The following is a 105,440-nucleotide window of genomic DNA, read 5'->3' on the forward strand; positions in this document are numbered from 1 at the left end:
CAGTAGCAGCAAGGGACAGTGACCTAGAAACCCAACACCATGAGAAAAATCATTAGGCTGGGCTCAGTCACTCCTCCTTCCAAGCCCAACCCAGCATCATTCAAATAGAGGTGCAGGTCTCAAGTACAAGCGCAGAAGGTAGCGCCATATAGAATCTGCAATTGGAATCTCATCCCTACCATCATGTAATTTGTGTAATGTAGAAGTTAAAAGCGTCATACTAAGATCTGGGAGTCCAAGGTATGACTCCCTACTCTGCCATGGAACACATGAAGCTGCCTCATACTGAATCAGACCCTGGGTCCATCGAAGTCAGCACTGTCTACTCAGACTGGCAGCGGCTTTCCAGGGTCTCAGGCAGGGGTCTTTCGTATCATCTACTTGCCTAGTCCCTTTAACTGGAGATGCTGGGGATTGAACCTGGGACTTGCTGCATGCCGAGCAGATGCTCCACCACTGAGTCACAGCCCCTCCCCAAGCTTGCTGGGTGACCTTGGACCAGTCACGCTCTCTCAGCCTAACCTACCTCACAAGGTTGTTGCAAGGATGAAATGGAGGACAGTATATTGTTGTCAGCTGCTTTGGGTACCCATTGGAGAAAAAGGCAGCGTCTAAATGAAAGTAATTAAATAAAATAAAATGAGCATTGCTGAATATATTCATAATTTCAGTCTACAACTGTGGAATATTGGTACAGAATTCAGACTCTTAGAAGCTTCAACTGCTGTTTAAAAATAGCAAGCTATTGACTTCATATCTTTGCTTGGGCAATGCCTACTGAAATAACCGGAATGTGAAAACAAATTCAAGAGGTCAGGAGATGGGGCGTCACTGCTCTTAGCTCTGCGCTACCACTTGACTAGCAAAAAAAGGCATAATGAATAGGCAAACAACCATTTTAATTGCATTATTTTATTGGTCACAAAATTAAGCTGCAGACGTATGCACATTTATCTGTGAAGATAAGCCTATTGAATACAGCAGAACTTATTTCTGAGCACATTACAGAGGACCCATATGCACAGTTTTTTCTAATACACAGTTTTCATGATTTTAGGGCAAAGGAAGCATAAAAGGAACTGAATTTGGGGTCACAGGTCCGTTTTTCATACTACCGTTAGCAAAAACCTCACAGATTCTCTGTGCTCTTTTGGTTTCCTGTAGCCAAAGCACAGTGGGAGAGACAAGAAACCTGAAAGAGAGGCTGAGGTCCAAGCAAGGCCATTCCTGGAGGCCTTTTACGGCTTTCCATCTTGTGAAGGCAGCAGGTTTTCTATGCTTCTGGCTATGACAGCTTTATCATACAACTGGGAGCATGGAGAGTATTCCTGGGGAAGGCAGACATCCTTTCCACTGAAACAACCCTGTGCTTACTATGGAAGGTCAGCCAGGAGGATTGCAGAGTCCGCACTAGGAGGCTGGACATGCAAAACCAGCAGGAACCAGCATGGGCTGAAGCACTCTGTGGTTCTGAACTGTAGGGATGAGAATTATTAGAACAGCTTCCCCAGTCCCAACCATTACAGCTACCTGCAAGTGCCCACAGACAACCAAGATTCAGGACACAGACATCTTTTTCTTGTAAAAGCATCACCTGGGTAAAGATAAAGAAGCTGGAGGGGAGGACAGAGAACTCTGCACTTTAAAGTAAGGCACAAGCGTCTCTCAATCCTACGTTACAAGGGTGCCACCTGCTGGGCCTGAACAGATTCTGTTTGTTAAATCTATGCAGTCAGGTCTACACCACAGTGTTGCTAACTGTGGAGGAAACTCAACCCAATTCTGCCTCTTTTCCAAACTGCAGTCACCCCCATTTGCACTTATTATTCATGAGTACATATAAAAGTGGAACCTTATAAGCCTCACAACTACTTAAAGATCTTTAGGCGAATCAGTGGGTTTTGTCCTACCTGCTCAAATACTCCACATTGAGAAGCAGGCTTATAAACATTTTTATGGGCATCTTTCTGCAAATTTAAGTCAGGAAGACGTAGCTTACATCCCTACTGGGAGAGACTAAAGGTATTTGTGCCACTGTGACTAAGATATTCAGAAACGCTCATGCAGGTGATCCCACATGACTGGTGACTTTATGGGTTGCTCAGACGGCAATCAGTGAGTGCAGAACCCAGATGGATTGTATAATTTTAAGAAAAGAGGACTGGTTTCTGGGTGATGGGATGGGACTGAACAGGGAGCACTAAACAAAAGCATTGACATTAGATAGTAAAAAGTGTGAGAACTAGAACTTCACTGTATGAACTCAGTCTTCTCCTTTCCTGTGGCCTGGGTGTGCCACAAAATGGGGGCCCTGCATTCCTATCAAGTTACTCTTGGTTGCTACCACCTCCGTAACAGGTCCCTAACCTGAACTGGCCTACATCCTGTCAGCATTCCCTCCCGGGAACTTTTCTGAAGGGGGTACACCATTGCAATGAAGATTCTTCTCTCCTGCCTGCCAAAAAGGATCACTGCAATCTCCAAAAAGAGCCCACATTTCCAAACTAGGCCACTGTTAATCTAAACTTCAGCTTCATTTGACTGCCAGCCTCTTCCTATTTGCCTGGCACCATCATGTACGAGAAATCATGCAAGTGCAATGCTGAGGGCTTTATGTCCATGAACTAACATAAAGTGAAACCAATAATCCATTTTGCAAAAAGTACAGTACACAACAGCACTTAAACTCTCTTCGCAGGACTCAATGTTGTGGCCTGACTTCAATTTAAGAAAGGAAAAGCATTTAAATCAGTGGGAAAAAATACAGAAGTACTTCAAAAAAAGAACCCAAGACCCCTTTTGCTTACTACCACCCTTAACTTTCTGGCCTATTCACTAAGAAAAAACAAACATAAGAAAATGTTCTCCTTCGTGACAAGCGCCTTGCTTGCCCAGCACAAAATATATATATACCCGATTCTCTCTCTGCCAACATCTCCAAGACCTGCAGAGTTGGTTCTGAAGTCTGGAAACAGGGGGGAAGGGAATCAACACAAATACAGCTTGTAGAAGAGATTACTCTGGCAGGAGATGGATCCTGGGTTGGCTTCAGGCATCCACCAGGGTGAGCCCATCATGCAAGGCACGTTTCCACATGTAATAAGTGGAGCGTGCTGTTAAGGGGAAGCGGGCTCGGAACTCTTTGTATGTCGGGAAGGTCTTTGATTCAAAGCGCTGCTGAAGGAACAGCTTGGCCTGGGCTTTGAACTGAGCCGTGGCGATCACATCCATCACAAACATGCGGCTGTTGACACTTTCTGGCACTGGATAGCCCGGGATCCTGGTGTTGTTGGGTTTAGGCACTGGCTGGCCCAGATGCACTGGAGCTGTCTCCCTTTGCTGCAGTGGAGAAAATCCAAGCTCGCTCTTCTTCCTAGACTCTGAGATAGCATTTTGCGAGTGTTTAAAAACCCTGTTTGAGGAAAGTCGGTGCTTTTTCTTCTGGATGCTTTTCCTCTTCCAGAACCAATAGGCTGTGGAAGAGACACCTGGGTAGCGCAGGCGGAACTTACAGAAGGGCATGCGCCATTGGCGGACCCGTTTCTTGGCCAAGTCACGAAGCTGCTTCTGCCAGTTGTGCAGAGAGGGCTTGATGCGCAAGAGAATCTGTGGTCCTGGCCGGTGCCCATTCAGCACCTTCCTGTTAGGCAAGTTTTCTGGCTTGAGGAGCAGGTATGGGTTGCTGTTCACTAGGGGCTTCTGGTTGACAGGAAGAGGCTGGGGAAGTTTGAAGTTTGGGTTCCCCTTGATGGCCTTTCTCCTCCAGTTGTAGTAAGTGGACCTGGAGATGCCGGGAAAGGTGCGCTTGAAGTTCCTGTAAGGCACGAGAGTGTTCATGGAAATGCATTTCTCCAAGTAAGACTTGGCTCCTTGCATAGAGATCCCATTCTGGCCGGGATTCAGGAGAGAGCTTTTGGAATCTAGGCTTCCCTGCAATGGAGCTGCCCCGGATACCCCCGTCTGAGGCTTCACGGTTTTGGACGCATGAGGTTCATTTGAGGACACGACTTCACCAGGGGAAGAGGCCTCGCCGTTGGTCACGCTTTGCAGCTCGTGCTTCCAGGCATAGTAAGTGGAGCGAGATATTTCTGGGAACATTTGTCGGAAGTGCTGGAGAGGGACAATGTTCCCCTCTTGGAAGCAGGACTGCAGGAAGTGTTTGGCTGCAAACCGAGTCGCCGCTTTCTGCCTGTGCTCTCGGGACTGACGCTTCCAGCGATAGAAGGTGCTTTTGGTAATGCTGTATCTCTCACGTAGGTTAGAGTAAGTCACCTGGGGATCATTGTTCAGCAGCTCCAGGGTCTTCACCGGCTGTGCCTGAGGCTCTGGCTGAGGGCTTGTTGGTTCCAGCTCTTCCAGGCCTACAACAGCCACAAAGTATTGCGCTTTGAAAACCTGGGAGGAGACCTTCTGCCCCGACCACATGATATGGAGCATGGAGACCTGTGAGCCACATTTCCTGGGTCGAATCAATCGGTTGAAGTATGGCCGGATCTTCAGGTTGCTCATTGGGTAGATGGAATAGATATTGCACTGCAGCACTGACGCCAGGGCATACACATGCCACATGTTGGCATAGGTGCCAGGGAAGCAGGTGGCTTTGACATCAGCGTCGAAAATGGCCTCTAGGATAGCCAGAGGTAAACTTGTCATCTCGGGGGACTCTTCCGTGCAGAGCGAGTAGCGGGCAGCCTGCAGCATTACCTTGGAGTCAATCATGCCGTTCAGGTAGTATTGCTTGTGAAGCAGCATCTCCACCGCTGTGCGCACCTGCAGCTCCAGGCTGAGGCTGGTGTTCCCCCACAGCAGAACACTGGCAGCCTCAAACAAGTGATTCCCCTCCCCTTTGCAAACCAAAGGCAGCATGTTGCTGGGCGCATCTTCCGGATAGAGGCTTCTGGCTACCTGATCAACTTCCAGCTCTTCCTGGAACTGCCTCCCGCGGTAGCTCGGCAAGGAGAAAGAGGACAATGTCCTCTCGGCCTCCAGGGCGGCGCTGGTGAGCCCCTCTAGACCAAAGCATTCTGTAGCCTCCTGTAGTTCCTGGAGCACAGACTGCACCAGCTGGTGGCGCGGGATCATCCTGGAACAGAGAAGAGTTCAGATCGTGAGATTTCACACATCCAGCACAGGCAATGCCAACACAGCCTAGCCCACTCCTGGAGCAGCACAGTCAGGCTGTTCTCTTTTGGCGTCACGAAACAGTATATATCCCACAGGCCGCTCAGTGGGCAGAGGCTTCTCGTGACACCTGGCTGAGGAATTAATTCATAAAAACAGAAGTTTAGATTGCATCTTCGACAGCCCAACCTTATGCATGTATGTATCCTGAATTCAGCTGGACTTACTCTCAAGTAAGTACTTTAGTTTGATTAAACCCTAGTATGTCTTAACTGGGCACAGGATTGTAGCCTTAGACTGTATCACAAGAGATACAAAAAGCTTAATTTATGTATTTCAGTGGGCACATCATCTGCCATCTTGTTACACACAGTAGTTCGCACCTAATACTCAACCATAATATCCAGCTGTATCCATTCGATAAAAACAGACTATTAAATCATTTTGCTATGACAGCCTGAGTTCTGAAATTGACAGTTTTCGTATTTGGGAACTAGATTTGTGAGGCATGCTGAAATATGTAAAGCAGCATTGGAGCGAAATGCAGATGGGTGAATGGGGAAATACGCACTCTAAAGTTAGTTTCCTTTATTTTTCTGAGTCGGCTCTAGATTTATAGAGTTTGTCCCAGGTGGCCCCAATGCAAACCTAGAAAATATACTGAGCTCAGGCCGCCCTCAACCAGACTATCACCTTGACATAAGTAACTAAAATCTGAAACCTTTCCGTAAATGTTCACAATACAAATTTGGGAAGAATGGAAGGGGGAGCAGTGAATCCCATAATTATAATACAGTAGAATGACTGTAAATATAATACATTTATTTGCAGTGTGCAACAGGTAGTCGCTTCTTTACAAGCCTGCCTTGACTACCAGGGTCACAGTACACCTGGAGCAATAGCATCATCTTGGCTGTTCTTTGTAATTAGTGAATCAAAGGATCGGATCAGACTCTTAAGAGACCTCTTCTGGTTGAATGGTCAAATTGCATTTTTGGCATCTAGAAATAATTTTAACAGGAGATCCTAATGTTAAAAAAGGAAAGACAAAGATAGTGTAAGTTCGGAGCGCTGAGGACACTACAAGACAGACAGTGATATACCAGCAAAATCCAAGCAAGAACTGCAGGGGCTTATCTTTCCAGGTGAAGGGGGTGTTTTGCTAATAAGATGCTTAGTATTGTTCACAATGTCAAAGTAATGGTAACTGCTCTCACCCTGCTTCTTTAAAGTTAATCCAACTGAGAATTTCCTAGATGGGCCTTGCTTCATTCTAACAATATTCTGCAGTAACTCTCATGGAAGGCCTGAACAGCCTTGCCGCAGTATTCCCTCAAGACTGTCATATTCCTTACTATCAGTAAGTTGCCAGGTCAGGAATATAAGACTGAACCTCTCTGTTTTAAAAAAAAATCCAGTAAAGGCTACAAGGAGAAAAGTACCACCACAGTTCTGTGTTGTTATAGTAGTAGCACCCTACCACAGAGATTTGGAAAATTACTAGAGCATCACTGTGATGCCATGAGATTGCTTCAGGGTACATAACTGGAAGTGATGTTGAGTGTTGTGATTTCACCATGCCCCGCTCCCAAAAGCCCCCAGGGACTACTAGCAGACAACGGCCAACGCTAGCTGCAGTTCTAGCTGTGGTGGAATTTCATGGTTGCGTGAGACATTTTCATAGACGACCTTTTAAAACCCATCCCTCTAGGCCATATCCAGATTCCCCTGGCATCCATGGGATCTAGCCTTTAATTTCTAGCCTTCATAGCCTTATTGCCCGTGCCACCTTATTCAAAATGTCTTCTTTCCTGCCCTGCTACTCATTTTCCTTTAAACTGATAATCTGCCAATCCATATTCTCTCGAAATGCTGCTACAGGCCATATTCTATGCTACCAATCCATATTCTCTCAAAATTCTTCTACATGCTATTCCCTACTTATCAAATATGTTCTGATTTTATTTGTATGCGATGCACTATTTCATAGAATCATAGAGTTGGAAGGGACCACCAGGGTCATCTAATCCAACCCCCTGCACAATGCAGGAAATTCACAACTATCTCCCCCACACACACACTCCCAGTGACCCTTGCTCCATGCCTAGAGGATGGACAAAAAACCTCCAGGATCCCTGGCCAATCTGGCCTGGAAGAAAATTGCTTCCTGACCCCAAAGTGGCGATTGGCATTATCCTGGGCTGGCAAGAAAGGGCCACAAGTGCCAAGCACTGATGCAACCCTTCCTGCCCTCCCTCTCATGATCTGCCTAAGTTCACAGAATCAACATTAATGTCAGATGGCCATCTAGTTTCTGCTTAAAAACCTCCAAAGAAGGACAGCCCACCACTTCCCGAGGAAACCGGTTCCACTGAGGAACTGCTCGGAAGTTCTTCCTAATGTTTCGCTGAAAATTTCTTTTTACTTAATTTCACCCCTTTGGTTCTGGTCCAACCTTCTGGTGCAACAGAAAACAACTCTGCACCATCCTCTATATGACAGTCCTTCAAGTACCTGAAGATGGTTATCATATCACCTCTTAGGCCTTTCATGCAGCAGTTACTAAACTTAAGCCTCAATTCTTAATCCCCAAATTTCTAAAAAAAAACTGCTGATTAATTTAGAAAAGTAAAACTTACCCCTTTGCAAAGACAACTCCAGTATAAACCAATAAATCTTTTCCCTCAAAGATGGACTATGTACAGTCTGTCAAAGTTCCCCCCATATACTGCTATATTTCACCCTCTACTTCCAGCTGCCTCTAACAGGGTACCCTTAAGGCTGAACAAGAAAGAAAATCCAGATGAACAAGAAGTTTGCTATTTTCTTCTGCTGAAAATAATGGAAACAGAAGGCATAAAAACTGTCCTTGTTTACATTTACCAGGAGCAGAGCTTGGAGAGGATTATGGTCCATATTCAGACAGAAGCAGCAGCAGAAGTTCTCAAATGTCCTCTAGATGGTAAGTATTATAATAATCCTTTGGCAGAGGTTATTTCCCAAGGGAAAAAGATCTTGTCGTGCGGAGATAAACCCTTAGATTTAGGCCAAAACACAGGGAAGCCTAGAACCTATTCATAATTCAGGCCATAGTTCTGAATACCATGTTATTTTGTGAATAACATCAATTCAAAAATCATAGCTTCCCTAACATTAGGTAACAGTAAGACCATCAATTCCTGTATTCAATCTTTGATATCTGTTAGTATCTACTAGACATTTCTTTCCAGCTGGAATTGAAATTATATTTGTTTCTCTGCAGGCACACTTGTAGGCAGGTTACAGCTTTTTAAAAGAACGGTTTACTCTTGACTATATCTAAAACAGACATTTGCTATGAATCTTGGTTCAGCTGCCAATCAGTATCTCTGCGGCATTCCCCTCCTCTACTGAAACATAACCCTACAGCCAGGCTAGCCAATACAAGAAATTGGACTATGCTGCCTCCCATTTTTATTCTGTTATAGTTCAAGGTCCCAACAGCTGAGGTGCTTGTTGATCAGAGTTGGCAAAGAAACAAAAGCTGTCTACCATGTTGAAGACTGATTTATTCATCAGATGCATGAAAAAGACCAAGAACATTAATAAAGCAGCTTGGTTTGATGCCTATGGTAGCTCCACTCATCCACAGAGATACAAACCAGTACTTTCTCAGTTCATATATCTGATGAAGGAGGCTGGTGTTTGTGGTAGAATATCACAGTAAGCCAGAAGGGTAGCCATATTAATCTGGGGTATCAACATTAAACAGGAGTCCAGGAGCACCTTACAGTCTAACACAATTTATGCCAGCAACAGATTTTGAGAGCTTACTTCCTGAAAAGACTCTCAAAAATTTATGCAGGAATACATTTTGCTAGTAGTTAAGGTGCTACTAGACTGCAGTTTAATTTTGCAACAGGCCAGTTATTTTTAGTGGACTCTTTATTTTCTAAAGAATACCTGGACACCTTTTCACATTACACCCTTTCTTTGGGTTTATTTTGAATACCACTTAGTTCAATTGGGCGTAGTAGCAAGTGTGCATAAGACTGCAACCAATTAACCGGACACAAACGTTCCTGCCATAAGGTACCGTAAGGGTTCTTTCCGTGTTAGCATTACTTTTGAAATTTGAGAGTGGGCCAACTCATTACTTTCCCAGTCATTTAAACACCAGCACTAGAAACGTTGTCATTTTGGAGAAGAGGGCATTCAAATTAATTGCACAAAGCAAATATTAAAGTGGAACTGAAACCCTGGGTTACAAAGATTTCCTTGTCTCTCCCTGAAACCACAGGGTTTTTTTCCGCCGTCAAATCACAGCGGTCTTATGGAGACCCCGTAGGGTTTTCAAGGCAAGAGACGTTCAGAGGTAGATGCTGGGATCCAAAATGAAACCCACAAGGAGAACAAACGAAAACTGGGCTCTGGGTCCCCCCGGGTCATCGCCAGCATCAAAACAGCCACACTACAGCCAACCTCCTGCCCGCGGTCTTGAACGACAGCTGCGTTTACAGGTATGGAGTTGTGCTCCCTCTAGCGGCAACTCCAACTCTAGCAGCAACGAGGACGACTCGAAACAATCCCAAAACGATGGCCTGGGAGCAACCCAAGTAAACTTGGGAATGAGCTTGAGGAAAGTTCGTACCCTGTGAACTTTACATTAACGCAGGACTGGCCGATAGTTTCGGTAGAGGACGCGAGTAGGTGGAAAGGTCCCCAGGCTGCTCAAGGTTTTTAAGAAGAGGAGCGTCTTCGAGGTGGAAACCTGGCCCGGTCAACACTGATCAGGGGAAGCCCATACCCCAAGGCTCCCTCGCTCCACTCCAGAGGGGCTGCGGGAGGCTCCATCCTCTCGGAGAACCACCAGAAACCGCATGAGATTTAGGGGGGGGGGGACTCTTGAAACAAAGACTTCCAAGGAGGTAGGACTTCAAATGGAGACTTTGCCCAGAGCACCAAAAGAAAAGGCGAATTTCAGGGGGGGGGGGGGGATCTTGAGTAACGACTACACGTCTTTGCCTCCCTGTAGCCGCTGCCCACGCAGCAGCAACTTCTAGTGCAATCCTATGCAGACTTACTCCAACCTACGCCCATTGAGTTTATACTGGGGTCACTGCACTGGGGCTGTAAATTGCTCCGCCTGGCTCCAGCGTTGCATGGGTTGGCGTTTGCACTGGCCTGCATGTGGGCTCTTTCTTAGTCAAGCTCAGCTTCTGGAGCCCTACGCCTTGATCCCCTCCAGAAACCGACCGGGCGAGCCAGGAGGCTGCCTCAAACTCACCTGATTCGTTGGGCAAAGCGCTGGGGCTCACCCCAGCCAGGCCTGAGGCTCTCTGCGAGGGAGGCTGCTGGACATTTAAAGCCTTGAGGCAGGAAGCGCAGGCGAGCGCCCTTTCCCAGCTGTGTCCCACATTGAGACTGGGACCGGTTTCAGATCTGGAGTGAACCAATTGGAGCAACTTGACTTGTGTGTGTGTGTGGAAGGGTCTAGGCTCCTCCCACCCACCAGGAAATAGTCCATCCCCAAGTGAGCCTGTAGTCAGGATGAAAGAAGTGCAGATGCAGGAGTCACTTCCAAAGCTAAAGTGGCTGTGGCTATTGTCCCAGGGCAGGACTTCTTAAAGGGACAAGCACCTTCACAACTATCACACTTTCCAGAGCCTGAACAGGAAATACACACACACACACATGCAGTTCGATAAGGAGGGAGTTGGGGGCGAAAGCCAAGGCACAAGGGCAGAAAAAGCCTTTGCTAGAAAAGAAATGGTGCCAGTAGGTGAAAACCGGGAAGGGGGAGATTAATTTGAACACACTATTGTGTCCTTCATCTGCTCCTGTCGTTTCTGCAGTTACCTAGAAAGGGGAAGCGAAAGACTGGAATCTCCTTATGTACTTAAGCCAACACATGGACACATCCAGGCATATGTTTATTTTCCTTTGCTCTCCATGTTGCTGCTTGAGCTGGTGATAACAAACTGGTTTGTATGGTGGAAGGTAGAATATTAGAACTTTCTGATTGGGACAGAAAATAACCTGAGTTTTGTGTTGAGCGTGAAGTGTAAGCAAAGATTCCACCAAAGTTGTCTTTGTCTGTGATACACCAGTTTCCTTTCTAAAATGCAAAGCAAATAGACCTATTTTGCTCTACTTTCAGTTAAAATGTAAGCACAACAATTTGCCTATTGAAAATGTTTCTAGACCCTCTCAACCGAAGTCGATACTAGAAGTACAAAAATCCAGTACACTTCCATAAGAAACCGACAGCAATAAACAACAATAAATGTTAAAATACTAAAAAAAATTAAAAGTAGCAATCATAATGGGATTTGAAAGCCAGCAAAAAATACCAGCAATCAAACATAAAGCATAATCTGTACATACTGATTATCACCAAAAAATGGGAGAAAAAGAATGTCCACTCTGCCATAGACCTTTGGGCCACCCTCTCACTCATTTACCTCTCTCTCAGCCTAGACTACCTCGCAGGGCTGTTGTTGTTACAAGGATAAAATGGGGGAGGGGAGAGCAGTGTTGTAAGCCACTAGGGTTCTCCTTTGGGGAACAAAGCACATATAAATATCTAACTAAATAAATGACACTTAAAATTCAAGAGAATAAGTGCTAGAGAAATTGCTGCAGGAAGATAATTCCATCAGCAAAGAGTGATGAAATATTAGCTTTTCATTTTTTGTCTTCCTTTTGTTGGACCTTTGTTCAAAAGGTGTGGGCAAAAGGGAGGCTTCACTGAGCAATCTTACCAAACAGCTTATAGACACAAGCCATAGGAGTGCACAATGTCTACATGATGAATTATAGTGTGGTACAATGCATAAAAGACTGGACTTGGATCTGGGTTCAAAACTTTACTCAGCCATGGTCTCTAACCTTGATCAAGTCTGCTTAAATTCTGGATAGGTAAACCATTGATGACCAACTTTACTGTAAGTGTGGAACTCTAAAATGACTTAAACTGAATTGAACCCCTTTAAAATCAAAAGCATAGTGTTTTAAAATCCATTAAAACAGAGCATTCTAAATAAAGACCCAAAGGATTTGGAGGGCCAGATCGATCAAGGCTGCTAAGAAAGCATATCTGTGTGTAAATATTATTTATAATAGAAATATTCCTAGGCCAGAGGGTTTCAAAGTAGGACCCCAGAGTGCTAGGCAGTTCCTAACTGAGACTACAAGCAAAAATGCTGGTGAGTCAACAATGCTAGTAATTAACATAGATTTTAGATGTTATGGTTTATGGTTTTAATTGTAGAGTATATTATGTATTTTAATGGATTATTGTGAATGTTCTTGTATTTTAATGGACTAAACTGTAATGCTGTTGATGTTCGGCCTTGGTTGGGATAGAGTGAGGTATAAATCAAATAAATAAATAAAACAGGCATTACAAACGAGACAAAAGAAAAATGCTGAGCCATCCTGGCTGCAATCCAATGCATGCTCTCTGGAGAGTAAACCTCACTGAGCGCAGACAAACTTTCTTCTGAGTAGGTGTACGTAGGACTGCACGGTCTGTTATTCAAACAATGAGGTAGGTAAAGATCTCAATTAATAAACACATATTTACCATTTGTTTATTACTGGTGCTGATCATTCTGTCATGGGGTTTAATGTGAAGTATATGTGTTCTTTCACTAGAGTTTGCTTTTTTTTGCATGTTTTGTTTGTACTTGTGGCATTCTTCAAGCAAATCTCAATGCACCATCCTCCACCTGGGCTTGATTTCCTGTTCTATTTTCGTATGGGGCACTGTGACTTACAGAGACCCAACTACTCGGATTAGAATAAAATATAGGGACTACATTTCCCTGTGTTTATTTGGCCTAAGCCTAGCTTCTTATGTTTGTGGCAGTTTAGGCACCTTAACAAGACACTGAAGTTAGCTTTTTGACCACAAGAAATTTTACTAAGAGCAGTTCTGTTTCAAACAAATCTGTAGAATCATAAAGATGAGACACTTCCTTTAAAGCTCAGATTTTCCTTAATGCCATGCTTTGACATCAGATTCTCTGTTTTTTTTTCTGCACATGTTCAGAACTGATTTGTTCAAATTCTGATGCACTGGCAGGTTTTAATACCCCTTTGTAAACTGGAAATTATAGGAATTTACCTCATAAGGGAAAAAATCTGTGCCATTTTGAAAGTACAAACAAACCAAATTATTGTGGCACAAGCCTTCATCAGACATCTGAGGTAAAGCCTGAGATAATATCAATTAATCAATTAGAAATTCTAGTTAAATAATTTTATACACACATTTAAAGATGCTGACCCAAGAGTACAACTGTAAGAAGATAAATTGAGAAGTGGTTGGCCTGGCAAATATTGGATACAATCCTAGACAGAGATACATTCTTAAAACCACTGAAATCAATAGGCATAGAAGGGTGTCATTCTGTTTAGGATTGCACGGAGGCACATAGAAATAGGTAAGGGATTTCTTCCTTTTATCTGGAAGGGCGTGGTAAAGGTTTTTTGTCTGGAGACCTGAACATTCCATTACAAAACATTTCGAGATTGTAAGCAAAGATAGACCATTTGTGGTTGTACATCTGTGGAATGTGATATCTGACAAAGGGAGAGGTGAGGACTCATAAATTAGCATTTTGGCTTCGTTCCATTGCATCCCACCAAGTTCATATCAGAGCTTTAAGACTCATGTACAAGAAGGTTTCAAAACAACATTGATCGTGTCTGTGTTATGTGGAAGGCTTGTTTTTACATGAATACAATTTGTAGAACTTCTGAAGTTCAGATAAGGATTAGACACAGGTAGTTCCAATAGTAGTGAGAACCAGCATGGTGTATTGGTTAAGAGTGACAGACTCTAATCTGGAGAACAGGGTTCAGTTCCCCACTCCTCCACATGAAGCACGCTGGGTGACCTTGGACAAGTCACAGTTCCCTCAGAACTTTCTCAACTCCCCCCCCCCCCAGGGTTGCTAACCTCCAGGTAGTGTCTGGAGATCTCCCACTATTACAACTGATCTCCAGGCGACAGAGATCAGTTCCCCTGGAGAAAACAGCTACTTTGGAAGGTGCACCTATCCCTATGGCATTGTACCCTGCTGAGGTCCCTCCCCTCCCGAAACCCCACCCTCCACAGGCTCCACCTCCAAAATCTCCAGGTGTTTCCTAACCTAGAGCTGGCAAACATAGCCCATGCGGAGGCAGGCAAAGGCAAACCACCTCTGAATGTCTCCTGCCTTGAAAACCCTACGGAGTCGCCATGAGTCAGCTGTGACTTGACAGCACACAGACACACACACAGTTCCAGTAGTAATTTGCTCATTTCAGATTAGTATGCTGAAAAAAAGCTACTAATGTCATTAATATGACATTAAGAAAACTACACCCCTATGCACAGTTACATGTGAGTAAGGCCCACTGAACAGCATAGGACTTACTACTAAGTAAATATGCACAGGCTCAAACTGTAAGTTGAATTAATGCTTTCACCTTAAATAGCATACCTTTGCACTGACTGGGTAATTAAATCAGAGTCATTGATTTACTTTAGTGTGATTGTTCAGTGCAGCACAGAGGTCAAAAGCTTGTTTGGAGACTAGTAGATTACATGCTGGGAAATGGCCCAGTAAAAGAGAAGTTTGCACCTAGATAAGCTGTAGACAGCCAACGTCTGTTCTCAGCAGCACATCACTAGTAGGCTAGCTGCTGAGGGCTGCTTTATATTTTTAGACCTCCAGACCTGATATTTAGCCTTAATAAGGCAGCTGCAGGGGTGGGGGGACTATGCATCAGTGCCATAGTAATGGAGAAGGGGGGCCTTGATTCTTGCCTCTATGCCATTTTCATTACCAAAAATGCCCCCCCCCCCAGCCTGTTTAGGAAGAAGAAACAACAGGTCCCTGTGCCTGATTCCCCCTCCCTCCATTGGGGCTAAAAGAAGCTGGGGGGAAGAGAGGCATTTTTGATTAGGAAAATGGAAACGCTAACCTCCCTTCCCCACTGCCACAGTTCCCCCTCTCCATATTCAGGTGGCACTACAGCTGCTAAGGCCAAATAACACATCTGGAATACAGTCATAGAATTTCAACGTAACATCAACTTTGCCCTTAAATATCCCTCAGTCTAATACTAAAGCCAGAGTGAAGTAATGGTCAGCATGTTGGACTAGGATCTGAGACCCAAGTTCATTCCCCCCAGTCTGTCATGGATGCTTGTTGGGTCACTTTGGGACGGTCACACCCTCTCAGCCTAACCTACCTCGTAGGGTTGTTGTGGGGATAAAATGGAGAAGAGAATGTTGTAAGCTGCTTTGGGTTCCCATTGGGGAGAAAAGTGGGGTATAAATAAATACATGAATAAAACAAACAAATTATACAAAATGTAGAGAGGGTCCTTCAGAATGCTCAGCACACTGCAGAACTTAATGTGCAATGGGGGACTAAAAAGGAAAGGGTGGTTTTTCCCCTTTTCAGTTTCTTCTCTCCTGTTTTTAATGTATATGGAAAAAGATACGGGGTGGGGGGCGTGGGAGGGGGGACTAACTGAATAGTTAGTTTGTGCAGCACATTCATTTTTGGAATATCATGACAATGAATGACAATGTGTCAATCGAGTGTCATAATGACACAGGATTCAAGAAAGGAAAATAAGCTTCTTTTGAAGAGATGAGAAATTGTGTAAGGTTCTAGCACATTTGTTACCTAAGGAGATAACTGACAAATCAGGGGGCTCACAGTCTTGGATGAAACTGCTCAAAAGCTGAAATGAGTGATTTATGATGAAAGATAAAATGAGTATATTCTGCCTATTTGTGCTTAAAGCAAGAGAAGGCAGATTTTTGGGCCGTTCATATCCTTAAAAAAGAGAAGCTGTCTGTATTAGGTGCCAACCAAGAATGGCTTATGGAGTGTAGCAGGAAAAAAGAAAAACAGTGACTGCATTTCAGAAAACCTTTCCTGACAATAAAGACAGCTTGAGTTGAGGAATCAATTATCCCTAGGGAAATGGAGAAGGAAGAACTCAACTGCATTTAAAACTAGGTTGTACCAAGCACTAAAAAAAAGTGGTGGTTTTGCAACTTCTAAAATATCTTTGTGTGTCCATGGGCTAATATTTAGACCTGAGAATTCCATCCTTTCTTTTACAGTAAACATGTAGCCTACATATTGCAGAGAATTGTTTGAAAATGGGATGATAAACATTGTTAATTATAATGTTAATTGTTTTCCGCAAATACTCATTTTATAAACCCATCTATCAAAATTTTCCTAAAGCCATCTCCATAATGGTTGGGAAATATAGTTTATGAATTATAAATCAATACAACTGTATGAAAAGTTATGCATAAAAGTACCGCTGATAAATAATGCAGTCCTCGACAGAGTTATAGTCTTCTAAATCCACTGATTTTAACTGATTTAAATGGGTGCAAGTCTGCACTGTCTCACAGTCAATTACAATGTTACCTAAGCAGTTAATTAACTTGAGTGGACATAGAAGGGTGTGGTTCTACTTAGGACTGCACTGTTAAGTCCAGTTGTTCTTTGGTTAAATCCAATTGTTCTTTGGTGTTTTGTCATACAAATAAATTTATTTAGATTGAATTCAGTGGGACTTCTTTCCAAGTAAATATTTATTTATTTATTTTATTTACTTTAATTTGTAGAGCACAAAATGGACCCGTTCTCCTTTCCTCCATTTTATCCTCAGAACAACTACCTGTGAAGTAGGTTAGGCTGAGAGTGTGTGACTGGACCAAAGTCACACAGCAAGCTTCCATGGCAAGGCGGGGGTTTAAGCCAGAGTCTCCCAGTTCCTCGTCTAACACACTAACCACTGCACCACACTGACATGGGACCGTGTTATTAGGCATTGTCATTTGTGACTTGGCAACTTTCAGACTGAACTGCTATAATGGGCTCTGTGTGGGAGCCAGCGTGGTGGTGTGGTTAAGAGCGGTGGTTTGGGGCTGTGGGCTCTAATCTGGAGAACCAAGTTTGATTTTCTGCTCCTCCACATGAACGGCGGACACTAACCTGGTGAACCAAGTTGCTTTCCCGACTCCTCCACACAAAGCCAACTGGGTGACCTTGGGCTAGTTACAGCTCTCTCAGTAGGGTTGCCAGATCCCTCCTCGCCATCAGTGGGAGGTTTTTGAGATGGAGCCTGAGGAGGGTGGGGTTTGGGGAGGGGAGGGACTTCAATGCCATAGAGTTCAATTGCCAAAGCGGCCATTTTCCCCAGGTGAACTGATCTCTATAGGCTGGAGATCAATGGTAATAGCAGAACATCTCCTGCTACTGCCTGGAGGTTGGCAACCCTATCTCTCAGCCCCACCTACCTCACAAGGTGTCTGTCGTGAGGAGGGGAAGGGAAGGTGATTGTAAGCCGGTTTGATTCTTCCTTAAGTGGTAGAGAAAGTCGGCATATAAAAACCAACTCTTCTTCCAAAAAAAACAAAAAAACAAAGGCACCTTCTAGGAAGGATGTTGTTTCTCTGGTGACCAATTTGAGGAGGCTGGTAGGGAACTGAAGAGTCTGGGGCAGCACCATTTCCCACAAGCAGGCAGCTAGAATGGTTCACTGGCCACAGGTTCTGGCCTCAACCAACTATGGCATCTGATACTTTTGAGTGGAAAGGTTCCCTTTGATTGCTGCTTTTAAATCTGCTGTTTGTTGTATCCTGTTTTATTAATTTTTGCATTTAAATTTGTTTTATTGATTTTAAATTTAATTTCAAATTATTAACATTTGTATTTTTTAAGCTGTAAAGGAGCTCCGTGGCGCAGAGTGGTAAGCTGCAGTACTGCAGTCAAAAGCTCTGCTCACGACCTGAGTTCTATCCCGATGGAAGTCGGTTCCAGGTAGCCGGCTCAAGGTTGACTCAGCCTTCCATCCTTCCGAGGTCGGTGAAATGAGTACCCAGCTTGCTGGGGGTAAAGGGAAGAGGACTGGGGAAGGCAATGGCAAACCACCCCGTAAACAAAGTCTGCCTAGTAAACGTCGGGATGTGACGTCACCCCATGGGTCAGGAATGACCCTGTGCCTGCACAGGGGACCTTTACCTTTACAGAACTTTGAAAATTCATATTGAAGAACAACACACAAAGTTAGTAGACAATTAAAGAAATTGAAATGCAACCAACATATGTGAATCATCATCTTCGGGCTTTCCAGTCTGTTTCCAGAAGGCACATTAATAATGTCATGGCCTGAAGCAGGGGTAGCCAATCCGCAACCCATATGCTGAACAAGCAGCATGCTAGATCATTTGGCTTGGTGTGCAAGCCAGGTTCTCTGCCCAAGGGACTGGGGTGAAATACAGAGGTGATGGAAGCACCTCTGTAGCTTCTTTTGTTTCCAGTGTGTCTGGCCAATTACAACTCTCATTCCTCCCCCCATCCCCCACATTTGTTTGCCAGCAAATCAGAATGTTCACAGGTAGATGGAAGGGGGTTGGCACTTGAGCTAAAAAAAGGGGTGTGCCTACCCCTGGAGTGCATGATTCTATACATTGCAGGGAGAGGATGGAGAATATTTTAGTGTTGTGGTTTCTATTCATCCTGAACCAACTGCACATTTATTTTATTCTAAAATCCTATTTCCACTCGTTCTGCACTTCCTTGTAGATTTCTGTCCCAAGGGCTTGCTCTAATGTAAACTACTGGCATCTTTACATTTGTACCCAGTAATGTCATTATTTGTATTTTTTAATTAAAAATAAATAAATAAAATAATTACCTGACTAAACTTACTATAATGATGGGAGCCACTCTAAGCAAGTCTACTTGGAAGTAAGTCCCAATCTATTCAAGGAAGCTTTGAACCAGGTAAGTGTTCTTAGGTTTTGCAGCCTATCTCTAGTAATGGTTTTGGGACAAACATTTCACAAGCATTTCCTGGCCTTTGTCCTGCATTTTCAACCAGTAGCAGTGGTTCTTTTTAAAAATCTGATAGTTACACATGTCAACATATTCAACAATCTTACTGAAGCCTAAGGCAGCTTTTAAAAATGTTTGGCCTGTTTGATGATATCATAGGGACAGCTTTTCAACATATCCCCTCCCCTTTTTCAGATTTTATGTACATCTATGAATTTAGCAGTATATTATAAAGACCCACCTCTGCCATGCACAGATTTGTCAGGATGAACAAAAACACTAAGCTGTTCCCACAAGGCAAAAAAACATTCAGTTATTAATAGGAGGAAGCACATCATTTGTATGTGTTTGTTTGTTTTGTTTTAAGTTGAACATGCGCAGGCAAAAGAAAGAATTCAGCCTGATGCCTCACCCTATGTACATTTACCTGGGAGAAATCTCTAATGAACGCAGCAGGAGTTACTGCTGAGTAAACATGCACAGGATCACAAGTCATGAAACAAAGCCTGAAGAAAGGTAATAGAGGTATGCCTGTGCAGACATTCCAATGGTCCCTACTGACGGCAGATCAGTGCTGTTGTCTGATACTGGTCCTTTGCAAATTACCTTTGCCTACTTTGATCCTACATTGCCTTTTTGAGAAATTCAGCAATGCCTTTTCAAAAATCATTATGATTCCTAGCCACCTCTCCAGGTAGCATATGTCGCAGAGTTGTTTTAAGTTTAATCTATTCTATAATAAGTACAACCAAATCCATTATTTAAATTAAATATTCTTAATTTTTTTAAAAAAAGGGAAACTATAACAGTTTGTTTACCAGTGTAGTCCTGTGATTAGCATGTTGGACTAGGATCTGAAAGACTCACATTTGAATCCTCATCTGCCATGGAAGCTTGCTGGGTGACTTTGGCCAAGCCAGTCACACACTCTCCCTTTAACCTACCTCACAGGGTTGTTGTGAGAATAAAACACAGGATGTAAGCCACTTTGGATCCCCCTTAGGGAGAAAGGCAGAGCAAAAATGAAATACAGGTTGAGAATCCCTTATCTGGACATCCGATAGCCAGACGGATCTGAAAACCAGACATTTTGAGCCAGCATGCATGCACAACTCACAGGCCCTCAGCAGTGCCATTAATGGTTCAATGTACACAACATTATTAAAAATATTGTTTAAAATTATATTTAGGCTATGTGTATAAAGTATATATAAAAACATTAATAAATTTTGTGTTTAGACGGGTCCCATCCACAAAATATCTCATTATGTATATGCAAAAAAATTGCAAAATACAGAAAGATCCAAAATACGAACCATTTCTGATCCCAAGCAGTCCGGATAAGGGATACTCAACCTGTAAAGAAATACTAACCCCCTACTCAGAAGCCAGTGCAAGACAAGCTAGTGCAGATGAAATAAACACAGTGTAGGCATAAGAGCCTTCAGCAAAAAGTAACAATAGGGGAGGAGTGCGTGGGAAGACTACAGCAACAGGTCTTGGTGGGACAATAAGACAAATTGTCACGACAGGCAACTGAGGTAGACGCTAATCCAAACAAGGTTCATTTACAAACCTTGTACAATGATCACAACACAATTACAGTGAACTGTTGGAGAGTACGCCAAGCGGAGCTTGCTTTCAGCCCCGTTTTGGAAGCAAAGCGGAATATGAATTAAATCAATGAACTAAAGCCAAAGGGCCTAGGAAAGCAGAAAGATCAGCGCCTTGCCAGAGTGGAATTCTGCCCTGGCCGTTTTTGTTTTATGCTTGGATGTTAGGTGGAATCCTTGGGATATGTGGGAGGCAACGGCGATTGCTGGGAATTGTCAGAGGTTCAAAGTCAAGATCAAAGTGCTTCCTTTCTGAATTCCTCATGTTGTTTTGCCCTCCCACTTGCCCATAAAAGCTGACATCCCTCAGCAGGCTTCCAGTGCTCCTTCCCGCCTTTTGCCTTTCCTGTGTTATCAGCAACTCTGTCCTGAGATGCAACAGAAACCTGGGAACACTCTTCTAACACATCTCCCGCCGCCAAAAGTGGTGGCCACAAATGCCTCAGAGAGGGTCCAAAAGCAATCAGATAATTTATTTTAGTGAACCAAAGTATTTGTTTTTAAATACCTGGTCCTAGTAGACTGCTTATTTGTTTACTTAATTTATGCCCTGGCTTTCTCCCCAACATTGTTCTCCTCTTCTCCATTTTATCCTCACGACAACCCTGTGAAGTAGGTTAGGCTGAAAGTGTGTGACTGACCCACAGTTAGAGTGGGATTCAGACCCGGACGTCCCAGATCCTAATCTAACACTGTTACCGCTATACCACATTTGCTCCTTTGTAAGATGTGTGCCATAATAAAGTAGTTACATAAAGGTACCCTAGACAGGCTATTGCGTTTACTGTGAAGATGACATAGCACTCTTGAGAAAGAGGGCCAAGAAGCTGTAAATCAGGGCCAATCCACATTACAAAGTCCTTGTGCCTGCCATGTGATTGCCACAAGGAGTTTCAATAAGACATGCCCTGGAGGTTCCCTGCTGGGAATTTAACTCCCAGGCACACTGTACACACAGGCCTAATTTTGGATCAAAACTGTGGTATATGATGAGAAGAAGCATAAGCCTTTCCTTCAGCAACAGTTTCTCAATCAGAAAAAGTGTCTCAGGAAACCTATCTGACTCATTTGGGAAATTTACGTGTAGCCATCAGTACATGTAAGTAACAGACTACTAGAGGTTTCCTGGGACCATTTCAGGCAGGGCAAATGGTTTGGGATACAAAACTTCCGTCCTTTCTCCCTTCATTCTCAATCTGAATAAGGACCACTGTAAAAAGTCCACGCGGAAAACATGAACTTTGTAATGTGTGAATTGGCAGTAAAACCTGCATGTTTCAAAGGCAAAGGAACCAGAGCACAATTTCCCTCACCACCCCGTACCCTCTATAAACACTCCTGAAATTCAGAACTATTGGGAGGATAAACTAGATAGCTCTTACGTACACCACCCAAATCTTCTTGAAGGAAAGGCAAGATACAAATGCAATAAATCCAGACAGGAACAGTGATCCTTTGATTAGGAACAAGTAACAGTACAATCCTATGGAGTTACTAAAGTATAAATCCATTTGATTTCTGCAGAGTATTTCACAATAAAAAATCACAATGCAATCAACTAAGTTTTAAGTTTCAAAGAACTCTTTGTGCAACCTGAAGCTAAAAGGGAAAAGGAGAAAAATATGTTGGTGCAAGGCGTGGTAGAAGTCCTGTCTGCAATATATTAGAGCTTTGAGGCACTGATTAAGGAACTCTTTCAGACTAATTAGGATGGTTTGTACTCAGCGAAAAAGATGTGAGATTGCACCAAAATATACTAATACACAAGCAGCAATGCAATAAAACAGGAGTCCAGTGGGATCTTAAAAATTAACCATGTTTTTTCCAGCATAAGTTTTGTCAGTCAGAACTCACTTCTTCAAATGTGTAAGATTGGGCATAATGGATATATACTCCAAAAAACATCTAATCAAGGGAGCTCTGAATCACAAAAGCTTTCACTGGAATGCATTTAGATTCTAAGACTCATGTTTTACTTTGCTGCTACTGACTAACGTGACTACCCATCTGGAATTCTCATAAAAGAAGCAATAGCCATTCTCCCTTTGAAAACATATGTATTTATTTACTTACTTCATTTATGATCTGCCTTTCTCATTGAAACTAAAGGTGGATTAGAGACTTATAAAAACAATGCAACATAGACCTGTACAATAAATACAATGAATAATGCAGGGGGGGGGGGAACCCTGGATCACACAATTAAAGCCAGGAATCATTTAATGCTAATCTCTTAGCACTAATCGGAACATATGGCTCCCTTGGGAGGCATGTATTATTACTGAACAATAATAATTAGTATGATTTGTAAGGCTTTACACATATTTGCAAAGCGATTCATAAATACAAATACAAATGCCTCTCTAGTCTGGCCTGTAGCCAAAAAAGTTCCCTAGGATGTAAACCGAACTGTACACTACAAAGATTTAATTCTTCAGCCTTGGCTCTGTGACGGACAGTCCTGACACGGACAGTCCCTTTGCTGATACAGAAGTGTGAGAAGAGGAGGGAGTTTGGTGTGTTGTAAAATATGTAAATGTTTCAGTACTGTGCTTGGCTCCAGAGGTCTAGGACACCGGCTCTTGGGGGAGGGGTGACAGCTGATAGAGAGGCCCAGAAAACGCCCTTCCCCTTTGTTCTTGGATTTGGTTGTGTCAGGAGGGGCCATGGAAATTTTTGGAACTTAGACACTAAATGAAGCTCACAGCAGGTGTTGTATCTGGCCTGGAGAGGACAAAAGGGCCGGTGGGGAAGTGTTTGGAATGGACAATTGCATCTCAGCATGTCCTGAGTGTGTCAAATCCCTCAGCTTCCAAGGAGCTGATGCTTCACCCAAAGTGAAGTCCAGTTTTTTCACAACCATGTTGTGAATATCAAAGGGGCCTGATCTCCTAAAGGGATGGGGAATTCAAAAGAAATCGGGGCAGGCCTGGAAGCACAAATGGGACGCTGTACAATTGCAGAAGTTAATGACTAAGCAGGGGGCTCAGATGCTCCCACAACCTTCAAAGGGTGCTTTCAAAGGGCCAAAACCGTCACCAGAGTCCGATGCATAGGAGTGTTCTAGAACCATTAGTGTACAAAGTGCATTTGTTAACACACCGTAGATATGTAAATACATATCTATAAGCCAGCAAGATTGTATGCAACAGTGAAAAGTCTCCCTAGGTTTTTGCATACAAATCAACCCCACCTGCCAATGTTCATCTTCACCCATGTTTAGTGGGTGGGTTGTTGAATACAAACGGTATGCAACTGATCCAAAAGTGGATTTCGATTGGGCCTGCAGCTGGAGATCTATTTGATCCTTATTTAGCTACCCAAATTTGCATGTTTCATAGAAGAAGAAACTATTCTGGCTGTTTAATCAGATTTGATTCCCTGTTCCTCCACATGAGCAGCAGACTCTAATCTGGAGAACCAGATTAGATTCCCCACTAGGGTTGCCAACCTCCAGGTGGTGGCTGGAGACCTTCCACTATTAACTGATCTCCAGGTGATAGAGATCAGAGCTAATGGGCGCTTTGGCAATAGGACTCTATGGCATTGAAGTCCCATCCCTCTCCAAACCCCACCCTCCTCAGGCTCCACCCCAAAAATCTCCAATTATTTCCCAACCCAGAACTGGCAATCCTATTCCCCACTCCTCTATATGCAGCCTGCTGTGTGTCCTTGGGCTAGTCACAGTTCTCTCAGAACTCTTTCAGCCTCACCTACCTCATGAGGTGACTGGTAGGGGGGGAAGCGATTGTAAGCCACTTTCAGACTACTTTCGGCAGAGAAAAGCGAGGTATAAAAATCAACTTCATAATACTTTGCATTTCTCCAGCTCTTTAGAATGTTGAAAGGGCAGCTTCATTACAACAAACCTGTTACATAGGTTAGAATTATCTCCATATTGTGGATGGCTGAATGAGGCTGAGAGACTGAGTGGGTTGTAACAAATATCAGATCTGAACCAGTGACTTCTCTGGCTCAAACTTCTTGTGCGCCATGTTATACCCATTGCTTCTATTTATGTATATGCAATTGTTTACATAGCAGTTCCTTATGGCTTAACCTCTGAAAGTGTGAATGATAATTGCAACAAAAAGTATCAGAGAGATATGCTGGAGCAGAGACATCTGAGACCACGGTCATGTACACATGGGTTGTTTGCCTTGGATTGGAGACTACTGGAAAGCAGCCCCCCCCCCCCCCCAGCTACCTCACAGCACTGTGGTACTTCCATACACTTCCAAGATTTCCCTGTCTTTCCTGTAACTTTTCCCAAATTGGCTTTGCTTTGCCATTTTGGAAAAGTGGTCAGCAAAGCCAGAGTGCATGGCCTGCCAACTGCACTTTGGGAAATTCCTGGAAGTTTGGGGGTGTAGCCTGGGGAGGGACCTCAGCAGGTTATAATGTCATAGACTCCACCCTCCAAAGCAGCCATTTTCTCCAGGGGAACTGATCCATGTAGTCTGGAGATCGGTTGCAATTCTGGGGGATCTCTAGGCCCCAGCTGGAGGCTGGCAAAGCTGCTAGGGTGGCACCCATGTGGATCGGAAAATCCAGACCTTCTCGCTCCTGCCAACATCAGCACCATTTTCCCTGCCCCAGTCCCTCACATTCAATTCCAACCACTGGAGGATATTTTTTAACCAGCAATTGGCATATCGATATAGCACTGGTACTCACTCCATGGCTCCTGGAGAGCTGCATTTGCAATTATCTTCAACCAAAACATTTACTTCCATCCCTGGCATGAGGCCTTAACCTCAGAGAGGTCTGCAACTTACATATTTCTGTGTAATATGTACAAATATGTACATATTTCTGTATATATTTCATACTTACAACTTACATACAACTTAAATATTACATATTTCTCCCAAGCCATAGAGTAGGTATCACTGCATGATAGCATTATAACAGTATCAAATTCTCTGAATTGTCAGCTTTGGTGTTGTTGTTTTTTAAGTAAGTCTCTAGCCTAGCCCTGGTTCATTGTAGAGATATGCTTTCCCTTTATATTCCACAGCAAAAATGGCCGAAGACTTACTTTAAAAAAGAAGAAGAAAGCTGGGGATTCAGAAAACCTGACAGATTGGTTGTTATAATATTATACTCGACCACTGTAATAGTAGGTCACTTGATGATTAAAATAAAAACTGGGGGAAAAAAACCTCTGGTAGTATGTGTGTGTGGGGGGGAGGATTGACCACCTCAGGTGACTGGAGCAGGAAAAGATGCCTTGGGGAAGCCCCCAGTACCACTGTACTGTATTGGCTGGCAGCTGCAGCAGTGTGAAAACACATAAGCCTGTCATGTGGTGTTAGGGTTGCCAACCTCCAGGCACTGGCTGGAGATCTTCTGCTATTACAACTGATCTCCAGCCGATAGAGATCAGTTCCCCTGGAGAAAATGGCCACTTTGGCAATTGGACACTATGGCATTCAAGTCCCTCCTCTCCCCAAACCCCGCCCTCTTCAGGCTCCACCCCCCAAACCTCCCACTGATGGCAAAGAATAACCTGGCAACCCTATGTGGTGTGGAAACACCCAAATGCAAGCCAACAGGGAGAATTTTATTAGCAAGATACAAAGTATATTTATGAAAGAGGCCTATAAATGCTAACACACTCCCAGATTTGCATCACATACACAAATAGAAATCTTTTACGTTTTATAATTCAGACCCAGAGAAGCAATATTTACTGTAGCACTTCATCATAACATGGAGAATAGCCCGAAGTCACAGGGGGCATTCAGATTACTTGGTTTTAAAATGATGAGATACAGAGAAGCAATATACAAGGGCCATACAAAAATCTAGAGAAGCAAGTTCAGGAGAGTAGTTTGATGAAACTGCTTTGTATGTGAGAAAATAACTTTCGCTCCAGGCACAAGTTTTGATTGGGGTGTGGGGGGCGGGAACGGCACAAAGCAAGGGAAGTGCTAGACAGCCAAGACAAGATGGGAAAAAAAGAAAGTCAGGGCCTGATGTTCAATGTCCATTGATCTTCCTGGTTACTGCCGTGGGCCTCTTGCCCACTGTTTTGTGATCCAGAAATGAGCGGTGATTATAAAAGCAATGATAAGACTTGATAGAATGTTTTATTATCATGGATGTTTCTCTAGAGACTCCCGAATCAACTCTGTTGCAAATTGTTTGGCAATCAAATGAATCATCATGCTAAGTTTGCTGTGTAGCAGAGACTCCTGTTGCTAGTTGCCGGAGAGTTTCAGCGCTAATAGTGTGCAAAGTCTTGCTTCCTACATAGGCCGCCTTTAAATTTCCCCATTGTTTAAACAAATAAAATGCTGTTCCCTGCCCCACAAGGCACAACAAGGGAGCTATTATTGAGCATGTTCCTAAATTTAAGATATTGAACCTTCTGTAATGGGATCTTGCTCTGTGGGGATGTTGCTCATGCTGTTTCCTTGCTATCCTCTTACGATAAACTACTTTCCCACTTAACAGAAAACAAGCATGCAATTTTTCATCTGCCAAATGTTGATGAGTACAAGATTGGACTTGGATTCTGGGAAAACTAGAATTGAGCCTCTCACAGGTAGTATTGTGTTCTCTGAAATGTTGCAGTTGCTCTTGAAGAAGTTTCACAGGGCAGTTAGGTCAATAGATAGAGTTGCCAACCTCCAGGTACTGAAAAGGGAAGAAACCTATGCTGAACTTAGTGGCAACTATATGTAAAGGCAGCACTTGGCTCAAAAAATAAATAAATAAGAACTCCAAATAGGATGTTACAGTAACAATATATTGGTTGCGAAAATCCAAACCAAACAACATGAATGAAAATAAAAATGTGTTACATCACACTGTAGCCTCACAGGGCTTAAGGCAACGCCTATGATGGCAGAGAAATCAGTGTGGCCAAACGGCTCAAACGATTACAAGTCTCTCAGGTAAGAGCTAATGTGAACGATAATATACAAATTGCAACAAAGCCAATGGCTAAATGATTATGATTGCACAATTACAATAATCACGAAAAAGTAGTGACTACTAAAACTGATCTCCAGACGATAGAGCTCAGTTCACCTGGAGAAATTGGCAGCTTTGGCAATTGGACTCTATGGCATTGAAGTCCCTCCACTCCCCAAACCCCACCCTCCTCAGGCTCCATCCCAAAAATCTCCCGCCGGTGGCAAAAAGAGACCTGGCAACCCTATCAATAGACAGTCTAGATGTTAAAGCAGAGGTTGGCCACTGGCCAAATCCAGCCTCTTAGGGAAACAGTCCACCCCCCACCGGCCACTGCCAATTTAAAGGTAAAAGGCAGCTATAGAGAGTGTAGTTAGACTATGGTGGAAATTGCTGTTTTTGCCCACCACAACCCAGCAGGCTTGCACTATTTTTCAGTGACCAAGAGCCAAAACTTCCTGCTGACCAGTATGATAAAAGAACAAACATTTATAGGTGTTTGTTGGATTCTGTTTGATTAAAACACCTCCAGCACATGGTTCCACATTCTAAATGGTATCTTTTAAGAGTCAATGACTGAATTTTTAGGATAATGGGTTTTGCACAAGAATTGTAACTGATCTACAATTTTTGATCTACAATTCCTGATCTACAATTTTTTGCATCCCAACCTATATAATCAGAATAAGTTTAATTTTCAAGGGCAACAGGAAGATGTTCCTTGCTCAATAGTACAACAGCAAAATCTGTAATTTCTAAGGTTTATCTCCCCTTTAATTCCCTAGTTACAATGGGTTGACAAATGAGAGTAATTTAAATGAGAAAAACTGAAAGGTTCCCTGTGTTTCAGAGTACACAGGAAAATTTATTTCCAGTCCCAAACAAAAGAAAGGGGCAACGCAGATTAAATGCAATTATCTTTTTTTAAAATGGAAACAGAAATGTTTATGATGTTACCAGGTGTTTTGTAGCCTTTAAGGAGCCCCTGTAATTGTACAGTTTAAAAATATTATTGGACCCGTTCTTTTTAATCTAGTATTAATTGCCACATGAAGAAGTGGCCAAGTCTGTGCTGAGCTCCGTAATCTGTGATCTGCTCCACTTCTGGATTTATTTCTGTGTCTGTGAAAGGCATTTATGTAATTAAAGTGATAGAAATCTCCAGGCAGTCTCACACCTTTCTTCTTTTTGGCTCCATTGTCCCAGTTTTTTATGCTCAATTTATACCAAATTTACAGTATTGTACTTGTCCATTTTTACTCATTTTTTTCTTTAAGCAGAAGCTAAATCATATCATCTCAAGTCCCTATTTTTAAAAGCACACTACATGAAGGTTCCAGTCCAGAAAAATGTCAATCCTGTTTAATCTAAATGAGATTTAGGCATGACTTTCTGCAGACTATTGGGGGAAAAATATTCTGAGAGATGTGCAAGTTCCTAAAACTTCATTCTTTTAGAAGATTCCTTCCCCCTCCCCTCCATCTTGCACTTCCAGGAGGAAAAAAGTTCTCATGTACAGAAAGCATATAAAGATTTATGTACAATCAAATGCAACAAGACTGCTGATATGTGACTTTATCATGTTGACATACCTGTGTAAAAAAGAAGCTGAGGGTTTGAACTATGTAATTGCTGCAGTGAGTCAGCTGTAAAAAATGCAAGTAACGACAAAGGTTGCTGCCAGTTGCTGATTGTTGTGAGGACTTTATTATCCAATGAGCACCTTCACTGGGTGCCTGTCACCACACAAGGAACGCGGGAGTGTAAAGCTTAATGGAAACACAGAGAATGAGACCAAAGAAGTTGCTACTCAGGGTCTCCACATACATGATTAAATCTGACAAAATTATAACACTGTTCAGTGGGAATCTGGTTTAGCTTGTATTTCTAGCAGTTAGGGCTTTTGAAAAAAACAAGACAGTGAAATTCAAAGTACTCAGAATGTTATAAGTAGTGACTTCCTGTGTGATGTCCTCCCTCTGGAGTATACCTTAAGCTACAGACAGAGTAAAGAGCGAATAATAAATATTTTATTCAAAGGCAATATTTCGCTCCTGTGAAATATATCTTATCTAATGGGTTTCTGGGTATGGTACCTGAAGGTGTGTTATCAAGCACAAATTGTGGATTCTCTTTAGAAGTGATAAGAAAGAAAATCTTCTACATGCAGCCTTGAAAACTGACACCTGGATTTTGATTTCACAGTAAGGAGTGTACTGGTTTAAAGATACCTCTTAAAAGTTTTCAAACACATAGAAGTACTGGTTTTTAAACTTTAAGATGGTACCCAAAGAAATGCCTTCTGCACTTGAAAACCTTTAAGATCTCTGAGTTTTATTAAATTGGCTTTATGGCTTAATTTGGGCCTAGACTTCCGAAGGCTTGACCTCAGAACCTGTTCTGAATGCAAGTGCTTAGTTTGTGAATATGTGAGGTAATAACAGAAAGTATCTCTATTAATTTGTAAAGTGCTTTACCCTCATCATATATCTGGAATTAGTTTTTCTGAGCTCTTCTTGATTGCTGTAGCTCTTTCTGACCCCTGGAGGGATCCGTTCCAGGGTCACAGGGCCCTCTTGGTGGAGCAAACACAGCTCTGCTGAGGGGATGGGGCAATTTCATTCCATTGTCCCTCCTCAGTCCAGCCTACTGACACTCAAGGCTGTTCCTCTGCATACATTGTGCAACCCCATGAATATTCTTTTCAGCGGTCAGAAAGAGTTACAACAGTACAAATGTGGAAAAGCTTCGTATGCCGTCCACATATGGATGGTAGGATACTGCCCATCGGGTTGAACTGTAACCTGATATGATTCATGAGCCTCAAAATGGCTGGTTCCATTTTCCAGAATGCATTAAGTAAGACTACATATATGTGTTGTTGGTCCCCCAGCTGCTGTGCAGATCTCAGCTCAGGTCTCTCCCCGCTCTGCTAAAGGAGTGCCTACCATTCTAACCCTCAGCTCCTGCCGAGTCATCACCATCAGGCAGATAAGTCAAGTGCAAAACAACAGGCTCCATGACATAGCCAGGAAATGTTGTACTAACAAGGAAGCATTCCCTTCACAAAGGTGTAGTGGTTAAAGAGTTGGATTAGGATTTGGGAAACCCAGGTTTGACGCCCTACTCTGCCATGGAAGCTTGCTGGCTGACCTTGGGCCAGTTACACACTCTTAGCCTAAATTAACTCACAGGGTTGTTGTGAGGATAAAATGGAGGAGAGAATGATTTAAGATGCTTTGGGTCTCCATTGGGGAGAAAGGCGGAATATAAATAAAGCAATAACATTCTCATGAGCATATAGGCCTTTTAAAAAGGGGTCTATATGCTCATAAAAAAGGAAAGAATTCCAGTCAGAGTCAAAAGGACTCAGTCCAAAGGCAGATATTAGACAAGATATAGACGTGCACACATAAGGTTCGGGAACAGCTGCACCTGTTAGATTTCCACGCTGCTGTTTAAAGGTGCCTGGGCCCTGCCAGTTTGTTTTCAGAGGTGGGTTTTCAAAATACTTAACAAAATTCAACAGGTGAATTTTCTAATCACTGCCTCCACACCTGCTGAATTTCTGCCTGCCAATACCAAACAACTTATCCTTGGCTAGCTTCTCTACTTTTGTGTGCATGTGATTATTTCAAAGCAATAATGGGGATCTTTTAAGGTTGCTTATTTTATTTTAAATATTTACATTCAGTCATGGGCCCTTGGGAGGATCCTATGAACTAAAATAGGGAATTGCCAACTTTGGGTTGGTAAATTCCTGGAGATTTGGAGGTACAGCCTGGGGAGAGAAAGTCTGGGGAGAAACATCAGCAGAGTATAATGCTACAGAGTTCATCCTCCAATGCAGCCATTTTCTCCAGGGGAACTAATCTCTGTAGTTTGGACAATCAGTTGTTATTCTGAGATCACTCCAGGCCCCAACTGGAGAGTGGTGATGCTATGAAATATAGAACGACATCAAATCAACTGAAATTCGGGACGTACTAAAACAAAGGACAGCAATTGCCCATAGGGAATGCATGATTGCCCATAGGAAATACATGATTGCCAATAGAGACTCAGGCTAAACGCCAATACACAATAAGGGAATACACGCTTGCCAACTGAGAATAAGGCAAACCACGCTTGCCCACTGACAATAAGGGAGGCCACGCTATGCCCACAAAGAAACAGGGAAACTATGTTGCCAATAGAGTATCCAAAAAAATTGCACCACGATTGCCTATAGGGAATGCATGATTGCCCATAGAGAAAGCATGATTGCCAATAGAGGCTCAGGCTAAATACCCTTGCTAATATACAATAAGGGAATACACGCTTGCCAACTGAGAATAAGGCAAACCACGCTTGCCCATTGACAATAAGGGAGGCCATGCTTGCCCATAGACAGACAGGGAAACTATGCTTGCAAGAGAGAATCCATAAATGAAGAACAATGATTGCCCATAGGGAAAGCATGATTGCCCATAGAGAAAGCATGATTGCCAATAGAGACTCAGGCTAAACACCCTTGCCAATACACAATAAGGGAATACACTCTTGCCAGCTGAGAATAAGGCAAACCACACTTTTCCACTGACAATAAGGGAGGCCACGCTTGCCCATAGACAAACAGGGAAGCTACGCTTGCCAAGAGAGAATCCGAAAACTAAGCACAACAATTGCCCATAGGGAATGCATGATTGCCCATAGAGAAAGCATGATTGCCAATAGAGACTCAGGCAAAACACCCTTGGGAACCCATGCTTGCCAACTGAGAATAAGGCAAACCATGCTTGCCCACTGACAATAAGGGAGGCCATGCTAGCCCACAAAGAAATAGGGAAACTATGTTGCCAATAGAGAATCCAAAAACTAAGCAAAACGATTGCCCATAGGGAATGCATGATTGCCAATAGAGACTCAGGCAAAACACCCTTGCCAATACACAGTAAGGGAATACACGCTTGCCAACTGAGAATAAGGCAAACCATGCTTGCCCACTGACAATAAGGGAGGCCACGCTTGCCCATAGAGAAACAGGGAAACTACGCTTGCTAAGAGAGAATTCGAAAAATAATGGCAGGCGTGTGTTCCCAAGGGTGTTTTGCCTGAGTCTCTACTGGCAATCATGCTTTCTCTATGGGCAATCATGCATTCCCTATGGGCAATCGTTGTGCTTAGTTTTCGGATTTTCTCTTGGCAAGCATAGTTTCCCTGTTTGTCTATGGGCAAGCGCGGCCTCCCTTATTGTCAGTGGGCAAGCATGGTTTGCCTTATTCTCAATTGGCAAGCATGTGTTCCCTCATTTTGCATTGGCAAGGGTGTTGTGCCCAAGTCTCTATGGCAATCATGCTTTCTCTATAGACAATCATGCATTCCCTATGGGAAATCGTTGTGCTATCTTTTTGGATACTCTATTGGCAACATAGTTTCCCTGTTTCTTTGTGGGCATAGCGTGGCCTCCCTTATTGTCAGTGGGCAAGCGTGGTTTGCCTTATTCTCAGTTGGCATGCGTGTATTCCCTTACTGTGTATTAGCAAGGGGGTTTAGCCTGAGTCTCTATTGGCAATCATGCTTTCTCTATGGGCAATCATGCATTCCCTATGGGCAATCGTTGTGTTTAGTTTTCGGATTCGCTCTTGGCAAGCGTAGTTTCCCTGTTTGTCTATGGGGAAGCGTGGTCTCCCTTATTGTTAGTGGGCAAGCATGGTTTGCCTTATTCTCAGTTGGCAAGCATGGGTTCCCTTATTGTGTATTAGCAAGGGTGTTTAGCCTGAGTCTCTATTGGCAATCATGCATTCCCCATGGGCAATCGTTGTGCTTAGTTTTTGGATTCTTTCTTGGGTCTCTATTGGCAATCATGCTTTCTCTATGGGCAATCATGCATTCCCTATGGGCAATCACTGGCCTTAGTTTTTGAGATTCTTTATTAGCAAGTGTAGTTTCCCTGTTTCTCTATGGGCAATTATGCATTCCCTACGGGCAATCGTTGTGCTTAGTTTTCAGATTCACTCTTGGCAAACGTAGTTTCCCTGTTTGTCTATGGGCAAGCGTGGCCTCCCTTATTGTCAGTGGGCAAGCATGGCTTGCCTTATTCTCAGTTGGCAAGCGTGGGCTCCCTCATTTTTCATTGGCAAGGGCTTTTTGCCTGAGTCTCTATTGGCAATCATGCTTTCTCTATGGGCAATCATGCTTTCCCTATGGGCAATCGTTGTCCTTCGTTTATGGATTCTCTCTTGGCAAGCATAGTTTCCCCGTTTCCTTGTGGGCAAGCGTGGCCTCCCTTATTCTCAGTTGGCAATCGTGTATTCCCTTATTGTGTATTGGCAAGGTGTTTAGCCTGAGTTTCTATGGGCAATCATGCATTGTCTATTGGCAATCATGCATTCCCTATGGGCAATCGTTGTCCTTTGTTTTAGTACATCCCCTGAAATTGTAGTCCCCATTAAGGAGCAGGGACTCTTTATTTATTAAAATATTTATATCCAACCTTTTCTTGTGGTTCAAGGCAGTTTACAAATGATGATTAAAGACATTCCGATTTAAAGTCAACAAAAAGCCACTTAACCCCCCCCCTAGAAGTAACCACGCGACAGGTTTTCTCATAGAGATGGGGTAGAGGAGAGCCTTCAATTTGCAATATCTGGGGTCGAGGAGAGCCCTCAGTTTGCATGATCTGAGCAAGGCTGTCAAAGATAGGACATTTTGGAGGACTTTCATTCATAGGGTCGCCATGAGTCGGAAGCGACTTGACGGCACTTAACACACGCACCGAGGAGAAAACCAGGATTTTCACTGTATGTTCATCTTCCACTAAGGAAGCATGCAGCTCATCCCTTATCTCAAACCAGGCTCTCCCTTCTGTTCCTCCGAGCAGCCTCAGCCACACGCTTCCAACTCTATGCTCCCACCGGTGACCGCTCTGTCTCCGTAGTGTAGAAGACTCTATGGTCTCTGCCCGGACTTCCCACGCGCCTTATGCATAATCAAAAAGGTTAATGAATATGTATTAACTGGGTGTGGGCGGGGCCAGAGCCGGCCGCGGGTGGTCTCCAAGCCTGTCTTGGCCTGGCTCGGCTTCGGCGCGCGGGGCTTCGGCGACTTCCTGCATGGCTCCCGGGACGGCCGGGCTGGGCAGTGCCCGGTGAGTCGAATTGGGGGGGGGGGGGGTGAGCGGCTCTGGTGGGAGGGGAGGAAGGAGTAGTTGGAGCCCGTGAGGTTGCTGGGCGGAGGGAAGGGTTTTGAATGGAGGTATAAGAAACTGGGAGGCAGAGGGGCGCGCGGGGGAGAAAGTTCCGCAGGGTCGTCGCTCCTTTTGCACTCTTGTAACGAAGAAGAGTTTTACACCCGCTTTATTGGAAGTGTTTACAGATCCTATAATATGAAGTGGTGTGGTGTGTCATCTAAGATTTTGTATTTTATTGTATTAGCTGCTTAGGAAGGATGCGATACAAGTCCTAAAATAAATGAGTTGTGATTTGTGAGGCCCCTGGTTCTCACCGCTGCTGCAAACGGCCTAGATAGCACTGGACAAGCAACTCTCTCTCTCTCTGCCTCTTGTTCCCTGTCCTGCTTTCAATATGGAGATGATAATAATCAGCTACATGACAAGGCTGTTGTAATGGTATCTGAAGAAGTGAGCTGTGGCTCACGAAAGCTCGTACCCTACCAGAAAATATTTTTGAGAGTCTTTAAGGTGGTAATGGATATGGAGTGCTTGCCGTCAAATCTCAACTGATTTATGGCGACCCCGTTTTTTGAAGGCAGCATGTATTTGTTTATTTATTTATTAAAACCTTTATATTCCACCAGGGTAAATTTGATTTAAATCACTGGTCAGTAAGACTTGATTTAAATCATGGTTTTCTACATAAAGACTCATTCTTGATGGTATAACCTTAATATTTACAACCAGATGAAGGTTTTATTTTTAGAATATTAACTTTTCAGATTAGTTTTACAGTTATATCAAAAGAAATTACTGATTTGGTCATACTATTAGAAATACATAGATAGTTCACCTATCTATCTCTGCTTTCATTCGGGCTACCAGGCCTTGCACTTCTTTGTTGCAGTGTTTGCATTTTGCATGCATGCCTTCCTTATGCATAGGCAGAGGAACTTAATTAAAATATTCCCAAACTGGGTCTCTTTTATGCCCTGCTGCCATTATAGATTTTCTCTTCCAGAGAGAATAATATGATAAACCTCAGGCTATACACCCAAAGATACCAAGACTTGTGGAATATTCTGCTTGAAAGATTTCACTTTCATTTTAATGCTTGCCCCTCCCTCCTCACACTTAGCTCCTTGTGCAGATCTATTCAACTCCAAACAATCTTCTCTTCATTGAACTTCTTGAAACTTAATACTTAAGAGGTAAGGGGTTGATTCTATGTACATAGATTTGCAAAGGAACAATGGGATTAAGGTATTTCAATTCTGTATGTTTATTTTATAACTTTTGCTGTGAAGAAGAGACGTGTTATCTCTGCAGACACAAATTCAAAGTTTTGAGAACTGCAAAACCAAGCATCTTCTAAATAGAAAAAATGCCCAAAATAATCTTACAGAAACCATCAAATACAGCAGTCTGTTCACACAGTGGTCAACCAGGTGCCTCTAGGAAGCCCATAAACAAGACTACTGCAGCAGCATTATCCTGCTTGTCCCACGACACCTAATATAATAGGCATGCTCCTCTGATACTGGAGAGAAGAGAATGGATTAATGGAATTCATTTCCCAAAAAAATTAAACATTGCATGAATATACAGTCTCATGCTACATAATTAAAAACAAATCCTTTTTTCATTATTAATAACCTTTGGACTGTAATGTATCTTAAATAGAAAATGATTTAAACTATCTTTAGATAGATTTTCCCTCAAAAAGCATTTTATTTTAAAAAATCCAATTTAAATTTTACAATAAAAAAATTAAAAATCATTGATTTTATCCACCCTGTATCCCACCTGTCCTTATGGTTCAAGGCGGCTTATCTGGACAACTTAGCCTGGCTATTTTAGGAATTTTAGCACAAGCATTTGCTTGCACTGCAGTGGCTAAATGTCTGGGATAATAATTGTTCAATGCTGTGGGACAGGAGTTCCACTTTTCCATATGCCCTGACATGCTCACTTGATTCAGACAACTGCTTGGGAGCTTACTGTATGGCTTCCATTAACCCCATGGAAAGGCAGGGAATATAGCTCAGTTTCATGATTAAACTCATTGTTAGCACCCTTCTGTTTCTCCATTGAAAGCTACAGATGACTTCCTTCCCACATGGTGAGCTATGAAGCAGTTCTGGCCAGTGTGGGTAGCCGTGTTAGTCTGTTTGCAGTAGTCAAAAAGGGCAAGAGTCCAGTAGCACCTTAAAGACTAACAAAAATATTTTCTCGTAGGGTATGAGCTTTCGTGTTAGTCTTTAAGGTGCTACTAGACTCTTGCCCTTTTTGACTACTGGCCAGTGTGGTTAGCAGATAGTCCATTGGATTTGAGTCCTGGATTCAAATCCCTGTTCACCAATCTTCTGCATTGTAGGGTGGGGTATAAACTTGGTTGTGAAAATGGTTACTGCTTATCTGAATCTCTTCTGACTCCTTCTATGGAACCATATACTAAGCCTTGCTCCTCTTTCTCCTTTATTGTAACACTTAAGTATATATCTTGTTGGAACCATCGCAGATCTTCACGATCTCATTAGGCAACCATTGATGTTTATACTAACATTGCTTAGACAGTATCTCAATAGTGATCTTTTGTATATTACTAAATGGAGTCTTTGTTCCCATAACTGTTCTAAGGTGACTAATGCAGAGCTTCATTTATACTGTAGTCCTAAACAGATTTACAGCTTTCTAGAAGAGGAGTTAGTTTTTATATCCTGCTATTCTACCGTTTTAAGGGGTCTTAAAGCAGCTTATAATTGGCTTCCTTTCCCCTCCCCACAAGATACCTTGTGAGGTAGGTGGGGCTGAGAGGGTTCTGAGAGAACTGTGACTGGCCCAAGGTCACCCAGCAGGATTCATGTGGAGGAGTGGGGAAACAAACACAGTTCACCAGGTTAGAGTCCGCCACTCTATGCCACACTGGCTCTAAACGCATTAACTTCAATGAATTTAGGAGGGTGTAACTGCTTAGTGTTGCATTGTTAGTTTCATTTTTAGGGCAGTAGAGAGCAGGCAGGGTAGCTGGGTAATTGGGTAAATCTGGCCATTTTCTGTGGCACTGATGCTTGCTTGCTAACTTTATAACCCTGCTTTTCTTGTGCTCTTTCAGGCCCCAGCTGGACAAGCAGTTCCTCCGGCGCTTTCTAAAGATCCAAGCAATTTTATTTCCTAGATTCTCTTCCCAGAATGTGCTGATGTTCCTGACCTTGCTCATAGTTGCCCTCTTGGGTAAGTGAATGTTATTGAGCCTTTCCCTTGGCCCATATTCCATGATCCGGCACTTTTTAATAGTGGCAAACCCTTACAACTGGCTTTATTTCTTTCCCTCCCCCCAGAGCAGCTGGTCATTTACCAGGTGGGTGTGATCCCCAGCCAGTATTATGGAGTTCTGGGGAGCAAAGACCTTTCTGGGTTCCAGAACGTGACTGCTGTTGCTCTGATTCTCATTGTGTTGAACTCAGTGGTAAGATACATTTCTTTTCTTACATCAGGATGGGCAACTTTTGGGTTGGGAAGCAGGCAAGACAACTCTTGCCCAAACTTAGTTTCTGCAGAGACAACAGCATCCTTGTTCTCCCATATACTTTCAGAGAGAAATACATGCACATACAGAGAAGTACCCGTTCTCTTTCACACCAGAGTTTTCACACCTCTCCATCACTGCCACCTTGGATGGAATGTAAACCAGGGTATCTTCAAGATGATAGATGCCACTAGAAAATGAATTGGAGAGAGACTTTCCCCCTTGCCTCTCTCAAGTGCCGGATGATAAAAACAATAAGGAAATGCAAGGGCTGGCACTATTGGGAGTCTCCTTTAGCTCACTGAGCCTGAGATCAGCCCACCTTCTGAGAGATGTACCCTTTGAGAATTTTGAAGGCAGAGAAAGCTGGCGGGATGCACAGGGAAAGAGGAGCTGGTAGCTACTGTTCTCTGTCTGTCTCCTCTTGAACTGATGAAAAAATGAAACTGTCTTATACTGAATCAGTCTATTGGTCTATCAGAGTCAGCACTGTTAACTGTGCCGGGCAGCGGCTCTCTAGGGTCTCAGGTCGAGGTCTTTTACTTCTACTACCTGTTAACTGGAGATGATGAGGACTGAACCCGGGACCTTCTGCATGCAAAGCAGATGCTCTACCACTGAGCTATGGGCCTTATCTTGCCTCTTGGTATCATTTTGTCCCCCATCCTAAATCCTTGGAAAGTTGCTCCCATAAATAATTACTTGCAGTACACAATCTCAGATCATTGTAAAATACAAATGGGTAATCACTCCTTCCACCCGTGTCCCTTTGCCTCTAATGACTGCAAAACGGGCAGCTATCTCTGAAGTGAAATGTTGGGGGAAACCAGAATATCAACTTCAGTTTCTGGCTAATGGCATGTCTTTTGAGGTATTCTGATTGAGTTGGTTAGAGCTGGTGTTTGGCTATGTGAATTCTCTCAGGAGAATGAATAGTATGTGTACTTTGTTCCCCTGTAGTCAGCTTGTACTAATGATGCTTTTAGCTGTCCAGCTGCAAGGGGACATTTGTGCAGGGTGGGAGGTTTCCCCCCTTCCACACACAGCAGCATATAGGTTTACACTATACTTCTACCAGGGAGTCAGATCAGTAGTCTGAGTGAAATCACACTAAGATGTTCAGGGGAAAGCAAACTGCATCTTGTACTTCAGTGCACGCTGGTGTGGTATGGCACTTGTTTTACACTTGGCAAAAAAAAAATGTTCACTGCCACGATGTAAAGTGATTGGGCAAATATTCCTTGTGACATGCTCACTCCTGGGGATCCTAGGGAGGCCTTAGCGTGGCATAGTGGTTAAGAGTGGCGGACTCTAATCTGGAGAACCTGGTTTGATTCCCCACTCCTCCACATGAAGCCTGCTGGGTGACCCTGGGCTAGTCACAGTTCTCTCAGAAGTCTCTCAGCCCCACCTGCCTCACAAGGTGTCTGTTGTGGGGAGGAGAAAGGAAGGTGTTTGTAAGCCGTTTTGAGACTTAAAGGTAGAGAAAAGTGGGGTCTAAAAACCAACTCTTCTTCTATATGTGGTTAGTTGATGGCAGAATCAGCAGTGTCTGGTTCTCCTGCTAGATAATTCTATAACCATACATTCATATTATTACCTGCCCTACTTTTGCATATCACTTCACTTTGTCTTCCTTCCCAGCTGAAGAGCTTTGACCAGTTCATCTGCAACTTGATGTATGTGAGCTGGAGAAAGGTGCTCACTGAATATCTCCATGGCTACTACTTTCAGGGTCAGGTGTATTACACATTGAACATGCTGCATGAGGACATTGATAACCCGTAGGTGGTTGGCTGACTTCTCAGCTATTCGTGGTGCTTTCTAGTGCATACCCTAAAAAGGACAGTGACTTGTGCTTGGATCCAACAGTGTTTCTGCAAGTGGAAGGATTTCTGCTTGTGGAGCTAAACTTTCTTGCTTCTCACTGCTGCCCAACTTCCCCCTTCTCACTGCTGCCCAAAATGCCCCCTCCCCCCTTAAATGCTCCTCCTGGGGATCTTAGGGACACATTTTGTGGAATTTGTGCTGTAGCCAGAGCAGTGGAAGTAAGAAAGTTGAGCTCTGTAGGCACAGATCTTTCCATCCATGGAACTCCTCTGTTGGATCCATACCTTTGTATGACAGGTGGTTCTGCACTCTTTCTATAGGGATAAATGTCCATGAGCTCTTGTATTGAGTCACAGGGAGGTAACTTGGTAGAATTTTTATCACACTGCACTCTGTGGTCAAAGCACGGTGATCTAAAACTAAAATGTAAAATGCAAGGAAGCTCCTTAAGAAAATATTAATCTATATTTGAAAATATGTGAAAAGTGAGCTAGTGAAAAGATGCCAAAGTTGCTACAAGAACTTAAACACCTGTATGGTTTTGGCAATTGCTTTAGAAGGCAGTTCCTGTTTATTTTTTGAACAGTTGTGTTCACATTGAGATCGGACATTTCCAAGCAAATACTGACTTGCAGTAAGAGTTTGGTCAGGGTATGTGGGACTGGGCTTTTTCTTCTGCCGCCCTTGTACGTGTTCCTTGTTTTAAGCATTTGTGTTTGTGTTAAAAACACACTGAGCATTTCTATAGCCACACAGAGATCACAGGGACTGTTAGAAGGGTAATTTTGGATTGTGCTGCTAATGTGCTCACATCTCCAGGAAATGTTAGACTAGGTTTGTTTGATTCCCTTTTGCTTTCTGTTTTGGGGCATAGTAAAGGCAAAGCAAGGGAGAGCACTGAAACTGGAAGGCAGGTTGGGTGCAGGGTTAGCTAGATGTCTGTCTGGGTTTCTTTCTTTTCTTTTGTGGGGGGTGGGGTCTGGGTACTTGATCCTCTTCTGTTGAGGACAGTTCCTTGTTTTCCCAGCAATGCGACTTGAGTTTTGAAAACACAGCTTTGTGTAGCAAACTGCCACTACCTGAGAATTAGCATAACTGAAATGCTGGCTAAATCAGTTTGAATTCAGCACTGATTGGTCAATAAACAGATAACAAAAGAATGCTTAGAGAGAGCAGTGGAAGGGGGTGCTCTAAAGAGACTGGGATTCAGAAGTCCCTTCCTGCTTCATCTGCCCTTTTGCTAGTTCTTATCAGGACTGGTCCCCCCCCCCCCCATGGATTCAGCAGTGCCCAGTACAGAATCATTTCCATTAGATCTAAGATGAATCTTGATGGGAAGGTCTCTTGTTTCCTATTGTCTTGTCTCGCAGTCAGCCCCTGGGTAGAACAGCGTCTGTTTCTTTTTAAAACCTCATCTGTACAGTATTGAGAACGGCTCACAGTTGCCTCTAGGAGGGTGGGTGGAAAATGGTGCCACTCAGTAGTGCTTTTACACAGCCATAAAACCACAGAATCTCTTGTGAATCAACTACAAACTAACTTGAGTTCAGCTTTGCAGTCGTTGCAGTGTGTACAATTTTAAGTTTTTCTCTTTCTTGAGCAGAGACCAGAGAATCAGTCAGGATGTGGAGAGGTTCTGCAAACAGCTGAGCTCCATGGCCAGTAAGGTGATTGTTGCCCCCTTCACTCTTGCGTACTACACCTATCAGTGCTTTCGCAGGTAAGGGTTTCTGAATTATAGGGCTCTTTCATACAACCTGCCAGGGATACCGTTGAGCAGCAGGAAGGTGTCTGAACAGCAGGTCATGGCCTGATTACTAAGCATGGCATTCCTATGCCTTGGATGATGCATTGATTATTAATGGGTATATATGAGATTCCAGTGAGTGGCTTGGCCCTTCCTGCTTTTCAGGAGGCCTAGCTGCTTTGTGACTGCAGGGAGACTTGTGCAAAAAGAAGAGACAGGGAGAGGCTAGCAATCTCCATATCATCTTGCTTTAGCTTTTGTCAAGATCACTCCCATTTTGGGCTGAGGATTCTCCGGCTCTTCCGGGGCCTCTAGCCTACTCACAGCTGCACGAAGACAAAGCTCTGGATGTTTAGCCTTTTGGATAGCCCAGGCTAGCTTGATTGCGTCAGTTCTCAGAAGCTAGGCAGGTCCGACCCTGGCAAGTATTTGGGTGGGAGACCTCCAAGGAATACCAGGGTTGTACACAGAGGCAGTCAATGTCAAACCACCTCTGAATGCCTCTTGCTTTGAAAACCCCACGGGGTTGCCATAAGTCAGATGTTACTTGATGCAAAAAAAACAAAAACAAAAACCTAAATTGGGGGGATATTTATATTTTATCAACTTGGGAGGGCCAGTGAGAGTGCTTAACTCCAGAGGTGCTGCATCTGCAAGGTATTTCAACTCTAGCCCCTTTTAGCATTGAACTGCCCAGTGCCAGCCCAAACAAGGTGGCCTGTGCTGCTTCTGAAGGATGCTCAGAAGCAGGCTTGGGAAAGACCCTAGGGAAAGAGATCCCCAAAACTAAGGAGCAGCTCCCATGCTGAGAAGCAAACCTTTATTTGATACAAACAATTGCTAAATATGCTACATAATTGTAGCAAAGCTATCGATACCTTACTAATGTTGTAGTAAATAGAAGAAGGTGCCATTGGGTCACAACCAATTCGTGGTGACCCCTTCCACAGGGCATTCCAGGAACGAGATGAACAGAGCTGGTTTGCCATTGCCTGCCTCCACATACCAATCGCAGTCTTCCTTGGTGGTTTCTTACTGACCATGACCAACCCTACTTATCTCCCGCACCCGACAAGCTCAAGCCAAACTTGGCTAACGGGACTGCTAAATACAAGAACTGGCTCCTCAGAGCACTGCATAGATGAACTTCTAACAGATGGTTACATGGTCTTCCATTGGTACTTTTTACTAACCTCTCCCCGATTTTCCCTTTTAGCACTGGCTGGTTGGGTCCTGTCAGTATCTTTGGTTATTTCATCATTGGGACAATCGTCAACAAGATCCTAATGAGTCCTATTGTTTCAACACTGGTTCAGCAGGAGAAGTTGGAAGGCAATTTCAGGTAATTCAGCAGATTTATAATTTGGAAATAAGTAAAATAATGGGATGGACCCAACCCTTTCTTGTACACTTGGTATCCCAACTTTGCTTTATGCTGAAAGACCTCTTGAAATAGACCAGCTTTGGAATACCTGTGGAAGACCCAGATCCAAGCAGAGTGTACCTGGCTATTTATTTTTATACCACTTTTCTTTCATCATGGTGCTCAAGGCAACATATCTGGGGTTCCCAGAACGTCTCTCATCTAGCCAGTGCTCAGATCCAGACCTGCATAACTTCAGCTTCATCATGTAGAGGAGGGTGCCGAGTTGTTTTTTGTTGCCCCAGAAGGTCGGACCAGAACCATTGGGTTGAAATTAAATCAAAAGAGTTTCCATCTAGACATTAGGAAGAATTTTCGAATAGTTAGAACGGTTCCTCAGTGGAACAGGCTTCCTTGGGAGGTGGTGAGTGCTCCTTCCCTGGCGGTTTTTAAGAGGAGGTTAGATGGCCATCTGTCAGCAATGCTGATTCTGTGACCTTTGGCAGATAATGAGAGGGAAGGCATCTTGGCCATCTTCTGGCCACTAGGGATGTTTGCGGGGGGCAGGGGGGAAGAGAGGTAGTTGTGAATTTCCTGCATTGTGCAGGGGGTTGGACTAGATGACCCTGGTGGTCCCTTCCAACTCTATGATTCTATGTGTGTTCTGACCATACCCTGGGGCTGAAATCTTCTGACTTCTGATGCTATGATTTTGTTCTGTATTTCTACCTGTTTTTGTTTTCCAGCCTAGAGACCCTATGGCAAAAGTAGGAATGGGTTTGCAGAGGTGCAGATCATCTGCCCAAAAATGGTCCCCAAAGATGTTAACTTTTTTTGGTCTTTAACAGGTTTAAGCATATGCAGCTGAGAGTGAATGCTGAATCTGCAGCTTTCTATCGGTAAGAAGTGTGCTCCACTTTCTATTCTTCCTTCTTGCGAAAACTTTAACTACTGAAAGCAAAGGGAGGAAAGAAATATGTTGGTGGGGTGCCTATTTCTTTTGTGTTCTCCTCTCTTCCCTTTCCCGGCCCTTCTGCCAAGTAGTTTGTCTTTCTTTCGATCTCTTGTTGCTCTTCCCTAGGTTTCCTGCTATCTCCTCTATACCAATCCAAATACGAGTTTTGTACTGAGTGGTGATATTTTCTTAAAGGTGCCTCCAAGAGAGCTTTGCATGGCATCTTCCATGGCACCCTTTATGATCTTGGTAAACAATCTAGAAGTACTGGCACCAAAGATAATTAAAGGGGTTTCGGTTGCCCCAAGTCCCACTTTGCTGTCCTAGTTGAGAAAACACAGGCATCATTTTTGCTGTGCTGCTTTCTTACCACATCAGGTCACCAGTATCACCAGGCGTCTTGCTAGAACCAAACTTTGTTTTGATAGCCTTACTTTAGGGATATCCTGAAGCAAAGAAAGGAATTATGGTATTTTGTTGCAACAGAGAGTATGGTCTATTCTATAGTAGAGTATGGTCTGAATTGCTCAGTATGACCCATTTTTCTGTTTAGTGAGTAGGCTTTAATACCTCTCACGGTATGAAAGTACTTCAGAGGTCAGAGCCCTGCTCATCATCTCTCCTTCCTTTCGTGCCCTGCCTGGGCCAGCTTTGAGTGGGAAACAGTCCTGGCAGTTGAGCTGGACTTCAGAGGTGCAGTACAGTGTGAAATAGAGAAGTCATTCAGAGCAGCCATGGCTCAGTGGTAGAGCATCTGCTTTGTCTACAGAAGGCCCTAGGTTCAATCCCCAGAATCTCCAATTAAAAAAAAACAGGTAAGGGGGGGGGGATGTGCCTGAGACCCTGGAGTGCAGCTGCCAGTCTGAGTAGATGATGCGTACCCTGATGGACCAATGGCCTGACTCAGTGTAAGGCAGTTCATGTGTGTGGTTATCTCTGTTCATCCAGAAAAAGGCAGCCTTAGTTCTGGCTCCCTGTTGCCTTCCCAACAGAATTCCAGCTTTATGTGATGACGTACAGAGCACTCATTGGCTTGCCTTGATCCAGCCTAATCGAAGATCACCTCTTAGCTTATGAGCTAGATTCAAGTCTGGTAGCACTTTAGAGACCTATGAGATTTTTGGGGTATAAGCTTTCAAGAGTCAAAGCTCGCTTCATCAGACAAAGGGAGTTTTGACTCTCGAATGTTTATACCCTGAAAATTTTGTTGGTCTCTAAGGTGCTACTGGACTCAGATCTAGTTCTTCTATGGCAGACTCTTTATGTTGCAGTAGATGGAGAGTCCTCTTGACACTAAGTCATACAACAGACGCATGCACACAGAATTCTGCTCCATGGCTGTTCAGTAATATTAGAACTCCCCCCCCACAAGGGGAGGGGCTGTGGCTCAGTGGTAGAGCATCTGCTTGGCATGCAAAAGGTCCCAGGTTCAATCCCCGGCATCTCCAGTTAAAGGGTCTAGGCAAGTAGGTGATGTGAAAGACCTCTGCCTGAGACCCTGGAGAGCCGCTGCCAGTCTGAGTAGACAATATTGACTTTGATGGACCAAGGGTCTGGTTCAGTATAAGGCAGCTTCATGAGTTGTTCATGTGACTAGTCAAAGCTTGAACCCTCTTCATTCCTCTTAAACTCAATTCTCCAGGAAAAAACTGAATTATCATTCATGCCCTTTATCCTTTTGCCATAGTCGCATACACACAGGTTTTTTCCACAAGCAATGGACTTGTAAGAATTTGCTTTACTGGTGGACTGACTTAGGTTTCTGTGTTGCTTTGCAGAGCTGGGCCAGTGGAGCACATGCGAACCAACCGCAAGCTACAGAACCTCCTGCAGACCCAGAGGGAGCTGATGGGCAAAGAGCTGTGGCTGTACAGTAAGCAGAGCCGTTTGTCTTAACTCATAAGGCTTGTGGAGGGCACTTCACCCAGGGAGTGACTTCAGATTGGAGTCTTGCAGGAAATACCTCTCTGGGTGTGATGATTCCTGCAGAGAGAAAGAATGGAGGGAGGGAATGAATAAGTGAACCACTGACTGAGATGAGGAAAAAATGGATTCCACAGGTAAATGGGAACACCAAACCTATTCTTAGGTGCCTGAACAAGGTAACCACGAAAGCCCTGAGGAAGAAGACCGGTGGGTGTTTGAAGAAAGTGAGCCCAAGCCTCATCTGTACCTGGTGGGTTCTGCTAGCTCAGGCCTTATTAGAGGGGATTCTGAATACTAGCATAGGTTCTTATTTCAATTCATCAGTTGATTTACTGTGTGTGTGTTAAGTGCCATTATGGCAACCCTATGAATTAATGTCCTCCAAAACATCCTATTGTTCAGCCTTGCTCTTGTATTGCAAATTGAGAGCCTTGACTTCCTTTGTTGAGTCAATTCATTTCATGTTGGGTCTTTCTCTTTTCCTGCTACCTTCAACTTTTCCTGGCACTATTGTCTTCTTCAGTGACTCTTGCCTTCTCATAATGTGACCAAAGTACGATAGCCTCAGTTTAATCATTTTAGATTCTAGGGAGAGTTCAGGCTTGATTTGATCTGGAATCCACTGATTTGTCTTTTTTGTGGTCCATAAAACTCTCCTCCAACCAACATTACATTTCAAATGAATCTTCCTGTCAGTTTTCTTCACTGTCAGATTTTCACACACATGCATAGTAATAGGGAACACAATGGTATGAATTATCTTGATCTTGGTCACCAGCAACACATCCTTACACTTAAGAATCTCTTCTAGCTCCTTCATGGCTGCTCTTCCCAGTCTCAATCTCCTTCTGATTTCTTGGTTGCAGCGTCCCTTTTGATTGATGATGGAGGCAAGGAATAGAAAATTTGAACAATCTCAGTTTTTTCATTGTTAACCTTAAAATTGTGTAATTCCCCAGTAGTCATTTATTTTGTCTTCTCGATGTTCAGCTGTAATCCTGCTTTGGCACTTTCTCCTTTAACCTTCATCAGTAGTCAAAGTAGCCATTGCTACCAATGATCCCAGCAGTAGTCTGAAAAACAATAAAACCAGGTGTCCCAAACCGCAATCCCAGGCTGTGAGGTGGGGTGGTGGTGGTGGCTAAGAGGCTCAAAAACTACTTGCATGCAACTGCACTGCAATCAGTGCCCTCCAGTTCTCAGTCCGCCTCAGATCCAGCCGTTTACAGCAAATACGTGACCCCTGCAGAGCCAGCACTCACACAGGTAGTAGCCGCTGGGAAGCCTGGTGCCCCATTCACGCTGCTGACTCCTGCCTCTCACAAAGTCACATGTAGGAAAAAACAGCCTGGTCGCTTCCTTTCCAGGTGCTCCAAACTCCATCGCCACCAGGAACGAATAGGCTGAGTGGCTGAGCGAAGCCTCCTTAAATAGTTGAAGGAGATGGGGCAATGCAGGGAGTGCCTGTGTCATCACGCCCTGACGCCTTGATGCTGACCAGCCCACCCCAAAGCAACCGTAGGCTGCAAGACGTGAAGGGGCAGGCAGGAAATGCCTGGCCACCTGACCAGGGGGAGAGCAGCAAGCTTCATTTTGGAGCGGAACTGCCACCAAGCTGGCCACAACAGGGCAGCATATTCAGCCAATTTCTCCCACCAATTATCTATTGACGGGACTACCTCTAATTTCCAATGGGATGCAATTAAGACTCTTGCTGCTGTAGTCATGTGTCTAAACAGTTCTTCCTTATTTTTCCCAATTTCCGCTGGAGGGGAAATCGGGAAAAATAAGGAAGAACTGCTTGTGATACATCTTGACACACTATTAGAACAACTCTGTTTCTTCAGCGTATGTCATTTCAGTGTATGTCATTTCCATTTCTTCAATGTATGTCATTTCCCATGAAAAAAATGTAATTTTCTAATGAAAATGTCCTAATCCAGACCACCTTAATTCACACACTCCAAGGATTGCAATATTTAAATGTTTCAGTTCTTATTTTATGATTTCAAGCTTACTTTGATTCATACTTCCATTCCATTGCTTTCCATGTTCCTATTATCTGCATCAAACAGCTTTGGACTTTCCTTTTGCATCCATTTATGTCAACAACTGAATGTTCTTTCAACTTTAGTCCAGTTGCGTCATTAAGAATAGCACTATTTGTACTATTTGCTCAGCTCTTCCCCAGTAGCTGATTGAGCGCAATCTGACCTGGGCATTCTGTCTTCCAACACCATATCTTCTTCTCTGTTTTTTCATTTTGGATTGTCTCATCATAGGGTTTTCAAGGTAAGAGATGATCAGAAGTGGTTTACCACTTCCTTCTTCTTTACCTTGTAGTTTGCATGTATCAGCCTGAGCCCCAGAAGTTCTGCTTGCATTTGTTCTTGCTCAAATGTGAACACAACAACAACAAAGCAAAAGTGGCATGTTAACTGTTCCACTGTCACAGCCATGTGTGAGCCAAACTGGTCTGTCTTCTCATCTGCCATGTAACAACCAATGTAAAGATTGGTCACTTTCGAGTTCATTTTTTAAAAATTGTTCTTACAACATCTGTGGAAATCTGCTGAATGGTTGTAGGATGAGGTTTCCAAATTTCTCCCCCTTCCCTCTCTGGAATTCTTTACAGGCCCCACAGTTTGCACATAGCTAATGACACATTTCCACGCTTTTTTAAAGGTTGGGGGGAGAGACACACACAACGCGGATAGCAGGGTCTCCACCACAGAGGTGGATGTAGAGAACCACATGGCCAGTGGGGGAGCTGGATAATCCACTGCTCTGTGACTTCAAGAATTGCTGTTATTTTTTTAGACACTGTATACGTCACCTCTCCAGAGACCTGTTCAAGGTGCCTTAAAATAAAACAAGGCCATTAAAAACATTAATTTAGTTACAGTTTTAAATTATATGTGATCAGAAAACAGCAGGCACTGCTTTGAAGCTGATCTTTCTATCCCTTTATAGTTGAGCAGGTCATGGTTCCTGGACCCTGTCAAAAAGATCTGCACGCACATGACAGGGATAATACCCCTTCCTGCAGCAGTCCTTCAGCTATCCCCCCCCCATTGCTCCTGGGGCTCCCCTATCCTTCAGAAGGTATTTCAGGCTGCCTCGGGGGTGGGGGGTGTATAGAATTTAGATGGGATCCAGCCCTGTCTTTTGAAGGCAACTAAGTTTTTGCATTTGGTCCTGATAATTTCATTTATTTAGTTTCATTTATAGCCTGCCTTTCTCTCTAGGACTCAAGGCATATTACAAATACAGTGGAACTGTTCAGTCAATCAGTAAGCTGATAAAAAGTATACCAACATTTGATTGATAACATACTGTAGTATGATAAAATTGTGGTTGCATTACTTGGGCAGATAGTCCATATTTCTCACTGGCTCATGCGGATGTGTTTCTGTTCAGTTGGGATCAACACTTTTGACTATCTGGGCAGCATACTGAGTTATGTGGTGATTGCAATTCCCATCTTTGGTGGCGTCTATGGTGATCTGGATCCGGCAGAACTGAGCTCATTGGTCAGCAAGGTGAGTTCTTGTAATTCCTGCAGGTAGAAACCTGATGACTCATGTTCCCCAGAACATTTCCTTGCCCTTCCAGTTTTCTGGTCTTTAGGTCATAGCATGAGGAGGGAAGTAAAGACAACCTGTGTTGGAGAAAGCGGGGGATGCTGGCAGGGACAATGTCAGTAGAAATGTTTCAAATTATTTGTTTATGTAGCCATAAACATCCAGGCCCAGCTGGGAACCTGTGAGGAACTGGGAAAGGAATAACAATTTGGAGATCTTGCTGCCCTCGGTCTCCTGCTCCAAAATTCTTGAAGTGGTTAGGGCTTGAAGGAGGCTGAATCTTTCTCTCACTTGATCTTTCCCCCTTAACAGACACTCACCTGCTCTCAACGTTCTGTGCCTTGTGGAGCAACTTCTGTCTTCTTCATCAAGCTGTGTGTGTCATTTCCTTTTTTCCGTTCATTAATATCAGCATATTTTCTACATTCTTCTCTGAGTGTGTGGAAATTTCTGGCTTGTCTGTGAGTGACATGGTATTGCTGCTTTCATTATCGTAATGGGATCCCAGCCATTTTACAACAGTAAAGATGTGCGAATACACACACACAGTGAGCATAGCAAACAAACAGAGCCCTCACCATATGCAAGCAGATTAAGAGAACCAGATTGCCAACGGAAGCCTTATGGGGACTTGAATCCACTGCTGTGTGAATTCAAGGATTGTTCTAAATTGGGCTGAAAGGAATCACGGCATGGACACCCTGCAACCTGTCAGCATCTACTGCGGCCTCTGTGGTTTTGCCAACCATTGTTCATGCGCATTTTAGCCTGTCTTCCCAATCATAGCAACATGAAATTTACTTTATAAATCGGGACATGAGATTCTCAGGAAGCTGAATAACGTATGCAGAACTGGATTCTGGACTTGTGTGATGCCTTAGATATTTGGAGGAAATGACTTAACTCGTTTGTAAGGTTGTTGCTGCTGTGTAAATAGCCAGGTATTCATGACATGGTGCTTCCAAGTTGGAAGTGGCTTATAATAATTGAGCTTGGCCTCAAAGGTAAGACGAATACAATCCATACTATGCCACAATCTGAGAACAGGTCTACTGTTGAGCTATGCCACATAGGGGCACTCTTGTTCCACCAGTAGTGGAACAAGCGCCACAAAACTGTAACCTGGAACGAGACCAGCAAGAGCACATAATCCTGCCACTTCCACGTACCATTGAGAAGCCACAGATACTGGCCAGCCGGCCTGTCACGTCAGCAGTCAATAAGACAGATTTATTTGCTTCACCTGTTTTGGAATGAGATCCTTCCCTCTGTTAAGTAAGGAGTGGACAGAGATGGGCAGCTCATTAAAACTGCTAAACCAGGACTCGATGAAGGGACTAAAGTTGTCCCATTAGACCAGCTTGGGAAAAATAAACGTGTCTATATATCGGTTGTGCCCAGGAGAGTTTTTGGTGCAGTAGTACCAACATAAGGTCAAAGGGCATGGAGGTGGATTTGCTCTGTTTTGTTCATTTTTTAATAAAATCATCTCCCTCTCCAGGTGTCCTGTCTGGCAGAGCCCAAAATGTTGGATGATTGTATCTAGAGCTCAGTGATTAGGATAGTTTGGGGACTTTGTTCACTGTATTGCCTATCCCGCTTCCTAATAGACTCTCATGGACGTGATCTTGGAGCGGAGGACTCTGTAGGGTTTTTTTTTAAGTCCAGGGGAAATGCAGTACCCATGCAGATGCTCTCCCTTAACCAGTACAGGACTTCACAGCATGGGGCTCTCTGCAAGAGTTCTGGCTCCCATGCACATAGCAGATCACATTTAGCTGTTCTGGCCTAGGAAGGCTAATGGTGATCTGAGAGTGGGGGAAATAACAACCATGCACTTGTCACGGTCACATCACTACCCGGTCAGATTTAAGCTAGCATTTACTTTTAACTTCCATCGGGTGGTTGGTCCACCCTCATAGGTTAGTACATTTGAGTTTCCAGAGAGTTGTGGGATGTTTTCCAGATGGCAGGTCTTTTGTTTCCTGGGTTGATTTTGGGGGCATAGAGAGCACTTGGGCAGTGGAATTGGTCCCTGAGCAACCTCTCTTGCTGCCCAGAGCCAGTTTATCTCCTTGGCATACAAGGAGGGAGTTGGGATAAATGAAGACATAGGAATGACAGCTAGAAGACTTATGGCAGGAAGCTCAAGAGCTCCAGTCAATCGCAGTCTAGAGAACACTAACAACTTTGGTATTCCCACTACAAACCTCCCGGGAAAGGAGAATTTTGCCAAAGTGGGCCACATCTTAAGTCACTTCTGAACTGTGTTGTTATCCTAGTTGCCTTTGAAAAGTCTCCCGAATTGTCAACTGGTCCAAAATGCCAGGTTGTTAGCCAGAGAAGGCCATGATGAGCATATCTTTTCAGCACTCAGATGTGTGTTGACTTCTAGTTTGTTTTTGGGCATGACTCAAAGTGCTGGTGTTAACCTTTTAAAGCTCTAAAGAATTTGGGACTGGGATACTTGAAGGTCTGCTTCCTCCCCTATAAACCTGCATAGATCCTCCTCCAAAACCCTTTCCCTACCACATTTGGTAATAACGTGAGCATCTACTAGAGAGGAGAACTATATTTTGTGGTTGTGTCCTGCTTGTGCAACTCCCATCCAAGGAGGCTCACCTGGTGCATCTTTGTTACCTTTTGGGGGCTGTCCTTTGTGTGTGTGCTTTTTGGTGGTTAATTGCCTCTCCTTCCCCTTGTGATCAGAGCTATGGTGTAGCTAGTTTTTGCTTTATACTACTACAACTTCTCCGTGTGTGTATTTGTACCACTGTTTTCATTATTCTTATAATTGTTTTTTCCTTCATTTTGATTAATCCTGTGAGTGGTCTTAAATGTCTATTTTTGAAAATAAACGAATCCGAGGCTAGTCACGCAGTAGTGTTAAAGATAGTCTGACCTGCATTCTTTGCTCTGCGGTGGGAGGCTCCTTTCAGGCATGAGGGGGCAGCCTCCTGGCTGGAGCAAGGCTGGCTGGTTATCATGTCCCCATGGAGTGAGCGTTGACCCCTGTGTTACTGGGAATTGCTGTGAAGCTTGGCAGGCTGCTGATGCTGGCTGGAAATAACTTGAGGGTGCTATTTTTGCAGTTCCCTGGATTTTCCTTCATGGTTGCTCCTCAGGTTTCAGAGTGTTGTTTTGCTAGGCAGGAGTTACTGTGTAAAGCTTATCGTATGAGTGCTGTGTCCTGCCTTGTATCCTAGTAAGCAGAGACTACGCTTGCAAAATGCCAAAATACCTGGAGGCGGAATTCTGCCCAGGGCAGCCCCAGTGGACAGATTTCTCCTTCAGAGGCCATTGAGGAAAGAGGTGAGAAGAGAGTGTTCATTCATGCCCAGAGATGGCTTAGTTCCCTCTGGGGCCTGTTCTTGCTGCCTTTCTCAGCCAAACATTTGTATCTGAACTCTTGCAGGCTCGGAGGTGGGTCTCTGCAATTGTTCAACCCCACCCATCCCCCTCCCAGTTGGAGCAGATGCTTACTCCCACACTATGATTGCCAGGGAGTCTCTGAGCTGCCTGCGGGGGCTTATTCAGTCCATGTGTTAGCCAACCAGGCCCACCCTCTCTCAGAGACTGTGCAAGTACCCAGGGAGACCATCCTCACTCATGACAGCTCCAGCATTTTATATTCTCAACAGTTATAACTTTCCGAAGGAGAGGGGAGGAGCATGTGCAAAGTTCGGAGGGCTGAATGGGTACCTTTTTAAATTAAAAAAAATGAGGGAATGAGTAGTCTACAAATCTAAAGAAAGAACAAAGGGGAGAAACTTAATATCCAGCAACTAAATAAGACTTTTAAAAATAGAAAACAAAGCTATATATAAAGACAAGGCAGAAATACACAGCATATTGGCAGCAATTGCTTATGGATGTATTTTTATTTTATGGACGTATTTGGAAACTGTTTATAGAAACTTAATGTGTAGATCTACCACCACTGTTATATTTTTGGCTGAATGGCTACTTTGTAAGGGATTTTATCAATGAGACTTGTGGGCTGGCTTTCAGGAACCTTGAACAGTTCCCCTTTGGTCAGGGGTTCTCATGGATCCTTTTCACCTGCCTAACTGTAATTGCTTCCCCAGTGATGATGATTCATTTCATGCTGCATGAAATATCCTGTTCAACATCCTGAAAATCTCACCTTCCTTTTTAAAGCATGTGAGGGGGGTAATTATAAATTTTAGCTGGGTTCAACGAAGGAGTCCAAATTACTGCTAACAACTGGAGTAGAAACAATTCTTTATTGGTTGATCACGATCAAGGAAAAGCATCTGTTCCTAAGAAAGGTCAAGATACTGACAGCTTTACAGGCCAAAGCATAAGCATAGATGGAAAAATTGGCATCAGGGATCTTGCAGAACTTTTACACCAATTACACAATGGCAACTCAATACTGTGCCAAATTGTAAGCCAATAGAAAAACAATCTATACTTCCTTCTTAACTTTTATGAATACTACTTATCTATCTATCTCACTCTACTAGCGTAAGAAGAATCACTGACTGCTGTGTTTAAAAAAACAATATGTGATAACAATTAGCTTGCCCTGTGAGGCGAGGAATGCAGATTTTTGGATACTTCAACTTAAAGCACAGATAACAGTGCTAGATCAGACATTCCCCTGTTCTTTACTTGGCCTTCACTGACACTGCTACACTATGGCTCATTCACATTTCACCTTTTTCCTTCAAAAGCAAGCTGCTAGCTCTTATTGTGAAGGAGAGGTAAAAATATCTTGAGTCGTGTTTGTCTGCTGGTCTCTTGAACTGTTCTCGCCTAGCCTGTGCGTGCTTTCTCCCTTGACCCTTGCCAGTATACTCAGTTCCAAAATTCAGTGAACCTCAAACATGTCATTCAAAATAAACTGTAAAAAAAATTATGCCAACTTTCTGATCTCCATAATTCTCATGGCAGATTTTCAATTTGGGTTCTCTTGGTAGAGTTAATGGTTATCTACCTGTCTCATGTTTTTATCGCACCCTTCTTCTGAGTATCTCGGGGTATTGTACAACTCGGTAAGGTAAGTCAGGCAGAGAAAAGAGTAACTGACGCGACGTTACCCAGAGAGCTTCATGGCTGAGTGGGGAGTTGAACCTTGGCGTTCCAGCTCCAAATCCATCACTGTAACCACTACACCACACCAAGCTGTGCTGGCAGCCGATGAGACAAAAGCTACTCTGCAGCTAACGTGTCAGTGGCAGGGAGCTCTTGACCTGTACATTGCTTTTCAGAACTTGCTAATTTTGTGTTCTGCTTGTGGTTTGTCTTATAGAATGCCTTTGTCTCTCTGTACCTGATTGGGTGTTTTAGCCAGCTCATTGACCTTTCCACCACTGTGTCTGATGTCGCAGGTTATACACACAGGTGAGTCCCTTTGTCTGTGGGCCAGTGGAGAGGATGCCTAATTTAGTGTAAGCCTTCAAAAGATGTCTCCATTAAGAGCTACTGCAGAAAGAAGGAAGCTTTCACTCATTATAGTCCATCAAAGATCGTCTTTGGAAGACTTATTTCATGGGGAATGAGAATCTGGCTGCGTTCAGAGGACCCAAACAAACTGAAGTTTGTTTTGTTTGACACTTGAATACAGCCTGTATCCAAGTTGGGTTATATCAGTGTGAGCTCTCTAAGATGTGCTTTGAGATTAAATGGGCCTGGGATCTTCTCTCTCCCCCCACTTCCCTACAAGCATAAATTGCTTAGTGTCATTTGAATCCACTAGACTGCAACAGAAGAGACAGTCAAGAGAATATTGTGCCTTTTATGCATGGGTTTTTCCTGTTGCAGTCACCTCCAACCATTTAGGGGCTTTGTTTTAATTATGCATGTGTTTTCCGACTTTTAGAAGTTGACTTGCTCTCCCCTTGCATTTCCCCCACATTTTCAGGATGCTGTTTTACCCCGAGTTTATAGTCTGCCTCGATCCCAAATCAAAAGCCAATCCTGTGCATACTTGTCACTTCAGGTTTTTCTCCCCACACCCATTCTTCTCCCTCCCACATGTCTGTATCCCTCGTCCAATCCCTCCTCTCGAAGCCATTATCAAGTGCACTAGCTAGAGAATAATGCCAGAATACCACGAGGCTGCTTATTTGATTTTTTCACTGCGAGTGTGGGTCAGTTTCAGATCGAACTGTTAAGAAAACACTGAAATCATCACAAGTGACCTATGCCACTGCTTATTTGGTCAGTTTCACAGTGAGTGTGGGTCAGTTTCAGTTCTCCACAGGATGGAACAGAGCCAGGCTGATTTGCCGCCTTTACCTTACATGTGTCCTCTTATAGGCCTTTGTTTCTTTGTTTACAAGTGCAGTAGAATGATGAAATGTTCACAAATGACCATGCAAGTGTTTTTATTTTGTTATGACCCCTGCATTGAGTTTTGCAGAAACAAGTTGGTGTGTGTGGAGGTGGGTTGTCTGGACCCTTCTCTGCTTTGGCTGTAAAATGGCCACTTAGTTCAGATCAAATGGAAGAATCCTGCTGCAGGGCTGGCAGGGGCTGGTGACGTACTTTAAAAAATATACTTCAGCCAATTACAAAGCAGTGTTTTCAGGGGGAGGGACTCACACAGGTTTCAGAAGCTCTGTATTTTCTCTGGGGATGTACAATTGATCACAAGGTACTCGTGGAATTTCTTGGGGGGGCAAAAGCCCCTGTGCATAGTGTTTTGAGAATTTGACTGCAAATACTGTGCAGTTAGAGAGCAGCAGATCCTGCAGAAACAGACCATGCATAAAAGGCCTTAACTTGTTCTTCAGACAGAATAGCTTCAGCTGGTGGGCATCTGTTCCATTTTCCAAGCTTAGGTTTTACTTATATTTAAACAATGGGGTGGACCCTACCCCTATCCTGCTGCTCCACTGAGCAAATTTCAGTCATTTATTGATTAAAATATTTATGTCTTAACTCTCCTTTTTGCTTCAAGTTTGAAGCCTTCCTCCAACTTAAGTGGCTCTTCCATTGGAGGAAGAACTACTTGTCAGAGAAAAAATCCTAGGAGGATGGTTGGCTCCACCTCAGTGCTTTTTAGAGGACTCCACAAACTATGTTCACCTCTTCATGCTTCTGTTCTTCTGTGGTTTTTTGAGGCAGGGTAGGTGCTGCTTTTGAACAAAACTGTTTCTTATCCCCACCCCCATTACAAATCAATCTGTGTTTTTCTAGAATTGGAGAACTGCAGGAGATGTTGCTGAAACTCTCCAAGAAACAAAATGATTGTGAATTGCAAGCGAAATGGGACTTCAACAAGTGAGTCGCTATACTTAACTGTAAGTCAGCAGTTTCCTGACTACACTGCAGTTATGGAGGGAAAGGCAGCTGAACACACTGATTATGGAGGGACCAGCTAATCCTTGGGAGAAACCTTGCAGCTCACATATTCTAGGCCATGGTTCCCCAAACTTTATTGAGCCTTTGGGCACTTGTGAAATTTTGAGAAAAGGGTATTGGGTGCAACCACAGAATGTCTGCCATGAGAGATGAAAACAATAACAAAATGGCTGGCATGGGGGGCAGTTGTAAAACACTGAGAAGTTCAAAGCCAATTATTCTCCAGCGATGGAGGCGTCTGTTCCTGAGTGGGTGTTCCATGCAGATCCAAAAGTGAAGTCTTCTGAAGCATCTCTTACTTCAGTATAGGAAAGCCAGGATTTCTTCTTGTCTTTGGGGAAGAAGCAAGAGGCTTGCTGAGCACTTGAAACACACCTGGAAAGAGTCAAAACGAAGTGTCAAGTTAGAAGGTGAATGATTAAGTCAGGTGACTCCCAGCCAAGATCCAGTATAAAGAGAAGCCTTGGGGATTAAAGAAGGCCAGGCTTAAAGCACTTGTCAAGGAAGAAAGTACTCTGTGTCCACTACTTAACACTGCCCCACAATAGGCAATCCAGAAAGGAGCAAGTGGTGCACATCCCATAGATTCTGGGAGTGGCAACAGCCGATATGGACCTGGTTGTAGGTGAACATCTTGGAAGCCTGAACAGGGAGCAACACTGGGATGGGTCTAGTTCTCCTGATAATGATCTCGTAAATTTCATGCTCTTTGAAGGAAGAAGGACAGCATGTTTTTTCAGGGTAACTTTTGGATTTCCCTCTGGCCTGCCACAAATTATTTGAAGGTTTCTGCAGACTTCACCAACCGCAGCCAGAGGGAATAGCTGCTGAGAAATGCATTTGTGACAAAGACTAATCCCACACATACTGAGTGACTCCCTAAGTAGCGTGTCAGAGTCCACTTGATGGATAACCTGCTCCCTTCCGAATGCAGCTGAATGTGCTTGCAGGCTTATCTGCTTACCCTTCCCTTCACTTGCGTTTCCCTCTCTCTTTTGGGGTCTTTCATGAACGACCTTTGCGTCAGTGTTTCTAAGGAACAAGCAACACCAACCGACACAGCCTTCTTCCTGGAGCAGGTCTCTCTCTCTGCTCCGTCTTCTGAGAAGCTGCTTATCAAAGACCTAAACCTGAGAGTCACACAAGGGAACAGTCTGCTGGTTACGGGGAACACGGGCACAGGGAAGACATCTTTGCTGCGTGTCCTCGCTGGCCTTTGGGAAAGCAAGCAGGGTGAGTATGTCAGCTTAATTGCAGTGTGGTCGTGAGGAACACCTGCCCTGTCGGCAAGCTCAAGGGAATGAGGTTCTCTGCACAGAGGCCAATGGACGGGCAAAGACTGGACTTGAGTTGCTGGGGAATGCAAATCAGCCTTCATTGTTTCTAGATACCAGGCCCACCCTTGGCCCATTTAAACGTGGGGTATCAAGAGATATCCATTTACTTGCTTAACATCATTGCCCTTTTTATGCTGACATTCAAGCCAAACTCCTTAACCCACTCTTAGTTAATTGGAATGGAGCTTTGGACAAGTGCAAGGTACAGCTGTTTCTTTCCGGACAAAATCCTGCCACGATAGACAGGGTTAAGCAAAAATCACAGCAGCTATGACCATAACAATACTAAAAAAAAAGGGACACACATGTACAATAAAGCATTTATACACTGATTGTAACAAGACAAGCTAATACAATGCAAGAAGAGTGAAAATCAAAATTGCCTCTTAAATAAATCCAATCAGTCCGCCATCATAGGATCAATACAGCATTACGTCTATAATAAACGGCTGCAAAAATAGGAAACTGTAACAGAAGCCGCAGAGAAAGTAACGATAGACAGGGTAGCAAAATGTTTGCAACTATGGGGCTCCAAGAATTTAAATTTTGACTTTGTTTAGTCATAGTTTTGCACTGTTTAGTCTTTGTACTTAATGCGAACATATGCCAATAAAGGTGTTGTTGTTGCTTGACATCATCCCATCAGGTGTCTCTGGCCACATGGAAAACCAGTAATCTGTGAAGCTCCATCCACGGGCGCACTGAGAATTGCTGTTTGCTGCACACGACCATGCTTGCAGAAGCACAAGTTAAGGCTTCTCTCGCTGTGTGATTAGATTCTACAGATGTCTGGTTTCCCCATGCATTTGCAGCTTCTCTAGGGGATACCTTTGTAGGCAGCAACTTGTGTGGTAAATGAGTTGTTTGTTTCCTTTTGGGTAATGATAGTGAGCAAAATGTCAAGTGGCATTGGAGAGCCAGGCAGTTTGTGTGCATTATTTTTACATTAATCCAGATCCATTGGTCGTTGCCTTCTTGTGAGATAGCAAAGCACAGGATCAAACTAGGCAAGATGGAGAACTAGAATCTCTCAGCTTCTTTTAATTATAAGCTTTGTGCACGTATGGCCCCAGTGCAGATTTTAGCTGTGCAGAGCAGAGAGAAGGAGCTTAATCCTTACGCTCCTATCAAAACTGCCTTTCCTGTTCTGCTTTTAGCCCCAGAAGGGGAGAGAAAAGGCAAGCATCCTTCTTTTGCTCACACCTTTCCCTTTGAGGGCTAACCGCTCAGGAGGGGTGATTTCAACTGGCAAAACTGCATGAGGGGAGTCATCTCCCCTTCACCCCCACATGTGGCCTCAGTCCAGATTAGGCTCCTACACCGCTTCTATTAGAGAGTCAGGTTTGGTTTCCCCACTCCTCCACACAAAGCCAGCTAGGTGACCTTGGGCTAGTCACTGTTCTCTCCGAACTCACTCAGCCTCACCTACCTCACAAGGTGTCTGTTGTGGGGAGAAGAAGGGAAGGAGATTGTAAGCCAGTTTGATTCTCCTTTAAAAAGGTAGAGAAAGTCGGCATATAAAAACCAACTCTTCTTCTTCTATTAGCATTTTAAAAACTGTGGGAGGAACCAGAGTTTTGAACTATAGTAGGTTTGGCAAACCATTACCACTCAGACTGTTCTCCCCCTTTCCTCCCCCCCTTTCCTCCCGTCTACAAAAGGACATTTTGGAGGACTTTGATTCATAGGGTCGCCATGAGTCAGAAGTGACTTGACGGCACTTAACACACACACAATAGTGGGTGGATAGTATTGGCCTCTTATGGAGTTGTTGTAAGGACCAATAAAAGAACATGCTTTTAACACTCAAGTTCTTACATAGCTCCTGAGTATGTTGCATTGATGGGGAAGTGTTGGGCAAATGTTCTTGCTGGATTCTTTCTGTTGGATCTCTTCAGGGGATGTCCACATGCTAACCTGTTTTGGCCCCCACGGGGTGGTGATCTTGCCACAGAGGCCTTTCTTCACAGACGGGACGCTGCGTGAACAGGTGAGCTGCTTTGGCACTGGATTCTCCAGGTCCTCTTGCTGCCTTTGGGCTCGTATGGCAGTTCTGCTGCAGCAAATGCCGCTAAGGGCTACTGGCCCACTGGGAGCTGACTGGGGGTGGTGGTGGAGCTGGGGCCACTTATTCTTTTCAGCCAGTGTAATATGATTGGCTGGGGCCACTTATTCTTTTCAGCCAGTGTAATATGATTTTTTTCAATTAGGTGATTTACCCTCTGAAGGAGATCTATCCAGTTTCAGGTGAGTGGGAATTCACTAGAATAGCTGCCTCCAATGGAATGAAGTAACTTCTCTGACTTTCTGGGCCTTTTTCTCTATAGTGTGTGTCTGTGTTGCATGAATCTTCTTTTGGTTGCTTTATCTTATCCGGGGGGTGGGGGGAGATTGACTGATCCATCCAGTATATTAATTCAGGGGTGTTCAGTGTGTAGAGAGCTTCAAAACATCACTCAGACCATGTGCAGATTTGGCTGAAGGGATGGAACAACACTTTTTAAAAAACCAAAGCCAAGAAAATGTATGCAGATATGCTTATCCTGTATAGTGCATTCTGAAGCTAGAATATAGTCTTCTAAGGACTGAATCTGTTTTATTTTTGGATGCAGAACGTAGTAACCCCCACTGTACCCTTCCTAATTGATTGCTGGAGGCAGCCAGCAGGGCTGCAGGAGGAAGCCTGTGAGTCATATGGGGGGCTTCATTTATCCAGTGTAATTTATGACCCTCCACAAGCTAAACACCCATGTTCTAGTGTGACTGTGTCCTCCATCACCATTTTTGTTAGCCATTTAATCCTTGATCAAACACGTTCTCTGCCACTGTCTGTGCTGTCTGTGCCTCATTGTTGCTTAAGTACAAGATCCCCCAATTCTGCAGGTCATCATCACATTATTTTTAGCCCAATTTGTTCCCTATGAAATCAATATCTAATACTCAGTGGAGAGCCTATGGTAAAATTATTAAAGAAGCATTCCATGTTAACTCATATTTGGTTGTTAAATACCAATGTTGTGAATAAAGCAGCAGAAAGCAGTGTAGGTTGCCATAATTTTTAATTTTAAAAAGTCAGGCCTGCCAAACCAGAGCAACATCTCAGAGATACAACACTTTGTTTCTAAAACATCTGGGTACTTGGCATCCTTGAAATTGTTATCTTTAGGTTGCTTGGGGGTGTGTTTTATTATTATTTGAGTAGCACCATTGGTGTACATAATACTTCACAGAGGGAGTTTTTTTTGGGGGGGAAAGAGGTCACTTTCTCTAAGCTTACAATCTAAAATAGACAATGGCAAAAGCAACAGAGGGTAGAGAGGAAGAGACGAAATTCTCAGTGAATTAATATAAGCTGAAACTGTTACACATACTTAAGTGTTGTGAGACGGTTGAAGGTGAGGACATTAGGAACTGAGCCAGAGGCCTCATGGGGGAAAAGTGGGCTTTGAGGAGGGATCTGGAAGGAAGAGTGAGAGATGGCACAAAGTATGTGCTCAGGGAAGGGCTTTACAAATGTAGGAGACACAAAGGGGGAAAAGATCTTGATAGTTGTGGATCATTAAGGAGCTTACAAAACAGCATAATTGATACGCAAAGCATTCATTTTTAATAAATCATCCGCACAAAAAGATAAAATGTGGAGAGGGTATCTCTTTACGTGCTTGAACACCACTTGGTTAGTTGCCAGGCATCAGAGGTATAAATATGGGAACTGAAAAGACATTGAATTTAATGCGAGAAGAGTTCACACAATATTCTGTGTCTGATTTGCAGTAGTTCATTAACACAAACAGATTGCTGCTAGATATGGCAAAGATCAAGTGATAACGTGTGTGTGTGTGTGTATGAGAGAGAGAAATGACCAGGCAGTGTCCCTGTGAGAGACTGAGGCTGTTTGGGACTTGTTGGTGAAAATAAAATTTAAAACTAATCAGGAGTCAGAGAGGCCTTCACAAAGACTATCACTGAAATAAAATGATGCTTTATAAGAAGGCAGCTGGCTCTGCTTTCAAATTGTCTGGAAGATCATCTTAATACAAATCTAATTCATTTCTGGTAAATGGAAGCCAGCTCTTACCTGGTTATACCCTGCTCCTGTCTCAATAAGTATTGGCTCCCAGGGCCCTCCTGAGCTTTTTCTCAGATACTGGCCTGTTGAACTCTCCTCAGTTGCTGGGCTAACTCTTGTTCTGCCATTGCCTTGGGTGTTCATGTGTGGGATTGCCAGCTGAAAGGGCTGGTATAGATGAAACACTACCAAATGCTGAGCCCTCAGCCACTGTTGAAGGATGCTTTCAGATGCTAGATTAAGTAAGAACCTGGGTTGCTAGATTAAGTAAGAACCATTAGTTAACGCTTTTGTTGATAAAATATTTAAGCGCAGTTAAGTCCTGTGGCAGGAATTCAAACATCAGGAGCGAGGGATGGGGAAAGATAGCTGTGGTCTGCTCCCAACTGTGTGTGTGTTAAGTGCCATCAAGTTGCTTCCGACTCATGGGGACCCTATGAATCAGTGTCCTCCAAAACATCCTATCTTGAACAGACTTGCTCAGATCTTGCAAATTGAGAGCTGTGGCTTCCTTTATAGAGTCAATCCATCTCTTGTTGGGTCTTCCTCTTTTCCTGCTGCCTCCAACTTTTCCTAGCCTGATTGTCTTTTCCAGTGACTCTTGTCTTCTCATAATGTGACCAAAGTACGATAGCCTTAGTTTAGTCATTTTAGCGTCTAGGGTCAGTTCAGGCTTGATTTGTTCTATAACCCACTGATTTGTTTTTTTGGCAGTCCATCCGTAACTCCTCCAGCTGCATAGCCATGGATAAGCCATTGGCTGTGTCTTGCTTGCATTGATCCAAAATGTGGAGATTTTAATTTGCTGATATCGGATCCTAAGGCTTGCTTCTGTGCCACGTAGGCAGCAGTGATTTCCCCCACCCTATCCCTTTGTTTCATATCCCCATGGTCTGCCTGGTAGTTCCAGATCTGAAGCCTGTAGATAGCAGTGGCCATCCTGTTCAGCTTTAAGCACTATCCCTGAATGTTAAGCTCTTCCTGGATGGCACAGCTTTTAATGTAAGCTAAGAGCATACAGTCTTCTTCACGTAACATGACAATTTTTGGAATTCACTCCCAGAAGATATGGTGATGGGCACTGGCTTAGTTGGCTTTAAAAGGCGGCTAGGCAAAGTCATGTTGGGATAGGTCTGTCAATAGCTGTTGACCATGGTAGCTAATTTAATCTCCAAGTTAAGAAACAGTTTAGCTCTAAATCCTGTTGCTGGTGGAGGTGTAATCACCAAGGGAGAGCTTCTGGCTTCCTGGATTGGTCACTGCGATCCAGCACATGGTTCTTTCTCATTTTTAAAGGTCTGAACAGCTGAGAGGTTTTCAAGCTTTGTTGAGCTGTATTCAGAGCTACAACTCCCTAGATGGTACAGCTTTCACTGTTCTATTGTTGAGTGTGATTTCTTGCCTAACAGGGTCTGCAGATGATGAAAGGATACTGAAATTCCTGGACCTGGCCGGCCTGGTGAGTTATCAAGAGAATAAAATGCATCATGTGTGGACTCGCTTGCCCCACTTCTGTGGTTCAGTGTAGGAGGAAAGTGGCTATAAATCCTTATCTGGGTATGATGTTAATGTCAGTGGTCAGTTCCTAGAAAGAGGTGCTGGATTGGAAGAAGGAGCTTCTGCCTGCCAAGAAATTGCACCCTCTAACCAGGGAATCTTTCCTTTTCATTCTAAATGCATGGGGTGTAGGCTGCAGTTAGAGAAATGAACTTGTTTTTCAGATGGTACCTTACACATAAAGACATAGCAAAAGCTAACAAAGATTATAATGGGAAGTGCTGGAAATGTCAGAATACAGATGCAACATTTTATTGTATGTGGTGGGAAAGCAAGAAAATACTGGATAGAGATACACGATGAAATGCAAAAGATATTAAAACTTACTTTTGAGATGAATCTGAAAAATATGCTAGTAAATGTTTTACCAGTATTCTAAAAAAACAAATTATTCAAGTACAGGGTGATGGCAGCAAAAGAAATATATGTAGCAAAATGGAAGGCAGAAAAATATCCAGATTTGAATGAATGGTTGAGTGAATTAACTGAATATGTGATTATGGAAAAACTAACATCCTTTATACATAATAGACCAATTTCAGATTTTCAAGAAAAATGGGAATTTTTTTTTAAATTATATAGTTGGGAATTAAGAATAAAGTTAAATCAAAACAGAAGATTTAGGTAATATATGTTTCACAATAAATGTTATTAAATATGATATTGAAAAGATAGGGTAATATAACTCAAAAAATGTAAATTTAAATAGTAAGCTCCATACAAATTATATTAATATTTATGTTTTATGTTTGTTTTGTGTATTGCAATAAAACTTTTAAGACTTTTTTTAAAAAGTGGAATGAACTTGGTACATGCTCAGAGGTACACTCTTCTCTATTTCACATTTTAAAGGCTGGGCATGGATACTTGAAACTGGTCTCAAGGTTGAGCCCTGGTTCCAATTAATGTCCATCATATGAACAAAACCAGAGAAAGCTCTGCTGGTGGCAATTACAGCCAAGGCAGAGTTCCAGAGAGCAACAGATGGCAAAACAGAGTCGATGTTGGTCACTGAGTGCAAATACTGGGGCAGGACTGAAGGAGAAAAATAAACAATGCCTTTATTGGCTATATTCACCTTAGTTGAAGAATGCTGGAATAAGTTTTGCTTTTCATGTGTTTTCTGTCTGCTGCAGTCCGATTTGCTAGTGAGGACAAGAGGCTTGGATCAGCCAGTAGACTGGAACTGGTAAGGCTCAGGGATTTGACGGCAGCTTGAAAGGGGGTGGGGAGTCACATGTGACAGCTGCAATTCAGAGCCCTGCAAGCACTCTTCCACTTCTGGCTATGGCAGGCGGAGCTCTGAGCAAGCTTTGAATGCTTGTCATAGTCAGTAATGGGAGAGCCCCAGTTTTGAGCATGACTACGTTAAGTTCCCAGAATAGGTATCAGCAACCATCTCCCTTCCCACATGGCACCACTTGTCGAGACCCTCTAAGATTTCCCTGAGGTACAGACCTGAGGTAGATGCTGGACAGAGTTGAAGGTGCCGCATGTTGAAGGACTTGGGGAAATAGTTGGTTAATTCTGCTACGGCTGTGAGGGGTCCCTTATGGAGTAACAAATGCTGCCCTTTAGTCCAAAGGGCAACTAGCCCACAAGATGGGCCTAATCACCAATGGCTCTGCTTTTTTCTCTTGCCACAGGTATGATATCCTGTCCCCAGGGGAGATGCAGAGGCTGTCTTTTGCCCGTCTTTTCTATCTCCAGCCCCAATATGCAGGTGAGGAAGGGAAATTAGACTGGGAAGGAATAGTATGGCTATGGTGATGGTGAAGCCTTTGATACTGATTGGCTGTCTTGGAGGGGGATTCAAAAAAGGCCTCTGGTTGCCACTGGCTCAGTTGTGAGATCCTAAAACATTTCTCCAGTTTTATAAAAACATCCGATAGGCTAATCCCCCTGCAGCAAGGGTTTTTCATCCCTAGCCACCCCTTGCATGAGGACAGGAATTTATATTGGTTCTTGGGGTATGATGTCATCTTGCTTTCGTTCACCTTCCCCCAGCGGCAAGATATAAAGAATCACTTCTTTGAGCTACTGGAGTGTTTTTTTGTCTTTCCTTCCTGGCTCCTTGCTATGCTGCAATGCCTGTAACCAATAAGCAACCAAATAAGAGCCTTTGATCAGCTATTTGCATCTCATTCTGATGCATTCCCCATTACAGCCAATGAACTGAGTTTTGGATGAACAGCACCGAATTTCATTGTCAGCTAGTGGAGAATTTGGTTTAATTGTAGCAATGGACCAGCTTCCTTGAGGGAGCCCCTAAAAATGGCCACAAATTGTGTGCGTTGGGGGGAATAGTTAACCAGCTTTAGTGTATGATTTGATAAGGTAATGGACACAGTCAATTTTCTAACCCACTGCCAAACCACACTCAAGAGGAAGAGAATGGAAATCATGGGTTGCCTTGGATGGTCCGTATCGAGGGTACTCCTGGTTGTTTTTTGCTTGCAGTGTTGGACGAAGCAACCAGTGCTCTGACAGAGGATGCTGAGAATGAGCTGTACAGGATCTGTGCACAGTTGGGGATGACTCTGGTTAGCGTTGGGCACCGCAGCAGCCTGGAAAAGGTAGGAACGGCTAGTTGATCCGTCTGTCCAAGCAGAATTGCTGCTGTAAGAAATGGCAGACGGGTTTGCAAACTCAGACAAAGAGGCTGTCTTGCAACTGAGTTCTCCTTCTCAGCGAAGGGAATATTGGGGGCTAAAGGGGGAGTGGATTGAAAAAGATTCTACCTCTGAAAGCTGTGGTTCTCAGTTTGTACTGACTTGCATTTCAGTTCCATAGCTGGATATTGAGACTGTGTGGAGGAGGAAAATGGGAACTAACAAGAATCAAGAAAGACTGAGCCTGCCATGGACAACAGAAAATGGAATGAAAAGTTCAGATGGGACAGTTGCCAAAGTGCCTTGGAAGCAGCATGCCTTAGGGGTTGAAAGAGGTGCACTTTCAGAACCAGCAGGTGCAAATGAGGTTTCTATGACCAGAAGACGTTCATCTCCTGCTGAAACATAGGGTGGAAGGGCAAATTTTAAATCTCATATACAAAATTTCCTCCAGACTGTTCACATATTAAATCGGAAAGTTTTCCTCAGAGGGGAGGGGACACTTCTGCTTGCATCTCCTTTCAGAGAGAATAACTAAATGGTGCTGAAGAGAACTGAATGGAGTTGTGAGGACTTGTTCTGAAGGATCCACAGCGTGAACAAACCCTTCTCATCTGTGCCTGAAAGAGGGTGTGTGTGTGTGTGTGTGTCAGGCTTCCTTGCTGCCTGGACAGGAACATCCATATGTCGATTCCATTGTCTCTACTCTGCACAGGATCCTGTCTGCTCTTGGTACAGGGTCAAACTCCCTTGATACTATAGCAACCTCTTCTTCCTCAGGAAGTTCACCAGTAGAGGGGAAAAAGAAAAAAACAGAAGAAGGTATTCTAGATTGTAAGTGCTGTATACCTACCAGCTCTTTGTATTATGGCAGTAGGTAAAAGGTGAAGGTGGTCCCCTGTGCAAGCACCAGGTCATTCCTGACCCTTGGGTTACGTCACATTTTGACATTTACTAGGCAGACTATGTTTACAGGGTGGTTTGCCATTGCCTTTCTCAGTCATCTACACTTTACCCCCAGCAAGCAGGGCACTCATTTTACTGACCTCGGAAGGATGGAAGGCTGAGTCAGCCTTGAGCCGGCTATCTGAAACCGACTTCCGTTGGATCGAATTCAGGTCATGAGCAGAGCTTGGACTGCAGTACTGCAGCTGACCTCTCTGCGCCACGGGGCTCTATCAGGGCAGTAGGTTTACTTATATGTTTTCCACAGAGAAACAGAATCTCAATTGGCAGGGCTGCTGGTAATCTCAAAGCTGGCGATATACATGTGAGCTCTCCAGCCAGGGAGATACGTGTGCAGTGGCGGACTCCTGCAGGTGCAGCTCACATAGAAGTAATGTAAAATTATCCTTTTTGAGGCAGGTGGCCATTCCTATCCTTATGGCAGAGCTGCTTGCAGCTTATAGAGTATAGCGACATAATAGAGAACCTGTGGAACTTGTGCATACTGCTGAAAGACAATTCTTGGTGGGGTATTTTTTTTTTTTTTTTTGGTGCTGTTTGCTTTTTTGAGGGTTTTCTGGTCTTCATTTGGGTTAAAATTAGAATTAAAGCTTGAAAATGTATACTGGTTTAAAAGTTCAGAATCCAGAAGGGGTTTGAGGCCTCCTATAGTTATTAGAGCAGACTTCCACACAGCGTCCTGTTCTAATGTTTCTTCCATTTGTGCAGCTGCAGTGCCTTCCCCGTTCTTTTCATCACATCTCAAAAGCATCAAGTGGTAAAATCAGGAGGTGAGCGTGAAGTTGGGATAACGTAGAGAAATACCAGCCAGTCTTGTCTTGACAAATGAAGGGTTTTGAGTTGTAATTTAGGGGTAGATAATACAGACCCCAGCATTTCTGTTATAATACCTTATACCAAAGCCACAAGTGTTTTGTCCTACCTGGGAGTGCTTCTGGGGGAGAAAAGGAATCTGATGTCCAGTATTAAGCAGCCCACACTTCCTTTTCCTCAGTATGCTCTTCATAACTCTTGGGGAAATATGCCTTTGTGGCTTTGTCAGCGGCTTCCTAGCGAATAGGCAGCATCCTCTTCAGTAAGGGATTGTTGAAGGGGGACGAGGGATTGCTGTTTGCAGAACACTTGGGTGCTCGGTGGTGCAGAGTCACTTTAGGTATTTGGGCTACTGACCCTACTCTTCTGGCAGAAGTTTTTTGTGTCCCTCAATGATCTCCTTCACCGCCTCGTGATCATCCAGGGTTGTTAGATCTCCTAGCTCATTGGCTTTGTTTTCTACAATTTTCTTCAGAACCCTCCGCATAATCTTCCCTGAACGGGTTTTAGGCAACCGCCGAGCCACCTGAGCCAGAAAAATAGGAAGGGTTAGAGTGGGTTGGCAAAACCTCATTTACCTAGAGAAACATCTCTATTACAAATGGTGTGTGATATATTCCTCTTTCAGTCTCACCCACATGATTTTCTATCCCCACAGATGTATTTTCTCCTGCACCATACACAGATAAGAACATTTCCTTAGGCTTCCTAGGGGAGGATGAGGGGCCTCCTAGTGGATAGTATATCAAGAAATTACTTAATGGCTCTAGCAATAGGGGTATTTGCTCCATAGCTGATTTCCCCCATTTACTATAACCTCAACAAAACTCCTGGCCTTGAAGTGTATACTTAAGGAACTTCCTACCTGTGTCACTTAAAACCTCCATTCCCCTCCAACCCCAGAAACCAGGTTAAGTGGCCAGTACACCTTAGTCAGAACCAAAAGCAAGTTGTTCAATGGTCTTCAAAGGACTATCAAATTACATACAAAAATATGTGCAGAAACTGGTTTTAAGCAGCCCATATGGTTAATAGGCACATAATCCAAATATCCTGGAAGCATTTCAAGTGGGCACTCTTTATGTTCTCAGTGCTGCTGATTTATACCTAAGTATTCTGAATAAGTCAGCAGTAAGATGTAAGGGTTAGAATATTATTTATTTAGTTCATTTTTACCTTGCCTTTTCCATTTTATCCTCATAACAACACCCTTGTGAGGTAAGGCTGAGGGTGTGTCACTGGTCAAAGTCATCCACCAAGCTTCCATGGCAGAGTGGAGATTCATACCTGGATCTCCCAAATCCTAGTCCAACACTAACCAATATACTACACTGGCTCTCAAAGATGATGTGTCAAGAAACTGGCCTTCTCTAGCCATTTCTTGGCCTTCCAAAATTTTTAGTTCAGGCCTTAGGCCTAATTAAGTTACTGAAGGCCCCTCTCTGGAAAATTAATGTCATGATGACTTACAGTTCAAAAAGAAAGATAAGGGATGAGATGGACACAGGTGCCAATGAGATCATGGGAGTGTCAAGGCTGACACCAGGAGCAAGTTTTGCACTCACATTCCATCTCATTCGAGCAAGGAGACCTGGGCGGGGGTGGGGTAAAGGTGAGCATATACTAGCTGTAGAAGTGTATGGTCAAGTCTCTGCATCACGCCTGATTGGTCAAATACGATCAAGCCAGCTGTGGGCTGTGTGACATAAAGCAAGATCATTCAGTCTAGTTTGTACATTTGGGTCACCCTTTTGACTAGGTTTGGCCTTGCATGGCCAGAATAACTGCTTTTGGACTTTGAAACTTTTATCTGGACTCTGTACCTTCAGGGCTGACCAGGTACCATGTAGGTCAGAGGACTAAAGCCTGACTAAGTATCCTAGGTTAGCTATCTAGTTTTATTATTTTCTTCCCTGTTTTTGCACTGCTCTTATATTTATATATTCTTACATGGTTCTTCTAATAAATGGAGAGCCAGTGTGGTGTAGTGGTTAAGAGTGGTGGTTTGGAGTGGCGGACTCTGATCTGAAGAACCGGGTTTGATTCTCCACTCCTCCATATGAGCAGCAGAGGCTAATCTGGTGAACAGGGTTGGTTTCCCCACTCCAACACATGAAGCCAGCTGGGTGACCTTGGGCTAGTCACAGCTCTTATAGAGCTCCTCAGCCCCACCTACCTCACAGGGTGTCTGTTGTGGGGAGGGGAAGGGAAGGCAATTGTGAGCTGGTTTGAGTCTCCCTTAAGTGGTAGAGAAAGTCAGCATATAAAAACCAACTCTTCTAAATCTTATTAATCACATTCTGTGGTGTTACTTGAGTTTGGGGGCTTCGATTTAAACCCAGTACCTTGGCCTATTTTGGCTACAATCACCAAAGTAATTGTTTTTGGGACTCAACTTGCAAGTGTCCCTATCTTGCAGGGCAACCTTCTTGATTAATACCTGGCAAGGCTCTAGACTTGGTCCCTTGGTCTCTCAGCTGAGGGTTAGCTTAGAGGAGCTAATGGTGGCTCATCACACACAGATCAACCTTTGGGTAGCAGCCATAATATTTGTCTTTTGAAATTATACCACACTACATACTATGAAATTTGCTTTTGATTTTCTGGGTTCCAAATTAACCACTGCAAGGTCATTCATGACTGAAGAAGATTCATACATCGAAACAGGAATTTAGCCGGCATCCTGTCTTTTGTTGTGTGCCCTTCTTCAGCTTGTAAACCTCTTTATAGAATTGTTATTTGAAGTTGTATATAATATCTGCATTGAAACTGTTAATTGCTATATTTGGCTTGTAAAAATTTTTTTTGATAAGTGTTCCTAATTGTTGCCATTTTTTAATTGTGGACATATTATAGTACAGCCTTGTATTTTTGTAATTACAATAATCTTTTGTATTTTCTATTACATTCTGCATATTACATATCGCAATTTTGAACTATATATACCTTTTGGTGTTTTTTGCCGCTTCTATAATTATTTTCAGACTTCTGGTTCTCTGTACCCCTTGTTCTTGTTGTTCAGAGGTTTCCTTACTCTTGTTTTGTTGGTTCATTACCCTGGGGACTGAGCATTCAGTCCCCAGCCGTGAGCATTTTGCTTTTTTGACCTGTCACTACCCTTGACATGATGTACCATTTTATATGTTTTGTGTTTGTCTAGAATTCTGTATTTTGATCATAGAACATATGAAGCTACCATAAACTAAACTAGACCATTGGCCTGTCTAGCAGTGGCTCTCCAGGGTCTCAGGCAAAGAAACGTCTTTTTGGCTGAGAGCCAGTGTGGTGTAGTGGTTAAGAGCGGTGGTTTGGAGCAGTGGACTCTGATCTGGTGAACTGGGTTGGTTTCCCCACTCCTACACATTGAAGCCATCTGGGTGGCCTTGGGCTAGTCACAGTTCTATTAAGAGCTCTCTCAACCCTACCTATCTCACAGGTGTCTGTTGTGGGAAGGGAAGGTGATTGTAAGCCAGTTTGATTCTGCCTTAAGTGGTAGAGAAAATTGGCACATAAAAACCAACTCTTCTTCTTCTATTCCCAACACATGCTGTCATTTAAGTGGAGACTTCAAGAATGCAGCCTGCATGCAAAGCATGTGCTCTACCGTTCAGCCACAGCTCCTCTTTGAAGCATTTTTTATTACCAACGTACTTTTGTGTTAAAGTTTGTATTTAATCGCTCAGCTGTCATGATCTGTTTTTACCTTGTATCCTGCCCTCAGCCAATATCCAAAGATGCGCCAAACAAAAAGTGCTAAAAAGGTGCAGTGGAAGCAGAAACAGTCTGCTGATTGTTACCTGGACATATTCAGGAGCAGCATATTTTGCTATCTTTGTGGAGACCAGCTCCCGAAGCTCAGAAGCTAAGCTTTCTTGGGACAGAGTAGAGCCTTTCTTCAGAACAATAAATGCGTAGGCACCTGCAGAAAGAGAAGCCAGGAACAGAATGCTCAATTGGACATGCAGAAGGTCATATGAGAGACCACATTGCTATGCCCCTGCTCACAACTACGGGCTACTTTTGTTGTTATCTGTTACAGGAACCCCCTCCCCATATAGTAAAGACATCAGGTTTTATCAGACGTTTCCAACCGCCTGCAATGAGGTCAACAGAGAGAAGGGCAGGAACGTGCAGCTCAGCAGAAAATCCTCTCCCCAAGAAACTGTCATTTGATAAGATTACTTTGAGCTGTCCAGGCCATGCATGTGCAGCCTCTACTGTGCTTTCCATATGCATAAGTATTGCCCTGGTTTCCTGGAGGAGTGAGACCCAAACAAAGCATAATGTCTTTTTGTATTCTCAGTACCTGATCTGGTACTGTGAACTGAGTTCCCAAGCACTTCAGGGGCCCAATTTGGATTGGGACCATGGCATAGAATCATAAAGTTGGAAGGGTCCACCAGGGTCATCTAGTCCCAACCCCCCCTGCACAATGCAGGAAATTCACAACTACCTCCCCCCCACACACACCCAGTGATCCCTACTTAATGCCCAGAAGTTGCCCTCCCTCTCATGATCTGCCTAAGGTCATAAAATCAGCTGGCAGAAGGCCATCTAAAGGTAAAGGTCCCCTGTGCAAGCACCGGGTCATTTCTGATCCATGAGGTGATGTCGCATCCCAACATTTACTAGGCAGACTTTGTTTGTGGGGTGGTTTGCTAGTGCCTTCCCCAGTCATCATCCCTTTGCCCCCAGCAAGCTGGGTACTCACACACACACACACACACACACACACACACACAGTTTTCCTAACTCAAAATGGCCCTAGCAGAGCTGCCTGCCTGCTGGCTTTTTCTCTTTACCCTTCTCTATGCCTACTGTTCATCTTAAAACACCTCGTTTCTTCAACTCTTACTAGTCGTGGACATAGCCAGGCACTCACTCCAGCTGCCATTCCAAAAAGCCTGCTGGCTGAATGGGATGAGCTGATCCCTTCCGTGCCTGCAGTAGATGTAGAATATGCAAGCCAACATTCCACTGGAAAGTTCTCTCACAGTGCAAGTCCCAGTGGAGGAGGCAGACACAAGAAGTAGCTGAACTAGACTGACAGTGCAACTTGAAGCATATTTACTCAGAAGTAAGTCCCCCTTGAGCTCAACTATCCCTGGTAAATGTGCTTAGGATTGCAATCAAAGTTAGGCTTACCTTCTCCTTTGATCTCATGAGGATATCCAATCACAGCTGACTCTGCCACGGCACCATGGGTATTCTGAAATACAAACAGGTTTGTTGTTTTACTTCAGGGATCCTGATAGGCTGGCAGAAACATGTAGCTCACTAACCTTGGTATAGTCAAAAGAAAAGGAATAGAATAGAAAGGCCCTGATGATGCAACCCTTTTAAAAAAAATACTATTAATACGTTAGATACTGGCAGACTGGAACCAAAACATGTCATGGTATCTTGTGGTATAGGACAACCACGTGGGCCAAGTTTCCACATTGAAGCTACACAACCCAGAGAGTTTATGAGGGAGGAGATACTTAAGCAATGAGTGCTTTAATTGACTACATGATAGATGAGGTGACCTCTTTGGAAAACCAGTGTGAGATGATTGCAAGAAGAAACTATGATTGTTTGCCAAGCTAGTCCCCACTGCTGTGGTATCGCCCTCAGAAAATTGCTTGAACAGATGTCCTTCAAAGCCTTCCATCCTTGCTTTGCCTTATAGCGTCACCACAAGGACTCCCTGAACTGACTGGAGTCGATTCGTAGTTGATTCTCTGAGGTTCCTGTACCCTCTTATCTGAAAAGTGCCATAGGTACATTTTGTCTGGGGAGGGAGAGACGTTTTGTATTTCCAGGGCCCTATATATTCCTCATTCAAAATATTCCTAATTCCACATAAAAAAAAAATGCTGTGAGTGGAAATCTCAAATCAGAGTTCGCTATTTAGTTATTTTTTTAAACGCAGGTGTTAATTTACACAGTTCTGGGTCTGAAATGGTTTTTCAATGGCTAAGGGGCTGTTCTCTCCCAAATCAGTGCAGAAGGAGCATTGAGCTAGAACAGGCGTGTAACCACAAGAGGGGACAGCATAGGCACCAACACAGCTAGTGGTAGCTACCAAGGCATAACATTTGCCCATTTGCTTAGGCTACTTCTGGGGTTCTGCTGAGACCTTCTATGACAACAGAGGGTTCTGTGTCACCTGCTAAATTCTGTGGGTCTGCCCCTGCCTTACCACAACATCTTCTATCTCAGCAGTGCCCAGTCTGTGCCCACTGACATTGATGACATCATCCAGACGGCCTGTCAACTGGTAATACCCTTTGCTTGTCCGATACGCTCCATCCCCAGTGAAGAAATATCCTAGAAAGATCAAAGCAACGCCGATAGTTGTACTTTAGTGTTTTACTGTGGTGGTTTTCAAATTGTTCTGTGGTACATCAGCATTTCTCAAAAGCTTATCTGAGATAACTTAAGAGATAACCTTCACTGAGAAACAGCCTGTCCTTCATGCTGAACTTCCCCTGCAATCTATAGCTACAGGGGACTAGTAGACGTAGTCTGTTCTCTGCTGTATTAGCCAAGGTTTGTTTGTTTATATATCATGCTTTATCTTCAGTGGGGACTCAAAACAGCTTACAACATCAGGCTCCCTGCCTCCATCTTATCTTCACAACAACCCTATGAGGTACATTAGGATATAGTTACTTATTTACTTCATTCAGACCCCACCAGTCTCCCCAACGTGGACCCAAAGCAACTTACATTGTTTTTTTCTCCATTAAATCCTCACAAGAAGCCTGTGAGGTTGATTAAGGGTTTGAACCTGGATGTCCCAGATCTACTCTGGCTCCCTCAGTTTTCATGAACAGATGTCTGGTAAACCCGTGTCATGAGTGTACCACTTCAGTCTGCAGGGGGAAGTTCACATTATGGACTACTCCCCCCAAACAACCAAGCCAACTGGGAAATGTTCCCTGAAAGCTGAACATCTTTAAGCCCTTGTGTTAAACAAATGGTACAGGGACCACTGAAGCTATTGTAACAATACTCCAAGTAGAAACCATGATTTTTTCCTTGGAAAGACACCAGCCCCCCTCACTATAAAAAGATATTTGCACTTCATAGTATTCTTGCTGCCTCCAGTTTGCTGGCCTCTGTCTGTACTGATTCTAATAAAAATAGTAATTACTGAGGAGGACAAACCACATCAGAATTCTTGTGGATAAAATATTCCATGGGACCCATCCTTCTACATTTCCTTGGTGACCTCAACAAACTATATGGCTTTCAAGTGCCACATACATGTTAATGACACCTGGTTCTACCTTAAGGTTGCCAACCTCCAAGTACTAACTGGAGATCTACTGCTATTACAACTGATCTCCAGCTGAGAGAGATCAGTTCACCTGGAGAAAATGACCGCTTTGGCAATTGGGCTCTATGGCATTGAAGTCCCTCCCCTCCCCAAACCTCACCCTCCTCAAGCCCGCCCCCAAAATATCCAGGTATTTCCCAACCCAGAGCTGACAACCCTATTCTACCTCCTTACCCCTGAACCTTCCCCCTCCATCCATCCAACATCCTTGACTACCTCTCTGATATTATTTCCACTGAGACATCTCATGGCCTTCTCACTATGTCCAAGATTTTTCTCCAAAGCCTTCCTCTCTTCACACATTCTCCCTATCCATTGATGTCACCAATCACCCAATAGACCAGGCACAACATCTTGGTTTTATCTTTTCTCTGTTGCTCCCCATTTCCAGGCTGTTGCCAAATCATGCCCCTTTCCCCTCTTAAAATCTGGAAAATGACGGCCCTTCCTCTCTGTTCCCCTTGTTGAAAACTGGTTTGCGTTCTGATCATTAAAAAAAAAAATTGCCTTCACTACAGCAACCTCCTCCTCCTTGCTGGTCTTCTTTCATTGCACCTCAACTCCCTCATCTTACTCTGCCACTCAAATCATTCACCTCATCATTCTGACCATTCTTGTAATCCTCTTTAAATCTCCACACAAACTTCCTGTTTGTTCCCAGATCCAGTGGAAACTCTTCATCCCTATCTTCAGATCCCTATATACCTCCGACTCTCTGCTGTCATATCTTCACTCAAGACCTTCACTCTTCCAGCTCTGCCACCCTCATCCATCTGAAGGTCACCTGCTTGCCCTTTTCCCCTTGCTGCCTTTTATACCTGAACTTTTCCCCAGGATGTTTGTGCCATCTTTCTTCCTTCAAATTCCTTTTCAAGGTTTTGTACTCCTTCTCTACTGAAAGGAAGCCTAAGCATAAAAAAAGAACAGACGCACATTTTCCCCATGTTTCTTTCCACCCTCTAATCCCTTTTATCACAGTTTTACATTGTGAACTCAAGGCAGGGATCTGTCTTCATGTAGTCTGTCAAGCACTGTGCAGATCAAAGGAGCTGTGCTAATAATTAAAAAGATCTTTCCATTATGCAATTGCAGAGGGAGGTCACTGCCTCCAGCACCTGAATGTCTAACTAGGTAAATGAAAAGAAAGATTGTTTTCCTTTCTGAGCATACATAGAAGAGAGGGGGCATGAGTGACTCAAAATACGTCTGCTGTTCAATAAGTAGCTGAGTGTAATAAGCTGCATCACAATCCTTTCTCTAGTTCCACAAGCCCTTGCATACATAAAGCCAGAAGAATTCTACCTACTAACCCACATTGGCCTTTTAGGCATGGCTGTTTCCCTTGTGGTCACCCCTCCGACAACTTCAGGTTTTTGCTTTGATTATGCATGCCATTTCTGAGCGTCAGCAGCTGCCTCGCTCTCCCCCTGCATTTCCCCACATTTTGCCTGCGTTTTCAGAGACCTGTTTTATCTCAAATTTGAAAATGCGGGCAAAACGCGGGGAAACGCAGGGGGAGAGCGAGGCGACTTCTGACGGTCAGAAACGACATGCAAAATCAAAACAAAGGCCCGGAGTCGTCAGGGGGTGACCGCAAGGGAAACAGCCATGCATAAAAGGCCATCCAGAGCAACACACTGTTTTCATGCCTCCCTTTTTCAACCAAGGCTGTACCTGGGTAAGGCATCAGGTAGGTCTCCAGGAATCTCTGGTGGTCATTGAAAATGGTCCTTGCCATACCTGGCCATGCCTGAGAGATGCAGAGAGCTCCAGAGACATCGTTTTGTTTTAAGACTTTTCCCTGATGGAGAAATAAATAATTGTACGATAAGGCTAAAAATAGCTCTTAGTCTAGTCCTGAACAAATTTACTTAGGTGTTAAGTGAGGATAACTCCTAAGTTAGTGTACACAGGATAGCAGGATAGGAACTTGTCTCCATTCTGCTCATTCTACAAAACTATATGCTTTTGATCTCAAAAAAGTGACAAACAATTCCTCTGTTGATAGTTAGATTTTCTATCAAACTTAGCAGCAGTCTGGTATTTTCACTCCCTACCTCACAGCCATTCTACTGTTGTGCTGACTGAGGAATTTTATTTGAATTCTGAAAGAAGTCATATGGACTACAAAGTGCATTACAAGTCCTCAAATAAATATATAAAATGTACCTTGTCATCCATTAGGGATGGACTGATGCCAAACAAGGGTCTCATGGCCATTGCTGGAAGAATCTCAGCTCCTGGGTTCGAAGGGCGAGGCGCAATACAGATGCCTCCTGTTTCTAAATAAGACAGAACAAAATAGGTGATTCTCTTAAAATCTGGCGAACAGGAGGTTCCCAACTAGAAAAAAATTCCCCCTTTATATGATCTTTAATATGATCTTTGACTTGTGGAAAAGTGAAACCTGCACTCATGCAGTCAACAAAGCCCTGGATACTCATAAATCAAATACTTCAAGAACTGGGAATGATACTGTATTTTACAAGATTTTCACATTTATACATCTGAACCCACTGTAATGGCAGACTGTTTCTTCAGGCACTTGAAAAGCACCAAGTTTGCTGAACTGCGCACATAATCCTTGCCTAAGTGAGAATTGCTTTCCTAAGGGCTCTAATATTACTTTTGTTTTCCTACCGGTTTGCCACCAGGTATCAACTACAGGGCATCGTCTGTCTCCAACCACATGGAAATACCATTCCCAAGCTTCCGTGTTGATAGGTTCTCCCACTAAAGAGGAAGGAAAAGGCAAGCAACATATAAACCATCCAATAAAGTCTTCAGCCTTAGAACTAGCCCTCATTGGAATATGTGGCTACCTAGCCCTTTCATCCTTCTATATATTCTCCACGAAGTAGTGTTGTATTAATATTACTGATTCATCTGAAACTTCAATTCTGAATCCCACCATCCTATTCCTTGAGAAACCCTGGTCCACAGTAAATGGTGATTCTAATATGACAGCCATAAATATGCTAGCCAAGACTAGTTGCTTGGCTTGGTACACACCTGATCCAAGGATCTTGAGGGAAGATCTGTCATATTTCTTCACCCAATCATTCCCGTATCTCAGCAGTAGGCGAATAGCAGTAGGGGCTCCATAGAACTGATTTATTCTTAATCTTTCCACAGTTTCCCAGTAACGTCCTGGAATATGAAACAGATCCAGTTACCTCAGGAGAGGGGTCCTTCCCCGCCTGATACACAAACTAGTCATGCCTTCCCCTCCTGCTTCAGCCAGCCTATCTTTAAAAAACCTGCCTGATGATACATTCATTTGCACAATTGTTCAGTGTCTTTGTTTCTTTTCTTTTCTTTTCTTTTGCTTTTAAAGCCAGAATCAACTTTTTAAAAATTGAAAACCAGAGTGTGTCCAAAGACTCATTTTATGGAATATACATGGAAACATATTGCTTCTTTTCCTTACAAGTGAAACAATGATCAATGATAGTTTGTTGTTAACCACACCATGATTAAAATTTGGCAGAGTAAGTTGAGAAAGGACCAAGCTGGTCTAGGGGCTGGATCTAGCCATGGGTCACCAGTTAGTCAGGCCAGCCATGCACCTTTTTATGATTTACCTGGATTAGGGTATATTGGAGTGCTCTCAAAAAGGACTGTAGTTCCTCCATTACACAAAGGCCCATATACCACATAGCTGTGTCCTGTGATCCAACCAATGTCTGCAACGCACCCAAAGACATCTCCATCATGGTAGTCAAACACGTACTGCAGGGGGGAAAAGGTAATAAAAGATGAAACTTGGAGCTTTTCTTTTGTACTCAGTGAGTTTAAAGAATAACTCTCAAGAAGCTGTTCACAGCTGGGGTGTCCTGGAGTGGCATACCCCCAATAACTGTTATTGGCTCTCCTCCCTGGTTTTGATGTTGTGCATTTCTGTGCTTATATGTTTTATTGAATTATTTTATATATTATTTCAAATTATGTTTTAAGGTTGTAATGTTTGGCACCTTGAGGATGCTGCTCAGGTGGAAATTAGAAAAAGAGTTGGTTTTTATACCCTGATTTTCTCTACCTTTTAAACTGGCTTTCAATCACCTTCCCTTCCTCTCCCCACAACAGACATCTTGTGAGGTAGGTGGGGCTGATAGAGTTCGGAGAGAACTGTGACTAGCCCAAGGTCACCCAGCAGACTTCATGTGTAGGAGTGGGGAAACAAACCCTGTTCACCAGATTAGAGTCCACCGCTCTTAACCACTACACCATGCTGGTGGCATAGGAATTTTTTAAATAAATAAATAGCATTTCTGCTACTGGGAAGCTCACTAACATTCTTACCACTTCATTTCCCTCTCTTGGGGGAAAAAACTGGTAGTAGTAAAATATGCTCATGGAGTAGGAGACCATCACATATATCTCTTTTGATAGGATAGCATGAGAGTCTTGCCAGTCACTTATGAGTTATTTTGCTCTTGTAATCTGTAGCCTGCACACTTGTTTAGTGAGGCAAAAGGTCATTCATGCTGTCCATTGCTCTTCTCTCAAGTGGTGCCATAAATATAGCTTCATTCATATTTCTCAGAAAGCACTGGGACAAAGCAAGTATCTCATTCATGGCCTAGGTTGTGTTTTTCTTGTCCTCTGTTGATGTGAACTGACATTGATGGTAGTAATCACTAACACTCGTGAAAGATGAAGCTTGTGAAAAAGACCTCTTGAAAAGACATTCTCTAATATGATGTAAAGAGTGAATGAATTCCTCTTCTTAAAAAAAAGGCGATGTGTGAAGGTCTAGAAGGGAAAGAGAGAAGCAGAAAACCTGAAAATGTTGAGTAAAATGTAATGTACAATTAATCTGTGATTCTCATCACACTGTTCTGCAGGACAATTTTCAGTATGTCATTCAGACTTCTGCCTCCCCTTCCATCTCTTACATTGCTTGTCATTGCATTTAAAAATTCTACAAACATTCCCCCAGCCAGGAGGAGACCACTTGCTCCACAAATGCTCTGCAAGGTTTACCCCAATTGTCATCTTCATGGACCACCTGGTTCTGTATTCACATCTCCATCACTGTGGTGTGATTTTTCACTGTTTCACTTTTCTGAACTGTAGCTGCTGTCAGCTTTCTAATACAGTCCTTGAGTCAAAACCATTACAGTGTGTTCAACAATGTCTGGATTACATACTCGAACCCATTAGCAAATCCTTTGCTTTTCTTGGGGCCATCCTTTGTTCGTTCACTTCCTGCCTGTTTTTATGCCAGAATATTCTCCGACAGTCTGTCTCAAGTTTCCTAGCTGTTGCTTTTGGAGCTGTCATTTCAAGCCATACCCTCACCACTTTCAAGGCCATTATTGGGGATGCTGTAGCAATGACCTAATGTTGACAGATGAGGATTCCAGAGGGGGTGGAAGTATTACAGTGTTTGCAATGGAAAGTTGGCATTCTCTGTATTGCTTCAGGCGCCACCAGCCTGCTGTTAACCAGCTGGGAGAAAGAAGCAGGAACTTGTTCCAGTCCTGTTTCATAGCTTCCAAAATTAATTGGAACAAACTATGCTGGACTGTTATTATCTTGAGAGCATTTTGCATTCATATTTCCTTACACGTGCTCCTGTTTTCTACAACCCCACCAGCAATTAGCAAGGTGTCCATTGTACAGCAAGTGTTGTCAGGGTGGGGGAGCCCCTTTGATCTGCATGGCTTCCTGGGTCTTGTCTATATCTGACATAGACTAGAAGGGTAGGTCAGAACCCAGTCACAGTAACATTGCTGAAATATTTTCCACTAAAAATTGTCGAAGGCTTTCACGGTCAGAGTTCATTGGTTCTTCCTACAAGAACTTTCCACTAAGTTCTAGGATTTGACCTGTGCCAAACAACTCCAGGGGAGGTGGTGAAAACTGATCTCATGACAAAGAGATTTGAAGACTAATAACCCAATATAATTGTTTTTACTCAAAAGTAAATCTGAAATCATGGATTTCAATCCAGATAAACTTGGTTAGGATCAGCTGTCAGATAAAAGTATTCACCCATGGAATTCACTGGAACTTATGGGTACATGCAAATGTTCCTCACCAGGAGCAAAAACAGCTCAGGGATGGCATCTTTCAGCAGGAAAATGGTTGGGGAAGAAAGGATTAAAGATCCTCCCGTGCCATTCGTCCTCTCCAAAAAGCAGCTTCAGTGGATGCATTTGGATGCATTTAAAAATCTTCTCTAGAGATTAGGGGCTGGATGTAGATTTATCAGGACTCCTGCTTTTGTGGTAGACTTCCCAACCCACCTACCCACCAAATCCACACCACTCAGTTGAGTTGGGGAGGGGGGTGATCAGCAATATCCTGATGTCATTGCCTTGTTTCTGACGAGACCCAAAAGTGACATTGTGTCAAACCACAGAGTTCTGGTCGAATGCTAGAGTGTTGCTGGCAACATGATGAGGTCACTTCTGTTGTCAGTGAGCCCCTCCCTCCCGAACATGAGTCACCTGCCAGTTGCCAGCCTCAGCCTAGCAACCTTAGGGCAGAGTCTGGGGAGGGTGGTGTTTGAGGAGGAGAGGGAGTTCAGCAAGGATGTGATGCCATAGAGTTCACCATCTGAAGCTATTTTCTCCAGGTAGGGGAAATACCTGGAGATTTTGGGGGTGAGGCCTGGAGAGGGTGGGGTTTGGAGAGAGGAGGGACTTCAATGCCATAGAGTCCAATTGCGAAAGCGGCCATTTTCTTCAGGTGAACATCTCTTATCAGCTGGAGATCAGTTGTAATAGCAGGAGATCTCCAGCTAGTACCTGGAGGTTGGCCACCCTATTTCCAGGGGAACTGATCTCCTCAGTCTTGAGATCAGTTATAACTTTGGGAGAATTTCATGCCCCATCTGGATGTTGGCAACCGATTGCTCATTGCTGCCTGCCTGGCCTTGTAACGGCTATGCCCTTAGTCACTGTTAAGCTTGTGACTAGACAGATTCCCCTTTCACGGAGAAGGAATAGGAGCCAGCAGGGACAGGGATGTCTTGGAGATGGTATATATGAAGAAATGCCACATGGCAGATTAACAGAGTCTTGTTTGTCCTCTGTGAAGTTTCCAAATATCTCTGACGTAATATATTTGGGGATGTTTACCTTGTGTGTGATGGCAGTATATAGCAAATAGCCAGCCTGGGTGTGGACCAAGCCTTTGGGTTTTCCAGTGCTGCCTGAAGTGTAAAGGAGGAACAGAAAATCTTCACTCTCCAAAGCAACAGGCTCACAGGTCACATCCTCTTTCATCATCGCCTGTCACGGGAAGCAGAGAAGCAGTCTCAGTGGGATCACAGACCCAGGGTCTCCTTTAGATTCCCATGTACTGTACCAGAACTCAATTGACAGTGAAGCTCAGTGCAACTCCGCCCACTATTTCTCCCTTGCCCCACTTGCATTTCTAAAAGCAAGTCTCTAGTCCTTATGGCTGAACAGAAAAGCTTGAAAGTATGTGGACTATACCTGGTTCACTTTCAGAAACTCAAGAAGTTTGCTTGCTTCTCCTCTCTCATGGTTACTATTTCCCATCATGCCCCTTCTCCTACTATCCATAAGTTCCACATATACTCTTTCCACCATCCAGACTCTCATTCATTAACTTTCTTTACAGCTCTCTCTCAAGTTGATGCCTAGAAAACTGTCAAAAGGTGCTTGAAGGGACTTAAACACTGAGCTTAGGATGGGAGCTGAATTCTATAATTTACAAAAGTATGGGCAGGATGGGCATCACCATTTAAGGTTCCAGTCTACAAACAGCATTACATAAAATCAGCCACAAAGATCCCTTTACTAGCACGACATCACAGCCCTTGGAGTTATAAGACAACCAAATGCTCCAGTCCTGCAGTCAGACAGCACTGCCTTTGATGTGGTACAGCCACAGGATGCATCAGAGGACAGGGTCTCTCATTATGCCATTTTGTGTAATTCTATGAACCTTTCTGCCCATTGAAGGCACAGATGCCAAGCAACTGTGGGCCCACCTCATCATCATATATTAATAGAGCACTGCTTCCCTTGCCAGGATTAGGATGCTCTTGAGCCAGCCCACATCATGCTTGTACCACTGCTGTCATTGTGGCAAGATAAGACACCATTTCCTAGTGTGCACTCCCTGACTGTTTTATGGGTAAGGCAGGAGTTCTGGTGCTTGTACTACATTCATCATAATATATGTAGGTGGGACAAATGCTGATGGAAAGAGGACTGTGGGGGTCTACAGATGGTGCACAGGATCTCTTTCCCCGTGTTGGGGACATGGATCTCACCTCTTCCAGTGGTATATCCAGGGCTGACATGGGAACCTTTCCTTCTGTCCTCTTTGAAACAAAAACAGGATCTCTTTCCCCGTGTGGGGGACATGGATCTCACCTCTTCCAGTGGTATATCCAGGGCTGACATGGGAACCTTTCCTTCTGTCCTCTTTGAAACAAAAACGTGTTTCACCTTAGGACACAATTTCACTGCCTCGTCCACCATCCGCTTTAGTTCAACAACCTTGCCCCCTCGCAAGCCCTGGTTCACTGTGATCACTGTTTCAGACTGAGCTGGAGAAGTTGAAAGAAAAGACGTTAAATGCAGTGCATTGTGGTCTTCCCCTTTGGCCCAAATACTCCCCACTGCTTCTTAGACTGAGTTAAGAAAGAGATTTTCTAGTATATTTGTCTTCAGCTGGTAAAGGACACAAGTGGCCTAAACTGTGTCACATCTACGGTTGCCAACATCCCGGCTTGGCCTGGAGTTTACAATTGATCGCCAGTCTACAGAGACCAGTTTTCCTGAACAAAATGGCATTTTCAGAGGGCAGCTCTATGGTATACCATAGATTCTAGGTGAAAATTCTCTCCAAATTCTCTCCTCCACAGGTACCACCTCCAAATTCCAAGAATTTTCCAGGTTAGCATTGGCAACCATAGTCACACCAAATGCATCACAACCTTTCCCTTATTTTCTTTGGAAAAAACCCCAGAAACATTGAAGAATAGGAAGAAAACCATAAAAGGAAATCAGACACAGGTGTTTTCTTCATGGGGATAACCCTGTGTAAGAAATGTCATTTCGCTGAGGAATGTCACTCGCTGAGTGCCCATTGCCTGCCAACATGCTGGTGGAAAAAAAATTAAAACTCACAGGTGGGCAATGGCATGGCTTCACTTCTGGGGGAAACCCATAAGTGATGTCATGTCACTTTAGGAATCAGTAGAAACTCTATAGTTCTACCATAGAGCTTCTGGTGAGATGATAGAGATCAGTTCACCTGGAGAAAATGGCTGCTTTGGCAATTGGACTCTATGGTATTGAAGTTCCTCCCCTTCCCAAAGCCTGCCCTCTTCAGGCTCTGTCCCAAAACTCTCCAGTTATTTCCCAACCCAGAGCTGGTAACCCTACTTCCAGGTGATGCCACCTGTGGCTGAACCCTAGACATAGTCAGTTCTCCTGAGCTGCCAGGCTGCAGACCTGGTGAGACTTCCTGCTCTTCACTCCTTTCACTGTCTTCTGTCTGCTGTGGCTCCTCTTCTCACCCTGCTGTCTCCCTCTAGTTCCTCTTCCTCTGAGAAAGTGTTGGCATGCTGTCCCACGACACCCAACCCCCAACACCAGCAATTCCTCCCTTCTCGCCACAAGATAATACCTTGGTAACATTATAACAATCTGTGTAACAGGCTCTCTGAATTTCCACTTTCGTTTTTTAAAAATAACTCTGGCATTTAAGAGGAAAGGCATATGTCTCCTACAAAAGGGTATAGAGACTTACTTCTTAAAAATTAAAGCTAGGAATTCAGAGACCATGATAGAGTGTTATATCATTCTAACAATATAACAGTATTCAATTGCTGACTAGCAAAAAACAAAATGCCCCCCATAATAGTCCCTTTGTATAGGACACATCTGCAGGACAGGAAGCACTTACCATCTTGGATCCTCTCCGCCAATGCAACAGAGCTGAACCCAGCAAATACCACCGTGTGTATGGCTCCAATCCTGGCACAGGCCAACATACTTGCTACGGCCATTGGACAGGGGGGCATGTAGATGGTAACGCTGTCCCCCTTCTTCACTCCTTCTCGTTTCAAAGTGTTTCCAAGGCGACATGTCATCTCCAGCAATTCTCTGTCCAATGAAAACACCTGGTAGTTTTGCTACAGTCTGGTTTATTATTCCATGAACCCACTCTGAGTCATGCTCACAGATGGCGAACATTATGAATGCAGTCTGAATACCCATGTTTGGTTTCTGAAACTTTCCACTAAAAGTAACTTCAGTGGGAATGTTCTGTGCATGAGACTTGCAAACTGACTGGCACTCAGGATTGACAGTACTGTGGTGGAAAGAGTATACCTGACTTTATGCTCTAAGATCCTAGGTAGCCATGTTGGACCACAGAAAAAATCCAAAAACAAAAGTTACACAATACTTTTTATCAGGACCAACCCGAAGCTCATACAATAACGTTCAAGTTTCCAAGTTCTCTACAACTCTCCACCAGGCTGAATGTTAAAGAAAATGTGTGGGGGGGGGGCAAGATAAAGATGTTTCTGGCCGTGATGACAAGGCCGAGTGTTGTGCATGTTGTACAGAATAATTTATGTTATGTGGTACTGGGCAGAGCTGGTTTCAAGTTTCATCTACACTTTCTGGGAGGAAGGATAAAAAGTACTTTCCATTTAAGAATATAAAAGCCAGTGGTTAAGGACTCTCCAACAGTAGATGGAACATGAGAATATGAGAACAGAAAGAAAATGTGGTAGTCCTTATATTAAGACATTTGGAGAATGGAAGCCAAATTGGGTAATATAACTAGTGGGTGGGTGGGGGGAAAAAACCCAGAAGTAAAACACTATCCCAGATCCTCTTCCTCCAACTGAAAAACAGAACACTTAATTTGATGGCTAAATTTCCAAGGAGTCACATTGGTCCATAACAAAATCCCCAAAACAAAGGTGCTTTTATTAGGAACAACAAAAACATTACCAAATGATCCACTGCATTCTTCACAAGATGCAAACCAGAGGCCTTTAACTTCATAGCATGAAACATCTCTTCTCCTCCCTTTTAACATATTGCCTGATAAAGAATTCTGGAGAACTCAAAAATTTGCAGTTTCGTTCCCCCTCTCACACACTAGATAACACCCATTTTGGCTTCCATTGACTTGCTAGTTTGTTAATATAAGGACTTATGATGCTCTCTTTGTCTCCTTGGCCTTTTAAGTGATGTGTGCTTTCTCTTTGGTTCTGAAGAGTTCTACAGAACTCAAAAGATTGCACACCTTTTGGTGATATTTTGGTTAGTCCTAGTAATAAGTATGACATTATTTTGATTTGTTTTTGGACTTTACACATTGATTGGTTCTTGTAGGTTATCCGGGCTGTGTAACCGTGGTCTTGGTATTTTCTTTCCTGACGTTTCGCCAGCAGCTGTGGCAGGCATCTTCACAGGAGTAACACTGAAGGACAGTGAAGATGCCTCCACAGCTGCTGGCGAAACGTCAGGAAAGAAAATACCAAGACCACGGTTACACAGCCCGGATAACCTACAAGAACCAATGAACTCTGACCGTGAAAGCCTTCGACAATATTTTTACACACTGATGTTTCTACTTAAATTATTTTACCTGGCAGAGCACAGGGAATGCTGAGATGTACAAAACAAGTTATTTTGCCATGATGTGAGGATTATAAACTGACTGGACTGCGATATTTTCATTATTTAAAAATATGAGAAATGGTGAGGGTCTGCAAATCCCCCTCCCCGGCTTCTGTGTGAACAGGAATAAGAAATAACCTTAACCTGTATGTAATTTGGTCCTCTTGTCCCGGTTCATCTTTCTCCCAGATTAGGGCCACTTTATTTGGGGCGCTGTGGACATGTCGATCCAAACAGTTGACTGGAAGAGAAGAAGACTCTCACCATTGCCGGTTGGGCCATCTTTTTCTGCTTCAGCACAAAGCCACAGCTGACAGCCTGTTCCCAAGTTGTTAGTAATGTCGGTGACTCTCTTATGTACTCTTTAATTATAGACAAAGTCTTACCCAATATACTAATTTTGGTATTTCTCTTGACCAAAATGCAGCCAACAGCTGACTATACCTAATACCTCAAACATACAGGTGAGGGGGGGGGGAGACAAAATGTTAAGCTTTTAGCCTGGTGTTCTCTCTGAATTGTGCAATATTTCACTAGTATCCAGGTCTGCAGTCAGGCCAATTCCTCCAACACAACAGCATTTCCGTTTGCAGGTGAGGAGGCATGTGATTTCCACCAATTCCCCCTCCCACTGCAGACCCCCACTTTGTCCTCTATGCCACTCCTGAGGGGATTAGACACATTCACGCAGGATATGTTAATCAATAGCTGTTAGACATGGTGAGTAAATGGAATGTCCGTATTCAAAGGCATTAGACCTCTGAACACCAGTGTTAGAAAACCACATCAATTTTTTACTCTACTATTAATCAAATTATTTGTTTCCCTTAATATTTTTTTAATATTTTTGCATAACCACCATACATGCATATATGTTCCTCTTTCCTTTCCACATTTCCAACAGATTCCCTTATCTCCCCTATTCATCTTGGATATCATAATTGGGGTTATATGCCATCTACGCCCCGGTTTGTTGGCCTTCCAAAGCAACTGTGTGAAACAGGATACTGAACAGGAAGGACCACTGGTCTGATCCAGCCGGGCTCTTCTTATGTTCTCATGACCCCCTCCCTGGAACAAAATTTCAGAAACACATTTCTCCCACTCAAGTGTGATTTTCTGCTCCTTAATTAGGGAACCAGATGTTCAGCTGAACAATTTTATGCTGATAACAGGATACTAATCTGTGAAAAGCCCTGGATAGCCGGGTTGGCCGTGGTTAGTATTTGCATGGAAGACCACCAAGGAATACCAGGATCATTACACAGAGGCAGGTAATGGCAAATCACCTCTGAATGTCTCTTGCCTTGAAAACCCTATGGGGTCACCAGAATTCGACTGCAACTTGACGGCAAAGGAAAGAAATCTGTGACAAAGCCCAAACTTTCATTGCTTGCTGTAATGAAAAGAGAACCATCTGCCTCAGAGAAACACACACTGATCTGTGAGCCCTGCCATAAAGTCCTCATATTATGTTCAGGGAAAGAAGCAAGTACATTGTATGGTGGCAAATGGAAGAAAGACCATTTGGCTATATTGTCATTGAGGGGTAAGCCCTCAAAATCATGACATAACATGATTGGTTATATGCAGGCTTGGCAGGAATTGGGTAGCTTGTCCCCTCCCCAGTATAGGATTGGGCCCACAAAATCCCTCCCAGCTGGAAGCAAAGGATTAAATGCTCAGCCAAAAACCTGCCAAGAACAGAGGGTCAGGGAAGGGAGAAACAGAGTAGAAGTCTGTGCCACTGAATGCAAGAGACCATCCTTTGTTTAATGTTCCTGCTGTCTTGCATCCATTCATCTGGGAGAAATGCCAAGGCAAGGAGTGACCTGTATAACTTAGTATTCTCTCTTCTTCTTCTTCTTCTTCTTCTTCTTCTTCTTCGTATTCTGCAACATCTGTAACTGTGTCCTGAAATAGTCCCATGCCTCTGTGTTTTACTTTGTTTAGGATGTATGCTAGTAAATGAATATTTGTTCCTTCTGAAGATCTCAGGCTGCTCATAAAACTCTTTCTCACAGGCCCAGCTGCTCAACCACACAAAGACACCAAAGACCTGGCTAAGCTAGAGGGACAAGTAGGGGTGAAGGAAGACAGAAAGAGCCATTCCTCACAGACTTTGGCACTTTCAGTGAGTCAGACCTCTGGAGGGATGAAAGAGGGGGCAAAGTTATCTGATTGGAGCAGTAATTACCTGAAAGTTGGTCTGGGGGTAAGGCCTTCCTGCAAAGAGAGTTCAGGCACCCCCACATACACACATGACATCCTAGCCTCTCAATCACTCACAGTCTGGAAAGGGGGAGGCATTGAGGATCATTGACACTTGCCCCTGCTGCCTCTTTCCTAGTTTTCATGCTGTTCCCACTACACTTATCAGTGGGGAAATTACCTGCTCTCTGGTACCCGTGGAAATGAGTCAAATCCCTGGTATTTACAGGTGAAAAGATCTCAGTAGTATATGTGGGGAAAGACCTTTCTCTGCCTGAGACCCTGGAGGGCTGCTGCTATTGTGGGTAGATTGACTAGTGGTATGACTCAATATAAGGCAGGCATAGTATGTTCATAACCCCTGCCAATGCACTAGCCCCCAATCAGACAGTATTTTGCTGTTAATTTAATTGAAGAAAACTGATTAGTAACCAAGTAGCCTTCAAACTAAACAGTGTCCACTTAAATTGCACAGTCCATAACTGAAGCTGTACCCAATAAAATGCCTTACTTCTAGAGACTTCTAAAACCTGGTTCACAGGTTAACCTAAATAATAAACATCCTTTAGTGACAGAAAAATTATCAGTCCAGGTTGTAGCAACAAAGTTGGGGTCATGATAGATGGGTTGTGTCATCAGTCATGAGTTATTCGTGTTGGTAATTATAACCAGGAGATCCAACAGTGTTTAAATGACTGAGATGGACATTTCACTTTGAACTTTTCTGTTTCAAATTCATGTTTGTACAACCTACAACAGAGTGTCCTGAGGCAACCTACAAACAAATAGTACAACTTGAAAATACTTTGCCCACATTGGGTTTTCCCCAGAGTCATCCCTACTCCCTAAGATCAATTGCACAGCCTGACCCAATGTACTCAACCTAAAGTTGTACAATTCCAACTTAATTATTTGAAACTCCCCAGAATAAATCAGTTGCACAACCCAGATAGATTAATTACACAGTCTGGAGTAGGTTAATGGCTCATCTCATTCAGCGGTACACACCACTTACAATGCATTGTAAGTCACCTTGGGTGCCAGTACAGCAGACAGACCAGTACAAAAACACTATAAAATATTGATATTAAAGATATTGGAGGCAATTAAAATGATGGAGTTAAATTCTGGAAACAACTGATTATTCTGTATATGTATTAACTTAGATCATCAACTGATGCCCTTCTCTGTATACCCCTCCCCCACCTGCAGAGCCTTTTTGTGATGGCCCCTCATCAGCAGAATGCCCTCTACTTAGGCATTCTTCTAGCCTCCAATCGAATCTGTTTCAGACACCAATATCAAGCATATTTATTTACCTTGACATCTGAGTGAGTTAATGTTTTTGTGTGTGTTGCTGTTGTAAACTTGTTTTTCCTCTTTGAATACCTCTCTGTAAATAAACCCTAGTTTCCTTGCTTCAGTGGGGGTATAGTTACTGCCATTTTTATCAGTTGCCTAGTTTTAACTGATTTTATTTATTGCTGATTCGCACTGCAGTTTAATTGAAGGATTTTGTATTTGTTGTTTTCTGCCCTGGGAATCTTGCTCATCCAGAGACTGTATGAGCCATTGCTGATAACTTTTCAAAAACACATGCCACTTAACGTTTTCAGGGTTGACACCACATCAAAAAACGAGTCTATCATTTTATAGCTCATATAGTCAAAGAAGACATGAAAGGGCAATTGTGTTTGTTTATTTTTTTCCCCTCAGCTGGGCTCTGATACTAGAATGGAGCCTGGCTGGGGAAGATTGCTTGGGATATCAGAGGCCTTTTATGCAAGGACGTTTCCCTTTGGGCACCCCCACCAACTGCTTCGAGGCTTCCTTTCGATTATGCATGCCTTTTCCACCCGTCAGAGGTTGCCTCGCTCTCCCTGTGCATTTTGGCCATGCTTTCCAGATGCTGTTTTAGCCAGAATCTGGAAAATGCAGAAAAAAAGCATGGCCAGAGCGAGGCAACCTCTGACAGGCAGAAAAGGCATGATTAATCAAAAGGAAGCCCTGAAGCAGTCGGCGGGGGTGACCACGGGGGAAACATCTCTGCATAAAAGGCCAGAGAGAGGAAACCAAATTATTATAAGTACTCAGGCATCAGCTCCATGTATATTTTGCCCAAGGTTCAAATGGAATACACACATATCTACAATGAATTGTGAGCATTAGTCTGATAAAGGAATGTTTTGTACAAGACATATTACTTCAGAAGAGATGCAGCTATTGCACAGTATCTTATGTTATGTTCTTATCCAATATAATAGTAAAAGGGGAAATATAGATGTATTATATGCAGTAGAAGGGGCAAAAGCTCTGAGTTCCATAAACAATCATATTCATTAGTGAAAAATAAGGAGTGGTGTTTTGGGGGGGGGGTTTAAAAGAATGGTATGTGCATTTTCAACGATGTGTTCAGCATTTCCGCCATAATGCCATCACTAATTATTGCGCTACAGTTTGAGCTCTCTTGCCCCCACATTTGGTAAAGAGAATGAACATTGTAACCTCATGTTCTTGAACCACCAGGGTGCAACAAAATCATTTTACTTTTAAGTGCAACCTGGCAAATAACTGCAGGATATTTTTGAAGAAAACTTTTAGGACAACATGTGTGTGTGTGTGTGTGTGTGTGTGTGTGTGTGTGTGTAAAGTGCCGTCAAGTCACAGCCAATTTATGGCAACCCCTTATGGGGTTTCAAGGGTTTCAGAGGTGGCTTGCCAGCGCCTGCATAGCAACCCTGCTATTTCTTGGTGGTCTCCTATCCAAATACTAACCAGGGCTGACTCTGTTTAGCTTCTGAGATCTGACAAAATTGGGCTATACCACGTTGCCTTCCCTCCCTCAGTGGGGTTACTAACTACTTAAATCCATCAAGAGAAAGTAGTTCCCAGACTACACTGTATTAGGTCTTACTCTATGGCCTCTCCTTTCTTCCTTCCCAGTGTTTTTGTCTCCTCCTCAGACAGCAGGAGAAATCAGTGTAGCCAAAACACTGATTCATATATTGAGCAAAACTTGAGAGAAAAGTATGGAATTTTTATAGGAAAGGGGGGGATTAAAAAGATCCACCCTGAAAGGAAATGTTCCTTCAAGCAGACAGGGGACAAAGAACAGCTGGCTTCCTACTCACCTGATACATTCAGCTGCCCTCCAAGGAACCAGGACAAATGGCCTTGCTGTAGGTCGCAGGAACTGACACAGTGAAAGGGGGTGATCCATGTGAGCCTGCTTCTTCCCAGAGCACCCCAAAATGTGTCTGGCTGTTCCACAGACAGCTGGTACAGCCCTTGGTGGTCTTTTGGGCCAGGAAAGGCTGCGGCTTCTGGCATGTACGCAGTCAGAGGTCCCCTGCTCCATGCTCTGGTTTTGCAGGATGAGAATCTGCCCTTGGGGGCAATTTTTGGAAAGCAAGTTCTAGCCAGCAGCCACAACATAATCCTGTGGTACAAGAGCAGCCCTTCCCCACCTCTCAGCCAAGAAAATCTTCTTTGAGCATCCGTCCTAGTTGAAACGCTGTTCCTGTTTTCCTGGCAGTGCAAAATGTGTGTCCATTGTTCCCCTTAGCACTGAATTGTACGTCCACATTCAGAGAGAATACACTGCAAGAGGGTTCCACTCTCTTCCTGGAAAATACACACATGTATGTTCTTCTTCCCGAAGAGCAAATGCAAAGGAAATTTGATCCCTTTGATGGGAGGAGTAGGGGGTGGGTTTTAGGAATGTCCAACTGAAATAAACTTCATGCTAATCTGAATCAGCTCCTGAACCGAAGCCAGATTCAGCTGTGGCTTGTATGCATAGCCACGTTCAATCCCGACTGCACTGTGTTCGCTCACATTCTTGCAGTGCATTCCTCTTTCCTTCCTTGAGGGGGAGATTCAGAGCGGTGACTTCTGTCCTCTGAGATAAATACAGCTCATAGGATCGTGAGATAAAGTTAAACTGTTGATAGACTTTGGCATGCTTTGGGGCATGAGGGATGTATAGATAGCCATGTGCCAGTCTGTGATAACAAGAAGGTGTTTGTCTCAGTAGATCAGATGTACGTGTTTGTTTTTCCAGTACAATGAATTAATAGGGTACATGGTTGTTTCCAAAAGACACTACTTCTCTAACTCCACAGTTTTCATGCTGTATTCCAAGAAACCCCCATGGATTCCTGGAAGCTTGCCAGCTTCCTCATGCCCAATAATGACAGGCAAGTTTCCCTCAAGGACACTTTGTTCACCATCATCAAACAATGGAGTAGAACAGATGAGGATCAGTGGTTTCAAGACAAGATGACCTGCAGTCAAATCCTTTAGGGTTGCCAACTTACAGGAGGGGCCTGGAGATCTCCCACTTTTACCACTGATTTCCAGAATACAGTGATCAGTTCCCTTGGAGAAAATGGATGTTTAGAGGGTGAACTCTTTGGCATTGTACCATGCTGAGGTCCCTTCCCCTCCCTAAACTCCACTCTTTCCAGGCTCCATCTCCAAAATCTCCAGGTATTTCCCAACCCAGAGCTAGCAACCCTACCTTTGTCTTTTAGGGATTGCCAGACAGCTTTTGGCAACTGCTTACTTTCCACAGCTGCAGTTTGTTCTGCAAGTATCACCAAACCAGCCGGACCAGTTTCTGTGCTGATCATGCATATTTTTGGTAAGTACCGTCCCTACTTCTAGCAAGACAAGGACAAATTAGTTACCCTGAATGACATTGTTCATTAGGTGAAAAAGAGTCTCCTCTGTTAACAGCTATGCAAGTAGATGAGAGCCAGCAAGCAGTTCTTTTCCTATCACAGGATTGTAGAGATGAACAAGTTGTTCCCAGTAAACTTCTCTCTTCAATTCAACCCAAGTCATAATTCTGTAGATACAATTTTGTGAGTAAAACACCAGTGTTCTGAACTCCCATGAGAAATCTGTACAGGTTAAAGCTTACACAACCAAGCACCACTGTAGCAGGAAGTACCTGAGCTAACTGGTATGGTATTCAAGACAGTGTGAACATTGTGTGTGTGTAAAGTGCCTTCAAGTCGCAGCCGACTTATGGCGACCCCTTTTGGGGTTTTCATGGCAAGAGACTAACAGAGGTGGTCTGCCAGTGCCTTCCTCTGCACAGCAACCCTGGTATTCCTTGGTGGTCTCCCATCCAAATACTAACCAGGGCTGACCCTGCTTATTACTGCTACTATAACTACAGTGTGGTCTTTTGTTAGGGCAAGGACAGGGCCTCAGTTATCTCTGCCTGTCAAATACATTGCTTTGCTGCATCAGAGCAATTGTCTAGTTAATCTAGCATCCTGTTTCCAACAGCAACAGTGTGCTCACAAGAAAGACATGAAGGTGATGGACATTTTCTCGTTTGCCCCCAGCATCCCAAGGTACACTGTCTCCAATTTACCTTGTTAGACACTGGAGAAGAATTGGAAGGATGCTGCCAGCCAGCCATTTCGGCATCAATAACAATCACCACAGTTTTGGGGGCTGGAAGAGTGAGAAGATGACGCACAAAGAAAGATGAAGGCCCGGTTTACACAAGCTGAAGAATGAGGTGGCAGAACAGAATGCATCACTTTGGACAGCAGATGACGGATTCCTGCTCATGGGCCTTCATGTACAAAATCCTGTGCATATAGAAAACTAGCTCAGCAAGGGAAAAAATTCCACCCTCTCTCTTTGCTTATTGTTCTGGTCTGCTATTTTTCAGGGTTTTTTTTAAAATATAGGGGAGCATTCCAAAATGGGAACCTCCATAATTCTCCCCCTACCATCAGAAGTGGTCCAGTCAATACAATCACTACTGCATTCATCTACCTACTTCCCACCTGTACACGTACTCCAGGCCCAAGAGAAGGCATTTGGGGAGACTCTGCAGTGTGCATGAGCCAGCTGTGGGAACCATCTGCTGTTGTTATGACCTTGATCATTCTTGTTTGGAGCAACCGTGACCTCTGAGGCTGTAGGATTACAGCACTTATAAATTTCTCATCTGCCTAAATGTTCAATTGTGCAGATTTCTACTGAGGTCATTCCAGAAAATAAGATTTCAAGTACTTTTACAAGTGATAATAAGAAGTCCTGATCTTTTCCCAGGCCAACTGCAAAGCCATCATTAACTCTTCTCCAGTAACTGCATCCATTGTGAGGGAATTACTGTTTACCATATTCACTGAAGTTGGTAAAAAGGAAAATTTTTCACTCTAACAAATGCTGCATAGCTATTTGTTGTGGGGATGGAACAGTAGGGCTGCCAGATCTCTCTTCGCCACTGGCGGAGGGTGGGGTTTGGGGAGGGGAGGGACTTCAATGCCATAGAATCCAATTGCCAAAGCAGCCATTTTCTCCAGGTGAACTGATCTCTAACAGCTGGAGATCAGTTGTAATAGCAGGAGATCTCCAGCTAGTACCGGGAGATTGGAAATCCTCTGGAACACACAGGCAACAGCCCACCATGCCATTTTGAATATTCCCACAATTTAAAACAACAACAACATTTGCCTTTTCTCTTGGTGGACTGCAAGCTATGTCTGTCCAGCATTTATGTACATGAGGGCAATCAGTATGAAGGGAAATGTTCACTTTGTTCCCACATGAGGCTATCCTTTGGAAATTGGAAGCAAGTCCAGTAGTCCCACTCTCCCCTTCCACCCAGGCAGGATGTACGTGCAGGTGGGACATTGTTTGTGATTAGGCCAATAAAGGGCTAATAACACAAAAGTACATTTGAGTCAACACAACACTTCCTTTCAGTGCACAGTTGCAGGAAATGCCTGTAGTGATTCTTATAGTCACTTTTGGAAATTAAAAGCAAAGAAGTCACATTTTAATGGCACCTCTCCGTGGTTCCATGAGTCGCAGGCACAAAGCTGAGAGACAGAAAAGACTTCCTTTATGCTTCATGTCTAAATTGATGTTTCCTAAATCAAGAGGGCCATCCTAAACTGGGGAGAGCAAAGATATGCTTATAGAGTATGTGTCTCTGCAATGCTTAGAAAACATCACACCTTTTTAATTTCATTTATTGCCTGCCTTTCTCACTGAGACTCAAGATGGATTTCAAAATATAGAAAACAATTCATTTTATTCTGTTACATATTTTAACATTTTATTCTTTTAAAAGTATGTTGTTTTCTTCTTCGATTCCAGAAAAGAGCTTAAACATTGTACTATGGATCTGCTTTAATTGCCTCAATATGACCTTTAACAAACTTTCAAATGTCTTAATTTCTCAATCAATCCTTTAGGTTGTTTGGGGGAAAGGATCACACATGTCTTTTAACAGTAGCGGACTCTGATCTCATAGTGACCCCATCTGGTTAGGATGTAGTTGGCACTTTTAACCCTCATTTAGGAAGACCACATGCAAACACATTTCAATGCCATTCAAGCCAGCAGCAGGTCACATGTTTCTTCCAACTGTCCCAATTTATTAGGACCTGAAAGTCCAATTGTCAGCCAATAAAGCAGCTACTACATTTGACTCAGTATACTGATGATTATGCTTACTCTTACATGGTGCTTACAGTTTGCGCATATTTTATAATATTGTAATCTAAACTATTCATTTACTGCTGATTGATCATTATTGCTAAGTTTATTACTGACTGCTGCTACTGGTTTGATATTTTAATTTGTTATTTTTACAGTTCCTTGTTTTAATTTTTAACTGCTATGCTGAGAACCATCTTGGTATAATTTTAATGACAGAAAGTCAAGTTCCAAATGCATAAACATAACTAAGTAATTAATTATATGCTTTTCATTATGTCCTTTCCCTCCCCACCCCTTGCCGTTTACAAAAGTTAATGCTATTGAAAAAAGGTTTCCCTGCAGCTGGTTTGATATCTAAGATTATGGGAGCAAGTCCAGCAGATCTACTTAGAAGTAGGAAAGATCCATGCCAAAACTTTGTACAATCAACATAAATCTTTGATGATCTCTGGCTGGCTCAATCGTACTCTTTCTCTCACTTTCACATGCACACAACTTGTTCTTTGGGCGGCTCAGATTTTTGCTTCCATAAGAAACTTCTGCTTTAAAGAAGAATTAACTTCTGCTTGAAAGCAGTATGTGTGTGTGCATATGTGTGAGTGTATGTGTATCTGTTTGTGTGTGGGTGTGTGCCATCAAGTCGCAGCTGACTTATGGTGACCCCGTGGGGTTTTCAAGGCAAGAGACATTCAGTGGTGGCTTGCCACTGCCTGCCTCCATGTGGGCTGAGAGAAAACTGTGACTGGCCCAGTACATACTGAATCCAAGTTAAGCTGCTTGAACTTAAGAATGCTGGAATAAACCATTCTGCCTGGAAAATGCAGTAATATGCAACATCTTCCACAATGTTCCAGTTGTACTACATCTAAGCTCATATGTCACTATGTGAGCAATAAACATTGCTTTATAGCAGAGTTAGTCAATTACATTGTGAGAAGGACCAGTCCTCTCCTGACCTGGAGCCAGCCGTTCCTGAAAAAAGTTTTTGATAAGTGATAGTTCACTCCCAGCTGGCATTAACCTGCATGCAATGCAGCTCAGCTCAGAATAATAGAATCAGAGTTGGAAGGGACCACCAGGGTCATCTAGTCCAACTCCCGGCACAATGCAGGAAATTTACAACTACCCCCCGCCCATATCCCTAGGCACCCCTACTAAATGCCCAGAAGATGGGGAAAAAACCTCCAGGATCCCTGGCCAATCTGGCCTGGATGAAAATTGCTTCCTGATCCCAAAGTGGCAATCAGCATTACCCTGGGCATGTAAGAAAGTGTCAAGAGAACCAAACACTGGCGCAACCCTTCCTGCCCTCCCTCTCATGATCTCACTATTTTCACAGAATCAGCATTGCTGAGAGATGGCCATCTAACCTCCAAAGGAGAGCTGTATCAACAGAAGCTGGGGTATATCAACAGAAGTATAGTGTCCAGATCACGTGAAGTGATGGCATTGCTTTACTCTGCTCTGGTTAGACCTCACCTAGAGTATTGTGTTCAGTTTGGGGCACTGCAATTTAAGAAAGATGTAGACAAGCTGGAATGGGTCCAGAGGAGGGCAGCAAAGATGGTGAAGGGTCTGGAGACCAAGTCCTATGAGGAAAGGTTGGAGGAGCTGGGTATGTTTAGCCTGAAGAGGAGAAGACTGAGAGGGGATATGTTAACCATCTTCAAGTACTTGAAGGGGTGTCATATAGAGGATGGTGCCGAGTTGTTTTCTATTGCTCCAGAAGGTCGCACCAGAACCAATGGGTTAAAATTAAATCAAAAGATTTTCCGTCTAGACATTAGGCAGAATTTTCTAACAGTTAGAGCAGTTCCGCAGTGGAACAGGCTTCCTCGGGAAGTGGTAAGCTCTCCTTCCCCGGAGGTTTTTAAGAAGACGCTAGATGGCCATCTGTCAGCAGTGCTGACACTGTCCTTCGGTGTTACTACTCTGAAGATGCCTGCCACAGTTGCTGGCGAAACGTCAGGAAAGAAAATTCCAAGACCACGGTTACACAGCCCGGATAACCTACAAGAACCAGTTCTTCCTAATGTTTAGCTGAAAACTCTTTTGATTTAATTTCAACCCATTGGTTCTGGTCCAACCTTCTGGGGCAACAGAAAACAATGAATCATCCTCTATATGACAGCCCTTCAAGTACTTGAAGGTGGTTATTATATCACGTCTTAGTCATCTCCTGTCCAGATTAAACACATCAAGCTCCTTCAACCTTTTCTCATAGGACAGTCTCCAGACCCATCACCATCTTCGTTGCCCTTCTCTGGACATGTTCCATCTTGTCTACATCCTTCTTGAACTGTGGTGCCCAAAACTGAGCACAGTACTCCAGGTGAAGTCTAACCACAGCAGAGTAAAGTGATATCATCACTTTGCATGATCTGGACACCATGCTTCTGTTGATACAAAAGCCCAAAATTGCATTTGCCTTTTTAGCTACTGCATCAAAGTGCTGACTAATGTTCAGTGTATGATCTACTAAGGCCTTAAAAGGCTTTTGTCTGGTTTGAAAGCTAATCTAAGGCTCATCTGGTTGGTTTCTAACTACATCGGGTTATACCTCCCACTTTAGTCGTTCACATCTGTTTGTGGGCATCTTTCATAATCACTACTATGATATAAAATGTATGCTTGCTGTTTAGGCTGGCATGAGCTAAGTCTGAGGTAGACTGATAAGTTACTGTGACTTTTTTCAGCCTTCAACATCTAAGCAAAGCTATCATTAGCTAGCATTTGGGGTTTTGTCTGTTTGCTTACATGCCTTATTTTATAGACTCCTTTGTTTTTCCTGAATAAGTTTCTGCATTGTTTAGGTTCAGACTCTTTGGCCTAATTTTAGTTAGGGTCCTCTGGGCCTGATACCACCTCAGCATTATTAAGAAGGTGAACTGCATTGCTTGTAAATTGCTTGTATTGCTTAAATGAAAAAGGATACATATATTTCATTCATGACCAAGGCACCTTGTTGACATTACCTACCTTAACCTAAATGTGTGTTACAGTGGTGGAAGCAACCTTGAGTAAAGGTGCCAGTGTGAAAGCCAGGTCCACATTTTCTTGTGCTTGTGTTAACCTGCTATCTTTACTTACCTGGAATATGTGACGAGGTAGTGGCAGAAATTCTGAATGAGACACCAGTGTTCATCTCCTGAGCTTGTATGGTAAAAGCCACTTTAGGATTGGGTCTGGCTGTGGGAATTATATTGGTGTGACTAGATTAATGGACACATAACACCAACACCACGGCCATATCCATACCCCGCAATTCTAGACAATTTTTTATTTGTAATTATAATTTGCATTTGTTTGTAATTGACTGTTGTCTGTTTTCATATGCTCCGCTTTTGTATACCGGAAAGAGACTTTTTTTTTTTTAAGGGAGGGTTCTAAAAGGTAGTGATTAAGAGTCTACAAAGCAAGAAGTCTATTTTACCTGTGCAACAAACCTACCAGGAGAACTTCAACAACCCACCCTCTTTCAGAGGCATCCTTTTCTCATCTGCAATACAAGAATAACAATAATACTGACCTAACCGACAGGGTGATTCCAAGGACTATTGCGATAATGTGTGTGAACAATTCAAACTCTCTAAAGTGTTATATAAATGCTAACCATTGTAATGTGGATGCTATGGTTTGGAGTCATGTGAGGAGGTGATTTGTTCTGTTAGTTGTGGATTATTTGTGTTAGTAAATGTGGATGCTTCCTTGATGGGAAATGTAGCTACCAAATGGGGAGTCTGAGACCAGTCTATGTATCTGAAAAAAATACACAGAAATTTTGCTGTCTGAGCAGAGAGCTGTGATTTTTAGGTTTGGTTGGCTGAAAGTGCAGCATTATAAGAGGCAGGGAGTGGATCATTGTATGATTATTAGTCTCTCCCCTAGAACATAAGAACATAAGAAAAGCCATGCTGGATCAGACCAAAGCCCATCAAGTCCAGCAGTCTGTTCACACAGTGGCCAACCAGGTGGCTCTAGGATGCCCACAAACAAGACAACTGCAGCAGCATCCTACCTGTGTTCCACAGCACCTAATATAATAGGCATGCTCCTCTGATACTAGAGAGAGTAGGTTTGCATCATGACTTGTGCACCAAATACATCTTCAAATTGCCACTCTCTGGTTGTTACCTTATTAAAGGTGGCCTGTCTGGCATAATAGAGGTTTCATACCTTTTCTGTGGTAGTTCCCAGTTTATGGAATAGGCTCCCAAAGAAGGTGAGGGGAGCACCATCCTTATAAACCTTTAGGAGATGCTGTAAGTTTACTGCATGTACCAGAGTTTTTCATCGAGTGTAGATGGCAGGTTAGTGGGGGGGGGGGGAGATAGGTTTTATTGTCTCCAGGTGCTTAATTATATATTGTAAACTACCATGAACCATAAATGGGGCTATATTATAACAGAATAGTCCCAGAAGGTGCTTTATAAAAGGGAATGGACCACTGTGCATAGGCCATATTAGCAGTTTGCTGCACATGTTATCCTGTTGTCATTTCATTATTTTCTGCTGATGTAATACTGCTTTTCTTCATTACGTCCACATTGTGTATCATGCTATGCTCATTCAGGTTTTGGTAGTCCTAGTCCTAGTACATTGGTCATTTGATACCTCCTCATATTGATTCAATTGACCTTCCCCTGACAGCCAGCGTGGTGTAGGGGTTAAGAGCGGTGGATTCTAATCTGGAGATCCTGGTTTGATTCCCCACTCCTCCACATGAGTGGCAGACTCTAATCTGGTGAACCAGGTTGGTTTCCCCACTCCTACACATGAAGACTGCTGGGTGACCTTGGGTTAGCCACCGAGCTCTCTCAGCCTCACCTACCTCACAAGGTGTCTGTTGTGGGGAGAGGAAGGTAAGGAGATTGTAAGCCGGTTTGATTCTCCTTAAAAGGTAGAGAAGATCAGCATCTAAAACCCAACTTTTATCATTATTAGATGTCTCTTTGTGTGGACTGTAATCGATTCACACTGTGTAATTGGCTTTGAATCTTAGTGGGAAAGGAAGACTACAAATACAGAAAATTAAATAAAGAAGGAGTTACTATCAGCATCAAACTGCAGATGCAAATTTAGGCAGAGTACTGTTTATGGTCAAAACTTCAGAGTCCTGTGACACCTTAAGGACTACCAGATACATTTGTTAGTCTTTTAAGGTACTACAGGACTCTGTTGCTAAGACAGGTTTGTTTCTTGCCTCAAAATCACAGGATTCGGATGGAGATTGGGAATTTACAAATATTAAAATACTACACCTCTAGTATATGGCAAACCTTTGTGGCAATGACAAAGCCCAGTCCTTTTCTCTCTGTGCAGTAACTTGTCCCAGTACAGGCCCGTGCAAATGGTACTTGAAATAATTGTGCCGGAACAATAGATATCTATACCAGTGTGGTCTGTTTGTTTATCTGTAGTGACTCAGATCCACCCTATTACTTAAAGAACAGAATCAACAGTTGGTCACCACTGTTGTAAATCTAGTTGCTGGTCAGGGCAATAAATGAAGAAACAAGATGTCTTGCAACAAGAATTCCAGGCTGTTGTGCTTTCATATCTCTAGCAAGCCTCCTTTCTCCTCTATCTTTATTTTAGGAATTATTGTGATAATGGTTGGCAAATCTCTTTCCAGGTGCATTTTTTTCCAACAGTCTGTCAACATAGATTGGGTTTCACTCATGTACATGCACACTGTTTGGCATAGAAGATCTTTTTGCAGGCTGACACAATCTCACCATGCTATAAGAACCCTGAACTCTGACCCTTCTTGAAAAGGTCATATGTACTGAAGACAGGTTATGGATATTTATAATTTCCCCTGGACTTGTGCTCTGCTTCATTAAAAAAAATATGACACTCTACTTTTGTTAGCAGTTTATCTCCCATGCTTGCATGCAGAATATCTGGAGTCCACAGAGTCTTCAACCAATGGGCTGGGACCCTCAAGTGGGTCATGGGGCTACAGTTGTTGGGTTGCAATCTCCTATACAGTCTCCTTTTTTACTGCTTTTTTAAAGGACTGCTGTTCACATGCATGCATAGAGAGCATGGATATTGCTCTTCCTGCCAGTCTTTGCACACATTTTGCAAGGACCAGGAGGACAGTGGGGATGGTCACTTATTAGTGATGAAGAGGATTCCTCCATGTTGTGGGTCTTAACATGTTACTGACAGCCCATTCCTAAACACCAAGGACAAAAGACCTCAGGAGGTGAGGAAGGGGCTGCGCCAGTGCCCGGGCTACTTACGCCGCCGTAAGTGGCCCCAACGCCGGTGGCGAGGCCCTGATGCTGGTCTCCCAGCACTGATCCCCAGGGATGCCAGCTGAGCCTTCCACCAGCGCCCCACCAGCGCAAATCTCTGTGCCGGAGTCCTGAGGGGTATGCCAGCATACAGTTCCCAGGCGTGCTGGGGGGAGTGGGGAGCTGCCTGTAGGCAGCTTCCTGTCCCTGTTTGGCCCAGAACACCGGCATCGAGAATGGTGCTGCTGAGTCTGCTTTTTAGCAGGTATAGCATTGCTGTTCTCTATGGGGCGAAAAGCCCCATTTTTACAAACAAAAAAAAGCCTGTCAAAGGCTTTTTTAAATCTTTCCGCGGCCATGAAAGAGTTTTGGAGGCACAGTGACAGCGCCTCGGCCATGCTGTCCCTGGCCGCCGAAAAGTTAGGAATGGGCTGTTACTATGACGGAACCTCCTGGTGCTCAATTTGTGTTTTCTCTCCCTGGTAGGGTTGCCAGCTGCCCGGAGAAACAAATTTTCATGTTCCCTTAATAGAGGCTTAATGGGATATTATTTACCAAGCAATGTTATTTACCTCCATGCCATGAAAAGCTTCAGCCACCCATTTCCACACATTAAGCCTTCAGCGTGGTTAAGGTGTCGAACTAGGTTCAAAACCCTACTCACGCCATGGAAACTTGCCTGGTGACCTTGGGCCAGTTGCACACTTTCAGCCCTGACCCTGGCTAATATTTGGATGGGAGACCTCCAAGGAATAACAGGGTTGTGATGCGGAGGCAGGCAATGGCAAACCACCTCCGAACGTCTCTTGCCTTGAAAACACTAAGGGGTAGCTGTAATTCAGCTGTGACTTGATGGCAAAAGGGGGAGGGGAGAGGACACTTTTTCTCCAGGTTTGTTGAAACTGCAAGTCCTCTGTCTCTTTTGCTCTGCTGCCCAAAGCTTGATGCTGATGAGGTCATAATTCTGCTCCCCCTCTCTTTTTGTCACATGACTCTGATGTTACATGTTTGCAGCTCAGGGGGTCCTAGGTCTAAAAAGATGGAAAGCCACTGATCTAAACCATATTTATTTATACAAATATATCACAAGTATATCTACCTTTACAGCCAGAAAAGTGCACAACACAATGGTTCTGCCCATCTTTAGTTCTGTTTTATTCTGATTTATATCTTTACAGAAAATGGCACAAAAATCACAGGTTTCAAATGACTAGAAGTTGTTACAACTTTGTATCTTAAACACCTCAAATAACAACTTTTCTCACCATATGTACATTATTTACACACCATGGGCTATAATCTAACACGCCAAAGAACTGGGAGACAAAGACAGAGAAGGATTATGTTGGAAGATCAATCATAAACGAAACAACAACCCAGTAAAAACACCTCTTGTCGGAAATGAGGATAGGAAAGGGAACATGGGGATTTGCTAACCTGGGGCCTTCACTGAAGAAGAACAAAAGGACAATATTACTATGAAACTGAGATTTCTTATGATTATGTGGACATGACTTCAGGTCAGAATCTTTGACTTAATTGACTGTGTAAGTCACCTGATACCCCTTTTATTGTTGGACCCCCAAGATGTCCATAAGTGCTTTATTTCACATTGCACTCCTGCACATAATAAGGATAGCTAAAGTTGCACACAAATAATGTGCGTTACATGGGCGATTTCACACATTCATCCTCATCATTTGAGCAGCATCAAAAGACGCTTTCTATGTGTGAATCAGCAATTGCAGACCTAACTCTGACAAGGCTTCCATATCACCTTAAAGGCAACTCCTTACAATGTAGTCAGTTCACACAATGATCCAATAATAATCAAGTGCTGAGCAACCCAGTGATGCGCACTTATGTGTGAACTGGGCCTTAAGCTCTTAGGACTGAAAAAGTCATAAAAAAACTAAGCTCCTTCCCTCCCTCTTCCCTGAAATTTGGCTATTAGGGGCCTACAGAGGTTTTTCTCCATTTTTCCACATCCATTTCAGGACCATTCCATCCTGAATTCAGAGTACTCTCCCAGGCTTAGTTTGGCCCAGGTTCTCTAGGAAAGAGCTTCCAAATCAGATGCCATGACACCCAAGCAGACTTATGTCCTGGCACTTCTCTTTTTAGTATCTAAGTGTTCCTTTCTGGTTTCATAAAATTCCAGGACTCTATAAGGAAGGACACATATGGAAGGTGTCAACCACTATTAGAATGAACTCAGTGTTATATGCAACTATTTCAATGGATTTTACCCCAAAGTC

The 105,440-nt window shown here is 43.5% G+C and overlaps 3 protein-coding genes across 3 annotated transcripts; 1 reads left to right on the top strand and 2 right to left on the bottom strand.

The window, feature by feature from the left end:
* Positions 1 to 3,048: 3,048 nt before the first annotated feature.
* Positions 3,049 to 5,082, bottom strand: VRTN (vertebrae development associated). The gene has a single exon (XM_056852058.1). The coding sequence runs from the start codon at positions 5,080 to 5,082 to the stop codon at positions 3,049 to 3,051; it is 2,034 nt and encodes a 677-aa protein (XP_056708036.1).
* A 29,479-nt stretch (positions 5,083 to 34,561) lies between these two features.
* ABCD4 (ATP binding cassette subfamily D member 4) lies at positions 34,562 to 66,829 on the top strand. The gene is made up of 19 exons (XM_056851131.1): positions 34,562 to 34,637; positions 37,777 to 37,895; positions 38,003 to 38,130; positions 39,835 to 39,974; positions 41,624 to 41,740; positions 42,984 to 43,109; positions 43,979 to 44,029; positions 45,864 to 45,958; positions 49,432 to 49,553; positions 54,874 to 54,965; positions 56,766 to 56,849; positions 57,931 to 58,163; positions 60,166 to 60,257; positions 60,478 to 60,514; positions 63,746 to 63,795; positions 65,030 to 65,082; positions 65,540 to 65,616; positions 66,354 to 66,469; positions 66,679 to 66,829. The coding sequence occupies exons 1-19, from the start codon at positions 34,603 to 34,605 to the stop codon at positions 66,745 to 66,747; spliced, it is 1,836 nt and encodes a 611-aa protein (XP_056707109.1). The 5' UTR covers positions 34,562 to 34,602; the 3' UTR covers positions 66,748 to 66,829.
* A 1,793-nt stretch (positions 66,830 to 68,622) lies between these two features.
* Positions 68,623 to 93,040, bottom strand: LOC130479322 (acetyl-coenzyme A synthetase 2-like, mitochondrial). The gene is made up of 14 exons (XM_056851706.1): positions 92,590 to 93,040; positions 87,392 to 87,488; positions 85,512 to 85,711; positions 83,972 to 84,147; positions 82,703 to 82,855; positions 79,196 to 79,343; positions 78,624 to 78,761; positions 78,252 to 78,344; positions 77,781 to 77,893; positions 77,286 to 77,412; positions 74,469 to 74,596; positions 73,430 to 73,493; positions 72,082 to 72,203; positions 68,623 to 68,810 (listed from the first exon to the last, which is right to left on the bottom strand). Exons 1-14 carry the CDS (start codon positions 92,891 to 92,893, stop codon positions 68,643 to 68,645), a joined length of 2,031 nt encoding a protein of 676 aa, XP_056707684.1. The 5' UTR covers positions 92,894 to 93,040; the 3' UTR covers positions 68,623 to 68,642.
* Between the last annotated feature and the right edge of the window lie 12,400 nt (positions 93,041 to 105,440).

The sequence above is a fragment of the Euleptes europaea genome, chromosome 6 (assembly GCF_029931775.1).
Source record: "Euleptes europaea isolate rEulEur1 chromosome 6, rEulEur1.hap1, whole genome shotgun sequence".
NCBI classification, from domain to species: domain Eukaryota; kingdom Metazoa; phylum Chordata; class Lepidosauria; order Squamata; family Sphaerodactylidae; genus Euleptes; species Euleptes europaea.

Bases quoted from the DNA above. Each gene is read 5' to 3' on its own strand.
- VRTN (XM_056852058.1), bottom strand. From the start codon at position 5,082: ATGATCCCGCGCCACCAGCTGGTGCAGTCTGTGCTCCAGGAACTACAG.
- ABCD4 (XM_056851131.1), top strand. From the start codon at position 34,603: ATGGCTCCCGGGACGGCCGGGCTGGGCAGTGCCCG. The intron at 34,638-37,776 runs GTGAGTCGAATT...GTGCTCTTTCAG, and splicing joins GCCGGGCTGGGCAGTGCCCG to GCCCCAGCTGGACAAGCAGT. The intron at 58,164-60,165 runs GTGAGTATGTCA...GGATCTCTTCAG, and splicing joins CCTTTGGGAAAGCAAGCAGG to GGGATGTCCACATGCTAACC.
- LOC130479322 (XM_056851706.1), bottom strand. From the start codon at position 92,893: ATGTTGTGGCTGCTGGCTAGAACTTGCTTTCCAAAAATTGCCCCCAAG. The intron at 77,894-78,251 runs GTAGGAAAACAA...TGTCTTATTTAG, and splicing joins TGATACCTGGTGGCAAACCG to AAACAGGAGGCATCTGTATT. The intron at 72,204-73,429 runs GTAAGCCTAACT...CTCTTTCTGCAG, and splicing joins TCATGAGATCAAAGGAGAAG to GTGCCTACGCATTTATTGTT.